Genomic DNA, 143,401 nt, shown 5'->3' with positions numbered 1-143,401 from the left:
CTAATCTCATTTACCCACCAGCCCTCACTGTGACCTCCTGACCTTTTGGAGCATTTATTAATATAAATAAAGACAAATTCACACAAAATATATTTAATAAATAAATTCAAACTTTTATTTTAAGTAAAATGTATATATTATTTTTGCTCTGCATTATAAAATAGAGAATACTGGAACAGGATTGTTCCAGAACTCTTACACACTTGTCCTATAAGAGGAACAAGATGGTGGAGTCATCCATCAGCACTCAGGAGAGGAAAAACCCCCTGTGGGGGAAACCTCTGGGGACCCATGGCTGACGGACTGCCCGTCCCTCTAGGCATTAAGAGACTTTGCAGAGTTTGCCCAAACCACCCACCCACTAACCTTATATAACCCGTCATCCCTTCTGTCACCCCAAATCTGTATTTTAACTTTTTTCCCAGATGATGAAGAACGCACCCGATGGCACCGGGGGGCACACGCATGTCCACAGTAATGGGGGGGAGAGACAAGGTAGGGGGGAGAGACAGACAAGGTAGGGGGGAGAGACAGACAAGGTAAAGGGGCGAGACAGACAAGGTAGGGGGCAAGACAGACAAGGTAGGGGGCAAGAGAGACAAGGTAGGGGGAAAGAGACAAGGTAGCTAGCTACCCATTAGTATTAGGACTCTATGTAAGAATCAGCCAGAACCCCTTTAGGACTCGTCTCTGGTGCTATAAGGGGTTAGGGCTGCAATGATATATATAGGACAGCTCTAACTCTGTTTCCTATGTCCCCACCGGGTCTGATCTCTATACACATACACAGACGGCCGTCATGTATGTGCATTAGTCAGTAACCCATTGCCAACAGGCTGCTGGCAACACAGCAGAGGATGCAGCGGAGGAGGGGACACCGCTGGTCCTCGCTGGAAAGATACTGTGTGTGATGGTAAATACCAGCGGCATATGTGATGTAACCAAATCACGGGTGGGTGTATGTGGCCGGTACCTGAGACTCCGGACTCCTCTTCTGGCACTGCTCTGCTGTGTCTTGCCGACTTCACTCGCCTGCAATTCGGAGGGTGGAGGGACAAGGCTCCCCGGAGAAACAATACCTCAAAACAACCCCACAAACCGGCCAGCACACATTAAGGCGGTGATCAAACTATTTTATTTAGACTGCTATGAAGTGAAAGATCACCGCTATAACAAAAGGATTTATCAGTGTAATGACAATAGGACCGAGAATCAATAACGGATACACAATCTGTACATTAAAGTTGACAAGTATTACGAGGGTAATAGGAAATGTTCTACCATAGAAATATTGTGCGCAATGGGGCCAGCTATAATACCCGTAGGCCGCAACTCGCACAATATTCTGCCTCCACAATACCGCTAACAATCTGTGTACAGCAGAAAGCAAGGGTCGCACATCAACAGGGTTTGCATATGAGTTTCTATAAAACTGTAACACTGTACAAACAATAACAGAGGTTCATAGAAGAAATGACACTGTGAGTCCCCGAACTTTGACACTGAGTCAGCAAACACAATGGTCACGCTGGTAATCACTGGGTCAACGTGACAGTAAACTGATGAACACCACCCAATCGCTGGGGGGTTTAGGCAACCAGGCAAAGGCGGGGTATTCCCCAATTGTCCCCAATAGAGAGGGAGTAGGCAATAGGGTGAAAGGCAGGGTGTTCCTCGTGGGCTACAGGCCTGGTCCCTTTAATGGCCCCCCTTTCCTACCGGGTGCCGGCAGATGCTACAGTGAGTAGCAAGAGGCCCCGTCAGAGGGACTGGTGCTGCCAGGCCAAGTGGTTGCCAATGGGGCATAAACAGCTGTCAGGAGGGCCTGGTAGCAGGGAGGGTAGCGGCACTGGGGCTGTCAGGCTGGCTGGGTACCTGGTGTCAGTGACACTGGGGCTGGCAGACTGGCTTAACACCTGGTGGCAGGGAGGACAGTGGCACTGGGGCTGGCAGGCTGGCTGAGCGAGTACCTGGTGGCAGGATGCAGTTGCAGGCTCCTGCCCGTCACGAACAGGGGCTCGGCTCTCCACACCGCTGGTGTCTCAGCAGGGTTCGGCCTCTTCACCGGGGTGCACTAGTGGGGGCGCTACAGACGCAGCGTTGCCCCACTCCGTGACTCCGCCGGCTCTCCGGTCTGTCTCCGGGTCTTCTCCACTTCTCCCGCGGTCCGCGTCTCTGCCACCCGGCGGTGATGCGACTCCTCTCTGCGCCGGGGTTCAGCGGGGGTCAGCGTGGCCACGCGCTTCTATGCGCCCTCTCTCCTCTCCTGCGGCGGCTGGCTGGGGGTCAGCGGGGGTCGCGTGCCTCCGTGCGCCGCGTCTCTGCTGCTGACGGAAGGCGCGAGGTCAGCGGGGATCACCCAGAAATCGCCGCTCTCGCTCCGGTCTCTCCTCTGCTCGATGCGGCGGGCGTCCTGTCTCAGGTCTCTCTCCACGTTCCCTCGTGCTGCTGTTCCGCGCTGTCTCCTGCTCACTCTCGGCGTTCTTTTCCCCTCTCCACTCTCGCGCCACAAGCACCCTCCTCCCCTCTCCGTTCCCGCTCTCCCCCTGCCAATCCCAGCAGGGTTCCAAGGTCAGCCCCTCCTGGTCCCTGAACATCTGTGGCTCCGGGGGGGTTTGGTTGCTTGGCAACCCCAGGTTAGGATGGCCGTCCGCCATTTTAGTTAAGGGCACCACTGCCCACCAATGTTCGCAAGGCAAACCCCTGGCTGGGTTCAAAACGGGGCAATCCCAAGTTCTGGGATGCCACACATATCCTGTGTATCACACGGACACTAAACAAAATATGCTGCCAGTATTTAGTATCACTCTTACATGGAGCCCAAACTATGATATAACTATAACAACAGTATCAGATAATAACAAAGTAATGGGTACAGCACCATATACATCTCTCCCACCTCTGCACATTAATAAGTAGGGATCCGTACGGGGACTTGATGCAGCATAGTAGGACACCTTGTGCCTTGCGACACGTCCTAACCGCTCCATACAGGGTTTATCCAGCGCCATCCAGACACCGCCCTTAGGTGTCCCAGGCGCAGCCCTAGTGACTGCTTAGTACTGCCCCCCTAGGTGGGAGATTTGTTTTTATCCAATACTGTCCTGTCGGTCAGGTGATCAGTCATATATTACAGAAGTCGCGCTCCGAGTCAGCCGCCGCATCGCACTAACCTGCCCTTATCTCTGTCCAGTCACTAACCTTATGTGAGTGTCCTCCTGCTGGTGAGCTGCGCACTGCCCGAGTCCTGTGAGGTGAATGAGTGAGACAGCCTCAGTACAGCCCTGATTATGACCTCACAGACCCCACCTGATTGGCCAGGGCTGGCTGTTTGTGGTTTGAGGCTCATTATGACATCACAGCTCCTTTGTCTTTTGCATGACTGACCTAAGGGAAATGTGATTTCACTTCTTACTTTAAATATTACATTCACATCAGAATCTAATGTATTATTTGATGGCGGCAGGATTTCCCTATAAATCTTTGGGAATGTGAGGTTTTATATGAACACAATTGTCACTGTAGTTACATTTTTTTCTAGCAGGGGTGGCCAGATTTTTGTGTCCCGGGATCATACCTCCCAACATAACCCATTCCAGGAGGGACAAGATGCTCTCTTTCTGGACATCCATGTCAGTGGCAGTTGCAGAGTTGCAGGGCTGCAGCACAGTCCACAATTCAGATAGGGGAGCCCCACCAACTGCCACCCTAAACACCACAGTCTGGGCTCACTGGCAGGTGTGGCTCCCCTTTTTGAATTTATGACATTGGTGCAGTCCCACCTCTGCAACTACCACTGGCAGCAAGTCCAGGAGCAGAGCATTTTGTCCCTCCTGGACTAGGTCATTTTGGGAGGTATGCGGGATCTACTTTTAGTTCACATATTTAGCGGAGATCTTCCATTGTCAATGGGCCTGATTCGGAGGTGGCCCATGTACTGATATTTTTTTTTTTTTTTTTTTTATATTTATTTATTATTTCTGTATTCTCTGAAAACCTAAACTTCTGTAATATGTTCATGTTATCTGTAACGTGTCTTGTGCCGAACTGGAGAAAAATACTGTAGAAATATAATTCTTCTTCTTCTTCTCCTTCTTCTTCTTCTTCTTTCTCTTCTTCCTTTGTTAAATCTTCTTTTTATTTGTATTTATTATTATTATTATTATTATTATTATTATTATTTATCAGGAGTTAATAACCCATATATCATATAACCGACTTGCATTATTCACATACAACACATACAAATATAATGTTTCCCTACCAAACCTTGAGCGCATATTAGTCGGAGGCATTGATTCATTACTCCATAAGCCCCGCCCATTTGTATGGTCACCTCAGTGATCGGGGTGTAAACTTACTCCATAAGCCCCGCCCATTTGTATGGTCACATCAGTGATCAGGGTGTAAGCCTACTCCATAAGCCCCTCCCATTTGTATGGTCACTTCAGTGATCAGGGTGTAAGCCTACTCCATAAGCCCCTCCCATTTGTATGGTCACATCAGTGATCAGGGTGTAAGCCTACTCCATATGCCCCTCCCATTTGTATGGTCACCTCAGTGATCAGGGTGTAAGCCTACTCCATAAGCCCCTCCCATTTGTATGGTCACCTCAGTGATCAGGGTGTAAGCCTACTCTATAAGCCCCACCCATTTGTATGGTTACCTCAGAGATCAGGGTGTAAGCCTACTGCATATGCCCCTCCCATTTGTATGGTCACATCAGTGATCAGGGTATAAGCCTACTCCATACGCTCCTCCCATTTGTATGGTCACCTCAGTGATCAGGGTATAAGCCTACTCTATAAGCCCCACCCATTTGTATGGTTACCTCAGAGATCAGGGTGTAAGCCTACTCCATAAGCCCCTCCCATTTGTATGGTCACATCAGTGATCAGGGTGTAAGCCTACTCCATATGCCCCTCCCATTTGTATGGTCACCTCAGTGATCAGGGTGTAAGCCTACTCCATAAGCCCCTCCCATTTGTATGGTCACCTCAGTGATCAGGGTGTAAGCCTACTCTATAAGCCCCACCCATTTGTATGGTTACCTCAGAGATCAGGGTGTAAGCCTACTGCATATGCCCCTCCCATTTGTATGGTCACATCAGTGATCAGGGTGTAAGCCTACTCCATACGCCCCTCCCATTTGTATGGTCACCTCAGTGATCAGGGTGTAAGCCTACTCTATAAGCCCCACCCATTTGTATGGTTACCTCAGAGATCAGGGTGTAAGCCTACTGCATATGCCCCTCCCATTTGTATGGTCACTTCAGTGATCAGGGTGTAAGCCTACTCCATACGCCCCTCCCATTTGTATGGTCACCTCAGTGATCAGGGTGTAAGCCTAGTCCATAAACCCCTTCCATTTGTATGGTCACCTCAGTGATCAGGGTGTAAGCCTACTCTATAAGCCCCACCCATTTCTATGGTTACCACAGAGATCAGGGTGTAAGCCTACTCCATACGCCCCTCCCATTTGTATGGTCACCTCAGTGATCAGGGTGTAAGCCTAGTCCATAAGCCCCTCCCATTTGTATGGTCACCTCAGTGATCAGGGTGTAAGCCTACTCTATAAGCCCCACCCATTTCTATGGTTACCACAGAGATCAGGGTGTAAGCCTACTCCATACGCCCCTCCCATTTGTATGGTCACCTCAGTGATCAGGGTGTAAGCCTACTCCATTTACTTTCCATTACCACCTCTAATCTCATTTACCCACCAGCCCTCACTGTGACCTCCTGACCTTTTGGAGCATTTATTAATATAAATAAAGACAAATTCACACAAAATATATTTAATAAATAAATTCAAACTTTTATTTTAAGTAAAATGTATATATTATTTTTGCTCTGCATTATAAAATAGAGAATACTGGAACAGGATTGTTCCAGAACTCTTACACACTTGTCCTATAAGAGGAACAAGATGGAGGAGTCATCCATCAGCACTCAGGAGAGGAAAAACCCCCTGTGGGGGAAACCTCTGGGGACCCATGGCTGACGGACTGCCCGTCCCTCTAGGCATTAAGAGACTTTGCAGAGTTTGCCCAAACCACCCACCCACTAACCTTATATAACCCGTCATCCCTTCTGTCACCCCAAATCTGTATTTTAACTTTTTTCCCAGATGATGAAGAACGCACCCGATGGCACCGGGGGGCACACGCATGTCCACAGTAATGGGGGGGAGAGACAAGTTAGGGGGGAGAGACAGACAAGGTAGGGGGGAGAGACAGACAAGGTAAAGGGGCGAGACAGACAAGGTAGGGGGCAAGACAGACAAGGTAGGGGGCAAGAGAGACAAGGTAGGGGGAAAGAGACAAGGTAGCTAGCTACCCATTAGTATTAGGACTCTATGTAAGAATCAGCCAGAACCCCTTTAGGACTCGTCTCTGGTGCTATAAGGGGTTAGGGCTGCAATGATATATATAGGACAGCTCTAACTCTGTTTCCTATGTCCCCACCGGGTCTGATCTCTATACACATACACAGACGGCCGTCATGTATGTGCATTAGTCAGTAACCCATTGCCAACAGGCTGCTGGCAACACAGCAGAGGATGCAGCGGAGGAGGGGACACCGCTGGTCCTCGCTGGAAAGATACTGTGTGTGATGGTAAATACCAGCGGCATATCCTGTGTATCACACGGACACTAAACAAAATATGCTGCCAGTATTTAGTATCACTCTTACATGGAGCCCAAACTATGATATAACTATAACAACAGTATCAGATAATAACAAAGTAATGGGTACAGCACCATATACATCTCTCCCACCTCTGCACATTAATAAGTAGGGATCCGTACGGGGACTTGATGCAGCATAGTAGGACACCTTGTGCCTTGCGACACGTCCTAACCGCTCCATACAGGGTTTATCCAGCGCCATCCAGACACCGCCCTTAGGTGTCCCAGGCGCAGCCCTAGTGACTGCTTAGTACTGCCCCCCTAGGTGGGAGATTTGTTTTTATCCAATACTGTCCTGTCGGTCAGGTGATCAGTCATATATTACAGAAGTCGCGCTCCGAGTCAGCCGCCGCATCGCACTAACCTGCCCTTATCTCTGTCCAGTCACTAACCTTATGTGAGTGTCCTCCTGCTGGTGAGCTGCGCACTGCCCGAGTCCTGTGAGGTGAATGAGTGAGAGCCTCAGTACAGCCCTGATTATGACCTCACAGACCCCACCTGATTGGCCAGGGCTGGCTGTTTGTGGTTTGAGGCTCATTATGACATCACAGCTCCTTTGTCTTTTGCATGACTGACCTAAGGGAAATGTGATTTCACTTCTTACTTTAAATATTACATTCACATCAGAATCTAATGTATTATTTGATGGCGGCAGGATTTCCCTATAAATCTTTGGGAATGTGAGGTTTTATATGAACACAATTGTCACTGTAGTTAAATTTTTTTCTAGCAGGGGTGGCCAGATTTTTGTGTCCCGGGATCATACCTCCCAACATAACCCATTCCAGGAGGAACAAGATGCTCTCTTTCTGGACATCCATGTCAGTGGCAGTTGCAGAGTTGCAGGGCTGCAGCACATTCCACAATTCAGATAGGGGAGCCCCACCAACTGCCACCCTAAACACCACAGTCTGGGCTCACTGGCAGGTGTGGCTCCCCTTTTTGAATTTATGACATTGGTGCAGTCCCACCTCTGCAACTACCACTGGCAGCAAGTCCAGGAGCAGAGCATTTTGTCCCTCCTGGACTAGGTCATTTTGGGAGGTATGCGGGATCTACTTTTAGTTCACATATTTAGCGGAGATCTTCCATTGTCAATGGGCCTGATTCGGAGGTGGCCCATGTACTGATATTTTTTATTTTTTTATTTTTATATTTATTTATTATTTCTGTATTCTCTGAAAACCTAAACTTCTGTAATATGTTCATGTTATCTGTAACGTGTCTTGTGCCGAACTGGAGAAAAATACTGTAGAAATATAATTCTTCTTCTTCTTCTTCTTCTTCTTCTTCTTCTTCTTCTTCTTCTTTCTCTTCTTCCTTTGTTAAATCTTCTTTTTATTTGTATTTATTATTATTATTATTATTATTATTATTATTATTATTATTATTATATATCAGGAGTTAATAACCCATATATCATATAACCGACTTGCATTATTCACATACAACACATACAAATATAATGTTTCCCTACCAAACCTTGAGCGCATATTAGTCGGAGGCATTGATTCATTACTCCATAAGCCCCGCCCATTTGTATGGTCACCTCAGTGATCGGGGTGTAAACTTACTCCATAAGCCCCGCCCATTTGTATGGTCACATCAGTGATCAGGGTGTAAGCCTACTCCATAAGCCCCTCCCATTTGTATGGTCACTTCAGTGATCAGGGTGTAAGCCTACTCCATAAGCCCCTCCCATTTGTATGGTCACATCAGTGATCAGGGTGTAAGCCTACTCCATATGCCCCTCCCATTTGTATGGTCACCTCAGTGATCAGGGTGTAAGCCTACTCCATAAGCCCCTCCCATTTGTATGGTCACCTCAGTGATCAGGGTGTAAGCCTACTCTATAAGCCCCACCCATTTGTATGGTTACCTCAGAGATCAGGGTGTAAGCCTACTGCATATGCCCCTCCCATTTGTATGGTCACATCAGTGATCAGGGTATAAGCCTACTCCATACGCTCCTCCCATTTGTATGGTCACCTCAGTGATCAGGGTGTAAGCCTACTCTATAAGCCCCACCCATTTGTATGGTTACCTCAGAGATCAGGGTGTAAGCCTACTCCATAAGCCCCTCCCATTTGTATGGTCACATCAGTGATCAGGGTGTAAGCCTACTCCATATGCCCCTCCCATTTGTATGGTCACCTCAGTGATCAGGGTGTAAGCCTACTCCATAAGCCCCTCCCATTTGTATGGTCACCTCAGTGATCAGGGTGTAAGCCTACTCTATAAGCCCCACCCATTTGTATGGTTACCTCAGAGATCAGGGTGTAAGCCTACTGCATATGCCCCTCCCATTTGTATGGTCACTTCAGTGATCAGGGTGTAAGCCTACTCCATACGCCCCTCCCATTTGTATGGTCACCTCAGTGATCAGGGTGTAAGCCTACTCCATAAACCCCTCCCATTTGTATGGTCACCTCAGTGATCAGGGTGTAAGCCTACTCTATAAGCCCCACCCATTTCTATGGTTACCACAGAGATCAGGGTGTAAGCCTACTCCATACGCCCCTCCCATTTGTATGGTCACCTCAGTGATCAGGGTGTAAGCCTAGTCCATAAGCCCCTCCCATTTGTATGGTCACCTCAGTGATCAGGGTGTAAGCCTACTCTATAAGCCCCACCCATTTCTATGGTTACCACAGAGATCAGGGTGTAAGCCTACTCCATATGCCCCTCCCATTTGTATGGTCACCTCAGTGATCAGGGTGTAAGCCTACTCCATTTACTTTCCATTACCACCTCTAATCTCATTTACCCACCAGCCCTCACTGTGACCTCCTGACCTTTTGGAGCATTTATTAATATAAATAAAGACAAATTCACACAAAATATATTTAATAAATAAATTCAAACTTTTATTTTAAGTAAAATGTATATATTATTTTTGCTCTGCATTATAAAATAGAGAATACTGGAACAGGATTGTTCCAGAACTCTTACACACTTGTCCTATAAGAGGAACAAGATGGTGGAGTCATCCATCAGCACTCAGGAGAGGAAAAACCCCCTGTGGGGGAAACCTCTGGGGACCCATGGCTGACGGACTGCCCGTCCCTCTAGGCATTAAGAGACTTTGCAGAGTTTGCCCAAACCACCCACCCACTAACCTTATATAACCCGTCATCCCTTCTGTCACCCCAAATCTGTATTTTAACTTTTTTCCCAGATGATGAAGAACGCACCCGATGGCACCGGGGGGCACACGCATGTCCACAGTAATGGGGGGGAGAGACAAGTTAGGGGGGAGAGACAGACAAGGTAGGGGGGAGAGACAGACAAGGTAAAGGGGCGAGACAGACAAGGTAGGGGGCAAGACAGACAAGGTAGGGGGCAAGAGAGACAAGGTAGGGGGAAAGAGACAAGGTAGCTAGCTACCCATTAGTATTAGGACTCTATGTAAGAATCAGCCAGAACCCCTTTAGGACTCGTCTCTGGTGCTATAAGGGGTTAGGGCTGCAATGATATATATAGGACAGCTCTAACTCTGTTTCCTATGTCCCCACCGGGTCTGATCTCTATACACATACACAGACGGCCGTCATGTATGTGCATTAGTCAGTAACCCATTGCCAACAGGCTGCTGGCAACACAGCAGAGGATGCAGCGGAGGAGGGGACACCGCTGGTCCTCGCTGGAAAGATACTGTGTGTGATGGTAAATACCAGCGGCATATCCTGTGTATCACACGGACACTAAACAAAATATGCTGCCAGTATTTAGTATCACTCTTACATGGAGCCCAAACTATGATATAACTATAACAACAGTATCAGATAATAACAAAGTAATGGGTACAGCACCATATACATCTCTCCCACCTCTGCACATTAATAAGTAGGGATCCGTACGGGGACTTGATGCAGCATAGTAGGACACCTTGTGCCTTGCGACACGTCCTAACCGCTCCATACAGGGTTTATCCAGCGCCATCCAGACACCGCCCTTAGGTGTCCCAGGCGCAGCCCTAGTGACTGCTTAGTACTGCCCCCCTAGGTGGGAGATTTGTTTTTAACCAATACTGTCCTGTCGGTCAGGTGATCAGTCATATATTACAGAAGTCGCGCTCCGAGTCAGCCGCCGCATCGCACTAACCTGCCCTTATCTCTGTCCAGTCACTAACCTTATGTGAGTGTCCTCCTGCTGGTGAGCTGCGCACTGCCCGAGTCCTGTGAGGTGAATGAGTGAGACAGCCTCAGTACAGCCCTGATTATGACCTCACAGACCCCACCTGATTGGCCAGGGCTGGCTGTTTGTGGTTTGAGGCTCATTATGACATCACAGCTCCTTTGTCTTTTGCATGACTGACCTAAGGGAAATGTGATTTCACTTCTTACTTTAAATATTACATGCACATCAGAATCTAATGTATTATTTGATGGCGGCAGGATTTCCCTATAAATCTTTGGGAATGTGAGGTTTTATATGAACACAATTGTCACTGTAGTTACATTTTTTTCTAGCAGGGGTGGCCAGATTTTTGTGTCCCGGGATCATACCTCCCAACATAACCCATTCCAGGAGGGACAAGATGCTCTCTTTCTGGACATCCATGTCAGTGGCAGTTGCAGAGTTGCAGGGCTGCAGCACAGTCCACAATTCAGATAGGGGAGCCCCACCAACTGCCACCCTAAACACCACAGTCTGGGCTCACTGGCAGGTGTGGCTCCCCTTTTTGAATTTATGACATTGGTGCAGTCCCACCTCTGCAACTACCACTGGCAGCAAGTCCAGGAGCAGAGCATTTTGTCCCTCCTGGACTAGGTCATTTTGGGAGGGTATGCGGGATCTACTTTTAGTTCACATATTTAGCGGAGATCTTCCATTGTCAATGGGCCTGATTCGGAGGTGGCCCATGTACTGATATTTTGTTTTGCTATTTTCGGCATGCATGAAAGTACCGGAAACCCCTTACTGCAGACTCTTAAATCTAACTATACGATGGTGGGCACAGTTGCACATGGCATTGCTGCCAGTAGAGATGGTAACTGTATATTTCTGCAGATATGAATATATAACAATCAAGAACTGCACATACGTACGTACGTACGTACGTACATACATACACACACCTACACACCTACACATACATACATACATACATACATACATACAGTGCTATTTTTGTAGGAAAATAGGTTCAGGAACTGTGGGCGGGGGCAGAAAGTGGGCGGTGATATGGGAGGAGCTACAAAAGGGGTGGGGCATTACATAAAAAAAAAAAAAGAAAAACATAAATCCTCACTCCGTCACCCTTATTATGCATATGCCACACACAGAGATTCCCATTATACATATGCCCCACACTGTGACGCTCCATTATACATATGCCACATACCGTGATGCCCATTATACATATGCCACACACAGTGATGGCCATTATACATATGCCACACACCGTGATGGCCATTATACATATGCCACACACAGTGATGGCCATTATACATATGCCACACACCTTGATGGCCATTATACATATGCCACACACAGATGCCCATTATACATATGGCCCACACCGTAATGGCCATTATACATATGCCCCACTCCGTGATGCCCATTATACATATGCCCCAATCCGTGATGCCCATTATACATATGCCCCACTCCGTGATGCCCATTATACATATGCCACACACCGTGTCGGCCATTATACATATGCCCCACTCCGTGATGCCCATTATACATATGCCCCACTCTGTGATGCCCATTATACATATTCCACACACAGAGATGCCCATTATACACAAGGCCCGCACAGTGATGCTGCCCATTAAACATAACACCAAGATGCCCATTATACAGTAACCACAGTGAGAAAAAATAAAATTGCATTACAAATTTGTAGAACTTTCTTTCTCCATACCAGACAATTGCAGCCAGGATCAGAATCCAGTGTAACCGGGCTCACTGCTCAGACAGATGGAGGAAGAAGGCACTTCACAGGTCAGGGCAGGCAGCAGGTGGGAGAGCGTCTTCAGGTTAGGCAGGCTGGCAGGTGGGAGAATGCGTCACAGGTCCGCGGACGGGAGAGCGCGCGTCCCTGCCACAAACTGAGATGCCCATTATACATATGCCAAACAACGTGACGCCCATTATACATATGCCACACACAGAGATGCCCATTATACATATTCCACATACAGAGATGCCCATTATACATATGCCCCACTCGTGATGCCTATTATACATATGCCCCACTCCGTGATGCCCATTATACATATGCCCCACTCCGTGATGCCCATTATACATATGCCATACACCGTGATGCCCATTATACATATGCCCCACACAGAGATGCCCATTATACATATGCCCCACTCCGTGATGCCCATTATACATATGCCCCACTCCGTGATGCCCATTATACATATGCCCCACTCCATGATGCCCATTATACATATGCCCACTCCATGATGCCCATTATACATATGCCCCACTCCATGATGCCCATTATACATATGCCCCACTCCGTGATGCCCATTATACATATGCCATACAACGTGATGCCCATTATACATATGCCCCACTCTGTGATGCCCATTATACATATGCCCCACTCTGTGATGCCCCTTATACATATGCCCCACTCCGTGATGCCCATTATACATATGCCACACACCGTGATGGCCAGTATACATATGCCCCACTCCGTGATGCCCATTATACATATGCCCCACTCTGTGATGCTCATTATACATATTCCACACACAGAGATGCCCATTATACATATGCCCCACTCCGTGATGCCCATTATACATGTGCCCCACTCCATGATGCCTATTATACATATGCCCCACTCCGTGATGCCCATTGTACATATGCCATACAACGTGATGCCCATTATACATATTCCACACACAGAGATGCCCATTATACATATGCCCCACTCCGTGATGCCCATTATACATATGCCCCACTCCGTGATGCCCTATATACATATGCCCCACTCCGTGATGCCCATTATACATATTCCACACACAGAGATGCCCATTATACATAAGGCCCACACAGAGATGCCCATTATAGATAAGGCCCACATAGAGATGCCCATTATAGATAAGGCCCACACAGAGAAGCCCATTATACATCAGGCCCACACAGAGATGCCCTCCATACCAGACAATTGCAGATGGAGGCAGATGGAGGACTAGAAAGGGCTGACCTGGGCTGCCTGCCCAGGTCAGGGCAGGCAGCAGATGGGAGAGTGTCCTCTGGCAGGCTGGCAGGTGGGAGAATGCATCCCTGCAGTGGTCACACAGGCGGACAGGTGGACGGCCGGGCGGGTGGGCGGGTGGACGGCCGGGCGGGTGGGTGGGCGTCTTGGCGTCCGCGGGAGTTGTAGCGCTGCGGGCAGGAGTCACCATGGATGCGCACCATGGACGTCATGTGCGTGCATCCATGGTGTCGGAGGGCAGGGGGCGGGTCGCAGGAAGCTGCAGCGCATCCACCCGGCCAGCGCGGGGATGCATAGATTTGTGCTGGGCAGCCGGGCCTAATTGAACTTCCGGAACACCGTTCCTGCTGAGGACATATTTGAACAGAACTGCAGGAACGGCGTTCCGGAGCGTTCCGGCAGAAAAATACCCCTGCATACATACATACACAAACATACATACATACATACATACATACATACATACATACATAGCATCCACCTCTGAACCAGGCTCACAGTCCCTATGCTTCCCACAATAGATTTTGTTTTGCTGACCGCTCTTACACACATAGGGCCACATTCTGCTTGCCTCGCTCGGACACCAATTCATTTGCAGAGTGTATCTTAGCCCACTGCGCATGCGTACCATTCGCAAGGCGCATGTGTAGGTTTGGGCAACCTTACAAGTAGAAATACGCTAGCGAACAAACTCGTGCAGAGTAGTCGTAATGTGGGCATATGGATTGGCGCGGCCACAAAACTGGGCACAACTGGGCGGTAATGGGGCGTATACTGGGGTGGTGACTACATGTGCTGGGCGGTGGCTTCGCTCCACTGTGAGAGCGCTCGGACTGATTGAGCTTAAAATTATTCGCTCGGTAAAAGTAAGTCTCACGCCTCGCAGGCCAGCCGATTCTCAGCCCCACATTCGCAGGGGCGATCAACACGGACAATTGCTAAAATACCTGCACACAATATACACCCATGCAGCATACACGTTTCTCTACTATTAGTTATATAATCACATATATAAGAATGGTAAATGCTATATGTGATTGGATTACTAATAGTATTACTAATACTGGCCACAGTGACCTTCAAATGAAATTGGTTTCATATTGATAGATTTTATTTTTCTATTTTAATTGCTTTGATACCTTTATGTTTATTTTTGGATTACATTTGATTTCTATTTTAGCGCAGTCTGTCTTTTTCTCTCTATGGGCCTTATTTTGGTTCACTCTTTCTGACAAAATCCATCTTAGATGGACAAAACCATGTGCACTGCAGGGGAGCATATGCAAAATGTGCAGAGAGAGTTAGATTTGGGTGGGGTTTTATTTCAAAGTGAGATCTATATTGAAGTGTAAAAATAAAGCAGCCAGTATTTTCCCTGCACAGAAACAAAATTACTCACCAAAATCTAATTCTCTCTGCACATGTTACATCTGCCCCCCCTGCAGTGCACATGGTTTTGTCCATCTAAGAAGTATTTTGTCAGAAAGAGTGAACCAAAATAAGGCCCTATATGTGGTCCAAGTACCCGCATCTGACTGCTGCCTGAACAGAATATTTGTGATTGCTCATAATTTGTTACACCGTGGTCCAACAGCGCACAGCCATTTTCTTCTGTTATAGGATCTATTAGTCAGCCAGCGACTGATAACCAGGACACAAGCACGGAACCACTCGGGTATTGTATCATATTAACGGAGCAGGCGGCGGCTGTACTCCAGCAGCATCAGCCTGCAGCCACTGTACCACCCATATCAGCATGGATCCGATACTAAATCCCGGCGGTCGGGATCCCGGCGGTCGGAATCCCGACACTGGAATCCCGACCGCCGAAATCCCGACATGGGGGGGACGTGGATCGCCCCCCCTTGCGGGCTCGCTACGCTCGCCACGCAGCGGGCCCGGTGCCTCGCTACGCTCGGCACGCTATTTTATTCTCCCTCTATGGGTGTCGTGGACACCCACGGAGGGAGAAAGATTCGGGATTTCGGCGGTCGGGATTCCAGTGTCGGGATTCTGAGCGCCGGGATCCCGACCGCCGGCAAATTGACCGCATCCCATCAGAGCATACCTCCCATCTTTTGCAGTTCAGCAGGCGGGAAGCTAAAAATCGGGACTGTTGGGAGGTATGCATATCAGACAATTACACGCCACACACTACATCCAGGCGTCGCTCAGGGTGTACTTGGTGCTGTGAGGAATCTCTGTGCTGGTACAGAGTGGTAAGCCCGGCATTACAATCTGTGGGTGGGGCCAGACTGATATATAGCAGCTGCAGAGGGCTCTTCACAGCACTCCGGTGACGTCATGACATCATGGGCACTACCGGGAGCTGGCGTTCTGAAATGTCAGATGTTCAAGTTCACGTGTATTTTGTTAATTTGGCCGTGATCTACCAGCGGATGCCCCAAGATCTACTGGTAGATCAGGATCTACCTTTTGGCCAGGTCTGGCCTATACCCTGCAGAGGGGCCATTTTCTTTTGTCCTTTTCCTTATCTTCCCTAAGCTGGGAAGCCGCAGCACTTAATTCTCTCTTTTGTGGGGCACAGGCTGAGCTTTTATCCCCATTCGCTGCTAATTGCAGCTCATTCTCTTTTCTCTTCCTCACAAGCGCCACATGGCGGCTGCTTGCATGGATGCAGGAATGCCTGTGTTTGCCCAGCATTTCTATGGGCACCATTTTTGAAATGCCGGTGGTCCACCCCAGAACGCCCCTTGCCTGTGGGTGCCGGACAGCTCCCCGACAGTCGGGATTCCGACAGTCATTCCTCCGATGTCGGAATCCCGACTGCTCCCTCATGGGGGTCCACGACCCCCATAGAGGGAGAATAAAATAGGTGGCGAGCTGCCGTGCCCGCAAGGGGTTTTGTTGCACTCCCCCCGCTGTGTAGTCGGGATTCCTACGTCGGAGAAATGACTGTCGGTCATTTATACAACACCCTTGCCTGTCAGGTTGCGAGCGCCTTGGCGAAGGAAGAATTTGGCAAAAGTGCTCGCAGCCTGGGCCTGCACATGTGAATTAGAGACAATGTGCATGCACAGACCTCCAGTATCGACAGTGGGGCTAAATTCGGACCCGTGCGAGCAGGTCTGAATAGGCCCCTTAGACTTACCCATCTACGGAACAATCTTCTGGGCATCTGTAGCAAAAAAGAATAGTTGCTCTTGGAGTGCAATGGTTTGCTCAATGCTGTCCCCCCCCACACACACTTTTCTGTAAGAGATTGCCTGTTGGTGTGCTCATGAACACTGACATTAGCCAGTGCAAGATCAGCCTGAGTATCACTATAGCCGGCACGGTAAGTGGGCCTTGAGAACCGAGGCTAGGAATGCAGGAGTAAAAGAGCCATAGGTATTTGGGGGTGTCATTGCTATGGGGCCCGATGGCTTAGGGGGCCCTGCCTCCCCATGCATCCAGCTAATTATGGCATTAGTGCTCAACAGCATGGTAAGAACATGTGACTACTTTGTACAGAATGAGACAGTCTAAATGTGAACAAGGGGCTCTGTGCTGCATAATGTGAGTTGGGGGCTCTGTAGCATAATATGAACTAGGGCTCTGTGTGGCAAATTGTGAATTAGCGGCTCTGCATCATAATGTGAACTAGGGGCTCTGTGCTGCATAATGTGCGTTGGGGGCTCTGTAGCATAATATGAACTAGGGCTCTGAGTGGCAAATTGTGAATTAGCGGCTCTGCATCATAATGTGAACTAGGGGCACTGTGTGACCTAGCAGGGGGGGGGGGGGGGCAGCCCATGGGAACTCCCAGTGTTCATACCTCCCAACTTTTTTGTTGAAGAAATAGGGACACTCGCGCGGCAAAGAGGTGTCTCTGATCTGCGAGCGCTGGAGATATGATTCGATGGTCGCCAACTGCTTCTGCAAACAATGCCCCCCCCCCCCGGCGGCCGGTACCTCCTGCTGCCGGCGTTTCTGTCGTGTCGTCCCGGCTCTCCTGGCTCCAACTGCTACAGTAATAAAAAGTAACACTCAGAAAATGGCTGCCCCCATACAGCAGACCATTTTTAAAGGTTGCTAGAGGAGGCCGCCGTCTTCTCTAGCATCCTCAAAAACTGTCTGCATTATGTGGGAAGCCATTTCCTGAGTGTTGCATCTTAACAGCAGGAGCCGGGAGGACAGGAGAGAAGCGCCGGTAGCAGTAGCCGTGGAGAGCAGGGACCCGAATTCCGAAAGAAGTGCCGGGGGCATGAGGTACCGCCTGCACGCACTTTGTTTGTTAACCCTACAGGGAGGGGGGAATTAGGGGGGGGGAGGGGCGCTGCCCAATTTGCGGCAGGGGGGGGGGCACAAATTAATTAGTTACGCCACTTGTGGGGTTTCACTACTTGCAGTCATAAGCAAATTTGCAGTTGAGCAATCAAGTCTGAATCAGGCCCTGTGTGCAGCATAATGTGAACATGGACTCCGTGGGCGAAATGTAATAGGGGTCGATTTTTTTTTTAGACATGCAATTTTTGGTAAAAAAAGGCCGAAATCACATGTTTTCCAAAAATCGAACATGTAATAGGGTGCGATTCACGGTAAAAAAATAGCGATTTTTAGTCACACTTCAATTCGCATCCAGATGTTTTCCCATTGTAAAGTATACAACTCGCAAATGTAATAGGTTGTGATATTTGGTAATCATTACCAAAACTCACCCAAATAAAAGACCAGGTTCCGAAAGGTGAATTTGACAGGACAATGCACAGATCATTGAGATCTGTCCATAGTTCTGTCTTTAAAAATGTGTAAAAGAAAAAATAAAAAATGGCCTGAGCATAACCAGCCCTGGGCTCATTGAGCTTGACCTGGTTCCAAAAATACGGGGGACAAAAAATCTGGTGGTCCCCCGTATTTCTGAAACCAGCACCGGGCTCCAGAGCCTGCGGTGTCATGCCACAGCCGGGGGACACTTACTACATAAGGTCCCCCGGCCATACCATGAGCACCGTGGCTGGTCAGTCTTGGACGGGGTACCTGGGGGGAGTGGGGACTCCCCCTATAAAGAGACACCCCCCCCCCCCCAGGCTTCACCTGTCCAGGGCTAAAGCCCGGGGCTGTCACCGGCGTCCGTGGGCTTTGGATGCTGGACTGATGGGGTTAGATCATTCATACATAACATTGCTTTATAAAGGTGAACTACAAGTGCCAACAGGCCTCCCCCGCATGCTGGGACTTGGCAAACCACAAGTCCCAGCATTGTAAAGTAATCCGCGTGGGCTCGCCACGCTTCGGGCTCGGTGGCTCGCTGCACTCGCCACACTATCTAAAATCAACTCCACACCGACGTGGATAGTGGGGGTATGAAAAGGTCGGAGGACGCGTACTGCCGCCCCTCGCGGGATCGCTGCGCTCGCCACGCTTCGGGTTGGCGTTGATAGTTGGGGTGGCGTTGAAAATGGGGTTGCATTTAACATTCTAAGCACCTATCAGGGTGCTTGTACAATTAAAAATCGCATGCCGCTATATTGCATGAGATGCGATGAGATGCACTTAGATGAAAATCGTGGGCGCCGTGCTAATACACAAGTACCAAAGTAATACTTGAAAATGGTAGCAGCTACGCAGTTCCAAATCTAATGTACTGCCAGGAACAGACTTGCCTTCAGGTGTACGGTGGAGCCAGGCCCCTTAATTGATTGTATCACAGTTCAGTTACATATGACTTTGTGTAATAAGCTTATCTGCTGGACTTCTGAGCAGGGCAGTAAAGGTCTCATGATGCCTCTGTTACTCCTTTGTGCTCTTACTTTTATTCCATCTGGACAATGCGGGTTATTCTGGTTCACTCACAAAGGCAAATTCCTTCTCAAATGGACAAAACCATGAGCACTACAGGTGGGGCAGATGTAACATGTGCAGAGAGAGTTAGATTTGGGTGGATTATTTTGTTTATTTTTACACTGCAATATAGATCTCACTTTGAAGTAAAACCCCACCCAAATCTTCCTCTCTCTGCACAAGTTACATCTGCCCCACCTGCAGTGCACCTGGTCTTGTCCATTTGAGAAGGAATTAGCCTTTGTGAGTGAACCAGAATAAGGGCCAATATTCTGCCTGAAAAAATCATTCAATCCCCAACTTTCTGACTTAGGGTCTGATTCAGACCTGTAAGTTAGGCAGCGTATAGTCACTGCCTAGTGAACGCCCGCCCCCGTCCCGCCTGGCGAATCCCAGCACTAACATGCGAGCGATGTGCACACTTACACATCCCCTCGCATGCGGCTGCACGGAGGAAAAATCATTCAAGTCCTCATCAAAACATTTCTCCTCCGTTCGCAGGGGTACGCCCAGCGTTTTTGTGGGTATGCCTGTCAAACGCTGGCCGGTGCCCTGCGTCCGCTCCCTGCCCACCCATCAATGACAGAACGTCCCGGGGGAGGGGTGTGAAATCTGCGAAAGGCGTTTGCTCCCGGGGTTTGCACATGCACACAGGACAGGCGACAGGGGGGTCAAAGGGGACATCTGTACTGGGCCCCAAGCTTGTGAGGGGCCCCAAAGTTTTGAGTGGCTCAGGGGCTGTAAGCATTGCAGTGCCTAGCAATGGTTTATAAAGGTACCCACCTGGATTCCTGTAAGGGTACTTACCTGGACCCCCCTCCAGTATTAGTGATTATGAATAAGGTTTCTTTTGTAACAATAGAAAAACACATTTAATATACAGTATACTAAAAATGTTCTGCTCAAGCGGATGTGGTTAGGGGGGGCCCCCAGATATATCAGTGTACCGGGCCCCAAGATTTCTGTTGCCAGCCCTGCATGCACATATTCGTATATACGCATACCCCAACAATCGGCTGGGGTACAGAATTTGTCCCTTACCGAGTGGGGCTGAATAACCCCTTAGGTCTCTGCAGCACATCACTGGGTGCTTACTGGGCGCTGCCAAGCAGGGCAGCCGAGAGGTATGTTGGGCCCCCCCGGTAAAATTTCGGGGGTATGGCCTAATTGTGGGAGGCATGACCAACCCCTACAATTAGGCCATGCCCCCAAAATGTTTAGGGGGTAAAAACACACTTTAAAGTCGAGGGGGGTGTTATTGTGCCCCCCCCCCCCCCCAGCAGCAGCACATACCGACAGCATGTACTGTGCTCAGTCAGCGTGAGCTCTCGGGTGCCGGACGGGTTCCCGACAGTCGGAATCCCGACACTCGTTTACCCAATGTCAAAACGCCGACAGCTGGGTGCAAGGGGCTTTTTTGCGCTCGCCATGCTGTCTGACTCCGGGCAGTCGGGATCCCGACTTCGGGATAATGACTGTCGGGATCCTGACTGTCGGAGTCCCATACCACACCGGAGCTCTCACGCTGTCAGTGAGACACACATCCTGAGCCTGCTGTCAGCACAGCACATGCTGTAGGTGTGTGCTGCCTGGGAGGGATGGAGGGGTAAGGGGGGGGGGGGGGGCGGACCAGGGCCCCCGCCGGGCCCCTCTAGCAAGCCTGGGCCTGGGTAATTAGTACCTGCTGCCAAGTGCTGAATTTCAGTGCCACATCCTTTAACACTTCAGCTTGAATCGTGGTTCCCCATTGTGTTGTATGCAGGAGCAGACACGTCATTTGAGTGCACAAAAATAAAAAGTGATTTATTTTGTAAAGAAATAACGCCGCCTGATATTATGCAGTCTGCCAATTCCAGTATAATGCATGCTTAGACCCCATTTGCAGTCTTCTATGCATGCAGCGTGCAAAATCTGTCAGCCTCAGCGAGTCAAATCCTCTATGGTTTCTACGTTTCTCTTCCCCAGTACCAAAATGATTGGTTTATTTTTTTTTTAAACTCCTTATTTGTTGAAAGGAGGAAGCTATGAAAATATATAAACAGTCAAAGAGAAAAAATTGGACAAACACTTTTTTATTTTCAATAATATTGGGAAAAAAAAAAAGAGAAAGAGGAAAAAGAGAGGGGGATCAGAAAAGGGGGAAGAGAAGAGAAAATCAGAGAAAAGGAGTAAGAAGAAGGTACAAGGACAGGATCACATATTTAGGTATTTGGACCATGCAAAGTCTGGCCTTCAGTGGCCTTACGCAAGGTGATTTATGTTTGGGTGTGAAACAACAGCGTTTTCCGGGAGTGCCCCAGAAAATGCAGGCATTACCCGACCCTTGGGTGGGAGAGCATCTGACATCAGCAGCAGCCTCCTTCTCCCCACGGCCTTCGCATCGCTGACTAAGTCTAGACATACCCAGCGCTGCGAGCAGGGAAAAAAATCATCCAATGGACAGTGATTTTCCCCCTTTGTGCACGGCTGCAAACGCCATGCACGGATGAGGCGAGCTCGGCGCGGTAGCGTTTACCTGCTCACTGAGTTCCACACAATCACAGCCCAGACAGCAGGTATGAATCAGGCCTATTATAATCTGCTTAGCAGTGATCTCTGCAAACATTACTAGTGACAAACCAGATGTCACATACACCATGGCGTCTACCCAAAACCCCTGTGCCGTACTCAGCCCTAGGCTCTCTAGCTGCACTTATAGAACCATGGCGCTCACCTCTGCTTGTGTCCCTGGCTCCGGTGGGGTACATGTGGGCGCATTGTCATCGCGTGGTGACACTGGTGCTATGTGCTCCGCTTCTATGCAGGGTATGAGTGGCGTGCCGCCATGCGTGTTTGTGCCTGGTTTTCTCTCTGACTGAATGCCGGCGTTGCGCAGCTGCGTACATCCAGGCCGGCTGAAATCTGTCGCCCTCACTGGCGGGCGCCATCTTGTTGGTTACCTCAGCCTCTCCTGTGCGGCTCCGCCTCCCCTGTCAGATTGCCTGACCTATCGCCGCACAGTCCCCCTGTAAAGTACTTACTGGCCGGGTCAGACCGGGAGTCAGTACAATGATGTCGATCCCTCAGCATCATTGCTCCAGCCTGGCTCTGTAGCTATCCGCTACCATCCTGAGCGTCTTACTGAAGATTCCCTGCTGGTTGTCTACTGCTCCAAGTACCAAGGACTACCGCCAATGAGGATCCAGCAAGGTCAGCCCTTCCAAGGGGTCTCACCATGCCTTAATTCCCAACGGTTACTTCCACGGTCACCTCTGTCTGCAGCCACGACCATACTCAGCAAGGACAAGTCTTCTTCATTTATTTCTTCAGCCATTTACCTTCAATCTTAATTCAATCATCCAATCCGCCATCCAATCATCCAATTCTCAAATCCAATCCTCCATCCAATCATCCAATCATCAATGCCGCGAATCGCAGAAGGGGGGTGTGTCACGGGGTGGGGCCACGAATCGCGGGAGTTGCGGGGGGTGTCGCGAATTGCGGGGGGTGGGCTGCGAATCACGGGAGGGGGGTTGCGGGGGGGGGGGGGGGGTGTGCCGCGAATCGCCACAAGAAAGAATCAACACAGAAAGGTCAACACATGTAAATGTTGACATAGGTGTGGCACTTCATTGGTGTCCATGTCGACACATGAGAATGAATATGAAAACATTCAAAAAGTGAAAAATAAATCTTCAAAAACTCATGTCAACCTTTTTCATTGTCGACCATAGCCATGTCAGTGTTTTGCATGTGCCATTTAATCGTGGGGTTGCCGTGAATGGGGGGGGGGAGGTGGGGGTGTCTGCGAATTGCGCGGGGGCGGGTCGCGGGGGGTGCCGCGAATTGCGGGAGGTGGGGTCGTGGGGGGTGGGTGACGCGAATCACGGGATGGGGGGTCGCGCACGGGGGGGGTGTGCCGCGGATCGCCACAATAAAAAATCAACACAGAAAGGTCAACACATGTAAATGTTGACATAAGTGTGGCACTTCATTGGTGTCCATGTCGACACATGAGAATGAATATGAAAACATTCAAAAAGTGAAAAATAAATCTTCAAAAACTCATGTCAACCTTTTTCATTGTCGACCATAGCCGTGCCAGTGTTTTGCTTGTGCCATTTAATCCTGGGGTTGCTGTGAATCGAGGAGGGGTGGGTGGCAGGAGTTGGGGGGGGGGGGGGGGTCCGTGAATCGCGTATCAATGTCGATATTTACGTGATCAAAGAACAATAAGTGAAAAGCGTAGGTTACGTATTATGTCCGTAACCTGTGTACCCTTTATTCCTAGCTACGTGCGAACAAAACGTAGCGCAGCGTAGCGTACCTTTATCGTGTATTATACACGGAAGAACCAATGCATTAATAGGAGATCCCTTCGCAGTACTTTGTCTCTAATCTGCGAATATACTTTAAAGGACAGTGTCCGTAATATACCTTATCGCTAGATGCGAACAGGGGCGGATCCAGGATAAAATGACAGGGGGGCACCATGATAAAAGAGGGTTTAGGTGGGGGGGGGGCGGTGTTAGTGGTGCCAGTGTACATGTGGCACCCCAACCTGGGGTGCCACATACATGCTAAGAGAGCGGCAGAGAGAGGGAGGGAATGGGATTAAAAATAGGCCCTGGCATTTAACCCCTTCATGACAGAGCCAGTTTGTGCCTTCATGACAGAGCCCTTTTTTTCAAATCTGACATGTCTCACTTAAGTGGGGATAACTTTTTTTTGCTTTTACTTATCCCAGTGATTTTGAGATTGTTTTCTCGTGACACATTGTACTTCAAGTTAGTGGTAAATTTGGGTCGATACAGTCTGTGTTTTTTTGTGAAAAATACCAAAATATCGTGAAAAAATGGAAAATTTAGCAATATGCAAAATGTCACATTTTCTGCTTGTGAGACAAATAATCATACCACTCAAAATAGTTAATAACTAACAAAGACCATATGTCTACTTTATGTTGCAATCATTATTTCAACTTCCTTTTAATTTTTTTGGACACTAGGAGGCTTCAAATATGACTAGCAAATTCTCAAATTTTCAAGAAAATTTCAAACACTGATTTTTTTAGGGACCAGTTCAGTTCTGATGTGACTTTGAGGGACTTGTATGTGAGACACCCCCATAAATGATGCCATTTCAAAAACTGCACCCCTCACAGTATTCAAAACAGCATTTTGGAAGTTTGTTAACCCTTTAGGTGTTTCACAGGAATTAAAACAAAGTGTAGGTGAAATTTCAAAATTTCATTTTTTTTTCGGATTTTCAATTTTAATACATTTTTCTAAGGAACACAGTACATTTTACTAGAGAAATGTGACTAAAAATTGATTCCCCCAATTCTTTGGTTTTCATAAATATCCTATATGTGGCCCTAGTGTGCACGGTGACCAAACCACAGGCTTCATAATAGAAGGAGCACCTACTTGATTTTGGAGACTCCTTTTTATGAGATTATTTTTTAGGCACCATGTAGGTTTCTAGGCACCATAAGATGCTAAAAGTTAGGAACCCCCCCACAAGTGACCCCATTTTGCAAACTACACCCCTCAGGGAATTCATCTAGGGGTATAGTGTACATTTCAAACCCCCAGGGGTTTCACCAATTGTGGTACAACTGGGCAGTGAAAATGAAAAAAAAAAATTTTTCATTTTCACAGCTCAGTTGTATCAAAATTGGTGAAACCCCGGGGGGTTTGAAATGTACTCTATACCCCTAGATGAATTCCCTGAGGGGTCTAGTTTGCAAAATGGGGTCACTTGTGGGGGGGTTCCACTGTATGGGTGTTTCGGGGGTCATTCAACCAGAATCTGTGCTGCAAAATCCAAAAATCACTCCTTCCCTTCTGAGTCCTGCCATGCACCCAACTGGTATTTTTTGGTCACATGTGAGGCATTGCCGTACCCGGGAGAAATTGGGGCACAGATTTTGGGGTGCTTTGTCTCCTTCATTCCTTGTGAAAATGAAAAATTTTGAGCCAGATCTGCATTTTTGTGTAAAAAAATTTAATTTTTTACACAAAAATGCAGTTCTGGCTCAAAATTTTTAATTTTCACAAGGAATGAAGGAGACAAAGCACCCCAAAATCTGTGCCCCAATTTCTCCCGGGTACGGCAATGCCTCACATGTGACCAAAAAATACCAGTTGGGTGCATGGCAGGACTCAGAAGGGAAGGAGTGATTTTTGGTGGTGGAATGAATGGCGGGTGCTATGTCGCATTAGCAAGACCCCCGAAGCACCAATACAGTGGAACCCCCCCACAAGTGACCCCATTTTGGTCACCAGCTTTGGGAGGGGGGCTGGCGCTGCGGCTGGCGGGGGGGGTGGGAGGGGTGCTGGCGCTGCGGCAGCCGGGTGGGTAGGAGGGAGGGGGGCTGCCGGGTGGGAGGGGGGGGGGGGGCTGGCGATCGTTGGTGATCGGTGCGGTATACGCACACACACACACACACACACACACACACACACACACATATATATATATATATATATATATATGTGTGTATATATATATATATATATATACATATATATACATATATATACACACACACATATATATATATATATATATATATATATGTGTGTGTATATATATATATATATATATATATATATATACACACATTTGCACATTTTTTAATTTTAATTTATTTTTAACTTTTCCAGCAGCAGCATGATGCTGCTGCTGCTGCTGCTGCGGGGGGGAGGGGGGAGGAGGGGAGCGCAGCGTGCGCTCCGGACGTAGCGGTGGAGCCGCTGGAGCTGCTGCTGCTGCCGGGTGAGTGCCCGGCGGGTGGGAGGGGGGTGCTGCCGCTCGGTGGTGATCGGTGCTGCACCGATCACCACCGTTTTCTGTGTTACCGAGCGGCTTAGCCGCCGGTAACACAGGAAACGCTGTGATTGACTGTTCAGATTTGAACAGCCAATCACATCGATCGCCGACCGGGGGGGGCACCCCTGCCCCCCCTGGGCGACGAGGGGGGATGTCTGCTGTCAGGGACAGCAGACATCTCCTAACTGTCACCGCGTCTATAGACGCAGTGACAGTTAGAATCCATGACGTACATGTACGTCAAATGTCGGGAAGTACTTCCCGACCATGACGTACATGTACGTCAAATGTCGTGAAGGGGTTAAAGTACGCAGGCCCACCATGGTGACAAAAGTGAAGGATGTAGTTGTGCGCGCGCCGAAGGCGTGCTCCGGAAAATGTGGTGTGGCCACTCAACAGGGTGCATGTCCTTGAGTGTAGTGTACAACACCATATACAACTTCTACACATTATGCAACAAAATACTAGACCCCATTATACTTGCCCCTTACACATGATGCCAAATGGAATGAGCCAAAATTCACATAATGCCACACAGATTGAGCCAAAATTCACATAATGCCACATGGATTGAGCCAAAATCCAAATAGTGCCACATGGATTGTGTCGAAATTTACATAATGCCACAAGGATTGAGCCAAAATTTACATAATAACACACGTATTGAGCCAAAATTCACATAATGCCACACGGATTGAGCCAAAATTCACATAATGCCACACGGATTGAGCCAGAATTCACATAATGCCACACAGATTAAGCCAAAATTCACAATACGTTTCATAAACAGGAACATTGTCCACCAAAGGCGCACATTAAACATTTACACCATAATGTCCATTACACGTTAAGTTACACGCCATTATATCCATTATGTATTATGTCAAACACCATAATGCCTATTAAAAATTATGCTACATAAGTGCTGCTTATCTACATGCTCATTGCCAAGGGTTCCATGCTCATTGCCAGAGGTTCCATGCTCATTGCCATGTGGGATTACATGCTCATTGCCAAGGGGAATACATGCTCGCGGCAAATGGGGGACAGCCGCCAGGCAGAAGTGATAGCCACTGACAGTGGCAGAGCCTGGCTGTATTCAGAGCACTGCAGGTCCAGGCTATTTGAAATAATGCCCCTTTCACACCAGAAAATGCATTCCCAGGTTGGCCCCTTTTACACCAGCCTAGTCCCTGCATTTTCTTGTGTGAGGGGGAGAGAAAACCACCCCTCCCCCCCTTTAACCAGTTATCTTATTTAACCGGCTATATCTTCGGAACCAACTGATCATTTACATGAGACAAGTATCATATTGAAGAACTTTTGAGTGGGCTTTGAATGATTTTGGTCCAGTGAAACTGGAACGTTTGGTTCCAGAGTAATCTGCCCTCAAAGAACATGAACAGCCATGAAATTACAGTTCAAAAATAAAAAAATTAGTTTACACATAATATCTCTGGAACCGATTGACCGATATGGACCAGCCTGGTATCATATTGAAGGCCCAGCGATTTGGAATTGAATGAGATCAACCACAAGCTGTGATGCCAGGGGGGGAACTGGCAGCCTTCGGAACCGGGTGGGGGTCGGAATTGACGGGTCCCATATTATCCTATGGGGAAAAAAACGTTACAGCTTTACCAGGCGATATCTCTGGTTCCCGGGGGGCTAGAGACATGGGGCTGGGCTCGTTGAAAAGCCCTGGTCCTCAGCTACAAAATGAAATGACAGGGGGGGCACGTGCCCGGGTGCCCCCCCCCTGAATCCACCACTGGATGCGAATAATAGACGAGACCACGGTATAAAGGTGAGGAGATAGAAACTCCGTAAATAGTGTATTTAGTCCCTAATGGACAAGAGGGGATTACAGAAATAAGAAAACACAGGTTAACACGTGATACAATAGTCTAACAATGAATATACAAATCAAACTCTACTAGGGAAAGAAAACATGCACAGAATACAATCAGCCAACAATACAATAAAAGTAAGTACAGGGAATGCAACCGTTTACCGTCTCAAATATGCGCAGCGCGGTCCGGTCGGAGCTCGCTATATTCAGATTGAACTATAGCACGGTCAATGGTAAGGGAAAAGAAGCAGTGCCGAAGTGACCGAGGCCGATCAGGGTCACCTAACTTATAGGGTCAGAAGGGGGAGGTCAAAGGCCGTTCCTATTGGTCAGGGTTCGGATGTCCAGTCCTCAGTGATTGGGGCAAAGTATTACACCTGGTTTGGATAGGTGCAGGGGGAGTGAACTTTGGAGTCCTTTGTCTGTTGGCATCGTCGTCAGGGGTCGTAAATAGCAACAAGAACCGGTTATAACTAGATTCTTTTGTCACACACATTTAAACAGAAATAGTCCTTGGAATATGGATTTTTGTCCGTAATTATCGGACCGTATGAATTGCGAATTATTCGCAATGACCGGAATACTGCGCATGGGAAACGGAACGTAACGGTACCAAACATTATACAGACAGAAGTATGTAATGCTGACTAAACTATGTGTAGTGCTCTAAACCTTTAATTAACTATATTTTATTTGGTGTAAGTATGGTATTATGAATTTATGTGTAATAGTATGGCTGCGCTTCTGGTCCACTTTTTTTCACACAGACTCGGGTATGTATACTTTATTTGCGCAACTCTGCAAACCAAAATGGCGGCCATACTATCCTAAAATGGCGTGTGTGCAACTCGATTTTAACACGCGGGAAGGGGGGGCGGTGGTGCAGCGAATTGCGGGAGGGGGGGTCTCGAGGGATGGGGGGTGGGTGCCGCAAATCGCGGGAGGGGGGGTGTCTGTGAATTACGGGAGGGGAGTCGCGGGGGGGTGTGTGTGCAGCGAATTACGGAAGGGTGGGTCGCGGGGGGGGTTTGGGGGGGGCCGCGAATCGCGGGAGGGGGGGCGCGGGGTTTGCAGCAAATCGCAGGGGGGGGAGTTTGGGGGGTCCGCGAATCGCGGGAGGGGGGGTCGCGGGGTTTTTTTTTTTGCCGAGAATTGTTGGAGGGGGAGTCAGGGGGCCGGGGGTTGCTGTGAATCGCGGGGGGTCCGCGAATCGCGGGAGGGGGGTTGCGGGGGGGGTGCCGCAAATCGCGGGAGGGAGGGTCGGGGGGCGGGTGTGTGCCGCAAATCACTGGAGGGGGGGTCACGGGGGGGGGGGCACTTCAATGGTGTCCATGTCGACACATGAGAATGAATATGAAAACATTCAAAAATTGAAAAATAAATCAACCTTTTTCATTGTCGACCATAGCCATGTCAGTGTTTTGCAAGTGCCATTTAATCCTGGGGTTGCAGTGAATCGCGGGGGGGGGGAGTTGGGAGGGGGGGTCCGCGAATCGCAGGAGGGGGGTCGGGGGGGGGGGGGTGGCGCGAATCACGGGAGGTTGCGGGGGCGGGTTGCTGCGAATCGCGGGAGGGGGCGTCACGAATCGCGGGAGGGGGGTGTGCCGTGAATCGTGGGAGGGGTGGGTCGCGGGGGTTGCCGCGAATCGTGGGAGGGGTTGCCGCGAATCGAAGGGGGGGTGGTGGGCCGCAAATCGCGGGAGGGGGCGGGGGGGGAGTGTTTTGCCGCGAATCGCGGGAGGGGGGGTCGCGGGGGGGGTTGCCGAGAGTCGCGGGGGGTGTGTTTTTTGCCGCGAATCACGGGAGGGGGCGGGGGGGGGTGTTTTGCCGCGAATCGCGGGAGGGGGGGCAGGGGGTGGTGTTTTGCCGTGAATCGCGGGAGGGGGGGGTCGCGGGGGGTGGGGGTGCCACGAATCGCAGGAGGGGGTGCCGCGAATCGCGGGAGGGGGGGGCGGCGGGGGGCGCTCACCTGGTGGCTGTGGAGTAGGTTCCTGGGCAGCATGGGGAGGCAGAGGGTGTCTGGCACTGTGGGCTCACTGGGCTGGTTCTCTTTCATGTGAGTCAGAGGCTCCACCCAGCGTTAGAGACACACTCACACACTTTGAGTGACAGATGTAGCCAAATATATAAGAGATAGAGATGGATTGTGCAGTGGTTTGCGAGCTTACAGTGTTCAGACAGACGACTGCTTTATACTATGTAAGGGATGCTAAAATTGATAAGGACACCAGAGGGCGCCAGAAGACCAAAATGTATCTGCTTGAATCACAAGACCAACTGCGAATAGCATTGTCTTACATACACAGGGAAAATCTAGATTACTGGATCGGTTGGGATGATCTAAAATCCTAAAAGAAGGTTATGTACTAATGGGGACAGAATTCGGTCCTTTCGATCTCCCTCCCAAAGGGTACTGAAAGTCAGTGTGATAGTTTAAACACACGGTTTCAGACATCCATATGGAAAGGAACAGAAAAAGCTGAAAAATTGGGCGCACAGATACTCAAAAGTAATCAACAATATTCAATTATAATTAATAGGGTATTGCTTGCTGCTCTCAATTAAGGCACTCTGTAACCTTAATAATAATAATAATAATAATAATAAAACTATAGAAGAGAAACTCTCATCTAGAGAGCGCAGGAAATACTCAAAATTAAATGTTTCTAAAAAGATTGTTATTTATTTATAATCTATAACACACACAATGTTAATAAAATACACATATAGTAAACATGAATACATACATCTTTAAATAATCAATGAATACATATAAAATAAAACAGTATCACTTTGCCAATCGTAACCGATACAGTAAACTTCAAAAGACCATATTTTACATAACCACCAATAGCCGGATTTTGATACTTCCACAGAAATATACTGATTCCAGATTTTTGAATTTAGTTGGTAGGAATAAATTCAGTCCAGATAAATCCCCTTCACTTCGGGGTAGTTTGGTTAGCTGTATTAAATGCTACACGTGGGGAAATAATGATGGTCAGAAATAAGACGTTCAGTAAGGTGAGGGAGACTTACAGCGACAGTGAATAGGGTATTCACTGTCGCTGTAAGTCTCACTCAATTAGTGATCTCCATAAGGATAGTGAGCAGTCCAGAAAATTATTGTAGGAAAGTACTTTAAGTAGTATATTTGCTGTTTATATCCTTCCAACCTGACCGCAGTATTGAGACCAGCTCACTGCGTCAGGGAGCCGACCGCACACACCCAGCTGGGGGCGGACGCTGCAGGGAAGCAAGCAACGCAGTCTTTGAAGATATAGCTACCTCTGTCCCGGGCAGGTGTATAACAGCATTCACCTTCTTTAGCTTTGTAGCGCTGTCAGTAAAATCATGCCGACAGGTCTCAATGTGTGATTTTCACGGCAAAAAGTGCAATCTTTAGCGCAACTCACTGCCTATTAAATGTGCGATCTTTTGAAAATGTGGGAAGTTGGAATTTTTTTGCGAAAAAAATCGCAAAAGTCTAAAAATCGCACTCTATTAAATTTCGCCGAAATGTCTTATTGGATGCTATGGTTATAATACAGATTTGCAGAATTGAGAGTTAAATAACGTCCAGTGAACTTATTATTATTTATTTACAGTTTCTTATATAGCACAGCATATTCCGTTGCGCTTTCCAATAGGAAACAGTGATAGAACAAACTAGGTAGTAACAAACCGAAATAGAGGTAGGAGGGCCCTGCTCGCAAGTTTACAATCTATAGCAGGCATTCCCAACCACGGTCCTCAAGGCACACCAACAGTGCAGGTTTTCTAGATATCCAGGCTTGAGCACAGTTGACTTAATTAGTATCTGAGGGTTTCTGATTAAACCATCCGTGCTGAAGCCTGGATATCACTAAAACCTGCACTGTTGGTGTGCCTTGAGGACCGTGGTTGGGAATGCCTGATCTATAGGGATAATAGAAGGGATACATAAGGATAGAATTTCATGGCATGGCAGTCCCACCAGATTACAAGACAGTCCTGATGGGATGCAATCAGATATGAATGCTACTGGAGGTTATGTGGGGGTTCTGGAATATGATAAGCTTGCCTGAAGAGGTGAGTTTTCAGGGAACGCTTAAAAGTTTGGAGGCTGGAGGAGAGTCTTAATGTGCTTGGAAGGGCATTCCATAGGTTGGGTGCTGCCCAAAGAAATTCCTGCAATTGTGAATGAGATCTAGTAATGAGTGTGGATGAGAGACGCAGATCTTGTGCAGAGCGGAGAGGTTGGGTGGGGATATATTTTGAGATAAGCAAAGAGATAAATGTTGGTGTAGTGAGGTTAATAGATCTTTGTTTCCCCTACATACAACCTGAGCGCATGTTAGGTTTAGGGAATATACAATAATACAGGAGTTTTTTACTGCATACTTTTTGTTATGTTCAATCCTTAATAAAAAATGTATTTAAAAAAATAATGCAGGAGTTTCTATAATACACTGCTTTAAATTATTTGGGTGCACAATTGCTAAATTAGTCAGTATCAACCCAGCCTCTGGGACTAATTGATTGTTGTATGCGGTTTTGGGGTGTGTTGACCTGGTTTTGTAGGCGAGGCCAGGCCTGGTTCTGAGAGACCTGCCCCTTCCCTGCCTCCCTAAGGAGGCAGGACTGATAGCAGAGTCGGAGAGTGCCGGACTGATAGCAGAGTCCTACCACCTATCAGTGTTGATGATCACAGTCACATGCTGCCTGAGGGACCTGCCCCTCAGAGCCGGCCTTAGGCATAGGCAAACTAGGCAATTGCCTAGGGCATTTGGAATGCATAGGGGCACCAGCAGCTTCTGCTGAATAAAATTATATGCAGCATGCCTATATTCTGTGTGTGAGTGAGGCTGTATCTGCATATGAAATACAGTAGTGTATTCATGGAAATCACTGTAACATAGCATTCTGTATGCAGTTTATATTTAAAATATTGCGGGTAGGAGCACCAAAATGATGACTGCTATGATGAGGGTTGATGGTGCTGGGAAAGAGGAGCAGGGTCAGAGGCGAAACTAGTGGCGGTGCTAGGGGGCACCAGCCAAAATCTTGCCTAGGGCATCATTTAGGCTAGGGCCGGCTCTGCTGCCCCTTACCATAGAGAGGCAGGGCTGATCTTGTGTGCCAGACTGATTGAGGAGTCCTGCCATCTACCAGCGCTGATGATCACAGTACATGCCCCCTGTTTATCCGAACTGCTCGCGGTATTGTGGTTGTACTCATCACCCACTGTCTTCCACTTTCATCTATGTCTCCCTGTCACACTCTGCCTCCCCCTACCTTACACTGTTGCCCACTGGCTTCCCCTGTCACTCACTCTTTCTCCCGGTCACACGCTGCTTCTCCTGCCTTATACTGTCAACCTCTGCCTTTCCCTGTAACCCACTCTTTCTCCCTGTCACACTCTGCCTCCCCCTACCTTCCCCTGTCACCCACTGTATTCCCCAGTCACCCACTCTTTCTCCCGGTCACACTCTGCTTCTCCTAATTTACACTGTCACCCTCTGCCTTTACCTGTCACCCACTCTTACTCCAAGTCACACTCTGCCTTGCCTACCTTACACTGTCATCCACTGTTTTCCCCTGTCACCCACTCTTTCTCCCTGTCACACTCTGCACCCCCTAGCTTACACTGTCACCCACTCTTTCTCCCAGTCACACTCTGCCTTGCCTACCTTACACTGTCATCCACTGTCTTCCCCTGTCACCCACTCTTACTCCCTGTCACACTCTGCCTCCCCTACCTTACACTGTCACCCACTGCCTTTGCCTGTAACCCACTCTTTCTTCCGGTCACACTCTGCCTCTCCCCTACCTTACACTGTCAGCCTCTGCCTTTCCCTGTCACCCACTCTTTCTCCCGATCACACTCTGCCTTGCCTACCTTACACTGTCATCCACTGTCTTCCCTGTCACCCACTCTTTCTCCCAGTCACACTCTGCCTTGCCTACCTTACACTGTCATCCACTGTCTTCCCCTGTCACCCACTCTTTCTCCCTGTCACACTCTGCCTCCCCTACCTTACACTGTCACCCACTGCCTTTGCCTGTAACCCACTCTTTCTCCCGGTCACACTCTGCCTCTCCCCTACCTTACACTGTCAGCCTCTGCCTTTCCCTGTCACCCACTCTTTCTCCCGATCACACTCTGCCTTGCCTACCTTACACTGTCAGCCTCTGCCTTTCCCTGTCACCCACTCTTTCTCCCGATCACACTCTGCCTTACCTACCTTACACTGTCACCCACTGCCTTTGTCTGTAACCTACTCTTTCTCCCAGTCACACTTTGCCTCTCCCCTACCTTACACTAGCACCCACTTCCTTTGCCTGTCACCCACTCTTTCTCCCGATCACACTCTGCCTTGCCTACCTTACACTGTCATCCACTGTCTTCCCCTGTCACCCACTCTTTCTCCCGTCACACTCTGCATCTCCCTACCTTTCCCTGTAACCCACTCTTTCTCCCTGTCACACTCTGCCTCTCCCTACCTTTCTCTGTCACCCACTCTTTCTCCCTGTCACACTCTGCCTCTCCCTACCTTTCCCTGTCACCCACTCTTTCTCCCTGTCACACTCTGCCTCTCCCTACCTTTCTCTGTCACCCACTCTTTCTCCCTGTCACACTCTGCCTCTCCCTACCTTACACTGTCACCTTCTGCCTTTGTCTGTAACCCACTCTTTCTCCCGGTCACACTCTGCCTATCCCTAGTGCTATCTGGCGCACGATATCATTAGAGTGTTTCGATGATATCACCTATCCCTAGCGCTATCTGGTGCACGATTACATTAGAGTGTTTCGATGATATCACCTATCCCTAGCGCTATCTGGCGCACGATTACATCTTAGCATATCTCTGATATCATCTATCCCTAGCAGGATCTTACACTATTGCGCATTCCCACGCCATCACGTCACACTTACTGATTCAGATTTTACAATTTAATCCGGAAAACTCAGGACTCGCCCTAGGGTCACTCCTGGCGGAGAAGCTTTTATCACATATTCAGCAAACACGGGGATGCAGAACAGGACTGTGAACTGAAGATGTATTCCCTGGCTGAGAGGTGTTAAATAAATGGTCTGTTAGTACCCACTGGGGATGGTACCGAAATTAGCCACAGTGCAGAGTGTTTATGGTTCTCCGTAAGTATGACATTTTATTTTTCTGTTCTTAAATCTAGAGCTCCCCAGCCTCAGTCCTAAACAGCTGATACATATACAGTATATGTTTGCGTTTACTGATAGACAGGAGTATTTAAAATACATCTAGAGGTTTATTTATGACCAATCACAATATATAGAGATTCTCTTTCCCAGGTAAGTGGATGTGCCAGGAGCCCGTCCGCGCAAAGGTCGGCCTCTGCTTACTTACTGCACATGCGGGGCAAATAAGTTGCACAGTTGGTTGCCGGGGAGGGCTGCGGAAATACTTCTCCGGCGAAAATTTGCACAACGTTTGACAATGACAATGGTGTTAACTAAGATTAATTTCAGAACATGGGGCCTAATTCAGCATGTATTAGCAACCTAGCAAATTGAACAATTATTGAATGGCCTTTCGTTATCCCTCTTATTCAGAGTTCTGTCTTTTGTTATCCCCTCCGTGCAGAGTTCTGTTATCCCCGCCGTGCAGAGTTCTGTTATCCCCGTCATGCAGAGTTCTGTCTTTTGTTATCCCCTCCGTGCAGAGTTCTGTCTTTTGTTATCCCCGCCGTGCAGAGTTCTGTCTTTTGTTATCCCCTCCGTGCAGAGTTCTGTCTTTTGTTATCCCCGCCCTTCAGAGTTCTGTCTTTTGTTATTCCCTCCGCGCAGAGTTCTGTCTTTTGTTATCCCCACCGTGCAGAGTTCTGTCTTATACCCCTTTTACACCAAGGAATAACCCAGGTTGGACCCAGATCGGACCCAGGTCAGCTTTGGTGTAAAAGGGGCCAACTCAGGTCCAGTAACACTGGTCTCCTACCCAGGTCCTGACCAGGGTTGAACACTGGTTGGACCTGGGTCGTGGGCGGTGTAAATGGTCCCAACCCAGGTTGGGACATCCGGGTAGTGCTGAAAGGATACCAGAAGTGCTGGACACCTTTCCACAGTGCGCTGCAGTGGCAAAAGACAGCAGCCAGGAAAGATACGGGCAGTGCACAGAAATCAAAGTTGGATGCAGTATTATTTATATTATTTGGGGGGGGGGGGGGGGGGGAACACATGGGATATTCGGTCTGCTGCTGCAGGGACCGAATGGGTGATGCTGCACTTTTATACCCCTATGTATGCTTGAACACTGAATAAAACTTTTTGAAACATATTTTACAAAATAAACAAACCAACATTTTTCAATGCTAACTAGTCATGTCTTTTCATTTTTATTTTAACTCATTGAGGGAAAGTTAGATGGCAGTTTATCAGTCCTAAAATGGACATTATTAATATATATATATATATATATATATATATATATATATATTAATACATAGAACTGTTTTTGTTATTAGTGCTGTTTGTCTTTCCTCTAACTGGGGACATTCGTAAAATACCTTTGGGCACAGTAATAAGAAGCATTCTGCTTGGCAAACACCTCCAGCTGTATTTTATTGCCCGTGCCACCCAGGTGGCATCTCAGGAAGTCCTTGAGGTCAATGTCATCTGTAACATATCCAACAGCCCCCGATATAGTCGTCTATAGAAACCAGCTTCTTTCTTTAGCAGAGACGTTCTTGTTTAAAACAAAAATAATTACATACAATTTAGAATCATTTTCTCAGACAGGATTAGTCATATTTCCCCCTATAACTTATTGTGATACTTTTTTCTGTTTTTAGTCTCAGACTGGGAACATCTGATTCATGGTGATAGCGCAGGAGGGGTGGTGGTGGTGGTTGGGGGGGGGGGGGGGGGGGTCGTGTGTCTTGTCTGGGAAGCTGTGATCTGTGCATCCCCCTGTCCTGTGCAGTCACATACATCCCACACAGCATAAGTCACAGCACATAGAGCCTCCATTCTGCGATATGCTGCTAGCCTGGCACGCCGGGGGTTAATGCAAAATCTCATATCTGCACAGATGGGAGTTTTATGGGGAGCTGGAGAACGAGAATCGGATAAATGAAATCACCTGATGATGGAATGTTATTCTGTGGACAGATTGATGCGCCGGCGGCAGCAAAACAAACATAATGTCACTCTGTAATAACAATAAGACAGACACAATTTTTTTTGTGAACGTTAAGGCGGTGTTTATCAAGGGTGTGGATCATACATGCCTACTTTTGGAAACTAGTTTCAGGGAGATTATAGTTAGTAGGAGTATATTTGGAAAGTGCCCCTTTGAGGGGGTGTGTCATGCTCCACCCAAAGGGTGTGTCTAAGTCCATATATGGAGAGATTGTGAAAAGAGATTGTGAACGTGGCACATAGAAGCGTGGGTGTGCACTGCTACATCTGAGAGGAATCTTTTAAAATAACTTATATACAAATGTAGATGAGCCCCAAAGCAGTTAGTAAGAGCTGCTATACTTGGTAAAGTGCTGGGATATGGTGCTGAAGATTCAATGTAAATGTATCTATCTCTCATTCCTTTTTTCCCCAAAAAAATCTAACAGTGTAATGTGGGCTAGGTGAAATGAGGGAGATTGCTAGATAATGAGGGAAAGAGGGAGATTGCTGCTATTTCAGGGAGTCTCCTGCAGAATGCAGGAGAGTAGGTAACTATGGTGTGGATGTGTCCACCAGAAGGTCAACATGAAAAAGATGAATGCATTAAAGAGCGACATGAGTCTTGTACGTTTTTTGTGTCAATGTCGACACCTGTCGACATGGCCCCACAATTAGTGTAGTGTCAGTTGACTTTCTGCACACCAATCAGGAGCTGCTCAGGGATCAGCTGAGCCATGGAGCCTATCAGCGCCCAGTGCACACTATAACGATTTAACTGCAAATATTGCTTGATAAATGCGTCCCTAAAAGAGAGAGGAAACAACACAGGGAACACCAGGCCTAACCTCTATCTGATCCTAGAGCAATCCACAGATCAGACTGAGCCTTTCTATGGGGACAAGCAGATCGGTCCCTCCAATAAATTCCTGTCAGTGTATACTCGCGGTGTCCCCGGCCCCCCATTGCAGTGCCAGGAGAAACAAATGTGGCATCTCCCTGGAAACTCCTGACTGATTCACCATATCGCTGTTACTTGGCATGTCTGTACAGTATGAGAATTGCTGTAATTACGCTGCAGATGATAAACTGCCTCTAACATCACATGTTTATTCATTACTGTAAGAGATCAGACTCCACAATACAAAGCGGGCTTTAACTCGTACAGTCCCAGAGATCAGGGGCGTTCCCAGAGATTAGACATATGGGGTGTTCCCAGAGATCAGAGATGTGGGGCGTTCCCAGAGATCAGAGATATGGGGCGTTCCCAGAGATCAGATATATGGGGCGTTCTCAGAGATCAGATACTGTATATAGGGCATTCCCAGAGATCAGATATATGGGGCATTCCCAGAGATCAGATATATGGGGCGTTCCCAGAGATCAGATATATGGTGCGTTCCCAGAGATCAGATATATGGGGCGTTCCCAGAGATTAGATATATGGGGTGTTCCCAGAGATCAGATATATGGGGCGTTCCCAGAGATCAGATATATGGGACGTTCTCAGAGATTAGATATATGGGGTGTTCCCAGAGATTAGATATATGGGGCGTTCCCAAAAATCAGAGATATAGAACGTTCCCAGAGATCAGATATATGGGGCGTTCCCAGAGACCAGATATATGGGGCGTTCCCAGAGATCAGATATATGGGGCGTTCCCAGAGATCAGATATATGGGGCGTTCCCAGAGATCAGATATATGGGGCGTTCCCAGAGATTAGATATATGGGGCGTTCCCAGAGATCAGATATATGGGGCGTTCCCAGAGATTAGATATATGGGGCGTTCCCAGAGATCAGATATATGGGGTGTTCTCAGAGATCAGATATATGGGGCGTTCCCAGAGATCAGATATATGGTATGTTCCCAGAGATCAGATATATGGGGCGTTCCCAGAGATCAGATATATGGGGCGTTCCCAGAGATTAGATATATGGGGCGTTCCCAGAGATTAGATATATGGGGTGTTCCCAGAGATCAGATATATGGTGCGTTCCCAGAGATCAGATATATGGGGCGTTCCCAGAGATCAGATATATGGGGCGTTCCCAGAGATCAGATATATGGGGCGTTCCCAGAGATTAGATATATGGGGCGTTCCCAGAGATCAGAGATATGGGGCGTTCCCAGAGATCAGATATATGGGGCGTTCCCAGAGATCAGATATATGGGGCGTTCCCAGAGATCAGATATATGGGGTGTTCTCAGAGATCAGATATATGGGGTGTTCCCAGAGATCAGATATATGGGGCGTTCCCAGAGATCAGATATATGGTATGTTCCCAGAGATCAGATATATGGGGTGTTCCCAGAGATCAGATATATGGGGTGTTCCCAGAGATCAGATATATGGGGCGTTCCCAGAGATCAGATATATGGTATGTTCCCAGAGATCAGATATATGGGGCGTTCCCAGAGATCAGATATATGGGGCGTTCCCAGAGATCAGATATATGGGGCGTTCCCAGAGATCAGAGATATGGGGCGTTCCCAGAGATCAGATATATGGGGCGTTCCCAGAGATCAGATATATGGGGCGTTCCCAGAGATCAGATATATGGGGCGTTCCCAGAGATCAGATATATGGGGCGTTCCCAGAGATTAGATATATGGGGTGTTCCCAGAGATTAGATATATGGGGCGTTCCCAGAGATCAGATATATGGGGCGTTCCCAGAGATCAGATATATGGTATGTTCCCAGAGATCAGATATATGGGGCGTTCCCAGAGATCAGATATATGGGGCATTCCCAGAGATCAGATATATGGGGCGTTCCCAGAGATCAGATATATGGGGCATTCCCAGAGATCAGATATATGGGGCGTTCCCAGAGATCAGATATATGGGGCGTTCCCAGAGATTAGATATATGGGGCGTTCCCAGAGATCAGATATATGGGGTGTTCCCAGAGATCAGATATATGGGGCGTTTCCAGAGATTAGATATATGGGGCGTTCCCAGAGATCAGATATATGGGGCGTTCCCAGAGATCAGATATATGGGGCGTTCCCAGAGATTAGATATATGGGGTGTTCCCAGAGATTAGATATATGGGGCGTTCCCAGAGATCAGATATATGGGGCGTTCCCAGAGATCAGATATATGGTATGTTCCCAGAGATCAGATATATGGGGCGTTCCCAGAGATCAGATATATGGGGCATTCCCAGAGATCAGATATATGGGGCGTTCCCAGAGATCAGATATATGGGGCATTCCCAGAGATCAGATATATGGGGCGTTCCCAGAGATCAGATATATGGGGCGTTCCCAGAGATTAGATATATGGGGCGTTCCCAGAGATCAGATATATGGGGTGTTCCCAGAGATCAGATATATGGGGTGTTCCCAGAGATTAGATATATGGGGCGTTCCCAGAGATCAGATATATGGGGTGTTCCCAGAGATCAGATATATGGGGTGTTCCCAGAGATTAGATATATGGGGCGTTCCCAGAGATTAGATATATGGGGCGTTCTCAGAGATTAGATATATGGGGCGTTCCCAGACATCAGATATATGGGGCGTTCCCAGAGATCAGATATATGGGGCGTTCCCAGAGATCAGATATATGGTGCGTTCCCAGAGATCAGATATATGGGGCGTTCCCAGAGATCAGATATATGGGGCGTTCCCAGAGATCAGATATATGGGGCGTTCCCAGAGATTAGATATATGGGGCGTTCCCAGAGATCAGATATATGGGGCGTTCCCACAGATCAGATATATGGGGCGTTCCCAGAGATCAGATATATGGGGCGTTCTCAGAGATCAGATATATGTGGCGTTCCCAGAGATCAGATATATGTGGCGTTCCCAGAGATCAGATATATGGGGCGTTCCCAGAGATTAGATATATGGGGCGTTCCCAGAGATCAGATATATGGTGCGTTCCCAGAGATCAGATATATGGGGTGTTCCCAGAGATCAGATATATGGGGCGTTCCCAGAGATCAGATATATGGGGCGTTCCCAGAGATTAGATATATGGGGCGTTCCCAGAGATCAGATATATGGGGCGTTCCCAGAGATTAGATATATGGGGCGTTCCCAGAGATCAGATATATGGGGCGTTCCCAGAGATCAGATATATGGGGCGTTCCCAGAGATCAGATATATGGGGCGTTCCCAGAGATCAGATATATGGTGCGTTCCCAGAGATCAGATATATGGGGCGTTCCCAGAGATCAGATATATGGGGCGTTCCCAGAGATCAGATATATGGGGCGTTCTCAGAGATCAGATACTGTATATAGGGCATTCCCAGAGATCAGATATATGGGGCGTTCCCAGAGATCAGATATATGGGGCGTTCCCAGAGATTAGATATATGGGGCGTTCCCAGAGATCAGATATATGGTGCATTCCCAGAGATCAGATATATGGGGCGTTCCCAGAGATCAGATATATGGGGCGTTCCCAGAGATCAGATATATGGGGCGTTCCCAGAGATCAGATATATGGTGCATTCCCAGAGATCAGATATATGGGGCGTTCCCAGAGATCAGATATATGGGGCGTTCCCAGAGATCAGATATATGGGGCGTTCCCAGAGATCAGATATATGGGGCGTTCCCAGAGATCAGATATATGGGGCGTTCCCAGAGATCAGATATATGGGGCGTTCCCAGAGATCAGATATATGGGGCGTTCCCAGAGATCAGATATATGGGGCGTTCCCAGAGATCAGAGATATGGGGCGTTCCCAGAGATCAGATATATGGGGCGTTCCCAGAGATCAGATATATGGGGCGTTCCCAGAGATCAGATATATGGGGCGTTCCCAGAGATCAGATATATGGGGTGTTCCCAGAGATCAGATATATGGGGTGTTCCCAGAGATTAGATATATGGGGCGTTCCCAGAGATCAGATATATGGGGCGTTCCCAGAGATCAGATATATGGGGCGTTCCCAGAGATCAGATATATGGGGCGTTCCCAGAGATCAGATATATGGGGCGTTCCCAGAGATTAGATATATGGGGCATTCCCGGAGATCAGACATATGGGGCATTCCCAGAGATCAGATATATGGGGCGTTCCCAGAGATCAGATATATGGGGCGTTCCCAGAGATCAGATATATGGTATGTTCCCAGAGATCAGATATATGGTGCGTTCCCAGAGATCAGATATATGGGGCGTTCCCAGAGATCAGATATATGGTGCGTTCCCAGAGATCAGATATATGGGGCGTTCCCAGAGATTAGATATATGGGGTGTTCCCAGAGATCAGATATATGGGGCGTTCCCAGAGATCAGATATATGGGACGTTCTCAGAGATTAGATATATGGGGTGTTCCCAGAGATTAGATATATGGGGCGTTCCCAAAAATCAGAGATATAGAACGTTCCCAGAGATCAGATATATGGGGCGTTCCCAGAGACCAGATATATGGGGCGTTCCCAGAGATCAGATATATGGGGCGTTCCCAGAGATCAGATATATGGGGCGTTCCCAGAGATCAGATATATGGGGCGTTCCCAGAGATTAGATATATGGGGCGTTCCCAGAGATCAGATATATGGGGCGTTCCCAGAGATTAGATATATGGGGCGTTCCCAGAGATCAGATATATGGGGTGTTCTCAGAGATCAGATATATGGGGCGTTCCCAGAGATCAGATATATGGTATGTTCCCAGAGATCAGATATATGGGGCGTTCCCAGAGATCAGATATATGGGGCGTTCCCAGAGATTAGATATATGGGGCGTTCCCAGAGATTAGATATATGGGGTGTTCCCAGAGATCAGATATATGGTGCGTTCCCAGAGATCAGATATATGGGGCGTTCCCAGAGATCAGATATATGGGGCGTTCCCAGAGATCAGATATATGGGGCGTTCCCAGAGATTAGATATATGGGGCGTTCCCAGAGATCAGAGATATGGGGCGTTCCCAGAGATCAGATATATGGGGCGTTCCCAGAGATCAGATATATGGGGCGTTCCCAGAGATCAGATATATGGGGTGTTCTCAGAGATCAGATATATGGGGTGTTCCCAGAGATCAGATATATGGGGCGTTCCCAGAGATCAGATATATGGTATGTTCCCAGAGGTCAGATATATGGGGTGTTCCCAGAGATCAGATATATGGGGTGTTCCCAGAGATCAGATATATGGGGCGTTCCCAGAGATCAGATATATGGTATGTTCCCAGAGATCAGATATATGGGGTGTTCCCAGAGATCAGATATATGGGGCGTTCCCAGAGATCAGATATATGGTATGTTCCCAGAGATCAGATATATGGGGCGTTCCCAGAGATCAGATATATGGGGCGTTCCCAGAGATCAGATATATGGGGCGTTCCCAGAGATCAGAGATATGGGGCGTTCCCAGAGATCAGATATATGGGGCGTTCCCAGAGATCAGATATATGGGGCGTTCCCAGAGATCAGATATATGGGGCGTTCCCAGAGATCAGATATATGGGGCGTTCCCAGAGATTAGATATATGGGGTGTTCCCAGAGATTAGATATATGGGGCGTTCCCAGAGATCAGATATATGGGGCGTTCCCAGAGATCAGATATATGGTATGTTCCCAGAGATCAGATATATGGGGCGTTCCCAGAGATCAGATATATGGGGCATTCCCAGAGATCAGATATATGGGGCGTTCCCAGAGATCAGATATATGGGGCATTCCCAGAGATCAGATATATGGGGCGTTCCCAGAGATCAGATATATGGGGCGTTCCCAGAGATTAGATATATGGGGCGTTACCAGAGATCAGATATATGGGGTGTTCCCAGAGATCAGATATATGGGGCGTTCCCAGAGATCAGATATATGGGGCGTTCCCAGAGATCAGATATATGGGGCGTTCCCAGAGATCAGATATATGGGGCGTTCCCAGAGATTAGATATATGGGGCGTTCCCAGAGATTAGATATATGGGGCGTTCCCAGAGATCAGATATATGGGGCGTTCCCAGAGATCAGATATATGGTATGTTCCCAGAGATCAGATATATGGGGCGTTCCCAGAGATCAGATATATGGGGCATTCCCAGAGATCAGATATATGGGGCGTTCCCAGAGATCAGATATATGGGGCATTCCCAGAGATCAGATATATGGGGCGTTCCCAGAGATCAGATATATGGGGCGTTCCCAGAGATTAGATATATGGGGCGTTCCCAGAGATCAGATATATGGGGTGTTCCCAGAGATCAGATATATGGGGTGTTCCCAGAGATTAGATATATGGGGCGTTCCCAGAGATCAGATATATGGGGTGTTCCCAGAGATCAGATATATGGGGTGTTCCCAGAGATTAGATATATGGGGCGTTCCCAGAGATTAGATATATGGGGCGTTCTCAGAGATTAGATATATGGGGCGTTCCCAGACATCAGATATATGGGGCGTTCCCAGAGATCAGATATATGGGGCGTTCCCAGAGATCAGATATATGGTGCGTTCCCAGAGATCAGATATATGGGGCGTTCCCAGAGATCAGATATATGGGGCGTTCCCAGAGATCAGATATATGGGGCGTTCCCAGAGATTAGATATATGGGGCGTTCCCAGAGATCAGATATATGGGGCGTTCCCAGAGATCAGATATATGGGGCGTTCCCAGAGATCAGATATATGGGGCGTTCTCAGAGATCAGATATATGTGGCGTTCCCAGAGATCAGATATATGTGGCGTTCCCAGAGATCAGATATATGGGGCGTTCCCAGAGATCAGATATATGGGGCGTTCCCAGAGATCAGATATATGGTGCGTTCCCAGAGATCAGATATATGGGGTGTTCCCAGAGATTAGATATATGGGGCGTTCCCAGAGATCAGATATATGGGGCGTTCCCAGAGATTAGATATATGGGGCGTTCCCAGAGATCAGATATATGGGGCGTTCCCAGAGATTAGATATATGGGGCGTTCCCAGAGATCAGATATATGGGGCGTTCCCAGAGATCAGATATATGGGGCGTTCCCAGAGATCAGATATATGGGGCGTTCCCAGAGATCAGATATATGGTGCGTTCCCAGAGATCAGATATATGGGGCGTTCCCAGAGATCAGATATATGGGGCGTTCCCAGAGATCAGATATATGGGGCGTTCTCAGAGATCAGATACTGTATATAGGGCATTCCCAGAGATCAGATATATGGGGCGTTCCCAGAGATCAGATATATGGGGCGTTCCCAGAGATTAGATATATGGGGCGTTCCCAGAGATCAGATATATGGTGCATTCCCAGAGATCAGATATATGGGGCGTTCCCAGAGATCAGATATATGGGGCGTTCCCAGAGATCAGATATATGGGGCGTTCCCAGAGATCAGATATATGGTGCATTCCCAGAGATCAGATATATGGGGCGTTCCCAGAGATCAGATATATGGGGCGTTCCCAGAGATCAGATATATGGGGCGTTCCCAGAGATCAGATATATGGGGCGTTCCCAGAGATCAGATATATGGGGCGTTCCCAGAGATCAGATATATGGGGCGTTCCCAGAGATCAGATATATGGGGCGTTCCCAGAGATCAGAGATATGGGGCGTTCCCAGAGATCAGATATATGGGGCGTTCCCAGAGATCAGATATATGGGGCGTTCCCAGAGATCAGATATATGGGGCGTTCCCAGAGATCAGATATATGGGGTGTTCCCAGAGATCAGATATATGGGGTGTTCCCAGAGATTAGATATATGGGGCGTTCCCAGAGATCAGATATATGGGGCGTTCCCAGAGATCAGATATATGGGGCGTTCCCAGAGATCAGATATATGGGGCGTTCCCAGAGATCAGATATATGGGGCGTTCCCAGAGATTAGATATATGGGGCATTCCCGGAGATCAGACATATGGGGCATTCCCAGAGATCAGATATATGGGGCGTTCCCAGAGATCAGATATATGGGGCGTTCCCAGAGATCAGATATATGGTATGTTCCCAGAGATCAGATATATGGTGCGTTCCCAGAGATCAGATATATGGGGCGTTCCCAGAGATCAGATATATGGGACGTTCCCAGAGATTAGATATATGGGGTGTTCCCAGAGACCAGAGATTAGATATATGGGGCGTTCCCAGAGATTAGATATATGGGGCGTTCCCAGAGATTAGATATATGGGGCGTTCCCAGAGATCAGATATATGGGGCGTTCCCAGAGATTAGATATATGGGGCGTTCCCAGAGATCAGATATATGGGGCGTTCCCAGAGATCAGATATATGGGGCGTTCCCAGAGATTAGATATATGGGGCGTTCCCAGACATCAGATATATGGGGCGTTCCCAGAGATCAGATATATGGGGCGTTCCCAGAGATCAGATATATGGGGCGTTCCCAGAGATCAGATATATGGGGCGTTCCCAGAGATCAGATATATGGGGCGTTCCCAGAGATCAGATATATGGGGCGTTCCCAGAGATCAGATATATGGGGCGTTCCCAGAGATCAGATATATGGGGCGTTCCCAGAGATCAGATATATGGGGCGTTCCCAGAGATCAGATATGTGGGACGTTCCCAGAGATTAGATATATGGGGTGTTCCCAGAGATTAGATATATGGGGCGTTCCCAAAAATCAGAGATATAGAACGTTCCCAGAGATCAGATATATGGGGCGTTCCCAGAGACCAGATATATGGGGCGTTCCCAGAGATCAGATATATGGGGCGTTCCCAGAGATCAGATATATGGGGTGTTCTCAGAGATCAGATATATGGGGTGTTCCCAGAGATCAGATATATGGGGCGTTCCCAGAGATCAGATATATGGTATGTTCCCAGAGATCAGATATATGGGGTGTTCCCAGAGATCAGATATATGGGGTGTTCCCAGAGATCAGATATATGGGGCGTTCCCAGAGATCAGATATATGGTATGTTCCCAGAGATCAGATATATGGGGTGTTCCCAGAGATCAGATATATGGGGCGTTCCCAGAGATCAGATATATGGTATGTTCCCAGAGATCAGATATATGGGGCGTTCCCAGAGATTAGATATATGGGGCGTTCCCAGAGATTAGATATATGGGGTGTTCCCAGAGATCAGATATATGGTGCGTTCCCAGAGATCAGATATATGGGGCGTTCCCAGAGATTAGATATATGGGGCGTTCCCAGAGATTAGATATATGGGGCGTTCCCAGAGATCAGATATATGGGGCGTTCCCAGAGATTAGATATATGGGGTGTTCCCAGAGATTAGATATATGGGGCGTTCCCAGAGATCAGATATATGGGGCGTTCCCAGAGATTAGATATATGGGGCGTTCCCAGAGATCAGATATATGGGGCGTTTCCAGAGATTAGATATATGGGGCGTTCCCAGAGATCAGATATATGGGGCGTTCCCAGAGATCAGATATATGGGGCGTTCCCAGAGATTAGATATATGGGGTGTTCCCAGAGATTAGATATATGGGGCGTTCCCAGAGATCAGATATATGGGGCGTTCCCAGAGATCAGATATATGGTATGTTCCCAGAGATCAGATATATGGGGCGTTCCCAGAGATCAGATATATGGGGCATTCCCAGAGATCAGATATATGGGGCGTTCCCAGAGATCAGATATATGGGGCATTCCCAGAGATCAGATATATGGGGCGTTCCCAGAGATCAGATATATGGGGCGTTCCCAGAGATTAGATATATGGGGCGTTCCCAGAGATCAGATATATGGGGTGTTCCCAGAGATCAGATATATGGGGTGTTCCCAGAGATTAGATATATGGGGCGTTCCCAGAGATCAGATATATGGGGTGTTCCCAGAGATCAGATATATGGGGTGTTCCCAGAGATTAGATATATGGGGCGTTCCCAGAGATTAGATATATGGGGCGTTCTCAGAGATTAGATATATGGGGCGTTCCCAGACATCAGATATATGGGGCGTTCCCAGAGATCAGATATATGGGGCGTTCCCAGAGATCAGATATATGGGGTGTTCCCAGAGATCAGATATATGGGGCGTTCCCAGAGATCAGATATATGGGGCGTTCCCAGAGATTAGATATATGGGGCGTTCCCAGAGATCAGATATATGGGGCGTTCCCAGAGATTAGATATATGGGGCGTTCCCAGAGATCAGATATATGGGGCGTTCCCAGAGATCAGATATATGGGGCGTTCCCAGAGATCAGATATATGGGGCGTTCCCAGAGATCAGATATATGGTGCGTTCCCAGAGATCAGATATATGGGGCGTTCCCAGAGATCAGATATATGGGGCGTTCCCAGAGATCAGATATATGGGGCGTTCTCAGAGATCAGATACTGTATATAGGGCATTCCCAGAGATCAGATATATGGGGCGTTCCCAGAGATCAGATATATGGGGCGTTCCCAGAGATTAGATATATGGGGCGTTCCCAGAGATCAGATATATGGTGCATTCCCAGAGATTAGATATATGGGGCGTTCCCAGAGATCAGATATATGGTGCATTCCCAGAGATCAGATATATGGGGCGTTCCCAGAGATCAGATATATGGGGCGTTCCCAGAGATCAGATATATGGGGCGTTCCCAGAGATCAGATATATGGGGTGTTCCCAGAGATCAGATATATGGGGCGTTCCCAGAGATCAGATATATGGGGCGTTCCCAGAGATTAGATATATGGGGCGTTCCCAGAGATCAGATATATGGGGCGTTCCCAGAGATTAGATATATGGGGCGTTCCCAGAGATCAGATATATGGGGCGTTCCCAGAGATCAGATATATGGGGCGTTCCCAGAGATCAGATATATGGGGCGTTCCCAGAGATCAGATATATGGTGCGTTCCCAGAGATCAGATATATGGGGCGTTCCCAGAGATCAGATATATGGGGCGTTCCCAGAGATCAGATATATGGGGCGTTCTCAGAGATCAGATACTGTATATAGGGCATTCCCAGAGATCAGATATATGGGGCGTTCCCAGAGATCAGATATATGGGGCGTTCCCAGAGATTAGATATATGGGGCGTTCCCAGAGATCAGATATATGGTGCATTCCCAGAGATCAGATATATGGGGCGTTCCCAGAGATCAGATATATGGGGCGTTCCCAGAGATCAGATATATGGGGCGTTCCCAGAGATCAGATATATGGTGCATTCCCAGAGATCAGATATATGGGGCGTTCCCAGAGATCAGATATATGGGGCGTTCCCAGAGATCAGATATATGGGGCGTTCCCAGAGATCAGATATATGGGGCGTTCCCAGAGATCAGATATATGGGGCGTTCCCAGAGATCAGATATATGGGGCGTTCCCAGAGATCAGATATATGGGGCGTTCCCAGAGATCAGATATATGGGGCGTTCCCAGAGATCAGAGATATGGGGCGTTCCCAGAGATCAGATATATGGGGCGTTCCCAGAGATCAGATATATGGGGCGTTCCCAGAGATCAGATATATGGGGCGTTCCCAGAGATCAGATATATGGGGTGTTCCCAGAGATCAGATATATGGGGTGTTCCCAGAGATTAGATATATGGGGCGTTCCCAGAGATCAGATATATGGGGCGTTCCCAGAGATCAGATATATGGGGCGTTCCCAGAGATCAGATATATGGGGCGTTCCCAGAGATCAGATATATGGGGCGTTCCCAGAGATTAGATATATGGGGCATTCCCGGAGATCAGACATATGGGGCATTCCCAGAGATCAGATATATGGGGCGTTCCCAGAGATCAGATATATGGGGCGTTCCCAGAGATCAGATATATGGTATGTTCCCAGAGATCAGATATATGGTGCGTTCCCAGAGATCAGATATATGGGGCGTTCCCAGAGATCAGATATATGGTGCGTTCCCAGAGATCAGATATATGGGGCGTTCCCAGAGATTAGATATATGGGGTGTTCCCAGAGATCAGATATATGGGGCGTTCCCAGAGATCAGATATATGGGACGTTCTCAGAGATTAGATATATGGGGTGTTCCCAGAGATTAGATATATGGGGCGTTCCCAAAAATCAGAGATATAGAACGTTCCCAGAGATCAGATATATGGGGCGTTCCCAGAGACCAGATATATGGGGCGTTCCCAGAGATCAGATATATGGGGCGTTCCCAGAGATCAGATATATGGGGCGTTCCCAGAGATCAGATATATGGGGCGTTCCCAGAGATTAGATATATGGGGCGTTCCCAGAGATCAGATATATGGGGCGTTCCCAGAGATTAGATATATGGGGCGTTCCCAGAGATCAGATATATGGGGTGTTCTCAGAGATCAGATATATGGGGCGTTCCCAGAGATCAGATATATGGTATGTTCCCAGAGATCAGATATATGGGGCGTTCCCAGAGATCAGATATATGGGGCGTTCCCAGAGATTAGATATATGGGGCGTTCCCAGAGATTAGATATATGGGGTGTTCCCAGAGATCAGATATATGGTGCGTTCCCAGAGATCAGATATATGGGGCGTTCCCAGAGATCAGATATATGGGGCGTTCCCAGAGATCAGATATATGGGGCGTTCCCAGAGATTAGATATATGGGGCGTTCCCAGAGATCAGAGATATGGGGCGTTCCCAGAGATCAGATATATGGGGCGTTCCCAGAGATCAGATATATGGGGCGTTCCCAGAGATCAGATATATGGGGTGTTCTCAGAGATCAGATATATGGGGTGTTCCCAGAGATCAGATATATGGGGCGTTCCCAGAGATCAGATATATGGTATGTTCCCAGAGGTCAGATATATGGGGTGTTCCCAGAGATCAGATATATGGGGTGTTCCCAGAGATCAGATATATGGGGCGTTCCCAGAGATCAGATATATGGTATGTTCCCAGAGATCAGATATATGGGGTGTTCCCAGAGATCAGATATATGGGGCGTTCCCAGAGATCAGATATATGGTATGTTCCCAGAGATCAGATATATGGGGCGTTCCCAGAGATCAGATATATGGGGCGTTCCCAGAGATCAGATATATGGGGCGTTCCCAGAGATCAGAGATATGGGGCGTTCCCAGAGATCAGATATATGGGGCGTTCCCAGAGATCAGATATATGGGGCGTTCCCAGAGATCAGATATATGGGGCGTTCCCAGAGATCAGATATATGGGGCGTTCCCAGAGATTAGATATATGGGGTGTTCCCAGAGATTAGATATATGGGGCGTTCCCAGAGATCAGATATATGGGGCGTTCCCAGAGATCAGATATATGGTATGTTCCCAGAGATCAGATATATGGGGCGTTCCCAGAGATCAGATATATGGGGCGTTCCCAGAGATCAGATATATGGGGCGTTCCCAGAGATCAGATATATGGGGCATTCCCAGAGATCAGATATATGGGGCGTTCCCAGAGATCAGATATATGGGGCGTTCCCAGAGATTAGATATATGGGGCGTTACCAGAGATCAGATATATGGGGTGTTCCCAGAGATCAGATATATGGGGCGTTCCCAGAGATCAGATATATGGGGCGTTCCCAGAGATCAGATATATGGGGCGTTCCCAGAGATCAGATATATGGGGCGTTCCCAGAGATTAGATATATGGGGCGTTCCCAGAGATTAGATATATGGGGCGTTCCCAGAGATCAGATATATGGGGCGTTCCCAGAGATCAGATATATGGTATGTTCCCAGAGATCAGATATATGGGGCGTTCCCAGAGATCAGATATATGGGGCATTCCCAGAGATCAGATATATGGGGCGTTCCCAGAGATCAGATATATGGGGCATTCCCAGAGATCAGATATATGGGGCGTTCCCAGAGATCAGATATATGGGGCGTTCCCAGAGATTAGATATATGGGGCGTTCCCAGAGATCAGATATATGGGGTGTTCCCAGAGATCAGATATATGGGGTGTTCCCAGAGATTAGATATATGGGGCGTTCCCAGAGATCAGATATATGGGGTGTTCCCAGAGATCAGATATATGGGGTGTTCCCAGAGATTAGATATATGGGGCGTTCCCAGAGATTAGATATATGGGGCGTTCTCAGAGATTAGATATATGGGGCGTTCCCAGACATCAGATATATGGGGCGTTCCCAGAGATCAGATATATGGGGCGTTCCCAGAGATCAGATATATGGTGCGTTCCCAGAGATCAGATATATGGGGCGTTCCCAGAGATCAGATATATGGGGCGTTCCCAGAGATCAGATATATGGGGCGTTCCCAGAGATTAGATATATGGGGCGTTCCCAGAGATCAGATATATGGGGCGTTCCCAGAGATCAGATATATGGGGCGTTCCCAGAGATCAGATATATGGGGCGTTCTCAGAGATCAGATATATGTGGCGTTCCCAGAGATCAGATATATGTGGCGTTCCCAGAGATCAGATATATGGGGCGTTCCCAGAGATTAGATATATGGGGCGTTCCCAGAGATCAGATATATGGTGCGTTCCCAGAGATCAGATATATGGGGTGTTCCCAGAGATTAGATATATGGGGCGTTCCCAGAGATCAGATATATGGGGCGTTCCCAGAGATTAGATATATGGGGCGTTCCCAGAGATCAGATATATGGGGCGTTCCCAGAGATTAGATATATGGGGCGTTCCCAGAGATCAGATATATGGGGCGTTCCCAGAGATCAGATATATGGGGCGTTCCCAGAGATCAGATATATGGGGCGTTCCCAGAGATCAGATATATGGTGCGTTCCCAGAGATCAGATATATGGGGCGTTCCCAGAGATCAGATATATGGGGCGTTCCCAGAGATCAGATATATGGGGCGTTCTCAGAGATCAGATACTGTATATAGGGCATTCCCAGAGATCAGATATATGGGGCGTTCCCAGAGATCAGATATATGGGGCGTTCCCAGAGATTAGATATATGGGGCGTTCCCAGAGATCAGATATATGGTGCATTCCCAGAGATCAGATATATGGGGCGTTCCCAGAGATCAGATATATGGGGCGTTCCCAGAGATCAGATATATGGGGCGTTCCCAGAGATCAGATATATGGTGCATTCCCAGAGATCAGATATATGGGGCGTTCGCAGAGATCAGATATATGGGGCGTTCCCAGAGATCAGATATATGGGGCGTTCCCAGAGATCAGATATATGGGGCGTTCCCAGAGATCAGATATATGGGGCGTTCCCAGAGATCAGATATATGGGGCGTTCCCAGAGATCAGATATATGGGGCGTTCCCAGAGATCAGATATATGGGGCGTTCCCAGAGATCAGAGATATGGGGCGTTCCCAGAGATCAGATATATGGGGCGTTCCCAGAGATCAGATATATGGGGCGTTCCCAGAGATCAGATATATGGGGCGTTCCCAGAGATCAGATATATGGGGTGTTCCCAGAGATCAGATATATGGGGTGTTCCCAGAGATTAGATATATGGGGCGTTCCCAGAGATCAGATATATGGGGCGTTCCCAGAGATCAGATATATGGGGCGTTCCCAGAGATCAGATATATGGGGCGTTCCCAGAGATCAGATATATGGGGCGTTCCCAGAGATTAGATATATGGGGCATTCCCGGAGATCAGACATATGGGGCATTCCCAGAGATCAGATATATGGGGCGTTCCCAGAGATCAGATATATGGGGCGTTCCCAGAGATCAGATATATGGTATGTTCCCAGAGATCAGATATATGGTGCGTTCCCAGAGATCAGATATATGGGGCGTTCCCAGAGATCAGATATATGGGACGTTCCCAGAGATTAGATATATGGGGTGTTCCCAGAGACCAGAGATTAGATATATGGGGCGTTCCCAGAGATTAGATATATGGGGCGTTCCCAGAGATCAGATATATGGGGCGTTCCCAGAGATTAGATATATGGGGCGTTCCCAGAGATCAGATATATGGGGCGTTCCCAGAGATCAGATATATGGGGCGTTCCCAGAGATTAGATATATGGGGCGTTCCCAGACATCAGATATATGGGGCGTTCCCAGAGATCAGATATATGGGGCGTTCCCAGAGATCAGATATATGGGGCGTTCCCAGAGATCAGATATATGGGGCGTTCCCAGAGATCAGATATATGGGGCGTTCCCAGAGATCAGATATATGGGGCGTTCCCAGAGATCAGATATATGGGGCGTTCCCAGAGATCAGATATATGGGGCGTTCCCAGAGATCAGATATATGGGGCGTTCCCAGAGATCAGATATGTGGGACGTTCCCAGAGATTAGATATATGGGGTGTTCCCAGAGATTAGATATATGGGGCGTTCCCAAAAATCAGAGATATAGAACGTTCCCAGAGATCAGATATATGGGGCGTTCCCAGAGACCAGATATATGGGGCGTTCCCAGAGATCAGATATATGGGGCGTTCCCAGAGATCAGATATATGGGGTGTTCTCAGAGATCAGATATATGGGGTGTTCCCAGAGATCAGATATATGGGGCGTTCCCAGAGATCAGATATATGGTATGTTCCCAGAGATCAGATATATGGGGTGTTCCCAGAGATCAGATATATGGGGTGTTCCCAGAGATCAGATATATGGGGCGTTCCCAGAGATCAGATATATGGTATGTTCCCAGAGATCAGATATATGGGGTGTTCCCAGAGATCAGATATATGGGGCGTTCCCAGAGATCAGATATATGGTATGTTCCCAGAGATCAGATATATGGGGCGTTCCCAGAGATTAGATATATGGGGCGTTCCCAGAGATTAGATATATGGGGTGTTCCCAGAGATCAGATATATGGTGCGTTCCCAGAGATCAGATATATGGGGCGTTCCCAGAGATTAGATATATGGGGCGTTCCCAGAGATTAGATATATGGGGCGTTCCCAGAGATCAGATATATGGGGCGTTCCCAGAGATTAGATATATGGGGTGTTCCCAGAGATTAGATATATGGGGCGTTCCCAGAGATCAGATATATGGGGCGTTCCCAGAGATTAGATATATGGGGCGTTCCCAGAGATCAGATATATGGGGCGTTCCCAGAGATTAGATATATGGGGCGTTCCCAGAGATCAGATATATGGGGCGTTCCCAGAGATTAGATATATGGGGTGTTCCCAGAGATTAGATATATGGGGCGTTCCCAGAGATCAGATATATGGGGCGTTCCCAGAGATTAGATATATGGGGCGTTCCCAGAGATCAGATATATGGGGCGTTCCCAGAGATTAGATATATGGGGCGTTCCCAGAGATCAGATATATGGTATGTTCCCAGAGATCAGATATATGGGGTGTTCCCAGAGATTAGATATATGGGGCGTTCCCAGAGATCAGATATATGGGGCGTTCCCAGAGATTAGATATATGGGGCGTTCCCAGAGATCAGATATATGGGGTGTTCCCAGAGATCAGATATATGGGGTGTTCCCAGAGATTAGATATATGGGGCGTTCCCAGAGATCAGATATATGGGGCGTTCCCAGAGATTAGATATATGGGGCGTTCCCAGAGATCAGATATATGGGGCGTTCCCAGAGATCAGATATATGGGGCGTTCCCAGAGATCAGATATATGGGGCGTTCTCAGAGATCAGATACTGTATATAGGGCATTCCCAGAGATCAGATATATGGGGCATTCCCAGAGATCAGATATATGGGGCGTTCCCAGAGATCAGATATATGGTGCGTTCCCAGAGATCAGATATATGGGGCGTTCCCAGAGATCAGATATATGGGGCGTTCCCAGAGATCAGATATATGGGGCGTTCCCAGAGATCAGATATATGGGGTGTTCCCAGAGATCAGATATATGGTGCGTTCCCAGAGATCAGATATATGGGGCATTCCCAGAGATCAGACATATGGGGCGTTCCCAGAGATCAGAAATATGGGGTGTTCCCAGAGATCAGATATATGGGGCGTTCCCAGAGATCAGATATATGGTGCGTTCCCAGAGATCAGACATATGGGACGTTCCCAGAGATCAGATATATGGTATGTTCCCAGAGATCAGATATATGGGGCGTTCCCAGAGATCAGATATATGGGGCGTTCCCAGAGATCAGATATATGGGGTGTTCCCAGAGATCAGATATATGGGGCGTTCCCAGAGATCAGATATATGGGGCGTTCCCAGAGATCAGATATATGGGGCGTTCCCAGAGATCAGATATATGGGGCGTTCCCAGAGATCAGATATATGGGGCGTTCCCAGAGATCAGATATATGGGGTGTTCCCAGAGATCAGATAGGATGATGCGATGTGCTGCACATCAAATGGGCCGAAGCGGTGGTGTACGTGCTGCACGTCAGATGGGACAATGCAGTGGTGTATGAGCTGCATATCAGATGAGATGATGCGGTGTACGATATGCTGCACGTCAGATGGGACTATGCAGTGTATGATGCGCTGCATGTCAGATGAGATGATACGGTGTTGGTGTGCTGCACGTCAGATGGAACTATGCGGTGTACAATGTGCTGCATGTCAGGTGGGACTATGTGGTGTATAGGTGCAGCGTATCAGATGGGACTATGCGTTGTACGATGTGGTGCATATCAGGTAGGACTATGCGGTGCACGATGTGCTGCGTGTCAGATGGGACTATGAGGTGTACGATGTGCTACATATCAGGTGGGACTATGCGGTGTACATTGTGCTGCGTGTCAGGTGGGACTATGGGTTGTACGATGTGCTGCACGTCAGATGAAACTATGTGCTGTATGATGTGCTGCGTGTCAGGTGGGACTGTGCAGTGTATGATGTGCTGCGTGTCAGATGGGACTATGAGGTGTACAATGTGTTGCGTGTCAGGTGGGACTATGTGGTGTATAGGTGCAGCGTGTCAGATGGGACGATGCGTTTTACGATGTGCTGCGTGTCAGATGGGACTATGAGGTGTATGATGTGCTACATATCAGGTAGGACTATGCGGTGCACGATGTGCTGCGTGTCAGATGGGACTATGAGATGTACAATGTGCTGTACGGCAGATGGCACTATGTTCTGTACGATGTGCTGCGTGTCAGGTGGGACTATGCGTTGTACGATGTGCTGCACGTCAGATGAAACTATGTGCTGTATGATGTGCTGCGTGTCAGGTGGGACTGTGCAGTGTACAATGTGTTGCGTGTCAGGTGGGACTATGCGGTCTACGCCCAACGTGTGCCTTTAGACCAGTTGGGGGTACTTAAAAATAATATTGTTAATGGCAGAAGAAGGAGTCTCCAGATGGCAGAAGTCGCTCATTGCCATGGAGATGTACCATGTTGCATCACTTCCAGTTCAGTGTGCAGTGTCATCAGTGTCTCCTCATGCTTTTGCCCAACCAGCATTCCACTGGGAGCTACACGCGCTGCCATCAGACATTAATGTTCATCTACCGCGTGTTGACATGGGTGGAGGAAGCAGCGGCATTAATCCTACAGGCGTTAGTGGGAAGCCCGCAGACAGTACACAGGCAGCAGCCAAGCAGAGGGACCCGATTCCTGACCGCACACTACTCCCTCGCTACTCCTTAATATAAGGACATGCATACGCTCACTTCCACTCCACTCGTAAGTACGGTCGATACTTCAAACTGAGAGGAGGGTTACTCAAATGAAAAGCCTAATCAAGGGGTACGGGAGAGAAAAAAGGTTGGGAACCGCTGGCAGCTTACCTTATACAGTAATGAGCTGTCCTTGGTGCTGAAACATTTCTTCTGTGAGGTTTTAGCACACGATTCTGACCCCTGGGACACGTGCACCTTGGGCCTGATACAGAGCCTCCAGGATCATTCTACAACTCATTGTGAAGATGTGCCTACATGGAATATTTGAGCATCACTATTACGTACATAGAAGCAGCTGCGATGCTCACTGCGCCTGTCTCTGAATGAGGCCCCTGGGCTCCTGCTATATCAACCAGGATGCAAATACAATGTGGGCGGGGTAGAAATAAGATGCTACAGATGGGATCTGTGATTCTATTGGGCTGTTTAGCAGGACCCCTGGCCTTCTTTTCTCCATCTGTTCTGCATGTGGGTTCGGCCTTTGCTTTCAATAGAAAGAGCATTTCAACTAATGCATGACAAATCTTTTAATTTATGTTTATAACACATGCAATAAAGGCAGTGCTGTCCTGATGGATGTAAGACCAGGGTTGCCGACCCTCCCGGAATTTCCGGGAGTCTCCCGAAAATCGGGGCCCCCTCCTGGCCCCCCGGAAGGGTGGGCAACCCTCCCGGATTCAGGGGGGACCCCCACTGTCCCCCGGATCGCGGCATTAAAATGCCGCAATCCTCGGGTCTCAGAGAAGGGGGCGGAGCTAAAATGACACAATCACATCATTTTAGCCCCGCCCCCTCCACGGAGATCCCTGAATTAGCTGGCTTTAACAGCATGGGGGCGGGGCTTAGTGATGTCACGCTTAAGCCCCGCCCACTGAGCGGCTACTGAATCTCTACTCTCCGGGCTTCTCCCGGAGAGGAGAATAAGAAAGTCGGCAACCCTGTGTAAGACACGTGAGGATAAACCAAAAAATGTCAAATCTAAAAATAATGTGTCGGGTGGTTATAAAGCAATGGCCGGGTGTTTAGACTGCTGGGTGTCTTCACTAGGGGCCTGATTGTAGTTCACTCTTTCTGACAAAATCCTTCTTAGATGGGCAAAACCATGTGCACTGCAGGGGGGGCAGATGTAAAATGTGCAGAGAGAATTAGATTTGGGTGAGTTATTTTGTTTCTGTGCAGGGTAAATACTGTCTGCTTTATTTTTACACTGCAGTATAAATCTCACTTTGATGTAAAACCCCACCCAAATCTAATTCTCTCTGCACAAGTAACATCTGCCCTACCTGCAGTGCACATGGTTTTGTCCACCTAGGAAGGATTTTGGGCCTTATTCTGGTTCACTCTTTCCGACAAAATCCTTCTTAGATGGGCAAAACCATGTGCACTGCAGGGGGGCAGATGTGGGGTAAAATGTGCAGAGAGACAGTGGCGTAGCTACGTTTTGGGCGCCCCCCCTGCCGTCAGGTGGGGTGCCCCCCCCCCTCGCCGCCCCGCCGAGCACCCCTACCCCGCCGCCCCGCCGCCCATGCAAACCCCCTCTCAATCCCCCACAGCCTTACCTATCGCGCTGGTCCCGGCGGCTCCGTTCTTCTGCTGAGGACCACCAGAAAATGGCCGCCCCCATACAGCAGACAGTTTCAGAGAACTGTGTGCTATATGGGGGCGGCCATTTTGTGGTGGTCCTCAGCAGAAGAACGGAGCCGCCGGGACCAGCGCGATAGGTAAGTCTGCAGAGGATTGAGGGGGGGTTTAACTATAGCACCGCAGCCCCCGGCACCCCCACATGCACAGCGCCCCCCCCCCCCCCCCCCCCCCGCGCGGTGGCGGGGGCTGCGGTGCTATAGTTACGCCCCTGCAGAGAGAATTAGATTTGGGTGAGTTATTTTGTTTCTGTGCAGGGTAAATACTGGCTGCTTTATTTTTACTCTGCAATATAGGTCTCACTTTGTAGTAAAAGTGTGACAAATGTTGTGTAGGTGCAATATAGTAATTTTTTTAGCACAAACAAAAACATATCCAGACTGCCGCAATTAATCCAGATAATAGATTCATTTGACGGGATGCATCAAAAAACGTTGCCTAATGTAGAGAGATCAACAGGATCCCTCCCAGTGTCCCTCATAGCCGACTCATGTGCTGCTCAATTGCTGCACCTGCACAGAAGGATTCCTGGGTCATAAACCCAGACCAATAAATTAACTTGAATGTTATTATCCCCACAGTTACTTAATTTCCCAGTTTAGGGAGACCCTACTTCTGGAAATGGGCCACTGGTTTTACCTTCATGCCAAATACTGCGGTACATCTAGAAAGGTGAAGTGCATCCTGGGTTTACATCCAAGATGGCGGCACGTACAGTAAAACCGCCTTGTGTTTAGCAGGGAATACCATCCAGTTTAAGCTCATTTACACTCCTTAGAGGCATTTCACTTACTGTTTTTCTGTTCTAGGCCATACGGATTCTGCATAACTGGGATCAGAGCATTATACAAGCAGAAAACCTTATTTGGCCCTATCTACCTGGCATCCAGCAGGAAGCGTTTGCCCCAAGGACCAATCTTATGTTTAACATTTAATTACAACACAGCAGGAACAACGTCCTCCATGCAAAATGCAATAAAAGGTAAAATGCTCCCTGCGTTCATTGGGCTGAGCAGCATAATCCTCCCGGGTCGGGCTCAGAACTGTACCACAGGGTGAGACGCTCTGCCGTACAGTGGGTGAATGCAAAATATGCATAAAACTTAATTAAACAAGATACTGAACTAAATAAATAAATCACAAATACACTGAACAAGCATAAAACGTAAAACAGAACATGCAAGAAGCAAATACGAGGATGATAAAATGGAAACGGATAAGAAAAAAGGAGGAAAGACCGTCCCTAATTCGGAGTGCTAAAAATCTAATGGCCAGGGAGTATCAGTGGCGTAACTAGAAATTTTGTGTCCACCATGCCAAAAAGTTTCTTGTTTATTGCCAGGGTTCACATTCTAGTTGCCAGGGGTTTCTTGCTAGTTGCCAGGGGTTTCTTGCGTATTGCCAAGGTGTTACATGCTCATTGTCATGGGGGTACTTGCTCGTTGACAGTGGGTACTTGTTCATTGCCAGGGGGTTATGTGTTTGTTGCTAGGGAATTACATGCTCATTGCCAGGGGTTTCCTGCTCGTTGCCAGGGGGCTGCATGCTCATTGTTAAAAGGTTTAGTGCTTGTTGCCAGGGGGTTCCGTGCTCGTTGCCAGAAGTTTCTAGCTTGTTGCTAGGGGTTACATACTCATTGCTAGATGTTTCTATGCTTATTGCCAGGGGGTTTCTTGCTCGTTGCCAGACATTACATGCTGTTGCTAGATGTTTCCATGCTCATTGCCAGGGATTTCTTGCTCATTGGCAGGGGGTTACATGCTCATTGCCAGGAGGTTAATTGCTTGTTGCCAGGGGGTTACATGTGCGTTGCCAGAAGTTTCTAGCTTGTTGCTAGGGGTTTCTTGCTCATTGCCAGGGGCTACATGCTTGTTGCAAAGGGTTACATACTCATTGCTAGATGTTTCTATGATCATTGCCAGGGGTTACATGCTCACGGACAAGGAACTCTATGGTCACAGTGCTCTCCCGGGAACTGGCACCTCCTGCTAGCGATGTGTGCGCTGTGCTCCCCTGACAGATCCCAGAGGTCCAGTAGGACCTCTACAATCTGTCTCCTCTAAGACAGCGGACATTTTTGGAGGGCCATTTTAGCCGATTCCATGCGGATGGCCAGACTGCATGAAATCTATAAAGAAATATTGGGTACTCTTTACCTAGAAGGGCGCCCGTCGCGGGCATCGCGGGTACATTTATGTATGGCCGCGACGCGACCGACGCGATGCCCGCGATTTCCCATTGAAACCAATGTTAAACATGGAAATCGTGTCGGTCGCGTCGCGGCCGGCCATAAATGTACCCGCGATGCCCACGACGCGATGCTCCCGATTTCCCATAGGAATCAATGTTAAAAGGCGCGATGGACCCGATTTTACTGTTAAATGGCTCAATCCACCCGATTTGGCCATAGGAATCAATGTTAAATGGGCCACAGAGCCCATTAACCCTTAAATGTACCCCCAAATTTTTAACGCCACCCCACGATCCACGCCAACCCGAAGCGTGGCGAGCGCAGCGAGCCCGCGAGGGGCGGCGGTACGCGTCCTCCGACCTTTTCATGCCCTACTATCCACTAGGGCGTGGTGTGAGAATACAATAGTGTGGCGAGCGCAGCGAGCCACCGAGCCCGAAGCGTGGCGAGCGCAGCGAGCCCCGCGAGGGGACGCGGATACCTTCACAGTTATGCGCGTCCCCTCGCGGGCTTCACAGGTGTCCGTGGCGAGGCGGACACCTGTGAAGCCCGCGAGGGGACGCGTCTACCTGTGAAGGTATCCGCGTCCCCTCGCGGGGCTCGCTGCGCTCGCCACGCTTCGGGCTCGGTGGCTCGCTGCGCTCGCCACACTATTATATTCTCACACTACGCCCTAGTGGATAGTAGGGCATGAAAAGGTCGGAGGACGCGTACCGCCGCCCCTCGCGGGCTCGCTGCGCTCGCCACGCTTCGGGTTGGCGTGGATCGTGGGGTGGCGTTAAAAATTTGGGGGGACATTTAAGGGTTAATTTGGCCTATTTGGCCCCAAATCGGGTCCATTGAGGCATTTAACAGTAAAATCGCGGTCAATCTGCCGTTTTAACATTGTTCCCTATGGGAAAATCACGGTGATCGCGGTCATCGCGGGCATCGCGGCCATCCCGATTTACCCGCGATGCCCGCGATGCCCGCGATCACCGTGATTTTTACCCCCGACGACCGCGATTTCAATCGCTGGCGCCCTTCTAGGTAAAGAGTACCAAATATTGTATTAAATAATGTCCAGGCTGTGTATATATGGTGTACATGACAAATACACGTATTCTGTTGTACATGTTAAACTAGGAGTCAGGTTTTTGAGGTAAAAATGACCATTGGCCTCCCAACCAAATTTTCATTAGCCGAAAAAAGCATTTTAGGAAGATTGTGATTGTGACATCTATTTTAGGAATAATTGGGCTCTTGGGGTGCACAAGCAAAAATGAGCGCGGTATGGAAACAAAAATGTGCACCCCATTGACTGCCCAACATCACACCTGCGGGAAAAACCCTGCATTGTGAGATTTTTGGCAATTTCACTCCCAGCTGAATGTGCATGTGAGTCTAGACTGGGGTCCTACCCCCCATTCTATCTCATTATGGGATGCAAATGTTCCAAAATATGGAAAAATCTGATATCCATCATACTTCTGTTGCCAAGCATTTTGAATATGGCGACTCAACCTGTATTACTGAGAGTTATTTACCAAGCAGCGCTGTACAGGCGATACATTATGACACGTGTCACGTGACCGCCTGACGCATGTACTTACACTATGAGGAAAGGTCTCTGGAAGCAGGACGGTAATAGGGAACCTCGCTGGGTAAGAGAGATGAATCAACAGCACAGACTTTGTTCTCCATTAACCTTCAGTGGAATAAAAGGAATGTAAAGTAGGACAGTCAGACGCAAGCAGTGAACTTTATATCGCTGATCACAGCCCTGGGCTGCTAACGACAGGCACTGCTCTTATGGTAACACCTGCTGAGAGTGTAACAACACAACACACGGCGACAACACCGGAGGGCACGTGCCATGTGTCCCGCCAGCAGAAAATCTTCTATCTCAACCCTGATGTCTGATGTAGGCTTCAAAAAGAGGAGTTCTCTGTCTATGCGGCCTAGTTATAAATCAGCATCCATGATAATGTTTTTTTAATCACTGCAGTCTTGGCAACTATATAAAAACCTTTTTTCCTGTATACCAATAGGTTTGTGTACTATGTAGTATCATACCTCCCAACCAGTGGCGTGTTGGGTGAGGAGGAGGTCTGTGTGAAGCCTCCTCTGTACAGGCCCCTCCTCTCTGCTGGGAGTAGTGTTGTGCAATTGTGATAATTAGGGAGATTGCTAGACTCTTCAGGGAGTTGGGGAGATTGCCTCTATTTCAGAAAGTCTCCCTGACACTCAGGGAGAATTGACAAATATCCTACATCCTCAGACACCGTTGCCTACTTTTTGGGATGGTAGGCAAGTATGACCTCAGTACTCCAGTAATTGATACAACTATTGGATACTTAAACAAATAGTAACTTCAAATTCATGATCTCTACAGCAATATTACAGTCCTCTATCTACTGATCATGACTGAAGAGAAACAACATACATGGGTTACGCCATGTATCTCGTGACATTGCCGGCCATACTTTTTTCCTCTACTTGCCCCTCCCACCCGAACTGACAGTGTTGCCTGTCACCGGTGTCACGGTATCTTTGAAGGATACCCAATCACCTGAATCAGGCTACTTGCAGTTGCAAACAGTGGTGCTGAGAGGTGGAGCGGGTACTTTTTACCCAAGCTTGGGTCTGATGGAGGGACCCGGCCTGCTTCTTCCTCCCCTGTTGCACAGAGCCGGGCAGTGGGAGAGAGAGGACAGGCTGCCGCTGCAGCAGCCTCTCCCCTCAGCCCAGCACATGCTGTTCAGTGCTGTCTGCTGAGCTGGGGAGAAAAACAGCGGCAGCCTGTCCTCTCTCTCCCTGAGCAAGTCTGTGATACCACCCGCTAAGTTGTTTTGTTTTTCTTTTCTTTTTTTCTAACAGGGATGTGGCCACACCCCTTCCATTGGCCACTCCCCCAGTAATTTCCCAGGCCTTAGCTCCCTGGCTACAAAACCAGCACTTATTCCATAAGACAGAGGTTCCCAAACATGGTCCTCAATGCACCCCAACAGTCCAGGTTTTAAGGCTATACCTGCCTAAACCCAGGTGACTCAGTCACTTTGATTATATCACCTGGTGGGGTTGGGAAAACTGCCCTGCTGTTTTATCACTTGTACCCGTAACTAAGGGGCAGATTTATTAAGCTCGGTGAAGTGATAAAGTGTCTGGTTTTTATCACCGGCCAATCAGTACCTACCTGTCATTTTTCAAACCAAGCCTGTAACTTCACAGGTAGGAGCTGATTGGCCGGTGATAAAAAACCAGACACTTTATCACTTCACCGAGCTTAATAAATCTGCCCCTAAGGACCTTATTCGGGACCACACGCAGCACTGCAAATTTCGCAGCGCTGCCTGTGGTTGTAACGCCGCCCGCCGCTCTTACAGCCGCCCACCCCTTCCCCTTACTCGCTGAGTTCACCACATGGCTGCGAATGAATGTTTTGCATAAACCTCCATTTGCAGCCTTGGGTGCCGACCATCTCCGGTGCCTTCGTTTTACCGGAGCCCTGTACGGGAACAGGGCGGGTAACTGACATCCGGTGATGTCAGCTGCCGTCAGCAGCCCGGCCCTCGCAGCCGCGTCACTGCCTAAATTCCATGGGAACTCCCAGCGTATTCATGGGAACACCCAGGAAACGCTGGGTGTTCCCAGGGGCGCGTCCCTTTGCCACCGCCCCATGCCCGCACTGGTGGGTGCAAATGGGATGACGAATACAACGATACCCGTACCTGCCGGATTCCCAGAGCAATTGCGCGGTATGAGGGCGTATGGGTCATTGGGTCGACAACTATTATGTCGACATACATTATGTTGACCATGGAAGGTCGACCTGGCTTAGTTCGACACATGGAATGGGTTGACATGCTTAAGGTCGACATGGTTGGAATGTCGACACAAGCATTAGGTCAACAATGGCAAGGTCGACAGCCAAAAGGTTGGCTGGCACTTTACCTCATAACAGTTTTATCTCTCTTTAATCCTTGAGAAATAACTCCCTATGTGCGAGGGCTTTGGTCCACAGTGTGTAGGTCTACAATCAAAAGGCCGTCAACAAATGATCGACAGGGTCAAAAGGTCGGCAGGGTCAAAAGGACGACCTTGAAAAGGTCAACATTATGTTTTTCATATTTTTTTAGTTGACAAATGTCGACATGCGTTTTCCGTGGTTTGTTTTGTGTGTCTATGTTCGACATAGGTCGGCACGGACAACGTAAAAGTGTACCGGGTCCCTTCCCACGGCCTGCATGGTAAAGCCATTTTTACCCCCAAAAAATCATGAAAACTCACGTCAACCTTTTTCACGTCGACCTTTTTGACTGACGACCTTTTGATTGTTTACCTAGACACTGTCGATCTAACGCCTGGGTACCGTGTGAGAGGCCTGAGATTCGCTGCTGCATATAACCTGTATTTATACTGTTTAGTGTATGTCTCCTTTAACTATGAAATAATAAAACTAAACCCGAGGAAATGCTAAATAATTCTGTTTATCTTTGTTAGCAGCAAACACCAGAAGCTTTTCCCTGGAAGAACAATTTGCTGCTGATTGCCGCAGACTCTGCGCCCCGGTCAGACAGTATCAGAATGCCGCGCAGCCCCCCTGGAGCTCAGTGACATTAACAGGTAGAGACTGCAGCAGTCACCAGCTAAAGGTCATGTATATTATATTAACCCCTTTCTATACTAAATGTGTACTCACGTGCAAACAAGGCTTTGACTGACGCCTTGCAGGATTAATCCAGATGTGATATGACCCAGTGTGAGGCGTGGGAGAGGATTGTGCCAAGGCCTGCACAGGCAGATAAGCCGTGTACTATGACAGAGCCATAAGCAATGAGGACCTGCTGGGTGATGTCAGAATCGGCTGCTGCCGGGCAGACCGGGAAACAAATACAGCATTCTCCTGGCCAGATATAAGGTCTGAAACCAAAAAATGCTAAATAAAGGTGTATGCATGGTAGCACAGTGGTTGGCATTGCTGTCCTGCAGTGCTGGGGTTTGGGCATCTACGGGGAATGTGAAAGTCTTGCGTTGCTGAGTCTAATAGCCCTGGAAATATTTAGATGGGTTCTTGATATAAAACATGTGCACTGCAGGGGGGGGGGGGGGCAGATGTAACTTGTGCTGTGATAGAATTAGATTTGGGTGGGGATTTACTTCAAAGTGAGATCTATATTGCAGTGTAAAAATAAAGCAGTCAGTATTTTCCCTGTACAGAAACGAAATAACTCACCCAAATCTAACGCTCTCTGTACATGTTACATCTGCCCCACCTGCAGTGCAGCATGGTTTTGTCCATTTGAAAAGGAATTTGCCTTTGCGAATGAACCAGAATAACCCCCAAAGTCTCCTTCACACGCCGCAAGCATTAGATCCTACATGCCAGTCGTATGACCTTCACTACATGCACATGGGCACTATGACTGGCGGGTCCCTGAGCGCCCATACACGTGTGTTTAGCAGCATTACATGCACATGGGCAGATGGGGGGAGGGGGTGAGAGGAGACCCGCTCGCGTGGGGTGTGGGCAGACCTGCTGGGGGTGTGGGGTGGTGCAGACCCGCTGGGGGGGGGGGTGTTGGCAGACCTGCTGATGCAGAGGGGGGGATGCGGTCAGACCCGCTGCGCTGGGGGAGGGAAGGGGGGTGGGCAGAGGTGTGTTGATGGGGGGGTGCAGACCCGCTGATGGGGGGTTGCGGGCAGACATGATTGCGCGGGGGGGAACGGTGTGCGGGCAGACGGGGGGTGCTGGCTGACCCACTCATCCAGGGGGGGGGGGGGTGTTTGCGTGCAGACCCGCCGCTCCGGGGGAGGGCAGGCATAACCACTACTGCGGGCGGTGGGTTGTGGGCAGACCCGCTGCTGTGGGGTTGGGGGGTGCGGGCATACCTGCTGATGCAGTGGTGTGGGGGTGGGGGGCTGCGGGCAGACCCGCTGCCCTGGGGGAGGGAAGGGGGGAGGGCAGCGGTGTTGATGGGGTTTGCGGACAGACACGGTTGGGGGGGGGGGCGGTTTGGGGGTGCTGGCAGAGGGGGGGTGCATTGCGACCCGCTCGCGTGGAGAGTGGGGTCACACCCCCCCTCCCGAGTGTGGGGTCATTCCCCCCCCCCCATCAGACCCGCTGCCCTCGGGGAGCAGATCCACTGATGGGGGGTTGTGGGTGGACACGCTCGGGGGGGACGGGACACGGAGTGCGGGCAGACGAGCGCTGCTGGCAGTCCCACTCATCCGGGGGGGGGGGGGGTGTTTGCGTGCAGACCCGCTGCTCCGGGGGAGGGCAGGCATACCCACTACTGCGGGCAGTGGGTTGTGGGCAGACCCGCTAATGTGGGGTTGGGGGGTTGCGGGCATACCTGCTGATGCAGCGGGGTTGGGGGGGGGGGGGGGTGGGCAGACCCGCTGCCCTGGGGGAGGGTAGGGCAGCGGTGTTGATGGGGGGGGGGGGGGGTGCAGACCCGCTAATGGGGGGGGGGCATACCTCCCAACTTTCTGAAGTTTAGAATAGGGACACTCGAGCGCCCGAAAAAGGGGTGTGGCTTATACAAATGAGGGTGCATCTTATGCAAATTAGGCCACGCCCTCGTTTTCGGCCGCGAATAGACGCTGTGTGCATGCGCACAGCGTCTATTCTGTGAGATTGGGGGGGACTCCCAACTGCCCCCCCCCCGCAGCGGGACACTTCCGGCCGCGGGAGGGACGCGGGAACATCCCCAAAAATCGGGACGTATCCGCGTTTAGCGGGACAGTTGGGAGGTATGGGGAGGGGGTGCTGGCAGAGGGGGGGGGGGTGCGGGGCGACCCACTCGTGTGGGGTGTGGGCAGACCTGTTGGGGTGAGGGGGGGGGTGGTGATGGTGCGGACATATCCGCTCGCAGGGGGATGTGCGGGCAGCCCCACTGCTGGGGGGTTTGCGGGCAGACACGCTGCGTGGGGGTGTATGTGGCTATGCGGGCTGGGGGGGTGGTGTTTGCGGGCAGACCCGCTCGCGGGGTGGTGTGTGGGGGTGAGGGCAGACCCACTGCTCTGGGGTTGTGGGGGTATGGGCATACCTGCTGATGCAGCGTGGGAGGGGGGGGGGCGTTCAGACCTGCTGCCCTGGGGGAGGGCAGATGTGTTGATGGTGGGGGTTTGCATACAGACATGCTTGGGGGTGGGGGTGGTGCTGGCAGAGGCAGGTAGACCCGCTCATGGGAGGGATTCGGTCAGACCCCGTGGGGGGGGGGGATGCATTCAGACCTGCTCGTGGGGGGGAATGACCCACCGCTCACCTGGTGGCTGTGGAGTATTGGTGGATGGTGGGAGTGTACTGTAGTCCTGGCTGGGCGGGGGAGGTGATGTCAAGGGGGTGGGGATGTGTATAACGCTGGTCTTTTCCCTAGGGGGGTGGGTTTGTGTATAACGCTGGGCGGAAGGCTGAAACTATGTGTGTATAACGCTATCACTCTTGTAACCCCGCCCAGCGTTATACACACAGTGGATGAGTGACAGGTCTGGCTAATTATATGAGATATATGTCTATTACATATTGTGTACCCTGCACCTCTCACCCATGTATTGTGCTCATAGATGTCTATTACATACTGTGTACTCTGCACCTCTCACCCATGTATTGTGCTCATAGATGTCTATTACATACTGTGTAACCTGCACCTACCTCCCATGTATTGTGCTCATAGATGTCTATTACATACTGTGTAACCTGCACCTACCTCCCATGTATTGTGCTCATAGATGTCTATTATATACTGTGTACCGTGCACCTCTCTCCCATGTATTGTGCTCATAGATGTCTATTACATACTGTGTACCGTGCACCTCTATCCCATGTATTGTGCTCATAGATGTCTATTACATACTGTGTACTGTGCACCTCTATCCCATGTATTGTGCTCATAGATGTCTATTATATACTGTGTAACCTGCACCTCTCTCCCATGTATTGTGCTCATAGATGTCTATTACATACTGTGTAACCTGCACCTACCTCCCATGTATTGTGCTCATAGATGTCTATTATATACTGTGTAACCTGCACCTCTCTCCCATGTATTGTGTTCATAGATGTCTATTACATACTGTGTAACCTGCACCTCTCACCCATGTATTGTGCTCATAGATGTCTATTATATACTGTGTAACCTGCACCTACCTCCCATGTATTGTGCTCATAGATGTCTATTATATACTGTGTACCGTGCACCTCTCTCCCATGTATTGTGCTCATAGATGTCTATTATATACTGTGTACCGTGCACCTCTCTCCCATGTATTGTGCTCATAGATGTCTATTATATACTGTGTACCGTGCACCTCTATCCCATGTATTGTGATCATAGATGTCTATTACATACTGTGTACCGTGCACCTCTCTCCCATGTATTGTGCTCATAGATGTCTATTACATACTGTGTACCGTGCACCTCTCTCCCATGTATTGTGCTCATAGATGTCTATTACATACTGTGCACCGTGCACCTCTCTCCCATGTATTGTGATCACTGCAGACTATTACTGTGTACCCTGCACCTCTCTCCCATGCATTGTGATCCCAGCAGACTATTACTATGTACCCCTAGTCAGGGATGAGCACAAGGCTGCTGTAACCACAGACACAGATCTCTTTGCTTATTTGTATTTATTTTGGCCCCTGGGACACAGGGAAATAATAAAGTGACTTGTGCAATGGATGTGCCAGCAGGGTGCTGATCTGCTGCTGCCACCTGCCTCAGGTGAGACCCTCTACCCCTGGCCAGGTGGGTAATACAGGGGTAGTACTCCCCATGCCAGCCAGGCACTGCTCACCCACCTCCATCCAGCACCAGCAGCACATGGAGCTGCTCCTCCTCCCAGTCCTCCTCCCCTGGATGGAGTGAGTCACAACGAGCACCGGCATCCAGCACTCCAGAAGTGTCCTCTGTGTCTGGGGGAGATGCAGGGGTGCAGAGCTGGGACACTTCTGAGCCCTGTGCCGGACATCAGGCGTCGCCTGCTGGGCTAGGCTGGAGGTGGCTCTGCTGCGCGCATCCAATGCGCCCGGGCGCAGCAGTGGCGCAGAGCGCACCGAGGCTGGTGGCTGCGCTGGGCTCTCCGGCCACCTGAGGACTGGTGGTGCTGGCCGGGCTGGGCTCGCCCCTCGCTATGGCATTTACTTTCGCTGCCTTCTGCTACATGTTGTCCCTGGTCCTCTGCGCTGCCCTCATCTTCTTCGCCATATGGCATGTGAGTAACTGGTGGGCACTGGGGGCTGGTGGCTTCTCACCTGGGCTGCCAGGCATGGTTGGCTATTGCTGTGCTTTTGCTCTTACTGACTGCTTACTGACACAGCTGGCAGCGACTGGGAGACAGATCAGGGACTTCGGGACTCGTGTCTTGTTCCACTCTGGAGTCTGACGCTCTTATTTATTAATTTATTTACAATAATGTTTATTTAATAACGGTATTTTTTTTGTAGTGTTTAGCTATTTATAGTAGTTTTCTTTATTGACAGATTTTATAGTATTTTATTTATTTCTTTACAATATATTTTTTATTTAATGACAGTATTTATAGTATTTATTTTCAGTATTGATTCATAGTAATTTTTTTATTATTTTCAGTATTTTATTTATTCAATCACACTTTTTTTGTTTCGACTGTCAGTACATTTTCTAACTTGCAGGATATGCTGAGAACTGTGGTTCCTGCCGTTGCTGGTAATGACAGTTAAATATTCACTACCAATGCAAGGCACTTGCAGGCGGGATACGGTCGTATTGTCGACAGTCATTAGGTTGACACCGTTGGGTCGACAGGCAGCAAGGTCGACAGGGTTCTAGGTCGACATGGATGAAGGTTGACAGGTGTCTAGGTCGACATGGGAGAAGGTCGACATGGTTTTAGGTGGACAAATGCGTTAGGTCGACATGGGTTGGGTCGGCAGGTCGCGAAGTCGACATGGGTTTTTTCACTGATTTTTTAGCCGAAATGTGCCGACAGGCGGCATTTCATGCCCTACCATCCACTAGGGCGTGGTGGGAGGATAACATAGTGTGCCCGAAGCATACCGAGCGATGCGAGGGGCTGCGGTTGACTTCCAGCTGTGTCCATGTCGACTGTGTCGACATTCTGGTAAAAAAAACTGTGGAAAAAAACATGTCGACCTTGCGACCTGTCGACAGAACCCATGTTGACCTAACGCACTTGTCGAACTAAAACCATGTCGACCGTGTCCCATGTCGACCTAGACACCTGTCGACATTCACCCATGTCGACCTAGACACCTGTCGACTTTGCTGCCTGTCGACCCAACGGTGTCAACCTAATGACTGTCGACCTAAGTCGGGACGACAATACGATCCACACCCCTTGCAGGCACCCCTGACAAATATAAGCTCCTACATAGGATGCTGAATATTAATTTAATTATGCACTAAATTCATTATTTTTACTATTATCCTGTATTTTACTTTTTGGTTGTCTCTATCTCCTGTTCTACAGAATACCGGCTCTCTGTAGCATAGGGATCTTCCTACATTACAGAGAACAGTCCTGATTGGATGTAGTTAGTTACAGATCTGACATATACCCCTTTCACAAGATTAGATCCTGGGTTGTTGCCAAGTCAACCCGGGTCCAGCAATTCTGACTCTGGTTAAGAGAAGGGTTAATCCCGGGTCGGACCTAGATTGCTGGGCAGTGTGAACGGGTATCCCAGGTCGAGCGACCGTGTCCCGTTCATGCTATGGTGGCTGCCTCCTCCCCTGCCCCGTTGACACGCCACCGCTCCACCCCCCTCTGACATCAGCAACCTAGGAGCTTGGAAGCCTTTGAAATCAGCAGCGGCCCCAATCAGCCAGCCACGAGGCCCAGGTGCGATGCGTTATGAAAACACATTCTCTCGCACGTCCCAAAGCAGGAGAAATCATTCGATGGTTTCCGGCCATCGACTGATTTCTCCTGGACTCACAAATATAGGTCAGCGGAGGCAGACTTATATGTGTGTGTGTGTGTGCCGGGGCGAAGACAGGGTTACGTTATGTGACCTCAACCGCCTGCCCCCCGCACATTCGTCAAGGGTCAGAGTTTGTATATTCTCCCCGTACTTGCGTGGGTTTCCTCCGGGTACTCCGTTTCCTCCCACAATCCAAAAATATACAGGTAGGCTAATTGGTTCCTAACAAAATTAACCCTAGACTGTCTGTGTGTGCATGTACATGTGGTAGAAAATAGTAGATTGTAAGCTCCACTGGGACAGGGACTGATGTGAATGTTCAAATATACTCTGTACAGCGCTGCAGAATATGAGTGCGCTATATAAGAAACTGGTAATAAATAAATAAATAAATAAATGATATCTTATGTTTGGTATTGTAACTGCTCTGGATGAGTTTCTGTGCTCATGGCCAGCTGTGCGTCTCAGCCCCAAGTGCCTTCTGATATCAGTACTGACACTTGGACGGTAACAGTGTGTTGTTACATTGTGTTGTTACATTGTGTTGTTACAGTGCATTGGTATAGTGTGTTGTTACAGTGCATTGGTATAGTGTGTTGTTACAGTGTTTTGTTAGATTGTGTTTTATACTGTGTTGTTACAGTGAGTTGTTACATCATGTTGTTAAAGTGTGTTACATTGTGTTGTTACATTGTGTTGTTACAGTGCGTTGGTATAGTGTGTTGTTACAGTGTTTTGTTAGATTGTGTTTTTATACTGTGTTGTTACAGTGAGTTGTTACAGTGTGTTAATACACTGTTTTGTAACAGTGTGTTGTTATAGTGAGTTGTTACAATGTAACATGATGTGCTGTTAGGTCAACAATGTCTAGGTAGACAGTCAAAAGTTCAGCACATGAAAAAAGTCAACATGTATAAAGTTGACATGGTCAAAGGGTCAGTAGTGCATGGTTACAGTGTGTGGTTACAGTGTGTGCATACAGTGTCATGTTACAGTGCATGGTTACAGTGTCAGGTTACAGTGTGTAGTTACAGTGCGTGTATACAGTGTCAGGTTACAGTGCGTGGATACAGTGTGGGGTTACCATGCATGGTTACAGTGCGTGGTTACAGCGTGTGGTTACAGTATGCGGTTACAGTATGCGGTTACAGTGCGTGGTTACAGTATGCGGTTACAGTGCGTGGTTACAATGCATGGTTACAGTGTCAGGTTAGAGTGCATGGTTACAGCGCATGCTTACCATGTGTGGTTACAGTGCGTGGTTACCATGCATGGTTACAGTGTCTGGTTACAGTGTGTGGTTACAGTGTCCGGTTACAGTGTGTGGTTACAGTGTAAGGTTACAGTGTGTGGTTACAGTGTAAGGTTACAGTGTGTGGTTACAGTGTAAGGTTACAGTGCGTGGTCACAGTGCATGGTTACAGCGCATGCTTACCATGTGTGGTTACTATGGGCGAGATGTACTAAGCCTCGAAAAGTGATAAAATGAAGATGAGAAACCACCAACCAATTAGCTCCTACATGTCATTTTTTAAATACAGCCTGTAACATGACAGGTAGGAGCTGATTGGCTTGGGGTCTATCACTCTCCATTTTATCACTTTTCAAGCTTAGTACATCTGGCCCAGTGTGTGGTTACAGTGTCCGGTTACAGTGTGTGGTACAGCGCATGCTTACCATGTGTGGTTACAGTGTGTGGTTACAGTGCATGGTTACAGTGTGTGGTTACAGTGTCCAGTTACAGTGTGTGGTTACAGTGCATGGTTACAGCGCATGCTTACCATGTGTGGTTACCATGCATGTTTACAGTGTCCAATTACAGTGCATGGTTACAGCGCATGCTTATCATGTGTGGTTACAGTGATTGTTACAGTGTCAGGTTACAGTGTCAGGTTACAGTGCGTGATTACAGTGTCAGGTTACAGCGCATGCTTACTATGTGTGGTTACAGTGTGTGGTTACCATGCATGGTTACAGTGTCCAATTACAGTGCATGGTTACAGCGCATGCTTATCATGTGTGGTTACAGTGATTGTTACAGTGTCAGGTTACAGTGCGTGGTTACAGTGTCAGGTTACAGCGCATGCTTACTATGTGTGGTTACAGTGCGTGGTTACCATGCATGGTTACAGTGTCCGATTACAGTGCGTGGTTACAGTGTCAGGTTACAGTGCGTGGTTACAGCGCATGCTTATCATGTGTGGTTACAGTGCATGCTTATCATGTGTGGTTACAGTGCGTGGTTACAGCGCATGCTTATCATGTGTGGTTACAGTGCGTGGTTACAGTGCGTGGTTACCATGTGTAATTAAAGTGCATGCTTACCATGCATGGTAACAGTGTCAGGTTACAGTGCGTGGTTACCAGAGGCGTAGGGAGGGCGGAGCCACCGGAGCTCCTGCTCCGGGCGCTGATTGGTGGAATGGCGCCGCCGGCCCGCCCCCCCTCCGCAAATGATCCTGCCGGTGCCCGAGGAGTTAATGGCGCCCGCTGCCGCTCGCACGGATGCAGCTGTTTTTTTTTTTATGTATAGTGCTGCGGCAGCCGGCAGCGAGCTCCCAGCATAAAAACAGAGCTCTGTCCCCCACGTGTCCGTCTGCGGCAGCAGGAGGACGGGAGCTCCGTCCTTCCTCTGCCTAGCAGTGGAAGCTCCGCCCATCAGCCCAGCAGCTGCCATTCCGTCAATCTTCCGCCCGGCACCTCCGTCCACGGCCCTGCATGTGATCTAGGAAATACATGCCAGCTTCGTCCACTACAGCAGCTAGGCCCCCTCTGCCCAGCACCTCAGTCCCACCCTCTGCTGACTCCAGGTAACTCTGTCCCCTCTCTTCTTTCTCTGCCCCCGGCTGTGTGACATGCAGTGTAAGCTGCAGCACTGCCAACTGCCATCTGTTTACACTACTATCGAGGGGCATTATGTGTGTTGCTATGGGGGCATTATGCATGTGGCACAATGGGGGGATATTATGCATGTAGCAATATGGGGGGGGCATATGGGTGCATGTGTGTAGGTGGCACTATGGGGGCATATGTGTATGTGGCAATACTGAGGGGGCATTATGTATGTAGCACTACAGGGGCATTATGCATTTGACACTATGGGGGCATTATGCATGTGGCACTATGGGGGGGCATTATGAATGTGGCACTATGGGGGGGCATTATGCGTGTGGCACTATGGGGGGGCATTATGCGTGTGGTACTAAGGGGGGGCATTATGCGTGTTGGTAGATTCCGTTACAGTGTCTTATATAGCACAGCAGATTCCGTTACAGTGTCTTATATAGCGCAGCAGATTCCGTTACAGTGTCTTATATAGCGCAGCAGACTCCGTTACAGCATCTTATATAGCGCAGCAGATTCCGTTACAGTGTCTTATATAGCGCAGCAGATTCCGTTACAGTGTCTTATATAGCGCAGCAGATTCCGTTACAGTGTCATATATAGCGCAGCAGACTCCGTTACAGCGTCTTATATAGCGCAGCAGATTCCGTTACAGCGTCTTATATAGTGCAGCAGATTCCGCTACAGTGTCTTATATAGCGCAGCAGACTCCGTTACAGTGTCTTATATAGCGCAGCAGATTCCGTTACAGCGTCTTATATAGTGCAGCAGATTCCGCTACAGTGTCTTATATAGCGCAGCAGATTCTGTTACAGTGTCTTATATAGCGCAGTAGATTGCGTTAGTGTGTTATATAGTGCAGCAGATTCCGTTACAGTGTCTTATATAGCGCAGTAGATTGCGTTACAGTGTGTTATATAGTGCAGTAGACTCCGTTACAGCGTCTTATATAGCGCAGCAGATTCCGTTACAGCGTCTTATATAGTGCAGCAGATTCCGTTACAGTGTCTTATATAGCGCAGCAGATTCCGTTACAGCGTCTTATATAGCGCAGCAGATTCCGTTACAGTGTCTTATATAGCGCAGCAGATTCCGTTACAGCGTCTTATATAGCGCAGCAGATTCCGTTACAGTGTCTTATATAGCGCAGTAGATTGCGTTACAGTGTGTTATATAGTGCAGTAGACTCCGTTACAGCGTCTTATATAGCGCAGCAGATTCCGTTACAGCGTCTTATATAGTGCAGCAGATTCCGTTACAGTGTCTTATATAGCGCAGTAGATTCCGTTACAGAGTGTTATATAGTGCATAAGATTCCATTACAGTGTCTTAAATAGCGCAGCAGATTCCTTTACAGTGTCTTATATAGCGCAGCAGATTCCGTTACAGTGTCTTATATAGCGCAGTAAATTGCGTTACAGTGTGTTATATAGAGCAGCAGATTCCGTTACAGTGTCTTATATATTTCAAATGTAACATGCCAACACATGTTAGCCACGCCCCCAATTCATTACCGGGAGGAGGGAGGGGGCGCGAAATATGCCCTTGCTCCGGGCACCATGGCACCTAGCTACACCGCTGGTGGTTACTATGCGTGGTTACTATGTGTAGTTACAGTGAATGGATACAGTGTGTGCGGTTACAGTGCTTGTTATGCTGGGTAAATACCAGGACAATGCGGGCTCCAATCCCGCAATTTTGATGCGTTGTGTGACTGATTCTATGTAAAAAGAGCCCGTTGCCTGTCGGATTGGATATTTTATACTGCGGTAAAGATTTGTCATCTACATTAGATTGGGTACTGATCCAGTGCAGATTGTATGCAATTCATGTGCTCTAATCCAACTTGAGAACATTGTGCGGTTTCACGATCATTGCACAATCTTGGTCATCCTGGTGTGTACCCTACATTACGCTGCGTTGTTACAGTGCAGATCACCATGCGTGGTTGCAGTGTCAGGTTACAGTGTTTGGATATACAGTGTAGTGCATGGTTACAGTGTGTGGATACAGTATGTGGATACAGTATGTAGTTGCCTAATTACCATACGTCCACAGGGTGCATGGATACAGTGCGTGGATACAGTGCGTATATACAGTGCGTGGATACAGTATGTGGATACAGTATGTAGTTGCCTAATTACCATACGTCCGCAGGGTGCATGGATACAGTGCATGGATACAGTGCGGGGATACAGTGCATGGTTACAGTGCATGGAGTGGGGTGTATTCAATGCGGCGGCGAGCAGCCAGCGAGGGGGTTAAACAGCAAGGATTGCAGAAAACCAGCGATCCTCGCTGTTTAACCCCCGCGTCGGCGGCTCGCTCCATTCAACGTTCTGGGGAAATCCTCGCCGTCACAGGACGGCGAGAATTCCCCAAAACAGTGAGACCCGCGGCTAATGCAGAAAACTCGCTGTATTTAGCCGCGAGTCTCGCTGCTTCTGGAGCCTCATACGCCAATTCCCCCTCGCTCAAAAAATGGAGCGAGGGGGAATTGGCGTATGAGGGGGCTGCATTGAATACTGACAGGGTGAGTGGTGACAGCGAGCAGGAAGCCCTGCTCGCTGTCTCCGCTCGCCCACAGCATTGAATACCTGCCAGTGTGTGACGAGAGGTTTCTGTAACGCCACAGTGGGGGACCATTTCATTGCTACGCATTATGCAGTTACCATTTACTAACCTTTGAGAGAAATAAAGCAGAGAGAGAGATAAAGTACCAACCAGCTCCTAACTGTCATTTTTAACCACCGTCGGTGACATGGCAATTAGAAGCCGATTGGTAGTTTGTTTTATTCTCCCACTTTATCACTCTCCAAGGCTTAGCACATAGACCTGTTTGTCTCTAGCAACTAAAGGGTTAAAATGGCGGCCTTACTGTATACCCTACAGACGGGTGGGCACATAATGCATGACAGTTAGGAGAAGGTAGTGGAATCCGCCCCCAGACATGGCAGCCTCGGGATGAACATGACATTTGTCTTTGGAACATAGTGGCCTTTTCCGATCACTCTGCAGCTGAGTCCTCAGACGTAGAGTCCGCAACTTGTAGCAGGAGATATAGGGGTGATTCAGGTTGGTTTGCAAAAGAAAACTTCTTCTTTAATGGACAAAACCATGCTGCACTGCAGGTGGGGCAGATGTAACAAGTGCAGAGAGAGTTAGATTTGGGTGCCTTATATTGTTTCTGTGCAGGGCAAATACTGGATGCTTTATTCTTACACTGCAATTTAGATTTTAGTTTGAACCCCCCCCCCCCCCAAATCTAATTCTCTCTGCACATGTTACATCTGCCTCACCTGCAGTGCAGCAGAGTTTTGTCCATAAAAGAAGGAGCTTTCTTTTGCAAACCAACCCGAATCACCCCCATAATTCGGGCAGTGGCTGTATCTAGTTTCCTCTGTAATAGGATTACGGCTGCAATGCGCATGCCTGATGCTCGCCATCGGTGAAGTCCTGCCACTTTTTTCCTTCGCTAGCTGGTCGCACGGTGATTGACAGGAAGTGGGTATCTGGGGGTAGTGATCGTTCCTTTGGTGGGAGTGTCAGGGAAAAAGGCTGATTTCATCGCAGCTGCTGAGTAAGTCTGGATACTCTGTGTAAAAATCATTCATTGGTGATCCCCTGCACCTTGTAAAGGGTGGGTGTAAGTAATACTGATGACTATGTAATTATGGATCATGACGATCGCAGAGATGAGTAAGGCTCAGCCCTTTATAATGCCCTTGTTATCATCTACGCACAGTTGTTGTATCTATTATGGGACTGTGCAAATAGTAAGAATTAATGACATCCGTGAGGCATGAGGTGTGAGGCACAAGGCGGTATGTCTGTAGTTGGTGATGGTGGCAGATTGTAAGTAGATTCTGGGTATTTACCATTTACTTGGCTTGTTTCTTCAGTCTGCTCCTAATAATTTCTATTTCACAGTATCATGGGCTACCATGGCAACCACAGTCACATGCCATAGTTGTGGTCAGGAAGTCCTTGGAAGAGTTCCCTGAATTCTTTGTGCTGTGTACGTAAATCTTTCCCTCTCTGTCTTCAAATGACATGCTGAAAGCTGTCAGCCAGTGTGTATGTCTATATATGGCAGCCATCTTTTGCAGCATCCGGAGAGATTTTGAAAAGGTGTTAATGATTTGTATAGAGACAATCCCTGTCCGATGCATGCTTGATTCAACTTTAATATTAAGGGGGGGCCCTAATTGATGAGAAATAAAAAAAAAATGCCTATTTTCCATGGTTTTTCCCTAAATCCCGAGCGGCAGAGGGGAGCGCTCTCTGGGTTCAGGGATCATAGTACTGCACTCCTGACTCAGACATGTGTCAAACTTGCTGAATGGGTGCAAGGATTGACATCAAAGTAATTACCAAGCGCACGGCGGGACTTATTGTGACAGCTATTGAATTATTCAGCACCTGTCAGGATAATCCCAGCCCCCGTCGGGTACTGCTAATTGCTTCAGTGCTAATCCCTTCCTCTGTTCTGCGAGTGTAACACACTGCTGTCGTCTCCGGGTCGGACCTACCTATGGACAGTAAATGGCCCAGATGCCCGTCGTGCTCTAAAACCATCCCTTATAGATTGCCCAAATTCTCTACATGGCCCGTTTAGCTGGCTTGTGATTTTCCTACTTATCCTCCTATTGCAGTATCCAGGGCTGGGTGGGCGGACCGTGGCGAATAACCAGCACTTTTCCCTTCCAGTGATTACTTCCAGTGAACTGTAATTGGAAAATAAGTGGGGAAATCTGTGGCAGGTGAAATGAGTCAGGAAATGCAAATGAAATGAAACACCACTTGAGTATTGTGTCGACATGAAATAGGTTGACGTGAGTTTTTCATGTTTTTTGGTGTCTATGTTGACATAAGTCGACAAGGACACTGAATAAGTGTCCTGCGCCCCCTCTCATAGCTCAATTGCTTCAGGCATGTTGACTTTTTTTCACGTGTCAACGATTTGACTGTCAACCAATAGTTGTCAAACTATTGTCTGTTGACCTATCGACTGCATCATAGGTTGACACTTCCATGTTTTTTTTTGAAGGTCGACACAGTCGATATGGACACCGTCTAAGTGTCCATATCGCTGCGCTCACCATGCTTCAGACTCGGCGCATCGCTGCGCTCGGCACACTATATTATTCTCCCACCACGCCGTAGTGGATGGTAGGGCATGAAATACCGCCTGTCGGCACATTTCTGATAAAAAAAATGTGAAAAACTCATGTCGACCTTTCCATTGTTGACCTAATGCTTGTGTCGACCTTCCGACCCTGTGACTGGACCCATGTTGACCTATTTTAGGTGTCGACCTAAGGCCTGTTGACCTTCAGTGGTCAACTTAATGCATGTCGACCTTTATTGGGTCAACCCATCGATCCATGTCCGATCTTCCTACCCGAGATCTATTGCAGTGTAAAAATAAAGCAGTCAGTATTTTCCCTGCACAGAAACACTATAACTCTCTCTGCACATGTTACATCTGCCCCACCTGCAGTGCACATGGTTTTGTCCATTTGAGAAGGAATTTGCCTTTTGCGAGTGAACCAGAATAAGGGCCTAAGGTTCTTGTCTTGTCTTGTCTAGCGCTCAGTTAGATTATTGGCGTTAATGTCAGGAGCGGAGAATGCTTGCGCGTGTTCTGTTATCCTCAGTTTCCGCTCGCAGTGGGATGAGGCGGATGAGGATTGCGGGATTATACAGCGGGAGGGGACCCGGGCCTTGTCATCTATGAATGGGGAGATGTAACCGAGAGTGACATCAGCCTCCTCCTGGGGTCTGTGCAGTGTCCTCAGATCACATCGCACAGAGCTGCAGCGGACATGGATGAGCAGAGCCGCTGCTTGTACATGGGGCAAGTGTCGTCTTTGCACCGCGGGATTCCGAAGGCAACGGTCAAATACAATAAAATAATGAATTTATGGAACCAGTGCCGGCCTGTGAGTCCGGACAGGTGGACAGACATCTGCTGAAGAGGGGTCGCTGAGGCCTGGCCTGTTCTGCAGAGGGAATCGGTACATCTGTCAGACTGTCATCTGTCAGACTACAGTCATTAGGTCGACCCCGGAAGGTCGACTGGCCCCAAGGTCGACAGGGTTAAAGGTCGACATGGGTCAAGGTCGACATGGGCCAAGGTCGACATGGGTTTAGGTCGACAGTCATTAGGTCGACATGAGTTTTTCACAGTTTTTTTACCCGAGTGTTGACACAGTCGACATGGACACAGTTGGAGTTGAACCACAGCCCCTCGCATCGATTGCTTCGCTCGCGATGCTTCGGACACTATTTTATTCTCCCACCACACCCTAGTGGATGGTAGGGCATGAAATACCGCCTGTCGGCACATGTCGGCTCAAAAAACAGTGAAAAACTCATGTCGACCTAATGACTGTCGACCTAAACCCATGTCGACCTTGGCCCATGTCGACCTTAAGTCATGTCGACCTTGACCCATGTTGACCTTTAACCCTGTCGACCTTGGGGCCAGTCGACCTTTCCGGGGTCGACCTAATGACTGTCGACCTAAGTGTGGTCTGACAGATGACCGTTTCCCCTGCAGAGAAGGGGCAACCGTCTGAAAGGAGAACCACCGTATGGCACATCTTTAAATGTACATTAATACAGAGAAAAATAATTTTCTTAGAAAATTCCTCTCATGAGTTGGACCCCTGGGGCTCCGTACAGCTGTATGTCTCTTGGCTGCACTTTTACTCAAATAGAAATACAGCGAATGCTTAAATCAACCTGCTCCCCAAAATGCCGCAGCTCGGTCCACACCGGAGGGCACCACAACACCCAACAATGCAACTAAGTAACAAGTGGTCCAAAATAAGTGCAGTCTTCACAAATAAGGTCTATACAGAACTCTTAAGACCCATACACACACGGCGACTTTAAGCAGAAAGTCGCTCAAAACAGCAGGTTTGAGCGGCTTTCAGCTCAAAGCCGCCCAGTGTGTATGGCCCCGGTGATGAGCGCTGCTGCGCGCTCCCGCGACATCGCCGGGAAAGCCGTTCATCTGCTGGTTATACCAGCAGATGAGCGGCTTTGAGGACAGCTTTGCATAGCGCTGCGCTACCCCATTTCGACCTTATGACCCTGTCGACCTAATGACCCTGTTGACCTAACCCATGTCGACCTTCCTGCATGTCGACCTTCAGTCATGTCGATCTTAATGAATGTCGACCTAGTGGTGTCAACTTAATGCTTGTAGACCTTATGCTTGTCTACCCAATGATCCCATTCTGCTGCTACCGCTTGGGGTGAACGTAGCCGGAGCTGATGTCAGAGGTCCTCCCTGTAAACGGCTGGGTCCGCCAGCGCTTTTACAGGACACTCCCCCAAAAATGCCCAGGGTACCACCCCCAAACGCTGGCCGTCTTTCAATCACCATGCGTACACCCAACGTTGAAGACCAAAGCTGGCTTTCATCGCATGCCCGTTACGATCTGTGCGCATGCTCATTCGCTCGATAATCGTTCAGGCTACGAATTCTCGGCCCATCGATGAGGTCTGAATCAGACTGTTGCCCAAGCATTTTCAGGGAAGTCATGTGAAGTCAGATACGGCCCCCGATCAGCCTGTTTCTATCGCAGCTGCAGAGTATGTCCTGGGCCACACACAGACCGCACAGACTGCAATCATTCGATACATCGGCTTGAAAATGGATTTGCTGCTAATCAGTGACCAGAACTGAGTAACCCCCTAAGACTGGAGTTGCTTCATCTTACTCAACCAATAAAATTGCCATAAAACCTTTCCTGGCAAATAACAAATGTGACTGTCTCTTTAAGGACGACCACAAATGACAGCTGGGTGTTTAATGTGTCGTGTAATAGGTACGGAACCATGAAATAGTAATTGCCTCTTGTACACCAGATCACACTAAATGTTGCGGGTCCCCCCCTTGTTGTGCGACAATATTCCATCTACCGCCGCCGTCCATCTGTTACCTTCCTCCCGTTCCATTCATGGCTCGGCATTGGAGACCATTTGGAATGAATTATTGACATTAACCCGGGAACGCGTTTCCTAGAAGTTTTAATGCTTTTGGATTATTTAGTATCATTGTATCTCGCTGTCATGTCGTGTTTAAAATGATGTGAAATTACAGTAACTGGTGCCCGGGTCTGTCGGCAGAACGCACTGCCAGGGAGTTGGCAGCATCCGTCCAGCTGGATGACTTCTTCTGGCGCTTATTGACCCTGAAAGTATGAACAATTCCTTTATGGTCACACTTGGAGAAACTTTGCTCAGGATTCCCTGTTTTAGAATGTATTTGGTGCTTTTCCCAAGAGTTTGTAGAATAGATCTTGTGTTTGATGATCATAGAGTCATCAGTTATGTATTATCAGTTATATATATATATACTAGGTGATTCATCCCGCCCTACGGGCGCTCTTCACACCATCGTAAGGGGCTGCGCCCCCTTTATTTGTGAACGTTTGTATTGTGTGAAATATGTTTAGAATTGTATGAAAGATGCCTGTATTGCAACTTGAGTTATAAGTGAAATGTGTTAAATAGAGAGCATATGATGTGGAAGGGGGTGTGTATTGTTTTGTTTAATTAAAAAACGGTTGTTTAGGTGTGTGTGTGTGTGCAATAGTATAGTAGGGTGTTTTGGGGTCAGCGGCTCCCCACTGGCGGAGGTCACGATACAGGAAAACAGGAGGCTGGGTAGTGATAGGGGTGTGTGGGCATAAGGGGGACTAAAGAGGAGGGTGGGGGACACTGTGCAGCTTCTGCCAGTGGGCGAGGGTCCAGCGTGGCAGCACAGGAGTACAGGACGGTGACCCTGAGTCAGTGTCTCCTCCTACTGTGTGGGAGTTAGGGTGCATGAGAGCAGGAGGCTGGGTTGTAAAGCATGATAGGGGAATGTGGGCAACACAGGGTGAGCGGGTTCCCACTGGCGGAAGTTACGGGGCAGGAGAACAGGAGGCAGGGCAGTGATAGAGGTGTGTGGGCATGAGTGGTAGTAAAGGTTTTTGGCTGTTGCAGAGTAGGGATGGGCATTGGTTGTGACGCCATTGATGGTTGGCATTGATGGCGATTTTGCACCCTGCCATCGATAGTAGTAACATATTACTTGGATAACCATCGATTGTGGTAGCTATCGATGGTCATCCATTATATCTGACTGAATAGGCCGTGGGTCAATCGGAACTTGGTGGCGGGACTTCCGGGTGTGGGAGAGCGGAGTTATGCTCCGTGTCTCGGCAACTTAAAAAAATTTGAAACTTGATTGGTTCTCCTTTGCCATTGATGTAGGGAAACCATCTGGTCCTCCCACATCGATGGCAAAAGTATTCAACATCTTGATGATGTGAAATCATTGATGGTCGATGGGCATCCCTAGAAATGGAAGAGGGTGGGGGACAGTATGCAGCTCCTGGTAGTGGGTGAGAGTCTCCTCCCACTGGGAGGGAGTAAGGGGGTGTATGAGAGCAGGAGGCTGTATAATAGTGGTATGTGGGCAAGACATTGATAAAGTTGTGGCGCTGGTGCAGAGGACCGTGGGGACACTTCTGGCAGTGGTGGAACCTGCAGCGTGGCAGCTAGGGCCGGATTTCCCACCTAGGGGCTGCACCTGCTTGTGGCGGTACAGGATCCCTCATTCTCACGGGGGTATGCGAAATGCGGGAGCTGGGTCGCGGGGGTCCGCTGGGGGGGGGGGAATTGCCGGAAGGGGGTCAGGGGGGTCTGCAAATTGCGGGAGGGAGCTGGGGTTCGCAAATCGAGGGAGGGGGGCGCGGCGAATCGCGGGAGGGGGGGGTGCGGGGGTGCCGCAAATCGCGGGAGGGGGTTTGGCTTCGCAAATCGTGGGAGGGGGGCGCAGGGGGGTCATGAATCGCGGGAGGGGGGGTCGTAGGGGGCCGCAAATCGCGGGAGGGGGGGTGCAGGGGTGCAGTGAATCGCGGGAGGGGGTGCCCGCGAATCGCGGGAGGGGGTCTACAAATCACGGGAGAGGGGTGTGAATCGCGGGGGGGTCACGAATCATGGGAGGGTGGCACGGGAGGTGCCGTGGGGGTCCGTGAATCGAGGGAGGGGGTCTGCAAATCGCGGGAGGGGGGGGCGTGGGGGTGCCGTGAATTGCGGGAGGGGGCGGGGGTCCGCAAATCGCGGGGGCGGAAATGGCAGGGGGGGCGTGAATCGCGGGAGGGGGGTCGCGGGGGTCCGCAAATCGCAGGTGGGGGGTGCCGTGAATCGCGGGAGGGGGCTGGGGATCTCAAATCGCGGGAGGGGGGGCGTGGTGAATCGTGGGAGGGGGGGCGCGGGGTGCCGTGAATCGCGGGGGGCCACAAATCGCGGCAGGGGGTGCCATGAATCGCGGCAGGGGGCTTGGGTCCACAAATCGCGGGAGGGGGGAGCGGGGGGGGGGTCATGAATCATGGGAGGGGGGTCGTGGGGGTCCACAAATCGCGGGAAGGGGGGTGCGGGGGGTGCCGTGAATCGCGGGAGGGGGGGGCGTGAATCGTGGGAGGGGGGTCCGCGAACCGCGGGAGTGGGTATGCAAATCACGGGAGGGGGGTGTGAATCGCGGGGGGGTCGCGAATCGCGGGAGGGGGGCAAGGGAGGTGCAGTGGGGGTCCGCAAATCGCGGGAGGGGGGCGTGGGGGGTGCCGTGAAACACAGGAGGGAGGTAGGGAGGTAGATAGTTTGCAGCCATTTTTACCCTGTGAGTTTTGCTGTTGTTACAAATTCTGCACAACAACATCACGCTCGCCATCTGCAGCCATTAGCCAGGATGCACGCCGCAGACAGCGCTAATTGCACAAGAGAAATGATTCCACCACATTCTATGCAGTCACACAGGGCTAGACATTCTGTCATATAAAGCTGCTTTTAGCCACAGCGCTCGCTTCGCACGGGGTGAAGGCTCGCATACTGTTTTGCTGGAGAATTAGGTTTTGCTTTATAGGACGGCAGCTTGCGGAATGTGAGAATGGGACCGTGAAAGGCAGAAAGTGAGATGAGACCAGACAGGATAATGTCTCCGCACTAATGTGACCTCGGGCAGCGCAACTACAGATCTGATGTTTTATTTTGACTTGTGAATGGTATGGACAGTCGGGTTAGTGCGGGAGAGGCGCACACACGCACGAGATAGGCCCTTATTCTGATTGACGCGGACTTTACCGCATACTTTCGGATCGCGTCTTTACGGCGTCTGCGCATGCGTGGAGAACGCAACGCGCATGTGCCACGCCTTGACTCGGTACCAGTTCGGCCAGATCCCGTCCAGAACTGTTCACCGCTATCATTCGGGAAATAGGGGCGTATTATGGGCGTCATGCGGAATGACACATGGGCGTAGTTTCAAAGTGGGCAAAACGGGGCGGAAACATGGGCGGACACGGGGGAGTACACTTATGTTGGGGGGCGTACATTCGGAAACCACTCCGAATGCACGCGATCAAAAAGGGCAGAAATGTGCGGTGTCCACAAGTGTACTATTGCTTTGCGGACACCACTCGTTCATGCGGTAGGCGAACGTACGCCTAATGACTACAACCATTAACACCTGAACCCAATAGAATCTACTCCTTTACTCATTACTCACTAATAGGCCGCTTGTCAGTGCTTTAATTGAAACCATTGCTGCTTCAAGGAAACCTTACTAGTCCCCCACATATGCTGTACTTGTCAAACACTTTCAAACTGCTAACAATGGACATGACAGAATATTAATACTAGCAATACACATGTGTATTTGACATGTACTCATGAAACCACACATTTTGGGTAAAGTAAACACATTTATTTATATTCATGTCACAGTCAATGCCAGTGTGATGCAATGACCATAAAATAATACATACAAACAATAAACAACATGGCAGGAATGCAGCAAAATAAATAATAATACAAAACAAATATAATTGCACACAGATGGACTCCAGCACCTCCTATGTGCCACTGCACATGCAGCCAGTGGGAAATGAGGAGGCTGCTGGCCCTTCTACAGCAGGGCAAGCTGCACCTGACCATTCAACAGCAGGGCACCCTACACCTTGCCCTTCTGCAGCAGGCCAACCTGCAGCTGGCTCATATGCACCATCAGCAGAATCATTTGGAACACAACCGGGGACTTCACAAGATAGTACCATGGCCATCACTTCAAGTACAGCTGACAGTAATGGCAGGCAAAAGAGGGCAACAGGGGAACCACAAAGGACATATGAAGCAAGGGCTCAGCTGGTTACCCTCAGCACGTGATTGGACACAAGAAGCTGACACACACAGCACAATGGAAGATTTGGGAACACATAACGGCGGAGATTAATGCAGCCACAAGTTCATTTCCGACCACGTTTGGCCTTGGTAGGCTCCTTGGCCTGTGCAGCAGCTCTTCGGGGACGGCCAGATGCTGGGGCAGGTGGAGCAGATGATGTGGAGGGGTTGGCTGGTCTACCCCTCCTGCCAGCAGGGAGTGTTGCCGGTGGTAATGCACCAGAAACGGATGCCATTAGGACCCTGTTGCTGGTAACCAGCTCCACCATAAGCTCATTATGGTGGAGGAGGAGATCATTTTGGTGGGTGGCTTGCTCGGCCAGCACCTGAGCACTTGCAGCCATGGCCTGCATGCTCGCAGCCATGGACTGCTGGGTGCTGACCAAGCTCGCCAGGATCTCCTCGGTCCTACGCACCCGTTCTGATGCCAAGTCTCCCTGCTGGTTGATGTCCCCAAGCACCTGGGCCAAGGCGGCCAAATCGGCTTGGGCCGATGCCTGCTGCTGCACAGGCCTACCTCTGGGGCCAGGTGGCACGGACTCCTCCACCTCCTGAACAGAGTCGTCACCAAGCGGTGGGGTGTCTGTGGGAAAAGATAAACACAATTAGGAGACATTCTACGATAATTACTTGCACAAGTTTATGGCATGACCAATATTTACCTTCCAGAAAAGACGCAAACACTTCAGCTGGGGCCTCGCTATCCATCGTGCTCACCCCCCTGATCTCCTCAACTGATATACAGCTCTCGGCCATCACCTCCAGGGGGGTGAGCTCTAGCCCTGATGGCATGGGGCCGGCCCCAGATGTCTGGCTGTGTTCCCACCGCTTGGTCATCTTCCTCTTCAGGTTGGTTTTGAAGTCCTGCCACCTGCAATGTAAGTTGACATATTAATACATGTCACTCCCAATGTTAGCTGTTGCAGCCATTGCTCTGTGCTACATATTACAACATGTGATTAATGTCCCATATATAATATTACATGCAACTATGATATCAACCGTTACAATACACATTCACAATCACCCTACTCTAACTCTCAACGAAATAACATGGCAATAATGTATGTGTATCGTAACAACCTCACGGCCCATTTGCTAAATGCATCTAAGCATCAATTCAATCATTACTTGGCTATTACTGGCCACATGTATCACAAAACAACTTGCCTCTTCTTCACATGGTCCGTCTCACGAACTTGTGGCGCTACTTCATTAATCTCTGCCGTTATCTGTTCCCAAATCTTCCATCTGCGTGTGTGTGTCAGCTTCTCGGATGGACACTCTATCCAATCACGTGCTCGGGGAACCAGGATGGCCAGCTCCTGTGCTTCATATGCCTTATTTTTTTTGGGTGGTTCCGCTGTTGCACTGGCTCGCCCCTTGCCACGTCCCTGGCCACGCCCCCTGGCACCAGTCGCTGCACTTGAAGTGCTGGCCATGGTACTACCTTGTGAAGTCCCCTGTTGTGTTCCAAACAATTCTGCTGATGGTGGATATGAGCCAGCTGCAGGTTGGCCTGCTGCAGAAGGGCCAGGTGTAGGTTGCCCTGCTGTAGAATGGTCAGGTGCAGGTTCCCCTGCTGTAGAAGGGGCAGCAGCCTCCTCATTACCCACTGCCCGCATGTGCAGTGGCACATAGGTGGTGCTGGAGTCCATCTGGTCAAATAGTTGCTGCAGCACTGGGTCCACCTCTGGTTGGGATCCAGACATGTTAGCAACAACATTGTCACCTTCTAATACACCTTTATATACTGTTTGTGTAATCTGTTTGGCGGACATCAGCGGCAGCTGCGTTCCGTGCGTGAGCGTACGTCGCTGTTTTTTCGCGCCGCATACAGTGGCGGAAATTCCATTGTGTACAACCTGGCGAAAGTTCTACATGAAATACTGGTCACCAATGCTAACATTGCATAGAATCTTCTGATACACCTGTGACTATTGCACAATACACATGCTATTTGCTAGCATGACATGACATTTCATTCATGACTACTGTGGTATTGTGGCGTTTTAGTGCAAGCTAAAAGTAGCCCAATCCCTTAGAGAATCCAGCCCACAAGTCATGCAATACTCATCTCTACTGTTATAGACCACACATGTGAGAGCCCTATAAATAGTGACTTCCTGCTAGAATCATTTGTCTCCAGATCTGGACTTGTCAGGGTCTAAGGTAAGCTCTTCCATGCTCCTTGTAGATATGATATCCATTAACAATGTAAGTGTATGAATGTATGCACCATTGCCTCACTGACTACAGATTGTTGGGCCAGCAAAGTGGTGTATCATTATTGCAACATGTCACATGTTCACTATTTCACTCACAGGTCTTCAACCTGTGTGGGTTCATCTATTGCAGGACAACATGTCCCAGCAATAGATGAAATGTGTCATAGTACATGATGTCGGCAAAAAATGCTGACACCTTTATCTGTGTGTTTTGGACGGTGTGTATTGAGTTCATATTATTGTGTCATCATTAGAGAGTCAAATGGATCTGCGGGATTTCACGGGGCGGCCATCTATTGTACGTATTGAAGGCTACAAATCTATTTGTAGTGGGATATGGCCATTATGTGCATAGGTGCATCAGTATTTATGTTCATTTCTTTATAGGTTGCTGAAGCTATTATGCGCTACATGGAGAGGAGGCTAAGGGCACTTGCGGCTCTCCCCACTCGTCGGCCAAGGAGGCCAGGACGTGCTAGAATCTATCGCACACGGGTGACTCTGTTTGCTATGCCCGATGATGAGGTACTTACTAGGTACCGGTTACCGCCACATGTAATTCTGGATCTGCTCACCTTAATTCAGAGCGATCTGGAACCTCTACACGGGATCACGACAGCAATTCCGCCTCACACACAGCTGCTGGCGGTGTTGCATTTCTGCGCCTCAGGATCATTCCAACAAGTAGTGGCAGTACTTGCTGGAATATCTCAGCCGGCCTTCTGCCGAATCCTGAGGCGTGTGACGTCGGCCATGTTCAGGCGCAAGGGGCACTTCATGGCCATGACATTTGCCACCGAGACCCTGCGCAGAAGCCAGCAGGCCTTCCATCAAATTGCTGGCTTCCCTAATGTGATAGGGGCTGTGAATGGCACCCATGTACCATTTGTGCCTCCATCTCGAAGTGAGAAGATATATAGGAACCGCAAATTGTTCCACTCACTGAACGTGATGGTGGTATGTGGCCCATCCATGGAGATTCTCGCCTTCAACTCGAAGTTTCCCGGAAGTGCCCATGACTCTCATGTCATCCGACAAACCGGGATATGGCAAAGACTCCAAGAGCTGGAAGGCCGTGATGCGTGGGTTCTGGGTGACTCCGGTTACCCATGTACGCCCTGGCTACTTACGCCGTACAGCTACCCAGCACCGGGCCCACAGGAGGCATTCAATCGGGCGCATGTTGCCACCAGGCAAGTGGTGGAGCGCTCAATTGGCCTTTTAAAAGGTAGATTTAGAGTGCTCCACCGCACTGGTGGTGACTTACAATATGCGCCTGAAATGGTGTCGAGGATCGTGGGCCTGTGTATATTTTTCCACAACATTGCTGTGCGGCGTGAGATACCCTTTGATGAGTGGGAGGTACCATCTGAGCCGCAAGATCCGCCCATGCGCCCATCCCGCGCCCCTGAATGCCGGAGGGGATACCAGCTGCGGGACTCTGTGGCGCAAAGATACTTCAGGTACATGTTATCGAGTTGACAGAACACACCAATTATTGTAAAAATCACCCCTTCAAATAAGTACAGTGTGTTAGTTGTCAGTGTTACAACACGAAAATTAGCCAGCCTGCCCTCCTAATGGCAAAGAAATAGGAGATATTTATCATATGTGCTTAGTTTTGGGGGAAGTTAAATATAGGTGCTAATTATTATACCTTGTTCAAGGGATCTTATGTGTTTGTTATATCTTCATTATTGTAGTTGATACTATCCCTGATGACTGGTGAGTACATTGATTTATTCTGTAATGTGTTTGGGATTTTTTCATGTGTTGATGTCTGATTTGTTTGCAGATATATATATATATATATATATATATATATATATATGCTATTAGAATTTATTCACATGTTTCAACATTTCAAGGAGCAGGCAGCCAGGCAGGCAGGCAGTCAGGCAGGCAGGGCTGGTGTATAATGCTGGTCTCAGGATACCTGCAAGTGTGTGTATGTGTCTTTTACACATAAATGTACGCATACACATAGATGCATAGAGTAAATAATGCTAAGTACAGCTAGGCGTTGCTAAGCTATAGCACGCGTTGCTTGGCGGAGCGAGGCGTCATTGGATTTGCTAGGTGCATACACACTGTGTTTTATATATATCAGATTTGTTCATTGCCATACATCAACACTACTGTTTTGAAGGCATGCGAATTTGTCACCATTTGTGTTGGCGCAGACACGCTGTTCATGTAAAGATGAACAATAAAGTTATTAACACAAATAACTGTGATCAACCAATGCCACCACCTGATTGGTTGATAGATGCCATTGTCAACATGGCGGAGACACGAAGGGCAGAACCCTTCACACATGCGGAGCTGAGGGTTCTTGTCTCCGTCATGGAGACAAGGCTGGGCCGTGCGGGGCCGTTTATCACAAACCGCCATAAGCGGAGGGCCTATGCTGCGGCAGGGCGCCGAATTTACGCCCGCACTCGGGTGCGGAGGTCCCTCGGGCAGCTTGAGAGGCGGTGGTCGGACCTCCGCAGGCGCCAGCCCCAGCTGCTCCAGCAACTCAGGAGCGAAATTGCTGATTGTGAGTATTTTAGCTATGAAATTTCGCACTTACAACATAGCATATATAAACAATAAAATGTGTCTCATGATAACTGGGTGTCCATGGGTTTAAAAGTCCATAGACTGTTATGTGTGCTTCTTCCTGGTTAACATGCAGTCATGTGGCTTTTATATGTAATGCCATAGCATTGAGGATTCTGATGCATACAATGTGCCAGATCTAATATGTGTTACACATTGATAAATGCCTGGGTTGTAATGTGTGAACAAATTACTAACAATCACATAATAATTTACATGTCACAATTTGGAATCCATGAACAGTAAGGAGCTACTTTCCTGCATCGTTTGCCATCATTATCACCCTTCCATGTATGTCTTGTTATGGATTAATACATGTGCCCCAATGACCCGACATTGACCATGATTTTTTTTTCTACCACACAGCACGAGCCCAAGCCCGACAGGCCCGTGAAGAGGCGGAGGCAGCCCTGGGCCAGGAGGAGGCCCAAGACCCGGAGGAGGAGGTGGCGGCAAGGGTGGAGGAGGAGGAAGTGGAGGAGGAGGAGATGGTGGTGGAGGAGGAGGAGGTGCGTGAGGAGGTGGTGGAGGAGGATGTGGAAGCGGAGTTGGTTGCGGAGGAGGAGGTGTTGGTGGCGGAGGAGGAGGTGGAGGAGGTGGTGGTGGTGGTGGAGGAGGAGGAGGAGGAGGAGGAGGTGGAGGAGGAGGAGGTGGAGGAGGAGTTGGAGGAGGAGGTTATTGTGGCAGAGGAGCTGGCGGAGGAGGGGGCTGAGGAGGCCACGGTTGCCCCGGAGGAGTCTGATGACGAGGGGGAGGAGGCGTGCCAGGCCCCGGAGTACCATCAGATCGGTATGTTAACATAATGCATCATTAATGAAGTAGTTGTACTGGTATTTGTTATGTAGCACTGGTGATAACAAATTTTTGGCCCATACTATTCATATAGACCCCAAAGTGGGTAGCTACAGATACAGGTACGGGTTAGATGGGGTGTCCAAGGCATCCCTTTCATCCAGGACACCTCTGAATTACACAGGTTTGTGGGATGGGTTGGAGCTCCATTTTGACTGCCACATAACCGTAGTAGTTAAACAGGATCCTGGAGTAAAGGGATGAGTGGATCATTTGTGGATGAAATTCACCTGCTGCAAGTGTTGATTATGACCCATCAAATAGTGGAATCTATATTGTTGGTGAATGTTATTTCTAAACTATAGGATGTATGCTATAAATGGAGTATGGGCCGGCCTACCTTGGAATGGAGTCAGAAGTTGCCAGTGTCCCAGGAGCCTCCTCTACCTAAACACCCCCTGTAGTTCAGATTGTTTTTTTGCCCTCACAGAATTGTAGGTTGGTTTAGACAGAATTATGATTTTGAGGATGTGTACTGTGCATTCCTGACATTTGCATAACTCCCATGCCACGAACCATCACTGAACTTAGACTGAGCAGATTGTGACAAGTTCTTATTGACGGAGGCCATGACATGCTTGTCATTGGTTAGTCATGGGTGGGTTGTGACTGAGAAGAAACAATATGACTGTTATGTCTTCTGCAGAGTAAAGGGTAGAGGCCAAAAAAGACAGTATGTAGTAAATAAGTTAGCATGTATGTATATATGTATGTGTCATATCTATTTATCTATGTGTGTCTCTATCTCTCTACATAGATAGATATATATATATACACACATGTCACCTAGCATTTGTGCAATTTATGTCGCAGTATGTGAAATGTATGCATGAATAACATGACTAATTTTTGCCCCTTTGACATGCCCACAGATGACACCACACCGGCAGATGAGGGGGTGCGTGGGGCCGTCCTGCGAGCGGAGCAACATTTAAGGCTCCTTCTAGCAGACCTGCAGGACATCCGCGATCTGCTGCTTTGATTTATTATATTTTATATTTTATTTTTTATGTTAATGTTGATTTAAAATAAATTCTTTATGCAAGTTCACAGTTGTTGGTTTTATTTGCACTTGAAACAGTATATGTGTAGATTGTTTATAATCTTTTACACAGGGTGTAATACAAACCATTGCACTTACATTGCTGTAAGGGTTAATGTGTGCAATGGATGTGTTAGGCATGCTTGTAAGGATATATTGGCATCTAATTGATTCCAATTCCAAATAAGCTGTTTTTTATGAGGATAGGTAATTGAATAAGTGGGTCATGTGATGTATTGCAGAATTGACATAATAGTGGGTTGTTTGGCGTAAATACTCCGCTTACGGGCGGTAGCACCGCTTGGCTCCCGTTCGGATGCGGTATTTCCGAGCATACTCTGTAATACTCAGTAATACCGTGCAGAATCGGAGTGTTTCTCCCGCACACGCATGGTTTGTATGTCGTCCGTAAACACGCCCTGTTCTTAAAGAGTGAGTCCGTCCGAATGCGGAGGACACGTGGGCGTTTCTACGGACGATGGCCGCACGCGGCAAAACACCGTGGCGTGCGGACCGCACCGTAAGAATGCGGGAATATCCGCACCGATCAGAATAAGGGCCATAGTCTGTGTGTAATAAGAGCGTTGCACCCAGAGGAGCACAGCACATCTATGTGTATCCAAGGCTCCTCTCAAAGCATCCATATCCGGTTGGTAGATCTGCAGTGTCTAGATAGAAAATCAATAGGTCGACACCAGAAAGTCAACATGCACAAAGTCGGCATTGACAGAAAATGCAAAATCTGGGGGGGGTCCTGAGCAGGTGCGAATTGGCCAATTATCATCCGATTCCGACCGATTGGGCAGAGAAATCGGGAGAAAAGTGGCCAAGTTGCAGGTGTTTGACATAAGATCCGATGTCCCGTTCCATGTGCGTCGGAGATCGGACCTTCTTACATATCCGACCTCTGCCTTGGGCAGCCTTCCAGTAGCGGGGAATGGGATTGCATGCGATATATAACACATGTGATCTTGCTGCCTGGGTAGGTCCGGGGCGACCCAAGGGGGGATCGGCTGAGACTTCTCCCCTTGGAGATCGCAGTAATGTATGGTGGCCTTAAGACACCACCTCCACATGTTGAGCTGAGGTTCTGGAAAGTGTGTGTTGGTGTGTGGATGGAGATGGGAGCAGTAAGCTGAGGTTGGGCCTAGGGTGCCAAAACACCTAGCCCTGGTCCTGTGTGCATGCCCAATTGTCCCTTTCCTGGTCTCCCCTTCCGTGCATAAGCACTTGCCTGGTGTGGTTGCAGCAGATGCAATAGGCATCTGTGGGAGGGTCAGGCACTAGGGGGGAGGGTTAGGGTTAGGCACCGCACTAGGGGGGTTAGGTACTAGGAGGGAGTGTTAGGGTTAGGCACCGCACTAGGGGGGTTAGGTACTAGGAGGGAGTGTTAGGCACTAGAGGGGTTAGGGTCAGGTACTAGGGGCAGGGTTAGGTACTAGGGGCAGGGTTAGGTACTAGGGGCAGGGTTAGGTACTAGAGGAGAGGGTTAGGCACTAGGGGGAGGGTTAGGCACTACTAGGTACGGTGCCTCGCTCCACACGCCCTGCTTCAGGTACGGTGCCTCGCTCCACACGCCATGATTCAGGCACCATATGGTGTCGACCTATCAACCAGGTACAAGCAGCGAGTGGGAAGATGGTACTGCTCTTTGGAAGTAAAGTCTCTGGAACTCTGGAACCTCTCCTCTTTTGTGCATGCACATCTTGCCGATTATTACTGGGAAGATGGCACCTTGTAGGAGCATAGGCGTGCGCAGCCCATTTTCTTAGGGGGTGCACCATTGGAGGGGCGTGTCCATCACGCCTACTGGGCGTGTTCATCAGTGCCTATTATTATACATAATGCCACACACTGTAACGCCCATTAGACATAATGCCACACACAATAATGACCATCACACATGCCACACACAGTAATGCCCATTCCACACAATGCCACCTAACATGCCAAACACCATAATGCCCATCACACAGTTATGCCCATTCCACATTATGTCAGGACTTGACAAATCTTCGCATAATAGGGACGGTGCGCGCCAAAAATTTACACCGTAATGCATATTACACGTCACACAGCCATTACATAGTATACCACATTCCATAATGCCCATTACACGTTATGCCACACACTGTAATTTTTATGAGCCTCCCATCCATTCTGAGACTGTAGGCAAGTAGGACACAGTATACATACACACAGCTGATACACACACATAGTATACATACAAACAGCCAACACATACACACTCATAGTATACACATACAGAGTCCCCCCCCCCCCGCACATAGTATACATATACACACACCCCTATGCACACACAGGCAGCGGTGTAGCTAGGTGCCATGGTGCCCGGAGCAAGGGCATATATTCTGCCCCCCCCCCCCCCATGGGGGCGTGGCTAACATGTGTTGGCATGTTACATTTAAAAAGAAAAAACTTAAAAAATAAGACACTATATAAGACGCTGGTACGGAATCTGCTGCGCTATATAAGACACTATAACGGAATCTGCTGCGCTATATAAGACACTGTAACGGAATCTGCTGCGCTATATAAGACACTGTAACAGAATCTGCTGCGCTATATAAGACACTGTAACGGAATCTGCTGCGCTATATAAGACACTGTAACGGAATCTGCTGCGCTATATAAGACACTGTAACGGAATCTGCTGCGCTATATAAGACACTGTAAAGGAATCTGCTACGCTATATAAGACACTGTAACGGAATCTGCTGTGCTATATAAGACACTGTAACGGAATCTGCTGCGCTATATAAGACACTGTAAAGGAATCTGCTGCGCTATATAAGACACTGTAACAGAATCTGCTGCTCTATATAAGACACTATAACGGAATCTGCTGCGCTATATAAGACGCTGGTACGGAATCTGCTGCGCTATATAAGACACTATAACGGAATCTGCTGCGCTATATAAGACACTGTAACGGAATCTGCTGCGCTATATAAGACACTGTAACTGAATCTGCTGCGCTATATAAGACACTGTAACGGAATCTGCTGCGCTATATAAGACACTGTAACGGAATCTGCTGCGCTATATAAGACACTGTAACGGAATCTGCTGCGCTATATAAGACACTGTAAAGGAATCTGCTGCGCTATATAAGACACTGTAACAGAATCTGCTGCTCTATATAAGTCACTATAACGGAATCTGCTGCACTATATAAGACACTGTAACGGAATCTGCTGCGCTATATAAGACACTGTAACAGAATCTGCTGCACTATATAAGACGCTGTAACGGAATCTGCTGCGCTATATAAGACACTGTAACGGAATCTGCTGCGCTATATTAGACATTGTAACGGAATCTGCTGCGCTATATAAGACACTGTAACGGAATCTGCTGCGCTATATAAGACAATGTAAAGGAATCTGCTGCGCTATATAAGACACTGTAACGGAATCTGCTGCGCTATATAAGACACTGTAACGGAATCTGCTGCGCTATATAAGACACTGTAAAGGAATCTGCTGCGCTATATAAGACACTGTAACAGAATCTGCTGCTCTATATAAGACACTATAACGGAATCTGCTGCGCTATATAAGACGCTGGTACGGAATCTGCTGCGCTATATAAGACACTATAACGGAATCTGCTGCGCTATATAAGACACTGTAACGGAATCTGCTGCGCTATATAAGACACTGTAACAGAATCTGCTGCGCTATATAAGACACTGTAACGGAATCTGCTGCGCTATATAAGACACTGTAACGGAATCTGCTGCGCTATATAAGACACTGTAACAGAATCTGCTGCACTATATAAGACGCTGTAACGGAATCTGCTGCGCTATATAAGACACTGTAACGGAATCTGCTGCGCTATATTAGACACTGTAACGGAATCTGCTGCGCTATATAAGACACTGTAACGGAATCTGCTGCGCTATATAAAACACTAACGGAATCTGCTGCGCTATATAAGACACTGTAACGGAATCTGCTGCGCTATATAAGACTCTGTAACGGAATCTGCTGCGCTATATAAGACACTGTAACGGAATCTGCTGCGCTATTTTAGACACTGTAACGGAATCTGCTGCGCTATATAAGACACTGTAACGGAATCTGCTGCGCTATATAAAACACTAACGGAATCTGCTGCGCTATATAAGACACTGTAACGGAATCTGCTGCGCTATATAAGACTCTGTAACGGAATCTGCTGCGCTATATAAGACACTGTAACGGAATCTGCTGCGCTATATAAGACACTGTAACGGAATCTGCTGCGCTATATAAGACACTGTAACAGAATCTGCTGCGCTATATAACAACATATAACGGAATCTGCTGCTCTATATGACACTGTAATGGAATCTGCTGCGCTATATAAGACACTGTAACGGAATCTGCTGCGCTATATAAGACACTGTAACGGAATCTGCTGCGCTATATTAGACACTGTAACGGAATCTGCTGCGCTATATAAGACACTGTAACGGAATCTGCTGCGCTATATAAAACACTAACGGAATCTGCGGCGCTATATAAGACACTGTAACGGAATCTGCTGCGCTATATAAGACTCTGTAACGGAATCTGCTGCGCTATATAAGACACTGTAACGGAATCTGCTGCGCTATATAAGACACTGTAACGGAATCTGCTGCGCTATATAACAACATATAACGGAATCTGCTGCTCTATATGACACTGTAATGGAATCTGCTGCGCTATATAAGACACTGTAACGGAATCTGCTGCGCTATATAAGACACTGTAATGGAATCTGCTGAGCTATATAAGGCACTGTAACAGAATCTGCTGAGCTATATAAGACACTGTAACGGAATCTGCTGCGCTATATAAGACGCTGTAACGGAATCTGCTGCGCTATATAAGACGCTGTAACGGAATCTGCTGCGCTATATAAGACGCTGTAACGGAATCTGCTGCGCTATATAAGGCACTGTAACGGAATCTTCTGCGCTATATAAGGCGCTGTAACGGAATCTTCTGCGCTATATAAGACGCTGTAACGGAATCTGCTGCGCTATATAAGACGCTGTAACGGAATCTGCTGCGCTATATAAGACGCTGTAACGGAATCTGCTGCGCTATATAAGACGCTGTAACGGAATCTGCTGCGCTATATAAGACGCTGTAACGGAATCTGCTGCGCTATATAAGACGCTGTAATGGAATCTGCAGCGCTATATAAGACGCTGTAACGGAATCTGCTGCGCTATATAAGACACTGTAACGGAATCTGCTGCGCTATATAAGACGCTGTAACGGAATCTGCTGCGCTATATAAGACACTGTAACGGAATCTGCTGCGCTATATAAGACGCTGTAACGGAATCTGCTGCGCTATATAAGACGCTGTAACGGAATCTGCTGCACTATATAAGACACTGTAACGGAATCTGCTGCTCTATATAAGACACTGTAACAGAATCTGCTGCGCTATATACAGTAAGACACTGTAACGGAATCTGCTGCGCTCTATAAGATGCTGACAGCTGTAAATAAATATATATATACAGATAAAGAATAAAGATATATACAGCACACAGCAGTGCCGGGGTGGCAGCAGAAGCCAGAGAGATTTACTCTCCCCACAACCCTCTCCCCTCCCCCGGGCCCCACGAATGCTAACACAAGTTTATTATGTTTCATTTTAACAACATTAATTAGATGAATATAAAAATAAAAAATCCACCTTCAATAATGATTAACAGGGCGGCACGGGCGGCAGCAGCAAACCTTCTCCTCCTCCAGGCTACAGCCAGCGCTTGGGAAGGCTGATGACGCTGCTGTAGCCAGGGAGGAGGGAGTGAGTCACTCTGGGTAGGAGGAGTCTTTATTGCTGTTACGCTGCGCTGCCCGGAAGCCGGACCGGGCAGCAGCAGCAATTTTTGCAGAGAGGATTCAGCCTGCCGCCCGGCCTCACCGTCCATGACGCTTGGCGGCAGAGACCGGGCGAGCAGGGCAGGACGGAGGCAGGCGCCGGGTAGGGCAGCCGCCGGCGCACGCTGCCCTACCCGGTATACCTTGAACTTGTGCAGCAGGTGTCATTTGCGGAGGCAGGCGCCGGGTAGGGCAGGAGGAGGTAGGCGCCGGGTAGGGCAGGGCAGCCGCCGGCGCACGCTGCCCTACCCGGCATAGTTGAACTTATGCAGCAGGTATCATTTGCGGAGGGGGGGCGGGCCGGCGGCGCCATTCGACCAATCGCCGCCCGGAGCATGAGCTCCGGTGGCTCCGCCCTCCCTACGCCTCTGCACACAGGACACAGGTATATACATACAGAACCCCCACACACATAGTATACATATACACAGCCCCCTACAGTATGCTCATATATATATATATATATATATATACACACTGCAAATAAGGATGTCACTCCGGGTCTTTCTTTGTGCAAAAAAAGGTGCTTTACTGCTGCCTACGGCGTTTCGGGACTAGCCTGTCTTCAGGACATACACGAAGGGCTAGTCCCGAAACACCGTAGGCAGCAGTAAAGCACCTTTTTTTGCACAAAGAAAGACCCGGAGTGACATCCTTATTTGCAGTGTATATGGTGGAAAGTACTTTCTCTCCGGATGGGCACCTGGGCAAAATAGACGCATGTTTGAATGAGGAGTGCTGGACCCTGCATAAGAATATATATATACATATATATACACACACACACACACACACACACACACACACACACACACACACACATATATATATATACACACACACAGTACACACAGTACACACATACACACACATATTATACATACGCACACACACACACACACATAGATGTACTGTAGTATACACAGAGCCCCCTCCCACACACACACACAGCATACATATACACAGCCCCTCTATGCACACACACATGCAGTATACATACAAAAATCTGATACATACACACACACACACACCCTTTTGGCATAACAATAAAAAACAGGCAGCATCATTAAAGACAAATATAAAAACAACTTTTTATACCCCCCCATAAAACAAAGCCATAGACTGCCCAGATAATATACAAACCCCTCTGTTCCAGCACCTCCTGAGTCCCGATAAGTAGAGCAGAGCAGACCTGCAGCAGGCAGGAAGTCCTCAGTCCCTCCTCACCCAGGCAGCGAAGATGTGCACGTCAGCCAGGAGCCTCACTAGATACAGATTGTACTGTAGTATCCTGCTGCAGCAGCCTGGCTCTGCCACGTCTGTCACACACACTGAAGCCGAGCTTGCTCCGCTCCCCCTGATGTCGGCTCTCGCTGCAATTGTCAGGGGGTGCCCATCATTAGGAGGTGCCTGTGCACCCCTGGCACCCCCTGTGCGCACGCCTATGTGTAGGAGGGAGTCAGATATCTGATTAATGGTGCACAAGGTCATATGTGCAGCCAGGGACGGATTAAGCATTCAGGGGGCCCAGGGCATTTGAGACAGGGGGGCCCCCTTCCACTTGTCATTACTGGCTGCAAACTGCACGGAAGAATATTACACTGTCAAAACACAGAGTAAAGGCAGTATAAACTTCAATGGGTAACTGCGGGGGGGTTATTATATATATATACATACCTCCCAACTTCCGCAGCTCAGCAGGCGTGGCCTAATTTGGGGGTGTGGCCTATACTCGCGGCTCCCCACGAGGCCACGCCCCCATTTTGCCGCTATGGGGGCATGACCCAGAGGCTCTGTGAGCCTCTAGCCATGCCCCCAGCCCCCTGGCTGCGGAAATAGACGCTGTGCGCATGCGCACAGCGTTTATTCCCCGCTGCTTAGCAGCTGACAGGGGGGACTCCCAACAGCCCCCCCACACCGCGGGACACTGCCGCCCGCGGGTGGGACAGCGGGACAGGCCCTGACAATCGGGGCCTGTTCTTTACACTGCAGCGTGCCAGGTGATGCCTGAGCAGTGCAGGCTGGACAGGTGTGTGTCATGATGCTGGTGGGGGATGGTGAGTGCACAGCCAATCGGTGTGGACATGGGGGGAGGGTTTTTTATGTGTGTATGGGTATTTATTGCCTATGTTTTGTTAATGCATTTGTGTCCCTGATGACGGAGGTAACTCCGTAACGGCGTAGGACCGCTGCAATAAAGGACTTTTAAACTTTACTACAAGTCTGTGAGAGTGCCGCCTTTCTTCCTGCTGGTTATTTTGGATCCTAGAGCTCCCTGGAAGGCACCGCAGCAAGATATTTGTATCACAAGCAGAGTGCCGGGTAATACTGTTTCCTATATATATATATATATATATATTCATATGGTGTCCAGGGCACAGCCCCATGGATCAGCTGCTGTTAGGGTGCCTGCATAATACGAAGAGTAGACAGGCAATAGATAAATGCGTCACTCCAAACTCCTATCACGTTTGAAAACTTTATTTCAGAGCAACGTTTCAATACAAATTGAGTATTTTCCTCAGGCTAACAATTAATACATACATCTCACCTTATATACCAAGGTGTGATGTATGTATTATTTGTTAGCCTGAGGAAAATACTCAATTTGTATTGAAACGTTGCTCTGAAATAAAGTTTTCAAACGTGATAGGAGTTTGGAGTGCCGCATTTATACATAGTTACATATATATAAAATACTACATGAAAAACCTGTGTTTGTCTCTCTGTACCTTACTCTGTAGGAGCCCTGACAGGCCCAGCACTGCATATGATTTAAAACCCCTCCCATGACAAGGCAGCTGCTGCTGCTATCCTTCATGGGCCTGAGAAGCATATGATGAACTCCACCAAGCAGAGCTCAGCACAATCCTCTCAGCCTCCGACCTCTTGTGCAAAGTGTCATGGGACTCCCAGTAATGCGCTGCACACTTGTGCAGTCAGTGTGCCTTGGCTCCTAATGCTCAGCACCCTTAATCATTGTCACATTGGCAGATAGGTGAAGGTGCAGCACTACCCCACTCCCATGCACATGCCAACCACAGAGGGCCCCGGGATGACCCACTGTGCCCCCCCCCCTTAATCTGGCCCTGTGTGCCCACTGCTATGAGGAGCGAATCCATTGCACACTAGCCCCCTCAAGGGTTAAAACGCCCCTGTCTGTGGGTGCTACTGTACATTGCGCATTTGGGGCCTAATTCAGCAGGGTTTGCTAATCTGAGGAGTTGCAGATGACTGCGAGGAGAAAGTCGCCCCCAGACAGATAGAGAAACCGCCCCCTGCACATTTGCGAGAGAATAAATAATTGCATTCCACTAGCACACCCATACGCAGTTCCCGAACCATTGAAGGGACTTTGCCGTCTGTGCAAATGTGGGAAGGTTTGAGGCTGCCACTAATCTGCGACTGGGTGGAAGTGGTCAGCGCCGATGGCATAGACCCATGGCATAGACCCATCCCAAAAATGCCTGTGCACGCCTGCATGTTTTCCAACACACCCAGAAAACGACAGGTTTCCGTCCAGAAACAACGGTGGCTTTCTGTCAATCAAACTGCGACTACTTAGCAACCAGAAATTTTATTTCGCAATTTGTTCGCAATAATCGGCCCAATTGCAAAGTCACTGATTAACGATCCATGCTGAATTAGACTCCAGAAACAGAAGAAAATCCCCAAACTGCTTTTTAGGTGAAGTAGCATTAATAAATGTGCCTCTTAGACAATTCCCTACTTGAAGTTATTGCTACTGTATGAGTTTCCCCCAAATAACATATTAATATATCTACGGAAAGCAGACGATGACAGCGTTCCGCGGATCTCTCTAGAGACCGATAAATAAATCTGCAAATACAGATATGAGATTCTGGAATTACAAAGACGATAATTCCGCTTTTGGCTGAATCAGCAGCTTCAGTCCCCTGCATCTGCAGGAGATTACATTCAGGCTGAGTGCCCTGGAGCATTATGGGGCCGCAGGCTCTGGGAGGGGTTAATCTACCCTGAACTGCATGTGTCCTATATATCGGATCCCCCGCAGCTGCAAATTTATTGCAGAGCTGGAAATGTTACGTGGAGTTCTTACTAAACCCACATTTGTTCTTTTCTCATTCTGTAAATCGTCCCTGTGAACTTTTTTCTTTGTCGCATCCTTATCAGTTATTTCCAACCTATCCACTTATGAGCTGGAGACAGGCACCACCAAGAAGTACTGTAACTTTTTGTTGGTATTAATAGGCACAATCCTGCAGAACAACTTAAGGTTGTTAGGGGGTGATTCCAATTGACTCGCTATTCAGTGAAAATTTGCAGCTTAGCAAACCATGTAATGGCACCGGCATGAATGCCCCCCCCCCACACACGCCATTTCCCCTTGCAACCATGCGAGGGGATGTATTACAAAGAGCAGGAGCATAGCGAGGGCGTAGCCGGCGGAGCACGAGCTCCGGGTGCTGAAAGATCACAGGGCGCCAGAACCGTGCATTACGGTGTGTTATATAGTATGTAATGGGCATTACGGTGTGTTATATAGTATGTAATGGGCATTATGGTGCGTTATATAGTATGTTATGGGCATTACGGTTGTTATATAGTATGTAATGGGCATTATGGTGTTATATAGTATGTAGTGGGCATTACGGTGTGTTATATAGTATGTAGTGGGCATTATGGTGTGTTATATAGTATGTAATGGGCATTACGGTGTGTTATATAGTATGTAATGGGCATTATGGTGTGTTATATAGTATGTAATGGGCATTACGGTGTGTTATATAGTATGTTATGGGCATTACGATGTGTTATTTAGTATGTAATGGACATTACGGTGCGTTATATAGTATGTAATGGGCATTACGGTGTGTTATGTAGTATGTAATGGGCATTACAGTGTGTTATATAGTATGTAATGGGCATTACGGTGTGTTATATAGTATTTAATGGGCATTGCGGTGTGTTATATAGTATGTAATGGGCATTACGGTGTGTTATATAGTATGTAATGGGCATTGCGGTGTGTTATATAGTATGTAATGGGCATTGCGGTGTGTTATATAGTATGTAATGGGCATTACGGTGTGTTATATAGTATGTAATGGGCATTACGATGTGTTATATAGTATGTAATGGGCATTGCGGAGTGTTATATAGTATGTCATGGGCATTGCGGAGTGTTATATAGTATGTCATGGGCATTGCGGAGTGTTATATAGTATGTCATGGGCATTACGGTGTGTTATATAGTATGTAATGGGAATTACGGTGTGTTATATAGTATGTAATGGGCATTGCGGAGTGTTATATAGTATGTGATGGGCATTACGGTGTGTTATATAGTATGTAATGGGCATTACGGTGTTATCTAGTATGTAATGGGCATTACGGTGTGTTATATAGTATGTAATGGGCATTACGGTGTGTTATATATTATGTAATGGGCATTGCGGAGTGTTATATAGTATGTAATGGGCATTACGGTGCGTTATATAGTATGTAATGGGAATTACAGTGTGTTATATAGTATGTAATGGGCATTAAAGTTTCTTATATAGTATGTAATGGGCATCATGTGTGGTCTTATGTGTAATGGGCATTACAGTGTGTTATATATTATGTAATGGGCATTACGGTTTGTTATATAGTATTTAATGGGCATCATGTGTGGCCTTATGTGTATTTGGCATTACGGCATGTGGCTTTATGTGTAATGGGTATTACAAAGTTCGCTAAAATGTGCAATGGGCATTAAGGTGTGTGGTACAATGTTTGGCTACTCCCCCTTTTCACCTCACAAGAGCCCCGCCTACTACAAATAGGGGAAGAGGGGGGGCACGAAACATGCCCTTGCTCTAGGCACTGTGGCACCTAGCTTCGAAAAACCACCATGACAGACCGCATTTTCCCAACCACTCCCCGTGGAAACCTCCAGATGGTCCCTTCCCTTCAATCACTTTGTCATGATCTGTGCGGGATCGCAGCGGCGCCTTAACTCATGCACATTGCATTGGCAGCACAGGCGCCGTCTGCCGATAATCGGGCGTTGCGCCTTAACATGATTTAGGCCCTCTGTGCGCACTATATAAATAGCGGATATTAAATAAATAACTACAAAGGAACGTGATGCTATTTCCATCTCCAGCGCCTGTGTACGATGACAAAGTCGCGGATAACTTTGTTTTCATGCCCTTGAGATTTATACATTTCATTTGCTCAGCGTCTTGCAGGAGCTGTCACAGACATTAACAAATGGCACATTTACTGCAATCAGATGGAATTATGCTCTTATAGGGAGCGCAGCGGGCTGCATGAGACATTGTACTGTATGCATTAACTATTCATGGCCCGGAAGACTGGCGCTGTCTCCTTACCGTTCTTTAACAGAATCGCTGCATTATTAACCATGATGCTGACATGCGGATATGTCATCATTGAGGCTGCGTCGGCATTAGCCGGGAAACTTTACATAATGGAGAAATGAATTCGATAAGAAAATAAATCCTGAGTTCTATTGTCCATGCGGTTGGTTTTCATCCGTGTAGATTGGGAGCAGCTGGGAGAGTTGGGGTCTTGTTAGTCCGATATCTGATTCTGTGACGCTTCTATATATTTACCTGTATATAGCATCAAATAATAGCTCATAGTATGTAGTAGGGTCATTTAAATGGTACACAGTTGATAAGTCATCTAGGTGGACAGTCAATAGGTTGTATGACAGTATAACCAGGATGCCTGGAACAGTGGCGCAGAGAGGGGGAGGAGTGGGTACTTTTTACCCGGGCCTCCTGGAGGGGCCTGGGTCCCGCTCACAAAACTCCCATTGCAGGGAGCCAGGCAGCGGGGTGGCAGTTGGCAGGCTTCCACCGCAGCACAGCCTCTCTCCCCAGCTCAGCACACCCTGCTCAGTGCTGTGGCAGCCTGTCTTCTCTCTCCCTCTCATTCATTTTTTTCATGCCCTTAATTAATAAATTTTATCGGGCCAGTCTGACCTGTCGGCACTCCTGGCCTGGAATGCGACAGTGCAGTCAGTAGTCATTCTCCAGTGTAGTGGTCTTGCACCCTGCAGCCTGTATAGGGGCCCTCTGGGCAGGTGTGCACTTCCTGGTACAAGCCACGGCCCCTTTTTATGGCATGACATAATGAAGTCACATGCAAATAAAGGAAAACATGTCAAATGTGCGCTGCACTGCTGAGGGGCATAGGTGCGCATTAGCTGTAAGAGCATCCATAGTGCGAATTCAGGCAGGATATGCTACGCAAACTGCTCTATGGTCCACAGGGCGTTATCTCTTTCCTAATATAGTATTCATGTTAGTATAAAAATGTACTCATACATTACAGTGTGTGTCAGTTGTCACATGAGCACGTGCATGTAGGGACTCATTCAGAGCTGTAAGCAAACCTTAAGTTATTGCAGATGGACAAAACCATGCTGCACTGCAGGTGGGGCAGATGTAACAGGTGCAGAGGGTAAACACTGGCTGCTTTATTCACTGCAATTTAGCGCAGCAGTTTTATCCGGCTCCCTAGGCAGCGATGGTCTGAATCGGGCCCCTAGTTCAAATCGCACGCTGTTTTAGCGTACCGCATGTGATTTGAACTAGATGCGACGCAATATAGTACATATCACCATGTTTGGGCACTTACCTTATCTCTCTCTACACATGTCACATCTGCCCCACCTGCCGTGCAGCATGGTTTTGACCATATGCAAAAATTGCAGCCTTGCTAACGGGCCTGATTCCGGTGGACCGATTCTGCGAATTTGCAGCGGGGACCGATGTTTCGGGTCTGCACATGCAAATTGGCAAAGATACGCATGTGCAGAGCGATGTGCGAATGCCGGTCACGATTATCACAGTCATCAAGGCGTTCGCTTACAGCGGGTTTGGTGGTGGGCGTGCCCACAAAAATGGTGGGTGCACCCAGAAGACCGCTCGGCGTCCCCATGTGAACACGGGCGTGCTGATTCTTGCACGGGATGGGCGGCTGACGTCACATGACGCATGCATGCAGGGGCGGGGGGCTGGCGTTCGCTGCTTAGCAATCCAACCTGAATCAGGCCCATAGTGCTAAGTTAGTTGATACCACCTTGACTCTCTTCTCTATATCGGAACTAGAGAAGTAAGTTCTGGAATACGCATAACCTACGGGTATAAGACATCAATTTCCATAAGGGACGATTATGAATTCCGAGGTGATAAAAAGATAGCGACACATTATTCAGATTGCCCACTTTAGGATTCAGGGAAATTGGAATATAAAGAATTACATTAGGGGTCAGGAGAAAGGGACGTGAATGCTTATGAGGTAATGCTGGAGGACTTGACTTTATGGGGAACGCAAACTTATTAAGGGATCTACGCTTCAGATTTTTATTTTAAGCCTCAGCAAGAAAAATAATAATGCGTTTGTCAGTTCCAGGTCGTTAGAGGCGAATATGTTATTTCACCAAACATAAAGCGGTTTGTGACATTTCTTACACGTGTTGTGTTTCCTATAAAGCCATAATAAATGCACCCCCTTAGGCCACAATCTGTTTGAACCTGCTCGGAGATTTCAGAGGAGAGATTAACTCTCTTATACAAGTTCAGCATTTATTTTACAGTCGTATCTTTTGTTTTAGCAATAGTCCTGATTCTGAGCCGGGCACAACAGCGACTGCAGCGCCAACTACCTAGTACAGGGTGGGTGGTGCCGCTAAGCACATATAAATACATTGTTGCCTACCCTCCAGCATTTTGCGGGTGACTCCCTGAAACCGTAGCGATCTCCTTCACTCCCTGCAGAGTCTAGCAAATCTCCCTGATTTCGCCTAAACCATATTATGCAGCTGTTTGGGGGGGGGGGGGGTGTAATCAGACATATATACATTCACATTAAATCATCACTGCCGTTTCTCTGCATTGGGTATAAGGCACAATGATCCCTATGGCTACCGGCAATACACGGTATTAAGAACTGGGGTATGTAAACGTTTGATCAGGGTTATTTGGGTAGTTTCTGTTGGGTACTTGTGTAATAGCACGGCGCACGGCTATGCTATGTTTTCAGCATAGGCTAAGCTACACTGTCAGCGTAGCCCAATGGCTGCCTAGCGTACTTAGCATAGTGACAGGCGAATGGCTGCCTAGCGTAGTTAGAGTGGTTACTCCGCGGCAGCCCAATGGCTGCCTAGTGTACTTAGCACAGTGACAGGCCAACGGCTGCCTAGCGTAGTTAGCGTAGAGACTCCGCGGAAGCTCAGCTCTGTCCCCGGCGTCCATGCCTCTGTCCCGCGGCAGCCCGGCTCTGTCCCCGGCGTCCATGGCTCTGTCCCGCGGCAGCCCGGCTCTGTCGCCGCCGTCCATGGCTCTGTCCCCGGCGTCCATGGCAAGCCTAGTGAGCGCCTCTCACACAGCGCCGGTAAGCGCCATATCCCCTCGCTGGCGGACACTGGCGGAGAGGGGATCATGCGGGCGCCGGCGGAGAGGCGCTCCATCTGTCTGAGACGCAGGTGCGTCTCAGACGCTCCTGCATCTCAGTAATTATTGCAGCAGGGTATGGCAACCCTGCCCGTGTCCAGTTCAGGGAGACGGGGTTAGGGGGTTCGGTAGCACGTGCGTCTCATGCACAAAGGGGGTATGCGGGCGCAAGTGCGTCTAATACACAATAAAGGAGGCATTTGCCAGTGCTCCATGTTATATACTGGCAAATGCCTCCTTTCCAAACCCCCACTATCCACGCCAGCCCAAAGCGTGGCGAGCAGACGCGTTACGCGTCCCCCGACCTGTTCATACCCCCACTATCCACGTCGGCACGGAGTTGATTTTATAAAGTGTGGCGAGCCACCGAGCCCAAAGCGTGGCGAGCGCAGCGATATAAAATCAACTCCGTGCCGACGTGGATAGTGGTTGTATGAACAAGTCGGGAGGACTATGATATGAGTTCTACTCCACGTGGGATGTCGCTATGGGAAACCAATTTAGAATCTACTTATTATTTATTTAGCATCTTTTAGAAAATAATAGATAGTATCAGATTGGTTGCCATAGCAACCAATTGATACATTTTCCACATAATGTTATTAAATGAAAGCAGCGTTGTCAGAATAGTGGTATTACACCAGGGAACATCTGCGCACAGGGAATATAGGTTCTGTGTAGAATCAATGAGCGAAAGGATCTAAGGGGGGTGGGGGTCTGCTCTGTGCCCTCAGCCAAATCTGCTCTCTCAGTATAAGTAACAAGAAAACTGTTTTATCAATGGTTGAATAAGTAAGAAATAGCTGAAGGTGAAATACGGATCCTGTCAGTGATACAAGATAACAGGAGACCATGTCTCCAGCTCCAACAGGCCGGCGGATGAGAAGTACGGATCCTGTCAGTGATACAAGATAACAGGAGGCCATGTCTCCAGCTCCAACAGGCCGGCGGATGAGAAGTACGGATCCTGTCAGTGATACAAGATAACAGGAGGCCATGTCTCCAGCTCCAACAGGCCGGCGGATGAGAAGTACGGATCCTGTCAGTGATACAAGATAACAGGAGACCATGTTACAGCTCCAACAGGCCGGCGGATGAGAAGTACGGATCCTGTCAGTGATACAAGATAACAGGAGACCATGTCTCCAGCTCCAACAGGCCGGCGGATGAGAAGTACGGATCCTGTCACTGATACAAGATAACAGGAGGCCATGTCTCCAGCTCCAACAGGCCGGCGGATGAGAAGTACGGATCCTGTCAGTGATACAAGATAACAGGAGACCATGTCTCCAGCTCCAACAGGCCGGCGGATGAGAAGTACGGATCCTGTCACTGATACAAGATAACAGGAGGCCATGTCTCCAGCTCCAACAGGCCGGCGGATGAGAAGTACGGATCCTGTCAGTGATACAAGATAACAGGAGGCCATGTCTCCAGCTCCAACAGGCCGGCGGATGAGAAGTACGGATCCTGTCAGTGATACAAGATAACAGGAGACCATGTCTCCAGCTCCAACAGGCCGGCGGATGAGAAGTATGGATCCTGTCAGTGATACAAGATAACAGGAGACCATGTCTCCAGCTCCAACAGGCCGGCGGATGAGAATGTATTTGCTCCTTAATGCCATTTTCTCTGATTCTCACATTTAAGAGCAGAGGGGGGCATTAACTAAACTACGCTCCGGTATGCGGAGTGCCACACTTTGGGGTTTATTTATTAAGATGGGCGTTCTATTGAAGATGGGATGTTGCTATGGGCAACCAATCAGATTCCATCTATTATATTCTACAAGGTGATAAATAGGATAATGATATGGAGGCTGGCACTGACAGGAGAGTGACAGTGTCTGGCACAGGCAAGATAATGGCAGGGAGGCTGGCACAGGGAGGAGAATGACAGGAAGTGAGGCACTGACAGGAGAATGGCAGGGAGGGAAGACACTGAAAGGAGAAGGACAGGGAGGCTGGCACTGACAGGAGTATGACAGGGAGGCTGGCACTGACAGGAGAATAGCAGGGAGGCTGGCACTGACAGGAGTATGACAGGAAGGCTGGCACTGATAGGAGAATAGCAGGGAGGCTGGCACTGACAGGAGTATGACAGGGAGGCTGGCACAGGGAAGAGAATGACAGGAAGTGAGGCACTGACAGGAGAATGGCAGGGAGGGAAGACACTGAAAGGAGAAGGACAGGAAGGCTGGCACTGACAGGAGTATGACAGGGAGGCTGGCACTGACAGGAGAATAGCAGGGAGGCTGGCACAGACAGGAGAATGACAGGGAGGCTGGCACTGACAGGAGAATGACAGGGAGTGAGGCACTGACAGGAGAATGACAGGGAGGAAGGCACTGACAAGAAAATGCCAGGGAGGCTAGCACAGAGAGGAGAATGACAGGGAGGAATACACTAACAGGAGAAAGACAGGAAGGGAGGCACTGACAAGATAATGACAGGGAGGCAGGTACGGAGAGGAGAATGACAGGGAGGGAGGCACTGACAGGAGAATAACAGGCAGGGAGGCACTGACAAGAGAATGACAGGGATGCTGGTACTGATGGGGATGACAGGGAGGCTGGCACTGACAGGAAAATGACAGGGAGGCTGGCACTGGCAGGAGAATGACAGGGAGGGAGGCACTGACAAGAGAATGACAGAGAGGCTGGCACTGACAGGAGAATGACAGGAAGGCTGGCACCGTCAGGAGAATGACAGGAAGGCTAGCACTGACAGGGAGGCTGTTTCTGACAGGGAGCTTGGCACTGACAGGAGAATGACATGGAGGGAGGCACTTACAGGAAAATGGTATGGAGGCTGGCACTGACAGTAGAATGGCAAGGAGGCTGGCACAGATAGGAGAATGGCAGGGAGGCTGTTACTGACAAAAGAATGGCAGAGAGGCTGCCACAGACAGGATAATTGAGAAAGAGAGTTGGGTGGGGAGGAGCCTGCACTAGAGATTGGGAATAATTATCAATTATTAAAGAGATAGTAGGTTGGGGAAAAGACTGACTATAATTGGAAATGAAAAAATTCTAAACTAACATCACCTACCAGCCTGTGCCAAAGGCTATGGCTTTAAGAAAAGTGATGGTCAGTGGTGCACCCCCGAGTATGGGTACGTTTAATTGAAAAAAAGAAAAAGAAACTCGGGTGGGGTGCACTCTTATTCCCTAATCTAAGACTTGCTAAACTGCTCGAAAAAAGATTTTTTTATTTTTTATGAGTATTTTTTATATGCCAAGTGAAATAATTTATTTAGGAATCAAATTGTGCAAAAATGTTTAAAAATAATTCATATGTTAATTTACACTGCTGTAGCTGTTTTTTATAAATAAATACAATAAAGGATTTTTGGTGTATTTATTTAGTAAATTTTTACTCTAATGGTAAGACCAATATAATTGCCTCTGGTTGCGAATTATCTGTAGATAATTGTAATGGGGCTGGTAAAGGGAATGGGCTGACCTTCATATATCCTCAATGCCTTTGTCATATTGGCATTATAGATTTTTCCTCAATTAAATGAGATAAGGATTATAATCATCAGTCAGCAAAATTAAATCCGAAACCCAAAAAATTAAATCCGAAACCCAAATGAAGTATATACAATACACATTATTTACACTTGTGCACCTGTACGGATTCCCCTCATGGTCCGCTGGCTTTTATAGAGCTTGTAATATAATCAGAATTGCCCTATGGTATTATACACACAATTGTACACATTTTTTGCACAATTTGATTCCTAAATAAATTATTTCACTTGGCATATAAAAAATACTCATAAAAAATAAAAAAATCTTTTTTCGAGCAGCTTAGCAAGTCTTAAGGTGCCCACAGACGCTACAATTGTACTGTGCTATGCGTTTTTGACTGTACAATGGTTCTATACAATTTTTCTTCCAGCTTGCTATGAGATGTGCACTTGGATGCATGTGATGAACCCATGTTTGTAATGTTAAATTTCAGATGTAGTCTAAAGAGTACGTGCAGCACGTACTTTTTTAGACATACAATATTGGGCTCCCGGGAACGCGCATCGCATCGCACAAGCCCATAAACACCATCCAATAATTGTACATAAGATGCAATTTGTGCTTAAAAAGTACAAAACGCATTCGATAATTGATGCGTCTGTGGGCACCTTCAGATTGGGGAATAAGAGTGCACCCCACCCGAGTTTCTTTTTCTTTTTGTTTTTTCAATTAAACAGACAGGATAATGGCAGAGAGCCTGAAACAGGCAGGTGAATGACAGGGAGGCTGACACTGGGCAGTATTCAATGAGAAAAATTTGCCCTGTTTTATGGCGAATTTGTGCTTTTTTCGCCTTAGAAAAGCTCTCCAAAAGCGAGCAACCCTATTCAATGTGAAATATTTGCCGTCTTTTTAAGTGATTTTCGCCGTCTCTCGCCGTGTAGCAATTCTCCATCTTTTCATGGAGAGCTGGAATGTGAACTTTTAAACTAAAAGGTTTTTTTTTTTATTTTGGTGTAAAAAAATCTGGATTTTTTTTCTGTGAAGGGGCATGTTATTTTTATTCATGAATATATATTTAATTTAAAAAAAACAAAATTTAATATATTTTTTTTTTTACTCAGAGCAGCCAGCAGGGGGCCGGAGCGCTCGAGCCGCTCATTAGATATTCATATATTCACTGCATCCGATCATTACATATGCACGATCGGGTGCAGTGAATACTGGGTCCCCCGCTGGCTATAGGGGGGGCAGCTTGTGCTGCCTGGGTCCCAGGGAGCCCACCTCCCCTCCCCATATGTTCTGGGGCAGCCAGGGAGACTTTAATCTCTCTGGCTGCCACCGTCCCACGGTTCCCTGCCAGCTCCCTGCCGCGGACGCTCATCCGCTGCAGGGGTTAAGACTCGCCGCGAGTGGCGGCGAGTCTTAACCACATTGAATAGAGCGAGCAGGAGAGGCAGCGAGCCCTCCGAAACACAGCGAGTGCATGGAGTGAGAAAAAATCTCTCGCCATGCACCGCAAATTTTTTTCATTGAATACTGCCCACTGACAGGAGAATGACAAGGAGGCTGGCACTGATAGGAGAATGACAGGGAGGCTGGCACTGATAGGAGAATGACACGGAGGCTGGCACTGATAGGAGAAGGACACCTTAGAAAAAGAAGGGCTGCAACTAGGAGGGTACTATATGTGCATGCAGTGTGTGTGTGTGTGTGTGTGTGTGACACGAATATCCTAGTTGCAGCCCTGATCTGTGTCGGCTTTTGTATCATCTATATATCAGTCTAGTGCAGGCATTCCCAACCCGGTCCTCACGGCACACCAACAGTGCAGGTTTTGTAGATATCCAGGCTTGAGCACAGGTGACTTAATTAGTATCTGAGGGATTCTGATAAAACCATCTGTGCTGAAGCCTGGATATCACTAAAACCTGCACTGTTGGTGTGCCTTGAGGACCGTGGTTGGGAATGCCTGGTCTAGTGTCTGTGAGTTTCCAAAACACTGCCATCTTCTGGCAGAAAGTGAAACTACATCTCTATCTCACACAAACACATAAGGTAGCAGACTAGCTTTCGAAGCTTTTGCTTCGAGCGGTACAGTATATGGCCCTTATTCAGATCTGATTGCAGTACAAATTTGTTCTCAAAATGGGCAACACCATGTGCACTGCAGGTGGGTCAGATGTAACATGTATAGAGAGATTTAAATTTGGGTGGGGTGTGTTGAAACTGAAATCTAAATTGCAGTGTAACAATAATGCAGCCAGTATTTACCCTGCACAGAAACAAAATAACTCACACAAATCTAACTCTCTCTGCACATGTTACATCTGCCCCACCTGCAGTGCACATGGTTTTGCCCATTTTGAGAACAAATTTGTACTGCGATCAGATCTGAATAAGGGCCTATGTCATGATTACATTTATGAACTGTTATTAATTGTCCTTGTCATTCAGCCATGTCTTTGAAAAGGGACTTTGATTTTATACTTGATGACTTTCTGATTTCCCCCCTAAGTCAGGTTGGCTCCACAGGACGGGGGCATCAGCAGAGGTGGACAGTGCAGGAAGGGTTAAATCACTTTAACCCTTTGCAGTCCAGATTTAATTTTTTTGCAATTTAAACAGTCTGGTTAAATGTTTAAATAATTGTATTTTTTTTATTATTATTCAAAAATGGTCTATATTGAATGTTGAATTGAACGATGTTAATGTTCTAAAGGTGCGTACACACGGGCGATTTTGTGCAAAATCGCAGGAAATATGGTCGCTGAGCGACCATATTGCCCGCAATGGGAGTGTGCACCGGCGATATATCGCCGGATGCGCGCTCCCGTTTTTGCCCCTGTGGTGATCGCTGGTCGCAGGAACATGCTCCTGCGACCAGCTGATTACCACTGCCGGGCTCCCCCGGCAGTTTCTTTTTCATCAGCGACCATCTCTGGTCGCTGATGTAAAGTAGAAACTGAGCAATATATTGCTCAGCCATATATTGCTCAGCCATATATGGCTGAGCAATATATCTCCCCCGTGTGTACACAGCATTAGTTTTAAGTGGCTCACCATTGGTTCTGCCACTAGCACTAGGGCTGTTGAGCCTGATTTACGACATTGTAAAGGGGGTGGGGGAGGGGGGGGGTAAATTAAACCTCCTGGTGAGCTACTAAAGTAAAAAATGTTTTTGTTTTTTTAAATCTAGCTAATAACCGAAAAAAGGACCCTTACACATTATACCACACACTGTAGTGCCCATTACACATTATGCATTACACCGTAATGCCCATTACACATTGGGCCTTATTCTGCTCGCTACGGTGGGACCATAAACGGGTGGAACAGGGTTTTTTTTCATCTGCGCATACGTAGCTTTCGCAATGCGCAGGTGCGGCGACCTCACACCGCTCAAGGACGGGTCTCTCCGTGCGAAAAAACCTGTCCGCAAGAGTACGGACATTGTGGGCGGCATGGGGGTGTTTTTAGGGGAGCGGCCGGAATAATGAGAGAAACTGGGTGTAAACATGGGCGTACATGGGGGTGTGCACCAAAAATGCACGGTGCTACAACCGCTCGATCGGCGAACGCACCGTGCATTTTGGGCCAAAAACAGGCGGACGCCAAAGATAGCTCCAGACCACCCCTAGAGATACTGTATGAGAGTGGACGCCTGGGTCTGCTAATTAACGCTGATTACTACTCAAACACATACACCCGAATGTAATAAGCAATGCTGCAGCCTATTAAGTGAAAACCATTATTTAACTACCTGCAAGCCACACACATTGGAAGCTTATCTTTCTACACTTCTCTACATGTAAAGGTTGGTTTCATTTTAGGTAACATAAGAGTTTCCGGAAATAAGAGTTTCCGGAAATAACCGCCTTTTATTTTCATGGAATCACAAATGATGCTTTTAAAAAAATGAATAAATGCAAAAATGAGAAGAGTCAGGAACCGTATTCAATAATAGGGGTTTGGAAATAATTCAGCAGATGCTCTGATGGTTCGGAATAAGCACATTACTGTAGTGTGTGTGTGTGGTGTAACGCACATCCGCCGCCGCCACTTACACTCTCCTCTCCCCTAATCGTCTTTTGCAGATAATTGCCTTTGATGAACTAAGAACGGATTTCAAAAGCCCAATTGATCAGTGTAATCCTGCGCACGCGGTAAGTAGCCCTAATCGCTTCCTTTGCAGAAACGTGTTCTCAGCGAGGACGGATGTCTGTGCCATCATCACAGGTCCGAATGGTAATTGTCCTTCACAGGACAGTGGCCAGCAGTAAGGGCCTAATTCAGGTTGGTATGCAAAAGCAAACTCCTTCTTTAATGGACAAAACCATGCTGTGCTGCAGGTAGGGCAGATGTAACATGTGCAGAGAGAGTTAGATTTGGCTGGGGGACATTCAAACTGAAATCTAAATTGCAGTGTAAGAATAAAGCAGCCAGTATTTATCTTGAACAAAATAACTCACCCAAATGTAACTCTCTCTGCACATGTTACATCTGCCCCATCTGCAGCGCAGCATGGTTTTGTCCATTAAAGAAGGAGTTGCTTTTGCAAACCGACCTGAATCACCCCCTAAGGCTTATCATATCATGCTCTATCTGTGGCTGTTGAGACTGGTATGTGGTCAATAGGGTGCCAGGCAATAGGTCGACCCTTATTGGTCGACACATGAAAAAGATCGACATGCACAAAAGGTTGATGTGGTACACTCATATGGTGTCCATGTCGACATCTGCCGACAAAGGCACCAAAAATACCACAAAAACTCATGTCAACCTTTTCCCTGTTGACATTTTGCTTGTGTCGACCGTCTACCATGCCGACCTAATGTGCGTCGACCTTTCTGCTTTGTCAACCTTTTGCCTGTTGACCAATAGTAGACACAGTCGACTCTATGATCCTCACCCATTGGGACTATACTTGTTTATAATTCCTACTTTATGGCATTACCAGGTCTAGTGTTTGTAATGGCTCTAAATTAATATTATATCTAAAAATAAAATCTTACTCAAGTCAGTGTGCCAGATGTAGTAATCTACAAAAAGTGATAAAGTAACAACTAACTAGTTCCTAATTGTCATTTTTTACCATCTGTGCCATGGCAGTTAGGGGCTGTTTAGCTGGTACTTTATCTCTCACCACTTTTGGCTTGCACATCTGTCTCCTCCACCCCCCCCCCCCCCCCATCACTTAATCACTTAAAGGGAGGCGGGGGCAGCGGCAGCGGTAGTGGGGGCGGGCAGCAGCGGCTCTGAAATGAGTGCCCGGCGGGGTGTGTGCCGGTGACTGTGGGGCGGGCGGCGGTGATCAGTGTGTGCACTGCAGCGCCGCAGCAGACGGGCAGCAGCGGCTATTACAACTTTGAAATAACATGTCAAATGACTGTCCGGCTTCTGATTGGCTGAGATGGAGCACTCTCAGCCAATCAGTGGCCGCTGGGAAGGATTGGCTGAGAGTGCTCTATCCCAGCCAATCAAAAATCGGACAGTCATTTGACATGTTATTTTAAAGTTGTAATAAAGTTGTAAATACTCCCTGCCCGCTGCGGCGCTGCAGTGCACACACTGATCACCGCTGCCCGCCCCAAGTCACCGGCACACACACACAACCCCCCCCCCGCTGCCCTTGCCGGGCACTCATTTCAGAGCCGCTGCTGCCCGCCCCCACTACTGCCACTGCCCCCCGCCTGAACCTCACTGGCACGGCCGCTGCCCGCCCCCACTGCTCCTCACCGCCCTGCTGCTCCCCGGTTTTTTTTACATGTGATAAATCGCATGCAATTTATCACATGTAAAAAATGGTACATCAAGTGCCAAATTGTATGTGAGCCTCCCGGGGAGCTGCCGGGCCGCTCGCAGGAGAATTGGGTCCAACTTGTCCCTTGGACAAGTCGGCCTAATGTATGGGGGCCTTTACACTCTATAGGGAAATGGGTATTTGACAGACGAGGATTCTGCACGTTATCCCAAGTCCTATGTCTAGTGCATGCGGAGAACTGCGGTTATCAGGTAGCAGTGCGGCATCGCAGCAAGGTGGTGGTGGTAGGAATTGTGTCAGATACACTCCCTCCATTTTCTCTACAGGCAGAAAAAAAAAACAAATTTAATCCAGCAAATGCATTAAAAATATGATTAGAAAGAGGTTATTTTAAAATGTAAAATAATTATATGCATTTTACTAATCCTTTTGAAGTATTGAACATAATTCAAGAACAAGTCGTCCATTATTACATTTACCCGCAGGGAGCCTTCAGCTAAGTGTTAAAATAAAGATACAAATCAGAGATTTATGTTATTATGCCTGGAAATACAATGGAATGGAAGATGAAAGCAAGGCGGATAGCAGGACCAGTGAGAAGCAACGATGGCAAATCATAAGTGTGTAAAGGGCGGCAGTGGGCTCTATAATCGTGTGTTCGAGAGGACGGAAGCTTAACAGCTACTGTAATATAGTTTTACACAATCACTTCTGACAGGGAACATGCCGCTTGGTGTAGTTAAGTAGTGTTGCCTGAGGAAGCAGTCAGTGGCACTGTGAAACGCGTTAAATGAGCTCTTTGATAATGGCAGCATCTGTTATTTTTATTTTATTGTTTCTTTTTTAAGTTATTTTTAGGTTGTTGGTTCAGTGTTGCTACATATGCTTTATTGGTTTCGATTTTTTTTTACTTTTATAATCACAATACATTTATATAAGGTGGTTATTTATTGGTCAATGGGTGTTTTTCAGTTCTGATCGCTGACTTGCAAATCTAAAAGCCGATCGATTATCGAACAACTGCGCTTGCATATGGATAGAAGTGCTCATGCTCGAGGCCAAACTGCGACAAAAGTCTATTCTGATCGCAATCCCCTCGTAAGCTGATTGATAGGAAGCCACTGTTTGGTATTTTCTGGGACTGTCAGAAAAACGCTGGCGTTCCCAAGCGTCATCAGGGAGGGACTATGGCGTTATCTCTGGCCTCAGTCAGCCTGAATCTGTAACACAGTTGTTGAAGGGTCAGAGTTATGTACACTTGCCCAGACTTGGAAAACCCAGTGATTGGCACATGCGCAATAGAGATGTCCCAGGAACGCGATGTGGAAGCCATGTTTCTGTAGACCTGCACATATTCAGTAAACTCTGGCACAATGTCATAGTCTACCTCCCTGACAGTCAGGATGGGAGCATGACTGGAACCTGCCCCCGCACCCCTTAAAGTGTATCTGCCCCAGTTTCTGTATAAAGTGACACAGTATTCTAACTAAAATAGGATTTTAAGATTTGATATCTCATGAAATAAACAGTGGATCTTTTACTTTTTTAAACATTGTTTATTACAATTACCTGTAGAATTAGAACCCTCAAATAATTAGGGGGTTGAATGTTTTTTTGGGGGGGTACGTCATACACCTAGGACATATTTTGGGGGGGTCTCTAGTCCACCTCCAGAGATATACTGTATAAATCAATCTGGGGAAAAAATGAATGAACCATTGCGCACCATCCCACCAACATCTCCTTTCAGTAGTGTGCTGCGCCATTTTTCCAGAGACCTGTGCATGCACAGTGGAGTCTGAGCCCTCTAGTGCTCAGATGACACAACAATGCACTGCTGCAGGCAGCAGCAATGCAGAAATCACCAGAAAAATGGGCTGCAGTATAGGATCCTATATCTGTATAGGGTACAATAGATGTTACAGACATTGGGCAGTGGTCAGCATACCTCCCAACTGTCCCGCTTACCGCGGGAATGTCCCGATATTCGGGGACGTTCCTGCGTCCCGCCCGGGGCCGCCATTGTCCCGCGTGGGGGGGGGGGGACAGTTGGGAGTCCCCCCAGCCTGCCAAGAATAGATGCTGTGCGCATGCGCACAGCGTCTATTCAGCGCCGACGAGCGTCGGGAAACAGGGGTGTGGCCGGAGGCCGCGTTGTCCCGCGAGGCCGCGCCCCCTTTTCGGGAGCGCGCGCGGCTTCGCCGTGCGAGAGTCCCGGGAGGTATGGGTCAGGACATGTTTGGGGTGTAGTGTCCTATGTCTGTATAGGGCAGTTATGGCTAACCTTGACACCCCAGATGTTGTTGAACTACACATCACAGCATGCCCTGCTTCAGTTTTGCTATTTGGCCATGCTAAAACTGATGCAGGGCATGCTGGGATGTGTAGTTCAACAACAGCTGGAGTGTCAAGGTTAGCCATCACTTGTATAGGGTGTAATAGATGTATTATGGGCTTATGGCCATTGGACAGGACATGTTGGGGGTGTTGTGTCCTATGTCTGTATAGGGTGTAATAGATGTATTATGGCCAGCGGTCAGGTCATGTTGGGGTGTAGTGTCCTATGTCTGTATAGGGTATAATAGATGTATTATGGCCAGTGGTCAGGACATGTTGGGGGTGTAGTGTCCTATGTCTGTATAGGGTGTAATAGATGTATTATGGGCAGTGGTCAGGACATGTTGGGGGTGTAGTGTCCTATGTCTGTATAGGGTGTAATAGATGTATTATGGCCAGTGGTCAGGACATGTTGGGGGTGTAGTGTTCTATGTCTGTATAGGGTGTAATAGATGTATTATGGGCAGTGGTCAGGACATGTTGGGGGTGTAGTGTCCTATGTCTGTATAGGGTGTAATAGATGTATTATGGCCAGCGGTCAGGTCATGTTGGGGTGTAGTGTCCTATGTCTGTATAGGTTATAATAGATGTATTATGGCCAGCGGTCAGGACATGTTGGGGGTGTAGTGTCCTATGTCTGTATAGGTGTAATAGATGTATTATGGCCAGCGGACAAGACATGTTGGGGTGTAGTGTCTTATGTCTGTATAGGGTGTAATAGATGTATTATGGCCAGTGGTCGGGGCATGTTGGGGGTGTAGTGTCCTATGTCTGTATAGGTGTAATAGATGTATTATGGTCATGGCTAGTGGTCAGGATATGTTGGGGTTGTAGGCAGTGGCATAACTACTGTAAGGCAGCCCCAGCTGCCACTTGGGGGAGCAAGCGGCAGCGGGGTCTGTGTGGGCGCCGGCACCCGCTCGACGCACTGATATGCTGTTGTCTACTGATTCCTATTGGCTGGTCAGCTGCAGCGCAGATGTGGCCATGGCAGAGATGACAAATCCCCCCATTGATTCAACTGACTCTACACAGAGCAACACGCTGGAGAGGAGCCCGGGGGGAGCGCCACAAACTTTTTGGCAGGGGGGAGCAAATTTTATAGTTACGCCACTGGTTGTAGTGTCCTATGTCTGTATATGGTGAAATAGAAGTATTATGGCCAGTGGTCAGGACATGTTGGGGTGTAGTGTCCTATGTCTGTATAGGATGTAATAGATGTATTATGGCCTGTGGTCAGGACATGTTGGGGGTGTAGTGTCCTATGTCTGTATATGGTGAAATAGAAGTATTATGGTCAGTGGTCAGGACATGTTGGGGCATAACGTCCTATGTCTGTATAGGTGTAATAGATGTATTATGGCCAGCGGACAAGACATGTTGGGGTGTAGTGTCCTGTGTCTGTATAGGGTGTAATAGATGTATTATGGCCAGCGGTCAGGACATGTTGGGGTGTAGTGTCCTGTATCTGTATAGGGTGTAATAGATGTATTATGGCCAGCGGTCAGGACATGTCGGGGTGTAGTGTCCTATGTCTGTATAGGGTGTAATAGATGTATTATGGCCAGTGGTCAGGTCATGTTGGTGGTGCAGTGTCCTATGTCTGTATAGGGTGTAATAGATGTATTATGGCCAGTGGTCAGGACATGTTGGGGGTGTAGTGTCCTATGTCTGTATAGGGTGTAATAGATGCATTATGTCCAGCGGTCAGGACATGTTGGGGGTGTAGTGTCCTATGTCTGTATAGGGTGTAATAGATGTATTATGGTCGGTGGTCAGGTCATGTTGGGGTGTAGTGTCCTATGTCTGTATAGGGTGTAATAGATGTATTATGGCCTATGGTCAGGACATGTTGGGGTGTAGTGTCCTATGTCTGTATAGGGTGTAATAGATGTATTATGGCCAGCGGTCAGGACATGTTGGGGTGTCATGTCCTATGTCTGTATCGGGTGTAATAGATGTATTATGGCCAGCGGTCAGGACATGTTGGGGTGTAGTGTCCTATGTCTGTATAGGGTGTAATAGATGTATTATGGTCAGTGGTCAGGACATGTTGGGGTGTAGTGTCCTATGTCTGTATAGGGTGTAATAGATGTATTATGGCCGGCGGTCAGGACATGTTGGGGGTGTAGTGTCCTATGTGTGTATAGGGTGTAATAGATGTATTATGGTCGGTGGTCAGGTCATGTTGGGGTGTAGTGTCCTATGTCTGTATAGGGTGTAATAGATGTATTATGGCCAGCGGGCAAGACATGTTGGGGTGTAGTGTCCTGTGTCTGTATAGGGTGTAATAGATGTATTATGGCCAGCGGTCAGGACATGTTGGGGTGTAGTGTCCTGTATCTGTATAGGGTGTAATAGATGTATTATAGGCCAACGGTCAGGACATGTCGGGGTGTAGTGTCCTATGTCTGTATAGGGTGTAATAGATGTATTATGGCCAGTGGTCAGGTCATGTTGGTGGTGCAGTGTCCTATGTCTGTATAGGGTGTAATAGATGTATTATGGCCAGTGGTCAGGACATGTTGGGGGTGTAGTGTCCTATGTCTGTATAGGGTGTAATAGATGCATTATGGCCAGTGGTCAGGACATGTTGGGGGTGTAGTGTCCTATGTATGTATGTATAGGGTGTAATAGATGTATTATGGCCAGTGGTCAGGACATGTTGTGGTGTAGTGTCCTATGTCTGTATAGGGTGTAATAGATGTATTATGGCCAGAGGTCAGGACATGTTGGGGGTGTAGTGTCCTATGTCTGTATAGGGTGTAATAGATGTATTATGGCCAGCGGTCAGGACATGTTGGAGGTGTAATGTCCTATGTCTGTATAGGGTGTAATAGATGTATTATGGCCTGTGGTCAGGACATGTTGGGGGGATGTTTTGCCCTACTATACAGTGTAATATACACTGCCTAAACACATGAAATCTTACCCTAATCCCTATTTGTAATTCTCTAGTTCTAAAAATATTTTAGTGTTTGTTATTTTGCGTATCATTTTATTTTTAAACAGATTTGGAATCACAGCCCGTGGCGTTGTCTTAGTGGAACACAACAATTAATTTACAGTCTTCTGAATTCTTCCCCGGGGGCACATCCCTGCCAGTGCATGCGGCATGCCATGATACGAGTCCTGGAACATAGAGAGAAGTACAGTGTGTGTTCCTAAACGCTGGAGTCTTCTGAGTGCCCAATAAATTACCCATTTCTCTACTCTATCACAGTCTACCTCCATCCCGGAATCCTACACACACAACATCTAAAGAATGTAACAGGGAGGGTGACAAGTGTTCACGGTCGTTCCTACGAGACACGGTCTGTTCCTCTTATAGAGAATACCAGCTCACCACTTGCATTGATTAGATACATAGCAGAAGAGTTTATTCCACTACAGATGTGTCCAGATGCGTCACCATGCGATGCAGATAGGACGCACGAGGAGACTGCGCTGAGTAATGTGATACGTGACTGTGTGCGACTGAGTCTCTGAGGGGCCCATTTATCATTACATTTTTTTTTTAAAAATCTCTGGGGTTTGCTGCAAGTAGTAATATGTATATAGGATGGACCCCTCCATTCCTGCACGCAGCCGGTTCCCCTCAGATTTATATGGGAAATTCAGCACTGCTGAATATACTAATTTTCAGAATGCAAAGCATTCGGGGTATCGGACCTGCTGCTGCCACCATCCGAAAATTGTGGTAGCCTATGGGCTACACAGTGCACTGCCGGCAGGGCAGAGGGTTCCCCCAGATCCCTCCCTGGGAGGGTCCGCTGTTCAGCTAAATCAGCAGTGGTGCTCAGCGGGGCACCCAATGGTCAGTGCCTCTGGCCAAATGGTAGGCTTCCCCCGGCCCACAGCCTGATTTTTGGGGACGTTCCCGTATCACACCGGGGCTGGCAGTGTTCTGTTGCAGGGGGCGGGGAAGTTGGGAGTCACATGTGCACAGTATCTCAGTATCTATTCCTGCACCCAGGGGGGCTGGGGGCATAGCCAACAGCTCACGGAGCCGCTGGGCATGCCTTCACAGCATGTCCTTCCGGTAGTGTTGCGAGTATAGACCACGCCCCCTTCCTGCTAGGCTACGCCCCCAAACTTTTGCACACACTGTCCCTCCTTGCATCACTCAAATGTTGGGAGGTATGCAGCCCTACTTAATAACGCTGTCCCAAAATGTTGTTTGATTTGGGGCCCTTGGTATTCCTTCTTTCAAAGAAAACTACCTGACACAATGTAAAGCTGGCTTTTACTCCATAATGATTAGTCCACAGGTTGTCAAGCTACCTCCAATCCCCCTTCCCCCACCTCTCCCCCCCCACCACCACCACTTCTCCCCTGTTCTCCCTCCCCCTGATGTGATGATATCACATTTAAGAATATTGATAGTTACAGTGTTATATATTAATAGTTACAAAATCGGAGGACTGTTCCATAATATGGAAATATCTCAATGTTTTAATTTTGATAATATGCATTTTGCAATTAATATGAACAATTTTTTTGTTACATTTAATGTGCATATTCTGATACATATGTTGTATTATTTTTCCTTTTTTTGGACTTTAATCCTCTGCATAAATAAAAATATATATAAGAAAAGAGAGAATTGCAGCGTTGGTATGTGAACCGCATTTCATTGGATTGTGAGCACTGATGACAACCCCGCCATTACCTATTTGCAGTCACTGGTACCATAAGTGGGAACATAAGACTTTCATCGCTGCCTGCAGCCATTGCCCGGACTTGATCCATAGGATTAAATGCTGAAGGTGATTAGGACGGTGGTGCCCCAGATCTGGGGAGATGTTGGGAACTGTAGACAGAGCATTGGAGCCCCGGATATGAATAAACTATAACAACATTTCAGAAACTGATAAATACTGTATATATGTATAGCTTGCATTGTGCGGCACAGGAGGCGTCTGAGCAGTCACTCTATGTTATTCTTTTATAGAGGGAGCGGCTAAGAAACATTGAGCGGATCTGCTTCCTCCTCCGCAAGGTGAGTCCATTGCATTCTCCTGTCCCCGGCATCGGTGGCTGGTTATCTGTATGTAATGTGCTCTGTCTACTGCTCATCTGGTATAAGCAGCACGTCCCCCTGTACCCTGTCTTTTGTTAACATCAAATGCGCCAGCATAGGCATGTAATGTATGACAGTCAGCTAGGTCCTAGTCTCAGCTGATGCCAGGCTTAGGCAGCACATGGCAGGGAGAGATTGGCACAACATAGAAACCATTTCCAAGTTTGCTTATGATGACCTGTCGGCAGCCGTGTCGGCAGTTTGGGTGAACAAAGCATAAGTCAGGGTTATTGTTCTATATAGCGACTGTTGTGCCGATATATGCTGTGATTGCAGGGTGACCCTCAATGGATAGAACTAAGGGCCTGATTCTGAGTTGGATCAACGTAAAAAAGAGAAAGTAACTGTGCGGTTCCCATTTAAAAAAATGTCGCTGTGGCATTATTTTTTAAATCTAGATGAGTCAGCGCGAGCAGCTGATCTCCTGTGTAAGTACCACACTCCCCCCCCCCTCTCTCCCCTACTGTGGGTATTAGGTGTAAGGGGCACTACTACTGTGGGCAGTATGTGTACGGGGCACTACAACTGTGGGCAATATGGTTAAGGGGCACTACTACTGTGGGCAATATGGTTAAGGGGCACTACTACTGTGGGCATTGTGTAAGTGGCACTACTACTGTGGGCAGTATGTGTACGGGGCACTACAACTGTGGGCAATATGGTTAAGGGGCACTACTACTGTGGGCAATATGGTTAAGGGGCACTACTACTGTGGGCATTGTGTAAGTGGCACTACTACTGTGGGCATTGTGTAATTGGCACTACTACTGTGGGCAGTATGTGTAAGGGGCAATACTACTGTGGGCAATACTATTGTGGGCAATATGTGTCAGGGGCACTTCTTCTGTGGGCAGTATGTGTAAGGCGCACTACTACTTTGGACAGTATGTGTAAGGGGCACTACTACTATGGGCAGTATGTGTAAGGGGCACTACTACAGTGGGCAGTGTGTTTACGTGGCACTGCTACTGGGGGCATTATGTAGGTCACTACTACTGTGGACATTATATGTAAGGGGCACTAGTACTGTGAGCATTATGTATGTCACTACTACTGTGGGCATTATGTGTAAGTGGCACTACTACTTTGGGCAGTATGTGTAGGGGGCACTACTACTGTGGACAGCATGTGTAAGGGGCACTACTACTGTGGGCATTATGTAAGGCACTACTATTGTGGGCATTATGTGTAAGGGGCACTACTACTGTGGGCATTATGTATGTCACTACTACTGTGGGCATTGTGTGTAAGCGGCACTACTACTGTGGGCATTATGTATGTCACTACTACTGTGGGCATTGTGTGTAAGGGGAACTACTACTGTGGGCAGTATGTGTAAGTGACACTACTACTGTGGGCAGTATGTGTAAGTGACACTACTACTGTGGGCAGTATGTGTAAGTGACACTACTACTGTGGGCATTATGTGTAAGTGGCACTACTACTGTGGGCAGTATGTGTAAGCGGCATTACTACTGTGGGCAATATGTGTAAGTGACACTACTACTGTGGGCAGTATGTGTAAGCGGCACTACTACTGTGGGCAGTATGTGTAAGCTGCACTACTACTGTGGGCAATATGTGTAAGGGGCACTATGTAGCTATCTATCAATTCATTTATCTCTGTCTAAAGTGTAGACTGACAGAGAAGTGGGGGGGGGGAGTAGATAATAGTCCCCAATGTGTGTGAGTGTCATTTCATTGGACATTTGGGGCATAGTCTGTCCTACCCGTATGCAAGTGGTGGATTACCACCCAGGCAATCAGAGGTTAATAAAGTTTCAAATATAATATACTTCACTACCAGTCCTTTAAAAATAACACTATGAACCTGTGCAGAAAACAGAGAATTTATTGTGCTCATATATGAAATCTGCAAAGTACAACGTGTACTCTAATTACTGCTGTATTAAAAACAAAAAATGCAACAAGACTGGAGAGGCTCACGTCGTCGCCATCACTCATCGCAATAAGACGCTACACCTCCAGCTGAGGACTGCGCTCCCGGAACAATGGCTGGAAATTATCCCAGAAACAGTCATTTCCGTCTCGTTACCGTTACGAGGACCTAGACAAATATAGTAAATGCTGAGTGGCTGGCACTGACTGCGTCTCTATTAAATTTAATATTTAATCCGATGTGCTTTAAAGATGGATAAACCCCACATTTTTTGTCATCATTTGCATATATGAATCATGCCGCTAAATGCGTTGTTCAAATCTTACAAACTCAACGCTTTTCTATGAGGAGAAATGCAGCGGTTCTGTCACGGTCGTGACGAGCTGGTGATGGATCGGAAATGAGATGTTTCTGCTGGGAAACTGGACAGGAACCATTATTACCGCTACCCGATAGAATCTCAAATTTCCAAGGAAAAAATGAGTTGCAGCGAAGGTTGAGACGTACAGTCTCCAGATTGGGCGCAGTGTTGTACACTAGTCCGCAGGTTCTCAAAGTCTGTCCTCAGGACCCCACACAGCGCATGTTTTGCGGGTCTCCTCTCAGAATCACAAGTGAAATAATTAGCTCCGTCTGTGGATCTTTTAAAATGTGTCAATGAGTAATAAATGCACCTGTGCACCTGCTGGGTGCCCTGAAAAACGTGAACTGTGTGGGGTCCTGAGGAGCAAGTTTGAGAACCACTGCACTAGTCTTTGTTTTCTAGATATATTTATTTACTTGAAGTACGAGGTATTTGGCTTCATTACCGAGTAAACATGAAAAAAAGGCCTACTGAGGGGGAAGAGCAGGGTTGCCGACTCTCCCGGAATGGCCGGGAGTCTCCTGAAGACCGGGTCTCAGAGGAGGGGCGGAGCTAAAATGACACGATCGCGTCATTTTAGCCCCGCCCCCTCCACGGAGATCCGTGAATTCGGCAGTTTGTCACCATGGGGGCGGGGCTTAGAGACGGCACACTTAAGCCACGCCACCTGAGCGACTGCTGGAACTCTCCTCTCCGGTCTTCTCCCGGAGAGGAGAATTATAAAGTCGGCAACCCTGGGGAAGAGGTTCTGTGTAACCCTCCTTCACGAAGCTTAGAAGGACCCCATCCTCCTGATGAGGCTAGGGTCTCTCTCCAGACTTCCCTCCGCTTTACGGTTCGGGGTTGTCCCATCCTCAGTAAGTATAGGTTTACTTTTCTTTATGAACAGAGGAGAAATAATTTAATGGTGAGTAACCCCCCATCCAAATCTAAAGGCCCCCATACACTATGGGCCTTATTCTAGTTCACTCTTTCTGACAAAATCCTTCTTAGATGGATAAAACCATGTGCACTGCAGGTGGGGCAGATGTAACATGTGCAGAGAGAATTAGATTTGGGTGGGGTTTTTCTTCAAAGTGAGCTCTATATTGCAGTGTAACAATAAAGCAGTCAGTATTTACCCTGCACAGAAACAAAATTACTCCCCCAAATCTAATTCTCTCTGCACATTTTACATCTGCCCCCCTGCAGAGCACATGGCTTTGTCCATCTAAGAAGGATTTTGTCAGAAAGAGTGAACTAGAATAAGGCCCCATGTGACTTCTCAGAGGGGAGAAATCGCATACGATGCCCTTTGAACCAACTGGGAGCTTCCCGGGAGGCAGGCACACATACAATATATTGGATGCAATCCCGTTCCCCGCTGCCGGGAGGGGAGGGGGTTGTGAGTCGGAGGTTGTACGTGCAGCAGAACTGCGCATCGGATCGGATGTCAAACGCCTCTGATTTGGCCACTTTTCACCCGATTTCTCATCCCGATCCATCAGAATCGTCTGAAAAGAGGCCAAATCAGACATAGTATTGTATAGGGGCCTTAGCTCTCTCTCTGCACATGTTACATCTTCCCCACCTGCAGTGCAGCATGGTTTTCCCCATTTACAGGTATGTGCCTTTTTTTGCTTTGCTTACAAATCTGAATCAGTCCCATTATATTAGTCCCCAGACTTCACATTGCAAAGTACTCGCTGGAGGGTGGTTGGACAGACTTCAACTGTGCGCTGAGTGAAATGGGCTCCCGGAAGTAATTCGCATATGATCTCCTCTGTCTGGTGATGGGAGAGGTGAAAGGGAAGCTGTGTTCTAATGTGGGCACCGTACTGTAGGGGCGTATTCGCATAATTGCTAATTGGCACCGTAGAGCTTGCAATCACATTTTGGGTGCTCTCTCCAGTGAATGCAGTTTGGCCTCAAATGTTTCCAACGATGCGCCCGGTGGTTTATTTGCAAAGACTGGTACGATAATAAATCACAGAAGGTCGAGGTACTGTCATTTTTCAATAGCTTGAGAATGTTATTAAAAAATGTTCTCGTTTTAAATTGAATTCCCTGAATATTTGGGAGTAATGCGATATATATCCAGGTTCTGGCATCGGTATGAAGCACAATCTGCAACATGGCAGGTAGCAGCTGATTTGCAGCTACTTTATCTCTCTCCAATTAATCGCTCTCCAAGGCTTAGTACATCCACCTCTTTGGAGCTTGTTCATCACTTAATATTTGCGGTTTATTCCGGTTACCGCAAATATTTAGTATCACCCCCAATGTATGAAGGGGGGACCGCAGCAAGCATCTCCAATATCAGCTACATTCCCAATAGTAGCCGCAAACCTCAAAGGTTTCTATGAGGGTTATGATGCTGCAAAGTCTTCCCAAGATTACACCCGTAGCAAACGCCATCAGAAGATGACATTAGACTACTGAAGCCTATGTGCTGCCCTTCACAAACTTACCCAGCAGAAGATTCCGCCTCCTGGCCAGTGCACATGTGTGGTCAGTGGATCCAGAGGCGGGGATGCAGCCCAGTTCTAAATTCAAACAGGGGAGCTGCACCAGTTGCTGTCCCAACCTGAGTCACTGGGTTGGGTGTCCATGACCTTACTGCCAAGAATACGGTGTCTAAGATATGTAGGGAAAATATAGGCTCCACAAATAGTAACCAATAATTAGGCTAACTTAGAGTTGGGAAAAAACATGCAAGTGCGCACCTGGGTAACACATGCTGCGCTGCTGGGGGGCAGATGTACAACATGTGCAGAGATCGAGATTTGGGAGGGGCATCTCCCATATAAAAGCTAAAGGCCCCCATGCACTTGTCCGATTTCGCCTCTTTCCACTGGATTCCGATGGATCGGTCCAAGAGATTGGCTGAAAAGTGGCCATATTGGAGGTGTTTGAAATCTGATCCAATGCATGGTCCCATGCACATCGGAGTGGGCGGTTGAACCTACTGCACGTCCGACCACCGACTTGGCCCCCCTCCCGGCAGCGGGGAATGGGATCGCATACGGTACATCTTATGCAGAAGGACCGCATACGACATATCGTATGTCACATAGGGCCTTATTCTAGTTCACTCTTTCTGACAAAATCCTTTTTAGATGGACAAAACCATGTGCACTGCAGGGGGGCAGATGTAAAATGTGCAGAGAGAATTAGATTTGGGGGAGTTATTTTGTTTCTGTGCAGGGTAAATACTGGCTGCTTTATTGTTACACTGCAATATAGAGCTCACTTTGAAGAAAAACCCCACCCAAATCTAATTCTCTCTGCACAAGTAACATCTGCCCCACCTGCAGTGCACATGGTTTTGTTCATCTAAGAAGGATTTTGTCAGAAAGAGTGAACTAGAATAAGGCCCATAGTGTATGGGGGCCTTAAACCGCAATGCAAAAATAAAGCTGTCCAACATTCGTGGCCTACATGCAAAAGCAGATGGTATTTATCCTGCATGCAGATATAATACTTAAAACATGTACAGTATTTTCTTTCTTTGCTCTGCTCCGACCCCTGAAGTCAGAGCCTGATTCTGAGTCAGGCAGAAACATGCGCAAGTGCAGGCAGCCATGACAGCCCAATTTACCACCCCTGTGATAAGGCAATTATCCTTCAATATTAATGCTTATAATGGCACCGCCAGCAGCTTTGTTATTAGCCAACGCAACAGCCAGCAATGTCGGTATTTTCAAAGGGGCGCCTGTTTCGGACGGATCATTTACAGAGGGCAAAGAACCCAACAGGCACCCCTTTGTAATGCACATTCTTCAAACTATCATAGAAGCCCGGCTACATGCTCCCCAACATTTCCAAGAGTCTCTGCCCAACAGATGGATCCTTTCTGTGCATCCACAAAGTTACCGCCCAGTTGGTGCACAGAAAAGTGGAGTGAGACCTGGGCCCGACATTGCGCATTCTGCAAGCATCTGCTAGATGTGACCTGTGTGAACTGAACCAGGCCCAGCATCTTTCTCTGTCTCCGGGTCATTAGACAAACCAAGGAGAGAGGTAAAGTGGACGGAAATAAAGTACTAGAAATCAGCTCCTAACTGTCACAGTATGTAATGTGGCAGTTAGGGCCTTATTGGCTGGTACTTTGTCTCCACCTACTTTATTTCCCTCTACGGCTTAGTACATAGACCCCCAAGAGTTGATGTATGCTGTAACTCTAGCTCTAGGACTGTTATACACTATGGTTGACAGTCATGATGTAACTATATCAGGACTTATCCTGAGCCCAGCAGCCACCAGCGTCTTCCATCTGCCAGTTCTTAAATGTCAGGATTTACACAACTAATTACTTAAATATCTAGAAAATTGCGGAGAGAAAGGTCAGGCTCCGCCGGGTCTCCGTTCTGCATTTATTTTTATCTAACCATGAAAGTACATTTTCAGATGCATGGGGAACTATTAAATATTTGATGTACTATGTTTCACGCAGCCAACCGCGGCAATTGTAGGTCAGTGTCTCGTATCTAATTAGATATAGGATTTGTATAATCTTCCTCTGGCCGTATTATACACCACACATGAATAGACAGGTAATGAGACATCACACATGACTTCATGTGACTGACAGGTAGGAATGTGGGGGAGATTGGGGGACCCATGGTCATAACTTGTAGTGTGTTCATTTGCCATCCTCACAACAGAAATCAATTGAGGCATCCACTATGACAGCCAAGCCTTGGCCATCATTGTGGGAGGCACCGTCCCTGCCCTACAGCACCCGCATGTGGCACGCTGAGCCACCCGGATCTCCAGACTACAAATATATATTACACTGTAAAAATAAAGCTGTCTAATATCTGTGGGCTACATGCATGGGTGGATTGGCCATTAATCTCGTAGGGGAGTTTCCAGGGAGGCTACCCAAACATGAGACCGCTGGATCCCCCGCGGGAACCAGGACAAGTGGGCAGCGGCGTCTCAGTTGTTAAGAGTCTCTGTCTGTATACAGAGACCCTGCGCACCTCCAAAGATGGCTGCCATCTGGTGTGGAGACAGACGTTAGAGGTGTATCTGCACCTCTAGTGCCTGCCAGGAGAGCACAGAGCGCCTAACACTGCCCAGAAGTGTGCATTCCGGGAGCGCTGGGCTGGCGTGCAGTGACATCCCAGGCAATGAGCAATTACCTCCCCCTGGGCAATGAGCAATTACCTCCACCTGGGTAACGAGCATTTAACTCTCCCTTGGCAACGATTAAGTAACTCCCCCTGGGCAAAGAGCATATAACTCCCTCTGGGCAACAAGCAATTAACTCCTCCTGGGCAATGAGCATGTAACTCCCCCTGGGCAACAAGCATGTATTCCCTCTGAGCAACGAGTAAGTAACCCCCCTGGTAAACTAACAAGTAACTCCCCCTGGGCCACGAGCACGTAATCCCTTGTGGGCAACAAGTGTGGAACTTCCCTGGCAATAAGCATGTAATTCCCCCTTGGCAATGAGCATGAAACCCCCTGGCAATGAGCATTTAACCCCCCCCCCATAGCAATGATCATGTAACCCCCTGTCAACGAGCATGTAACCCCCATAGCAATGAGCATGTAACCCCCTGGTAACGAGCATTTAACCCCCCATAGCAATGAGCATGTAACCCCCCTGGCAACAAGCATTTAACCCTCCATAGCAATAAGCATGAAACCCCAAAGTGATGTAACCACTGGAAATGAGCATGTAACCCCTTGCATCAAGCAAGAAACCTGACAACAAGCATGTAACGAGCATGGAGGTAAGCGGCAGTTATGTGGTATAATATATAATATGCATTACGTTGTGTGGTACAATATGTAATAGGCATTACGATGTGTTGTATAATATGTAATAGGCATTACTGTGTGTGGTATAATACTTAATAGGCATTATGGTGTGTGGTATAATATGTAATGGGCATTATGGTGTGTTGTATAATATGTAATGTGCATTACGGTGTGGTATAATATGTAATGGGCATTATGGTGTGCATAATCCTGGTGCAGTTTGTCTAAGGGGCTCAACCTGGTGCAGTGTGTGGTGTAATATGAATTGGTACTAATATGTGGCAACGCAGCTTCCATACATTTTTGCCTACATAGTCAAAATCATAAGGAAAATTTGCAAAAATCGCTCAGTGTTACGGGGGCTTGCGATACAGATGCTCAGCCCGGTCGTTATAGCCAGTAGAACTAGAATATGCAGCACACTCTATTTCCACTATATTGCAGGAGGGCCATGCCCCACCCCCACCTCTCCAGTGTTTGCTGGCCAATGCTTTAGCCTTGCCTGTTGTCGATGTCTCTAGGTATAACGATGTAATAATTCTGCCTACTGCTATGCTGTCTCCGCCCATTGCTGATTTGGTGCCGCCCACATGAGGCCACTTCCAGAAATTCTCCAGGGACACTTTTGGTCCCGAATCCGCCCCTGGCTACATGCAAGATCAGCTAGTATTTACCCTGCACAGAAACCATATATTGTAAATGTATTTGCTTCACTTGCACCCCATACACAAAGGCCCTTATTCTGGTTCACTCGCTAAGGCAAATTCTTTCTCAAATGGACAAAACCATGTGCACTGCAGGTGGGGCAGATGTAAATTATGCAGAGAGAGTAAGATTTGGGTGAGTTATTTTGTTTCTGTGCAGGGAAAATACTGACTACTTTTTTTTTTACACTGCAATATAGATCTCACTTTGAAGTAAGACCCCACCCAAATCTAATTCTCTCTGCACAAGTTACATCTGCCCCACGTGCAGTGCAGCATGGTTTTGTCCATTTGAGAAGGAATTTGCGAGTGAACCAGAATAAGGGACAATGGGGCAGATGTATCAACGGTCGTTATGGGGGAGAAGGGGTATTAGCGCACGTTATGTGCACTGATACCGCTTCTCCCCCATGTATGAAGCGGCCGGGATGCGTTAATGGACAGGGGCGCTATGCGCCCCTGTCCATATCGGCGCTGCTATCAAAATGATAGCAGGCCGAATGTATGAACGGTCAGCATCGCTGACCGTTCCGCACGAAGCCGGTTTTGGCTTCGCCAGCATCAGGCTGGCGAAGCCCTATCTAAACAGCAGGGACAGCGCTGTCCCTGCTGTCAGCTGTGGGCTGCGCTGGGGATCTCGCGTGAACAGCGAGATCCCGCGCATGCCCAGTGCGGCCGGCCGGGGGACAGGAGATAGCGCATCAGTATTAACTGATGCGCTATCTCCAGAAAGGGACATCGCTGAAGGGGGGAGTTAACGCTCCCCCGCTTCGGCAGACAAGATGTTAATACATCTTGTCGATGTCCCTTCCTGCTTCGCCTCGCTATTGAGGCGAAGCAGGAAGTATCATAGCAGCGCGATAAGCGCTGCTATGATACATCTGCCCCATAGTTTCAGGCCCTTAGTTCTCTGTAGTGGAGTTCAGTCTACAGGCGATTCCTTCAGTTCTGTATCCAGTGCCTCGGGCTGGTGTTGCAGAAACAGTGATCAATACTGCATGCTCCCAGGCAGAAAAAGGCAGCGCTCTGTAACCGGAGAAATGACACGGAACGCTCAATAGGAAATCAGTTTCCCTGCTGCACTTTTAGTGTTTCAGCTCTAAAAAACTGAGGTGTACAGAATTCCTGCAACCTGAGGACTCAGCACCAGGGGAATCACTGATCTGTCAGAAGCGTTGTAGGCATAGGCGCCTGATAGGTCTGCCGAGCCCCAGTAAAATAAGAGGGCGTGGCCAACTGGAGGGGGCGTGGTCACATCCCTGTAAAAAAGAAACTTAGCAGAGGTAGGGATGGCCATCGTTGCCATCCATAGTTGCCATCAATGGCAATTCTGCAACTGGCCATTGATAGTGCTTAACTATGCAATGGATGACCATCAATATTTTTACATATTGATGGTCATTCATTGCATTTGATTCGTTGGCCTGTTGGCCAATCAAAACACAGGGGGCGGGGCTTCGTGGGTGTTGGGGGGGGGGCGGAGCTATGCTCCACGTCCCGACACTTTGGGAAAAAAAAGGCAAAACATACCATGCAGATGGTGTCACCGTTTTATACGTTTTGCGTCTCGCCTATGGTACTGCCCACATAAAAGCCCCGACTAGGGATCGTGGTGCTGTCACTGTCACGTGGTTGGAGAACAGAGTCATTCATTTATTCTCACAACTCTTTTATATTCTCAGCTGGTGCTTCCCGAATATTCCATCCACAGTCTGTTCTGCATCATGTTTATGTGCGCGGAGGAATGGCTGACTCTCGTGCTGAACGCCCCACTGCTCCTCTACCACATATGGAGGTAAGTTGGTCTCCTGATGACCCAAGTGCCACATTGGTGTCGTCAGCCCCTTTTTGACTGGTTACAGGTGAGCCTACCTTCAGGGGCTGACATTTTCCCAATTGGCTAATGGTCTTTGTACTGTGCAGTCACCTGAGTCACACTGCAGTCACGATGGCTTAGAGACGGCATGGTGGTGAGGATTTAGATGCAGGGTGATTGACAGGTAGTCAGCGATTGTGGGAGGTAATGGGGCTGATTAGTAAAACGCATCGCTAGCATTCTGTGGGCGTGTCAGAGCAGATACAGTATCATTGGCCCTTGCGGGTTAGTTGCAGCAGACATTTTTAGCAGCTATAGATCTGTTTAGAAATTCTATGGTACGACCGACATGACTTTGATGCACACAAGGTGGGTATGTCACTTGCCTGGCAGTCTGGGAGGGGGGGGGGGGAGTCTAAGGTATAAAAAGGCTGCCTGGGTCATTTATCTGTGTGACCAATTGCAGGAAAGCTGTGCGGTTACTAGGGAGGAATTTGCTGTCAGATAGTGATAGGACCATGAACATTTACTGTATGATGGTTGCGGAGTGAATGAGTCCGGAGTCAGTGTGGAGCCGCGCTTATTCAGTCTGCCGGAATGGGGCACAAGAGCGTCTCACATACATGCGTGACTCATTCTCTGCAAGCTTTGGCAAATGGCGCACCGAGGAGGGACGCTGGTGGGCTGGATCCATCTGTATCTATACAGTACATTGCTTCCAGTGGCGTTACTATAAATTCTGCTACCCCCTGCCAAACTGTTTGTGCCCCCTCCCCCACACTGCTGCTTCCCTAGACTCCAACGCATCTCAGGCAACCCTAGAAAGCCCATCCGCCCGCCCATCCTGTACACAGTAGCCAATAGTTGGCCCTGTGCACAATCAATTCAATCAGTGGGGGGATTTGTCGTCTCTGCCATGGTCGCACCTACACTGTGACTGTCTTGCCTCCGGTGCTCAGCCAGTGGGCAGCGGTATGCAGCAGCATGTCAGTGCGTCGAGCGGGTGCCGGCGCCCACACAGACCTTGCTGCCACTTGCTCCCCCAAGCAGCAGCTGGGGCTGCCTTACAGTAGTTTCACCACTGATTGCTTCCCATTAGTCTTTAACTCATCAGTTATTGACTCTGATCACAATATACATTGGAAGGAATATTAGTCCTGAGTCAGAATTGATTGCTAAGAGAGAATTCGCAGATTGAGTGATTGTCGAATGAATATAACATACACATTGCGCATGCACGAGTCCGATTGGTGAAAAAAAGGTCTATGGAACGTATATGCAATTCCTTCTTAATTTCGCTGATAGGAAGCCGGTGTTCCGGGGGTGGTAACCTGCTGTTTTATGGGTGTAAACGCAGGTGTGTCCAGGCATTTAAGGGAGGGCCTGCGTCATCAGCATCGGCCTTGATCAGCCTGTCTCTGTCGCAGTGATGTGGAAGGGTCAAAGCTACTCACATTTGCATAGGCTGCCAAATCCTTTCGATGTTTTGGGAATTGTGTATGGATTTGTGAGTCGATGTTGGTACGCAATCCATTCGCAATTCACTCGCAAATTTACATGGGGCTGCTTTTCTTTCTGTCCGGGCCCCAGCTATCTAGAGAATGGTCATTTGTTCACTAATGTCAATTTTCTGTCTACCTTCAGGTATTTCCACTGCCCGGCGGACAGCTCAGAGTTGGCATACGACCCACCTGTAGTAATGAACGCCAGTACCCTGAGTTATTGCCAGAAAGAGGCCTGGTGCAAACTAGCGTTCTATCTCCTGTCCTTCTTCTACTATCTATACTGGTACATCTCTCATACGTACATACAAGATACACAGATATAGGGACATGTTTATAAAAGTCTGCTTTGGAACCCATACCTGGGAGAGACCTTGTTGATGCAGTATAACTACCTTGTGTCTTGTTGCTGTGCTCAGTCTTGCCATGTGTATGACCTGTGATATGAACCTCATATTGTGGCAGAGTTTGGCTGTTACTAACACAGTTTTAACCTCCTACATAGCTGTTTTTGTTTCAGTTAATGAATGTGTTTCAACCTACATACGGAAATGATGATCATTATCATGTTTGTTATGATTGTTTAATCATACACCTGACTATAATCCTACAAACTCTCTGATTTTGTGCAACTGTACATAGAAGAATTGATGTTGTTTTGAAGGCAAAGGGTGGTCAAACCAAATATTGATTTGAGTAAGATTTCTCTTCTGTTCATCCACTTTGCATTTTGTTAATTGATAAAAATAAACTATTAACGCTTCTATTTTTGAAAGTTTTCTTATTTTGCAGCATCTTTTCCACATCTGCCTAAAACTTTTGCACAGTACTGTATTAGTAGAGCTACCTATGTCTCCTTACCCTAACCCTACGCATAGTCATACCTTAACCGCAGCCTAATCCTTACCACAGTCTAATCCTAACCATATAGTCTAACCCTAACTGCAGTCTAACCATAACTGCAGCACTTCTAACTGCAATATAACCCTAACTGCAGCCTAATCCTTACCATAGTCTAACCCTAACTGCAGTCTAATCCTAACTGCACCCTAACCGCAGTCTAACCCTAACTGCAGCATAAATACGGTTATGTTTAACCGTAGTTTAAACATAACCGTAGCCTAATCCTTACCGCAGTCTAACCCTAACTGCAGCACTCCAAACTGCAATCTAACCCTAACTGCAACCTAATACAAACCATAGTCTAACCTAACTGCAGCCTAATCCTTACCACAGCCTAACCCTAATCATAGTCTAACCCTAACTGCAGCCTAATCCTAACCATAGTCAAAAGGTGCCCATACATAAGATTTATCTTCAGATCTGGCTGGTTGGAACAAAAACATGGTTATGGATGAGAGACAGTTTGGCAGTCTTCCAGCATTTCCAAGCAAATGGTCAACTGTCATTTGCCCTCATCCATAACCATGTTTTTGTTCAAACCAGACAGATCTGAAGATAAATCTGCGTGTGTATGGCCACACTAAACGGCAGCCTAATTCTTACCACAGCCTAATCCTAACCGCAGTCTAACCCTAACCGTAGCCTAATCCTTACCACAGTCTAATCCTAACTGCAGCCTAATCCTAACCATAGTCAAACCCTAACTGCAGCACTCCTAACCGCAATCTAACCCTAACTGCAGCCTTATCCAAACCATAGTCTAATCATAACTGCAGCCTAATCCAAACCATAGTCTAACCCTAACCATAGTTTAACCGTAACTGCAGCCTTATCCTTACCACAGTCTAACCCTAGCCGCAGCCTAATACTAACCATAGTCTAGCCCTAACCGTAGCTTAATCCTAACCATAGTTTAACCCTAACCCCAGCCTAACCATAGTCTAGCCCTAACCGCAGCCTAACCCTAACCATAGTCTAGCCCTAACCGCAGCCTAACCCTAACCATAGTCTAACCATAACCGCAGCCTAATCCTAACCACAGTCTAACCTTAACTGCAGCCTAACCCTAACCAGTCTAACTCAAACTGCAGTCTAACCCTAACCGCAGTCTAACCCTAACCACAGCCTAATCCTAACCATAGTCTAACCCTAACCGTAATCTATCCCTAACCGCAGCCTAACCCTAGCTGCAGCCTAATCCTAACAGTAGTCTAACCCTAAATGCAGCCTAACTCTAACCATAGCCTAACCCTAACCGCAGCCTAACCCAAACCATAGTACAACCCTAACCATAGTCTATCCCTAACTGCAGAAGGGGAAAGTGCAAAAAAACTTACACACAAATAATTTATAAAAAACATATAGTGCATTAAAAGCGTTTCTTTAATTCTGATAGAAAATATATCACGACCAGCAATATAACCATTGCTCATACCATAAGAACAGACACTGTGGGCTGGCTACCACAAGGCATTTATATCAAGACACCAGGCCAGAGGCACCTTGACAAAGGGCACATAGTCCCGAAATGCATTGTGCAGCCCAATTGTCCACATACAAATATATGTATAACATTTGAACCAATTCAAATGTGTCTCTGTGGACAGCGAACTGAGCACAATGGCCGTCCCTTGTATGCTGTCTAACATGTTTTTTCTCGTTCCTGTAGTATGGTATATACATTGATGAGCTCCTAAGGAGGAAGAGTATGGGAGACTGACAAGCGGGAAAGATGAAGGCTTTTGTAAAGCGCTGGAGATTGTACGAGGGAACTCCAGGCGGTCAGACTTGGTATCCCTGAAGATCTGGGAGGACGTTTCTCTGGAAGGCAGTGGGACAGTTCCGATCAGTGACCAGCGTTCCACGCACGTCATCTACAGAGAGCATTAAACCAGCCGCACTGTGCCGCCCCAGTTTCATGATCTCTATGGCAGATTTACAAACCGCGACCAGCGTTAGGTTTTCTTAAAGCGTTTCATCCGTAACAGCGGTCACAGATGGCCGACAAAGCTTATAGGGTGCTTGCCGATGTGGAGAATTGTACGGGACACAGCCAACTGAACATTATCCCTTTAATAAAAGACCTTTATGAAGTACGATACTGGCAGCTGTCTCGTCGCTATCGCAATAATTCAAAGACTGGTACTTGTTTCCTAGCACGGCCACAATCGTAACTAATCGTGTCCCTTAATTAAGGGACACGATTAGCCTGATGGACCCGATTTCCTTTGAAATCAGGTCCATTTTGCCGGCTAGGAAACAAAAATCGGGGGCATCGCGTCGGTCGGGACCATTAACATTGGTCCCGACGCGACCGACGCGATGCCCCCGATATTTGCATTGACTTCAATGTTAAAAAAAATTTTAACATTGAAATCTTGTCGGGAACTGTAAAATATCGGGGGCATCGCGTCGGTCGGGACCATTAACATTGGTCCCGACGCGATGCGACGCGATGCACCCGATTTTTACATAGGATTCAATGTTAAAAAATTTTTTAACATTGAAATGGTGTAAAAATGTTAAAAAATGTGAAATGGGTCAATATGACCCATTTCACATTAAAAATGTCCCCGTCGTCGCCCCACGATAGACGGCAACCCGAAGCGTGGCGAGCGCAGCGAGCCCGCGAGGGGCGGCGGTACGCGTCCTCCGACCTTTTCATGCCCTACTATCCACTAGGGCGTGGAGTGAGAATAGAATAGTGTGGCGAGCGCAGCGAGCCACCGAGCCCGAAGCGTGGCGAGCGCAGCGAGCCCCGCGAGGGGACGCGGATACCTTCACAGGTAAACGCGTCCCTTCGCGGGCTTCACAGGTGTCCGTGGCGACGCCGACAACTGTGAAGCCCGCGAAGGGACGCGATTACCTGTGAAGGTATCCGCGTCCCCTCGCGGGGCTCGCTGCGCTCGCCACGCTTCGGGCTCGGTGGCTCGCTGCGCTCGCCACACTATTCTATTCTCACTCCACGCCCTAGTGGATAGTAGGGCATGAAAAGGTCGGAGGACGCGTACCGCCGCCCCTCGCGGGCTCGCTGCGCTCGCCACGCTTCGGGTTGCCGTCTATCGTGGGGCGCTGTGTACACGCTTCAATTTGGGGGGGTTTGGAATTTTTTTCATTCAATCCAATGTAAAATTGGGTCCCAGGGACCCAATTTACATTGGATTTAATGAAAAAATCGGGTCAAAAATCGGTCGGATCGGTCGATCGCATCGCATGCGACCAAATCGCATGCGATGCGATCGACCGATTTTTTTCAGCACGACCACCCCGATCTTAATCGGTGTGGCCGTGCTAGGAAACAAGTACCCAAAGACTTTTTTGCTCAAAAATTTCATACGCTGTTCTAACTTTTTTTTTAATGTATTTATTTTTGTAATGTTTATGTAAATATCCCCATGATACATATTCAGCGAGTGAAGGCTGATTGGGACTGATGTTTTAATGGTTGAAACCACCTACGCACCCTTCCGTCTCTTATCCCGACTCCTCTCTGTAAGCGCCAACCACCTGTCACTTTGCGGAGTCTCCTCGACGACAGGTCATTTATTAAGTGAGGCGCAGGCTCAGCCGCGCCTGCCACAAATGATTACAGATTATCTACCATTCGTCAGCCGAAATCAAAACTTGCATGTATTTAATTAAATCATCTTGGATTTGGATACACAATTATCATATATCTGCTATGTGCTGCACACTGGGAATTGCGCTACGTCCAGGTTGGGTTGGGTTGGGGGAGGGGCGGCGATTAGTATGCACACTATTGCCAGGTTAGTTTACATAGCGCTGGCAGTTTCTGCTGTTCCGACAAGGGCTGACGTTGTGTAGTTACAATATAGTGCTGTGTGTGTCATTCTAAACTGCACAATTACAGACGGGTATGGGATATAGGGTTGACACTGTGAATGTCGACATACGTTTTTTTTTCTGTCCCGAAATTCGACTGAAAGTCGATATGTACGCCGTATCAGTGTACCGCTGCGCTCGCCATGCTTCGGGCACGGTGCCTCGCT

At 48.1% G+C, this 143,401-nt stretch overlaps 1 protein-coding gene and 2 long non-coding RNA genes across 5 annotated transcripts; 2 read left to right on the top strand and 1 right to left on the bottom strand.

Moving 5' to 3' along the window:
- Positions 1-36,821: 36,821 nt before the first annotated feature.
- Positions 36,822-66,582, bottom strand: LOC146063301 (uncharacterized). 2 transcript variants are annotated; one of them, XR_014471567.1, is made up of 4 exons: positions 66,397-66,582; positions 63,308-63,402; positions 57,992-58,134; positions 36,822-37,032 (listed from the first exon to the last, which is right to left on the bottom strand). It is a non-coding gene; the product is annotated as an uncharacterized LOC146063301 (long non-coding RNA). The 2 variants fall into 2 exon arrangements; XR_014471566.1 differs by lacking the exon at positions 36,822-37,032 and having other exon boundaries at positions 56,578-58,134.
- A 3,932-nt stretch (positions 66,583-70,514) lies between these two features.
- CNIH3 (cornichon family AMPA receptor auxiliary protein 3) lies at positions 70,515-141,565 on the top strand. Of its 2 annotated transcripts, XM_083175565.1 has the most exons (6): positions 70,515-70,916; positions 117,362-117,430; positions 126,320-126,367; positions 136,853-136,965; positions 138,631-138,774; positions 141,061-141,565. In XM_083175565.1, exons 1-6 carry the CDS (start codon positions 70,836-70,838, stop codon positions 141,086-141,088), a joined length of 483 nt encoding a protein of 160 aa, XP_083031691.1. In that variant the 5' UTR covers positions 70,515-70,835; the 3' UTR covers positions 141,089-141,565. The 2 variants fall into 2 exon arrangements, with proteins under 2 accessions (XP_083031691.1, XP_083031689.1); XM_083175563.1 differs by lacking the exon at positions 141,061-141,565 and having other exon boundaries at positions 70,520-70,916; positions 138,631-139,252.
- Positions 93,251-94,445, top strand: LOC146062460 (uncharacterized). The gene is made up of 2 exons (XR_014471330.1): positions 93,251-93,332; positions 94,268-94,445. It is a non-coding gene; the product is annotated as an uncharacterized LOC146062460 (long non-coding RNA).
- Positions 141,566-143,401: the final 1,836 nt, after the last annotated feature.

This window comes from Crinia signifera, chromosome 3 (genome assembly GCF_055691185.1).
Source record: "Crinia signifera chromosome 3, ASM5569118v1, whole genome shotgun sequence".
In the NCBI taxonomy this organism is placed as follows: Eukaryota; Metazoa; Chordata; class Amphibia; order Anura; family Myobatrachidae; genus Crinia; species Crinia signifera.
Note: the sequence above shows the minus strand (reverse complement) of the source record. Positions and strands in the feature narration are given on the sequence as shown.

What these genes read in the sequence shown, in the direction of transcription:
- CNIH3 (XM_083175563.1), top strand. Translation starts at nt 70,836, where the DNA reads ATGGCATTTACTTTCGCTGCCTTCTGCTACATGTTGTCCCTGGTCCTC. An exon ending in AGTGTAATCCTGCGCACGCG is followed by an intron (nt 117,431 to 126,319) that starts GTAAGTAGCCCT and finishes ATTCTTTTATAG; the next exon opens with AGGGAGCGGCTAAGAAACAT. An exon ending in TCTGCTTCCTCCTCCGCAAG is followed by an intron (nt 126,368 to 136,852) that starts GTGAGTCCATTG and finishes TTATATTCTCAG; the next exon opens with CTGGTGCTTCCCGAATATTC.